At 41.1% G+C, this 144,179-nt stretch overlaps 1 protein-coding gene across 13 annotated transcripts; it reads left to right on the top strand.

Moving 5' to 3' along the window:
- The first annotated feature begins 55,936 nt into the window (after positions 1-55,936).
- Positions 55,937-136,379, top strand: IGF1 (insulin like growth factor 1). 13 transcript variants are annotated; one of them, XM_060411609.1, is made up of 5 exons: positions 55,937-56,125; positions 56,596-56,677; positions 61,149-61,305; positions 114,410-114,591; positions 129,912-136,379. In XM_060411609.1, exons 2-5 carry the CDS (start codon positions 56,615-56,617, stop codon positions 129,969-129,971), a joined length of 462 nt encoding a protein of 153 aa, XP_060267592.1. In that variant the 5' UTR covers positions 55,937-56,125; positions 56,596-56,614; the 3' UTR covers positions 129,972-136,379. The 13 variants fall into 13 exon arrangements, with proteins under 13 accessions (XP_060267592.1, XP_060267591.1, XP_042101157.1 ...); XM_060411608.1 differs by having other exon boundaries at positions 61,146-61,305; XM_042245223.1 differs by lacking the exon at positions 129,912-136,379 and adding an exon at positions 116,062-116,575.
- The last annotated feature ends 7,800 nt before the right edge of the window (positions 136,380-144,179 follow it).

Genomic DNA, 144,179 nt, shown 5'->3' with positions numbered 1-144,179 from the left:
TTAATAGGGTTTAATAAATAAGTGTGAACTAATCTACTCACTGAACTATACAGAGCTTATTCCATGGGATAAAAGAACCAGTGTTGTCCTTGTTCAATCCAGACTTATACCTCTCTGGTCCCATTATAGAGAGCTCTGTGTCCAGTAGGTTATATGAACCAATACTGTGATAATACTGCACGGTACCTGAGAGTGCTGGCTCTGGAGTCTGACTTCCTGAGCTTAGACCTCTAGCTCTTCCAATTACCTCTGTGTGAACTTGGACAAGTTACTTAATCTCTGTGGCTCAGCTTCCTTTGTGTCCAATGCAAATAAGAATACCTGCATCAAATGTCTCTTATATGTGGAATCTAAAATAAAGTGATAAAAATGAACTTAAACAGAAACAGACTCACAGACTTAGAGAAAAAACTTATGGTTACTAGCGGGAAAGTTGAGGGGGGAGAGGGATAGATTGGGAGTTGAGGATTGACATATACACACTGATATATTTAAAATAGATATCCAATAGAGATCTACCGTATATCACAGGGAACTCTGCTTGATGCTCTGTAGTAATCTAAATGGGAAAATAATTTGTAAAAGAATATCCTGGGTGTTCATTGGAAGGACTGATGTTGAAGCTGAAACTCCAATACTTTGGTCACCTGATGTGAAGAGCTGACTCATTTGAAAAGACCCTGATGCTGGGAAAGATTGAGGGCAGGAGGAGAAGGAGACGACAGAGGATAAGATGGTTGGATGGCATCACCGACTCAATGGACATGGGTTTGGGTGGACTCAGGGAGTTGGTGATGGACAGGGAGGCCTGGCGTGCTGCGGTTCATGGGATCGCAAAGAGTCGGACACGACTGAGCAACTGAACTGAACTGAACTGATATATATGTGTGTGTGTGTGTGTAACTGAATCACTTTGCTGTAAACCTGAAAATAACAATACTCCAATATATTAATAAAATACATCTGAAAGTTGCTTGTTGCATATGGCAAATGGGTTAATACATGTAAAACACTTAGAACAGAACTTGGCCCATAGCAAGCACTCATAATTGTTATAGAAGTTGAGTGTAAACTTCAGAGACAGACTATCTGGGATCAGACCCAGGCTCTGCTACTTACGAGCTATGTCACCTTGAGTAAGTCACAAGTTAACCTCTATGATTCAGTTTCATTATCTGTAAAGTAGGCGTAATCATAGTATTTCCTATCAAGAGTGCTGTGAGAATTAAATGTGTTGATATGTACAGAACTAAAAACGGCATCTGACCCATATATATAATTGCCATAAATCACGTGGATGGTTGCTGTCATCACCATCATATGTGCAGCCCAGATTCTGAGTTACAAAGAAGGAAGAGCAGACAAAAAGCACCTCCCATATAAAAGCACTTAAGGAACACCTGTCCCTTCCTGGGCCTGCCTACAGGTAGTTCTATGCTTTTCCCAGCAAATTTGTTCCTGGCACAAATCCAAAAGAAGAGGACAGAGGGAAGAATTTAGAGATAACTAATAATCTCTCTACCTCAGTGTTTTTCTCTGTAAAATGGGGTTGATAACCACACTGAGTCCATAAAGTCACTTTGAAGATTGAATGACAGGATGGGAAACATTTAGCCTGGAACCTGGTAGATAGACTGATCACCAGGAAGAGGACAAATAGGAGAATACCAGTGTGTTAGGGGCACTGAAGGGGCACAGAACACAAGTTCCACAGGGCTGAGGTGCATGCGTGTGTTGGGGCAGGGGGTGTGGTGGTGCTATAGTAAACTGTGTTACCTGCTTCTCCCTAAGGAGGATTATATCTTTTCCTGCTCCATGGAGGCAGTCTTGGCTATGTGACTCTTTTTGGCCAATAGCATGTAATACGTGGTAATACAAGTAATGTGGTACCTCTGGGCAGCAGCTTTAAAACTCTGGATTCATGGTTTGCTGGTCTCTCTTTCACTGTCTCAGCCACCATGAAGAATGTTTTGAGATGGAACCTTGATCTTTCTGGAGGGCTGAATCACTGATCAGAGTCTTTTTGCTGGCTTGCAACCAACACGTGACATGCATTAGAAATGAATTTTGCTTTAATCCACTAAAACATGGAATTATGAGTTGCATCAACCTGATAGAACCCTGGTGTCGCTGGGGTCCAAAATCAAGGAAGAGAATGTCAAGGGATGTGTCTGGTAGGTGGGAGTCAGGTCAGAGCCCTGGAGTACTCAGGTTCTGGAGCTCTGGACTGCAAATTGTTGGGAAGATGCCTCTGCCAATTCCTCTTGTGCTTAACGGGCCCAGAGTCCTGTGACATATTCTTTGTATGGAGCCTGATCAAGAGTCACATAACAATAACCAGCTCAAAAATCCTACGTGGCTCCATCTTTGCCAAAAGAAAGACTCACAGTCCTTCCATCTAGTATTTAAAAACCCATATACATGGCCCTGCTTTTCCCACTCCTTAGCAACATGAATCGCCCACTGTAACCACAACCATCTACTTAAATGTCTGCGGAACATGTTTTGGCAATCCTATATTTTAGCCTTTGTTACCATCTTTCTCGCCCACCTGGGTTGACCCTTTTCTCTTCCCAATGTATCAAAGTCCCAGTGGGAAGTTGCAGACCTTGGAGGGACTAGAGCTCTGGTCCTGGTTCGTTTCATGGCATGCTGCTACCAATTTGTAAAAAATTCTCCTCTAACAAAAAATTTAAAAAAAATGTCTCCCACAAAAAGAAATAAATAAAATGGTAATAGATAAAGCAAAAAAGTTTCTCTTAACCACTCTGGTCCTCATCAGTAGAATGAAGATTATTGGACCGGAGGCTGTCTCGAAGGTGCTGTTCATAATGCTTAGGATTTTACATCCCATTCAGCCAAAGTAACTCTTCCTGCCTTCAAACTCCTTTTCTCCTTATTTTGCACACATAAGGTGTTGTCTTATGTTATCTAGTATAAATGCCTTTCCCATCTCCACCCTCTTCCTGAACCTCTCCCCGCTGACCTGCAGAATTTGCAATCTAAAATGTATTTCTCTTTCCTGGATTCAGGAGAGCCTGTCTTCTCTCAGTCTCATATTTCTATGGAGAGGAGCTTCTTCAGTTAACATTCTTGGTCTCTCTGGGTGCCTCTGGTCATTTCTCCCCTGGGATAGACTACCAATCTGATTAGTGTTTGGAAGAAGGAACAGGATATCGGTGGCTCAGCCCCCTTGGAGTGTTCTCTTTTGGCATGTGTCTGCAGAGGATGCCTCTGTCCTTATCTCTAAGGGAGAGACCTGTCAGTTAAGTTCAAGTTTGGCTGAAAATGACAGAAAACCCCAAACGACTGCAGTTTAAGTTAACTAGAAGTTGATCCTTTATTTTAAGTCAATGAAATACAGAGGTAAACAGCTTAGGACTAGCATGGCACTCTTTACTGTCTTTGTCAGCTCAAGCTGTTTATAACAAAATATCATAGGCTGAGTGGTTTAAACAACAGAATTGCATTTCTCACAGTTTTGGAGGCTGGGAAGTTCAAGATCAAGATCCAGTTCAATTTCTGTGGAAGGCTCTCTTCCTGATTTACAGAGCTTGCCTTCCATCTATGTTCTCCCAGGTCAGAGAGAGAGCACCTCTCTCACGTCTCTTCTTATAAGGGCACTAATCTAATTCATGAGGGACTCCACCCTCATCATCTAATTACCTCCCCAAAACCCCATCTCCAAATACCATGGAGGTGGGAGATTAGGGCTTCAGCATGTGAATATGGAGAGGACTCAAACACTCAGTCCTCTGTCCCCTGAAATTCATGCCTTTCTCACATGCAAAATAAATTCATTCCATCCTTTAAGAACCTCCAAAGTCTTTACTTATTCCAGCATCAACTACAAAGTCTAATATCCAAAGCCTCAACTAAATATCACTCCTGTCAGACATGGACGAGACTTGGGGCACATTTCATCCTGAGGCAAAATTCCTCTCTAACTGTGAATGTGTGAAACCAAACAAATTATGTGCTTCCAAAATCCAGTGGTGGGACAGACATGAGATACACATTTCCATTCCAAGAGAAATGGGAAAGGAGGGAGGGATGATGGGTCTCAAGCAAGACCAAAGCTTAGGGCAAAATCCATGAGTTCTTATACGCTCAAGAATAATCACCTTCAGCTTGATGCTCTGCCTTACAGACCCACTGGGGCAGCAGTCTTGACTTCTAGATCATTCTCAGTATAAAAATCTGTTTTAGTTTGGGCTCTCCAGAGACAAAGAGCCATAGAAGGAAAGCGAGAAAGAGAGAACATTGGCTGAGAAGTTATCTGCAAGCTGGAGATATAGGGAAGCCAACGATGTAGTCCCAGATTGAGTTCCAAGGCCAGAAAACCAAGGAAACCAATGGTGTAAATCCCAGCTGGAGTCTGAAGACAGATGTTCCAGCCCTATCAATCAGGCAGGGATATCAAATTCTCCTTTATTCTGCCTTTTTGCTCTATTCAGGCCCTCAACAGATTCGATAATGCCCACCTATATTTGGGAGGGCAAGCTGCTTTACTAAGTCCATCAATTCAAGTGTTAATCTCATCTGGAAACACCCTCACAAACACATCCAGAAATAATGTTTGGCCAAATATGTGGGCACTTCATGGACTGGTAAAATTGACACATAAAACTAACAAGTAAAATAGCAGACTCTTTTTCTTGCTGTTTCATTGTTTTTCATTGTCAGCAGGTCTAACTACCTTCTAACTAACCTAAGGATGCAATATGGCTTTTTGAATTCCAGCCAACACCTCCACTTTTTAGTCATCAGGAAGAACAAAAGGATTAAAGAAAGACTTTCCTTTAAGGACACTTCCTAACACATATCACTTAAGGGTAAACACTGTTTAAATTGCATTGAACTACATTTAGTCATATGGCCATACTGAGCTGCAAAGGAGGCTGGGAAATATGGTTTTATTCCGGGTGACTATGTGCCCCACTAAAGTAAGGGTTTCCCTCATGGCTCAGTTGGTAGACTCATCACCTGCGATATAAGAGACTGCCTGAAACGCACGAGATGTGGGTTCAATCCCTGGGTCAGGAAGATTCCCTGGAGAAGGAAATGGCAACCCACTCCAGTATTCTTGCCTCAGAAATCCCATAGACAAAGGAGGCTGGCAGGCTAAGGTCCATGTGGTCCCAAAGAGTCAGACACGACTTAGTGACAAAACCACAGGGCTCCTAAGAGTACAAAAGTGGAAGAGTCCAAGCCTTCTGAATGTTAGTCTTAGAACAGTCACAGTATCATTTCTAAAGTATGGGGATTCTTTTACTAAAGAAAGATGAATTTATATTAGAGCACTAGCAGTCTTGGCTACCTCATTTATAAGAGAAATCGTGACAGACACTTGGCCATGGTTTAAAGCCATGTTCTTGGTTTATCAATCATGGAGGAAACATCTGGACCTTCTAGACCTGTCTCTTATGAGGTGCTCCCAGTTGCTTCAAAATTATATGTGGAAGAAGAGATTTATTTATTGAAACACAATACCTTCAACATACCTTAGCATATCAATAGAGATGGCAAACTAAGTATATATACCTCAATGTTGTTCCAGAAGCAGGGTACCAATACACCAAAGAAACACCTTCCATTCCCCCTCTCAATAAAAATATTAGAAAAATGACAGATAATATGAGTATTAAAATATAAACATTTTGCTGTATAACACAAGCAGCTATATATGAGACTGCTGCTGCTGCTGCTGCTGCTGCTGCTGCTGCTGCTAAGTTGCTTCAGTCATGTCCAACTCTGTGTGACCCCATAGATGGCAGCCCACCAGGCTCCCCCATCCCTCGGATTCTCCAGGCAAGAACACTGGACTAGCATATCACAATAATGAGAGGCTGCTTTAGAAGACAAGTGGAAAAATATGTTCTTCTTATTCCCATCCATCCAATTCTAAAGTCAAAGAAAGATGCTAACCACATATTCCTAAAGAGAAAGGGGCTGATCAATACATGCAAACTTACTTAAGGGTCTTGTAGCTTTTTTTTTTTTCATTATTAATGTGGTGCTAGAGCCAGCTTAATACTGAATTATCATGATATTTTTACAGAAAGAATTCTATTTTATATTAGATATGTTATTTTATATATATGACACATACTAGGTAAAGATGTATTAGATACATATTTTATGTTGGATACAGACAAATCCATTACTGCTGACAAAGCACATAAAATAAGTAAGATTGCTTCTCTTATTCACCATTCATTTCATGATTCACTTCATGTCACAAACACTTCATTTTTGACTCATAAAGTACGTCGCAACAGGGTTTGCAAGACTTATAATTATTGAGGCTATTTCTGTGCTGCTATTCACTGCCTTTTCCCAGCTTCTCTGCATTAATAGCCAGTTTTTTCCTCTTCATTATTCAGTATTCGACCAAAGAGAACTGGTGTCAGCCAATCAGCATGTTGGGTGATGACTCATTTGCATTCAAAAGCTTAAAAATATTGGGTCCTTATCAATAAAAACGAAGCCTGCTGTTACACACTAGGCTCTGAGCTAGGTCAGGGGATATGGCGGCAAATAAGACATGTTTCTGCCCCAGCAGCCTTTCACTGAAAACTGAAATGTTAGATTACCAGAGAGATTTGTGTGTTGATGCAAAATAATTACTGCTACTGACGTCACAGCTAACAAACTGCCTTATTTTGCACTGAGCTCATTTGAGCTGCAAGACAACCTCAAGAGAGAAATGTCTCTATGATTAACTTTATTTACAGACCAGGATACTGAGCCCATGGTGAAAAAAAAAAAAAACTAGTCCCCACATCAGAATTGTTTTTAGAAGTCCCACTCCGTATGTTCCTCAATTTTGCGAATTCTTTCAAAAAGTCTGAATAAAATAGCATGGAGCATTTTTCAAACTATGCCTGAATTTTCAACATCTGGATCATTTAGGGTGCTTGTCTCCAGGCAGGCTCCTGGGTCCCATCCCAGGCTGATTGAGTCAGAATCCCAGGAGGGAGCAGAGAAGTGGCAGCTTAACAAACACCTCCAGGTGATTCTCCAGCCCTCAGGAATTTGAGATCCACCAGCGAAGGCCCTTCACAGACAGAAAAGGGAAAGAAGAACATTCCAGGCAGGGAGAAGTGTGCAAGCCAAGGTGTGGGGTTATGGACGTTCATGGCTAACTCAGAACCCGCAACAGGCCAAAATTACCCATAAGTTTCCGGATGATATCATGCACTGACCACTGAGTTGAAAATCTTAAACAAGAGGCTGAAATAATTTCTCAGTCCTCGATACCCTGAGTTTCTGTGACATATCTAATTCCTTCAATCACACACAGGCTGAAGCAGCTGGAAGGTCAAAGTCTGTCTCTTTTGAAACCAGCAACATTTAATTTGATCTCAGACCCAATCTGCTGCTGGTTGCAAGGGTCTGCTTTCATCCTCTGGGAGACTTTTCTTACTGAGTTACATCCAGGTCTTAAACAAACTGCATATGAGAATAATCAGAGGACAGGACTAGAAACCGGAAGACTAAGGTTCAAATCCTGCCTCAGCCACTGTACTCATTCTGTCTCTTAGTTTGTAAGTCATTGAGCTAGTTTAAGTTAATAGGGGAATTTATCAGAGAGACACGGGTGTCTCATGGGTCCCAAAGACAGATTTGGGCCTCTGGAAAGACTATTCTTTCTCTATTTTTCTTCTCTACCTTGCTAGACACATCTATTTATCTTTCTTTGCTTTGCCAGAGTAGTTTTATCCGCTGCCCTGTTTAAGGGAGGGAACATAGCTGCCCCTCCCAGCAACAGCCAATAGTTGCTCCAGTATTCTTGCCTGGATAATCCCATGGACAGAGGAGCCTGGCAGGCTACAGTCCATGAGTCACAAAAGAGCTGGACATGATGGAATTGACTTAGCATGCATGCCCGCGTGTGCTATTCACTTACTTGGGTCAGACACTATTCTAAGCTCATTGTAAGTATTATTTTATTGAATCATTACCACCATACTTAATAGTAAGGAGAAGGCAATGGCAACCCACTCCAGTACTCTTGGCTGGAAAATCCCATGGATGGAGGAGCCTGGAGGACTGCAGTCCATGGGGTCACTAAGTTGGACATGACTGAGTGACTTCACTTTCACTTTTCGCTTTCGTGCATTGGAGAAGGAAATGGCAACCCACTCCAGTGTTCTTGCCTGGTTTATCCCGGGGACGGGGGAGCCTGGTGGGCTGCTGTCTATGGGGTCACACAGAGTCGGACACAACTGAAGTGACTTAGCAATAGCAATACTTTATAGTAAGAATGCCGTAACTTCTCCCTTTATACAGATGAAGAACTGAGACATAGAGAAGTCAAGTTAACTTTCTCCAGAACACATAGCTAGTTCTGTTATGGACTCCAGGCAGGTTGAACTCAGAGCTGATAGATTCAAGCCCTGCCTTGTATCCTTGCATTTCGCTTATCAAAGTTTAATGGCATCTGTCTATCTCATATTTTCAAGTAGAATCAGAGTGTCCCAGTATGGCAGTGGGTCCTGGTCTCACAGTACCATCATGAATGAGAGGGCTGTGCTCACAGAAGTGGAAGCCTAGGGAGTTCCCTGTGCACACATCCCACGTGCCTACTCATCCAGCCAAGAGATTTTCTACAAGTCTGTTCCCATCTTTGGGTTTTAAGCTCTTCTATCATAAAATGAAGGCACTGATTCTGGTCAGTGTTTTCTAGAACGTTTCATGAGGTACTATGCACATAAAAATCTCTGTGGTCCAGTGGAAAATGCTGTTTATTCTCCTCTTGGACACTCACAGTGAAAATGGCCCTGAAAAGTCCATTGGTGAAGATAATTGCCTGACCTTTAGACAACATTTACCCAATATAGTTAACTGCAGAAAATCTCCCCCATCCTTTGTACAGATCCCGAATTTCCTGCTTTACGATAACTATGTGGTATACAATGTGCTCAGTCACTGAGTTGTGTCCAACTCTTTGCAACGCCTTGGACCATAGCCCACCAAGCTCCTCTGTCCATGGGATTCTCCAGGCAAGAATACTAGAGTGGGTTGCCATTTCCTCCTCCAGGTGATCTTCCCAACCCAGGGACTGAACCCTTGTCTCTTGCATCTTGAGCACTGGCAGGCCTGGGAAGCCCTCACAGTAACTATAAAGGATTCAAACAGGAATGCTATCAACTTCCTGCCACAGCCCCTCAAGTCCACCTACACGCATGTCCCTCCTGCTCTTCTCTGGTTACAACAGCAGAGGGGCCCTCCTCCTTTCTGAGGCTCATGGGCCTGGCTTCCATGCCCTCCTGCTTCTTCAGGAACCTTACACTATCCATTTCTAATTTCTTTCTCTCTCTACCTCCATCTTCATCTCTCCTGTGTTTCTTAAACTCTGCTCCCTTCCCCCGTAAACCGTGTAAACACACCGAAGTGTCTCTCAATCCAAAGAACTCTCCTTGGTCCTCATTTCCCCCTTCAGTTATCTTTTCCTTCCTCCACAGCCAGATGTGTCCAGGAGGAACAACTCTGTACCATGTCTTCCCCATAAGCTCTCCAGGCCTTTCCAACCTGTCTTCTGACCCCAAAACAAAGCACTTCTAAAACGGTTCTTGCTAAGGTCACCAATGGCCTCCATATTACCAGATACAACAGACAATCTTTAGGTTCTCATCTTCCATCTTCTCCCAACAGCGTATATCACTGCTTATCCAGCCCTCAGCCCTCTCTCTCAAAAAGTCCTGCTGGGAGCTAAGGAACAGAGCCCTCTCTTGGAATCCTCCCGACCCTGACTCAAGGATCTCAATCCTACCAGTGAGTGTCAGAGTCCCTCAAGGTAAGCCTATCACACCCATGGCTCCAGTTATTATCTCCAACCCTGTCTTCTCCCCTAAGCACCATACTTGTACACTTGACATTTCAACTTGGATAACTGACATGGGCCTCAAACATATTGGAACCTGATCCTTCCTTTACAATCTGATACTTTTCCAATGCTCCCCAATTCCTGAGAGGTAATATCATACACTGAAGCAAGCAAATCAGAAACCTGAATCGGCCTGTATCTTCCTTTCCTCACCCCCATATCTACTCCAGCACTACATTCTATCTAGTTTAACACTTCAAGTAATGCTCACACACATCCATTTCTATCTGCTTCTACCTCTACCACCCCAGCTGAAACATCATACTTTATCACCTGCTTTACTGCAATAACTGGTGCCCATGTTTTTCCTCCTAGGCATCTCCTTTTGTTTTTGCAGATCACAGCTAAGATTAACCTCTACTTGATGATGGCGGAGCCTGGTGGGCTGCCGTCTATGGGGTCGCACAGAGTCAGACACGACTAAAGTGACTTAGCAGCAGCAGCAATGCCTTTTGGTAGCTTCCTGGCACTTTCAGGGTATAAGCTGAAATCCTTAATATGCCCTGAAAGATCCTGCCTCATCTAGTCCCTGACCTCCTCCCAGCCTCACCTCTATCCACTCTACCCCTTTTTCTTGGCACTGTGTGGATAGAGATGAGGAACGCTGAAAACATTCGACAGTGCACAAGATAGCTCCTGCAATGAAGAATTATCCTTAGATGTCAATAGAGCAGTGCTGAAAACCCTGCTCTAACTCATCATTTCATCCCCCTTCCTCATGATCGGTTTAAAATTCCTGCAGCACGCGACGTTCTCCTGGCCACTATGATAGGTTCATGTGTATCCTGAACTGGCTCAATCTGATTGCGCAGGTGGACTTTTCTTTCCATGGCTGGAGGGAAGTGTCTCTCTCTCCCACTTTTTTCCTTACTCCATCCCTCGCCATTGGCTGGAAACAAGAAAGCATGGTGCTCTACCTACCACTGACAACACCTTATGACCACATGAAGAAAGCAGTCCAAAAACACAGCTCACACAGCAATGGTGGCATGGCAGAGAGAGAGAGAATGAACCTGAACTATATGACTGAGCCACTGGATCAACCAAACCTGAAGCCCATCTTTACTGTTAACTTCTTAATTGTGTGTGTGCTCAGTCACGTCCAACTCTTCTTATTACGTGCGATAAATAAATGTCTTAGTCCTAGAAGTTCATTTGAAATGTGTTTTCTGTTGCTTGATGCTTGAGACTTTCAGTTCATCTGTATGGTCCCTTTCAGTCCTTAAGGATTCAATGACTTTATGATTCTAAAGTCATAAGACCTAAAGTAGCTAAGATCCTTCTAGCCCTGGACATAGTAAGAGGAAAGGTAAATAATTTTAAGGAGTGCTGGTAGAAGATGGCGGGGAAGAGTACCTTTTCATCACATTAAAGAATACTTCTTTTCTTGTTTACCAGTTGGGTCTCTCCACAATTTCTATTCCTGTCAGATTTATCTCAGATATATTCAGGGCATGGCAAAAAGCAGACAATTTATTTCACTAAGATGCTGACAGGTGTGTTTGTGATCCCATCAACCTTGCCTTCTGCTTGTTCTTACAGCTCCAGCTCCAAATAGCTGCTTCTTCCCCCACTTCTGATGTGCTAGACATTCAGAAAACATCTATCACCCATCACCACCACCACCACCACCACCACCATCATTATCATCACTGTCATCACCCATCACAGCCACAGCTGTCTTAGTCACTTGTCATGACCACTGGGTACTTTCTTTAGGACAAACTAACCCAGATTGCAGACAGAATTTGAACAATACTAATGATAGCCAAGATGACTGAGCGCTTGTGATACCCAGGGCTTAGCATTTTATACACCTTCTAGCAGTGAACTCTCACAGCCACTCTATGATGCAGACACTATTATTAAGCCTATTTTCCAGATAGGTAATGGACCACAGAAAGGCTGAATAAATTGCCTAAGTCTGCACATCTGACGTCCCCGGTGGCTCAGAAGGTAAAGAATCCACCTGCAATGCAGGAGACCTGAGTTCGATCCCTGGGTTGAGAAGATTCCCTGGAGAAGGGAATGGCAACCCACTCCAGTATTCTTGCCTGGAAAATTATTCCAGGGACAGAGGAGCCTGGAGAGCTACAGTCCATGTACTTGAACAGAGTCAGACACAACTAACACACACACACGTCTGGTAAACGAGGCCCTTTTTCCCTGGATCATAGTAAATAAAGGTAGGATAGACAAAGCCCCTATGGTTTAGTTTGTTTGGATTATTCTTTTCTAAAGACTTGGATTAATAAACAGTAGATACATAAGATAACCTAACCAGACAATGTGGAGAATGATAAAATGAAAGTCAGAAGTCTTTTCTCCCTCACTTGCTTGTCCCTTTCTAGACGTCCTGTCCAGCTCTGTAAGGTTAACAATTGCTAAAATTTTCTGGAAATTTTTTGCTTTAATTCCCTTTGCATATGAAAAAAAGGAGTTTTTCCCTTAAGTCATATTTTCCGACTCCTTCCTCGCTTTCAGGGCAACACTCTCTTGACACATACCATCCTTTGCCCCTCTCTGAGTCTCTCCCGCCTCCCCTCAACCCCCAGGCTTTTTTGCCCGTTCCTTGAAGGCAGTAAGTGCTTGTTGCCAGCTTCAATACAGTCAGGTCATCTCAAGCACAATCATGAATGAGAAGATGAGAGCTTGGAGACAAGCACCTTGTGATGAGAGAAAGAAAAAAAGAAAGATCAAAAAAGAAAACATCCTAAAAAGCAGAAATTTCCTGAAGAATCTCCCTGCAGCCCTATTGAGCAGTTTTCTCTTTCTCCTCTCTGAGTGGTCACCCAAAATCCATGGACTCGGCCTCATTGCTGAAATGTCAGAGTGAAACTTTAGCTGGACAGTTAAATAAACACGAGGTCGCTGGCAAAGAAAGACCCTGCCAAGGATCTAAGCTCTCCAAAAGATCCCTGGTGAACGCAGCCCCAGTTTGGGAGACTACCCATTCTGCTTTCACCCTGAGCTTGTTTATATTTTTGTTGCTATTGAAATTCAAGTGAAGCTATCCCAGAAAAACTTTAGGAAGTAACCTTTCTGACAGGGCCCTCCAAATACACTTGCTTCCAAATGCTTGCTCTGGCTAGAGATGGCACATAACCTCACCCACTGCTAATCTTAGCTCACTTTCCCTCTCTCTACAATCTTTTTCAATAGCATCAGTCTAAGTATTCATCCTTAGAAAGCCAAATGGAACTTGGGCGGTGGACAGTGGATCTCTCCAGAGCTCAATCAGTGATGCTCATGTTTGAGAAAAATGCACAGCAATAGCTCAGATAGGTGGAAGAAGACCTCTAAGCTCACACCTGGAACACTCCATGAATTTGTGTTGACTGGACAGTGACTTTGAGAGGTTTCTTTGGCTCACAAGTAAGAGACTCAATAAGCTGGTGCAAAACAAGTACAAATAAAGTGGCCTCATAATTATATACATTGCCTGAGCCCAGAGTTTGACATGAGTTTGAGCAAGCTCCAGGAGATGGTAAAGGACAGGGAAGCCTGGCGTGCTGCAGTCCATAGGGAAGCAAAGAGTCAGACAGAACTGAGCAACTTAACAACAAAAATGAACCCAGAAGCCACTCTTCGGTTTTGATTCAGGTAACTAAGGCATCTCCTTCCTTTATTCCATACGGTAGAAAATGTTAAAGTCCAATCTTGTTTTGGACACAGCAGCTCTTTGTCTCTTTCAGTGTCCATCACCTCCACTTTGGTGCCATCTACTTCCTTAGTCTGGAGAAGGCAATGGCACCCCACTCCAGTACTCTTGCCTGGAAAATCCCATGGATGGAGGAGCCTGGTGGGCTACAGTCCATGGGGTCGCTAAGAGTCAGACATGGCTGAGCGACTTCACTCATACTCAACCCCCCAACTGCCACCAGCATCACCAGACAAGGTACCTGGTCCTCTACATTTGTATCACACCTGGACTGACATCCCAAGTTCCATCTTGTGTTTTTCTAGTCTCCAGACACCCTTCATTGATTGATAGTGCCTGACTGGTAAGTCTTGTTCATATTCAAGAGAAAACACTGATGTTTCTGACATGGGTACATAACTGGGGAGTTGGGTTCTGTGTACTTGCAACCCTAGCAAATCTTTCTTCTCCTATCAAATTAATGTGATATTTAGCTCCTCTCAGGAACTGTATTAGGTTCATTTATTCATTCATTCACTCATTCCACACATATTTATTGAGCACATATTATGTGCTTGACACTATTGTTGGCTTTGAGATAATTTAGTGAGTGATACAAAGACCTTGGCCCTTACACAGCTGACATAATACTGGGCTAGAGCATGGGGAAGAGTGAAGATAGATACAGAGAGTAAACAATAAACATGAAAAATAAGCTAAATTATACAGTATGAGAAGTACTATGAAAAAATGAGAAAAGAATAGATCAGAATAAAAGAAATCAGAAGTGATGGAGGAGGAGTCAGATTGCTATCAAAATAAAGCGTCTAGGATAGGTCTCAGGGAGAGACCAAACAGGTGGCACAAGAGTCCTTAAGACAGTGACTCTTAAATGCTTCTGCAAGAGTGAGTACAGCTGAAGCCGAATGAAATGGAGGCCAGCAGTGGGAGATGAGGTAATGAGATGTGGGGAGGGCAGATGGTACAGGCTCTTGTACTCTAAGGACAACAAGGAGCCATTGGACAGAGATAACTGTTGCTTTGCTACCTGCCCAGCATATTTTCCATCTGTCATGACTCTTCAACTTTCCCACTTCTCCCCCACTCTCAGTCCACATGACTTAGGTGGTGCCGATCAAACCTCATGATCCAGGTTTAGACACTCATGTCTGGCAAATCACTATCCTGGTCACAGTGACTGGCTCAGAGGTGAGCACTGCATCCATGTTAAGCCTGAAACTCAATTCCAAGATTTCACTGAACTAAAGGAAAAGAGGTATGGTTTTTCTATCTGGGTTGCTAAGTTGATAGAGTAAATTCAGCGCTTTCAGCACCCATTGTAGCATCATGAAGCAGCAGCTTGCCTCAGAATGATGCCAGCACAGAGCCTAAGAACGGAGAAACACAGATTCCTGTTGACATCATATGAGCACCTGGATCCAAACCTGCCTGAATCTAGTCTTTCCAGCCTTTTTAGTTATTTTACCCTTTTCAGGGAAATTACTGAGCTAATTCAAGTTGGGTTTCTCCTACTTGAATGGAAAAAACACTGACCACAAACTAGTACTGATAGAAGCAAATTAAAATTGTCATTTTATAATGGCCTCAGTGTCTTGCCTCTTCAACCAAAGAAGTAATTAATGGTGGGCATGATGGCAAGGAATACATGTGAGTCATGGATAAAATTTAAGAGAACGTCAAACTATACTCCTGTCCTCTAACTTTCACAGCTGAGATCATTAAATCTCCACTTTATGCATGAAAACTTTTGGTGGCAAACATGGAAATATTGGAATCACGGGGTCAAATTAAAAATCAAATAACCCTAGAATCTGGATCCCTGTGACTTTTGTAGCCCAGCTCCCCAGATTTTTGACTTTGGCTCCTCCTCCCCTTATGTTTTGGAGAAGGAAATGGCACCACACTCCAGTATTCTTGCCTGGAGAATCCCATGGACGGAGGAGCTTGGTGGGCTACAGTCCACAGGTCGCAAAGAGTCGGACACAACTGAGCGACTTCACTTTCCCCTTATGTCTGAGTCCTTTCTGGGTTTGAAGGTGACAGGGGCTTCATCTCTTTCTTTTAAACCTCAGTTTCACTGTGCTTGTCTATAGTTAACAATTGTTCACCCCAATTCTTCACACTTCCTTCACTCACAACCTTGCCATGCTTTCTTCATGGGTGCGCTGTACTCCCCTACATTTTGACCTTGATTTTAGCTCTATGACTTGCTTTGCCAACAGCATGTAGGCAGAAATAACAGTGTGCTAGTTCCAAGCTGGGGCCTTAAGAGGACTCATGTTTCCATTCACTCTCTTATGGCTTTGTTATCATCAGAAGTTATCCTACTGGTCCCCTGAGATGGGTGAGACATTTGTGTCAGTCCCCTCTCCTGTACCTGCAATAGCCTGAGGCTGAGCTAACACAGTCTGACTACAGACCTTCAGTTAGAGATGGAGTTACTCACCCAAGTCCAGTCTAGGAGGATAAATCACAGCTAACCTGCAAAAGCATTAGCAATTATAAATGATTATTTTAAGCCATGTAATTCTGGAGTGACTTGTTATGCAGCAGTTGTTAACTGATAAACTGACTTCCTGACTTCTTTAAACTGGCTTCCAATATCACCCTCCCGGCCCATATTCTTGGATGTTCCTTGATTACCTGTACCTCCAAAACATCCTGGGCATCCTTGAATAAAATATTTAGATTCAGTATGTCTAAGAAGACCTCTCTTTTCTTCTCTGTAAAAGTATAGGATAAAATACAGGATGTCTAGTTTAATTTGCATTTCAAATTTAAAAAGAGAAAAACATTTAAGCATAAGCACATTCCAAGCAATAGTTGCAAACTTTTGTCTGAATTCAAATTTAATTGACATTGTGCCTTTTTATTTGCTTAATCTAACAATCCTACTCCTCTATTTACCCTGGTGGGCTTTGACAAAATAAAAAGATGAGCCCTCCACTCCCAAGCACACACACTGTATACACACACACTGAAGACTTAGGATCATTTATTCTATCATTTCATGAATGTTACCAGCAATGAAAGTTTAGAGCTAATTTTTTGGTAAGTCTGTTTGAACAGTTTGCCCTGTAAATATTCTCTCCAAATCCCAAGGTGCAGAGGTAAGGGAAGGCAAGAACTGTTTCCACCACATTCAGTTAACTGAATCAGTGGAAGATCTCCATTTGTTTCTGCATAACTCTCTCTAGTGAAAATCTCTCCATTCTCAACCCATCAGAGGTGAAACACAGAGTTAAATACCAGCAGCCACACAATGGGATCACAAATGCTGCTTATCATTCCTGGGTTCATAGAAGGACCCTATCTTTAATGTCAATTTGATTAAAGGCTTCAGCTTCAAAATAAAATTTGTGTCCAAGGGGCTTTCATTTTCCCTTTGATAAACGGGCAGAATTCACTTTTCTTTAATGTTATTCCAAAGAGCATTGTGTTACAATGGGGGTTTTGTGATGCCCCAAAAAACATTTTTGAAACTGTTCTTATCTTTCCAGGCTCTTGCTAACAGCCACCACAATACTGTCTTGGGTATCAGTGTCCCTACTCTAGTAGACAATCAGGAAACAAGTATCTAGCCTCTGGAAGTTGGATCTCCTGGGTGAGAGGGAGAAAAGTTTGTATATAAATTCTTTTCTGTAAAAGGCTTTTTCAAATGACTGAAACATGTAATACCAGGTAACTAGCTCCATATTCATTTTCCATCAGCATTTTGTGAGCACCAACTAGGTACCAGGTGGTTTATAGACCAGGGGTTCTTCACCTTGACTGCACATTAGAATCACCTAGGGAGCGTTTTTAAAAACACTGTTCCCTGGAGCCCACCCTTGAAGAGTCTACCTCAATTAGTTTGGGATGGAGGCTGAGCATTAGGATTTTTAAAAGCTCCCTAATGACTCTAAGGTGGAGGCAGCAGGAAGCAACACTGATATATCTAATTGTGCTTATTCTTCCTGGCAATCTGACCAGAGTGGCAGGAATATCATGCATAACACAAGAGGATCACTCACTAAAAAGCCATCTCCATCACCGCCTCCTCGAGCTTGGGTCTATTTCATGCTCAATTTCATACCACAACAGCTTAGGATAATGGGGTTTTTTTCTCTGTGTTCTTAAAATATGTATAATGCTCAGAACATCTCAGAAAATTAAACTCACCATTCTAAAACATGATAGATATATTTTAAACTTTGTATTAAATATCTAACATACAAAAAAAGGAAAAGAGCAGTATAATGAGCCCCCATTATCCATCACCCAACTTAACAATTACACATGTTTTCAGAGTCCTATTTCCTCTCTGTTTTCCAGGGTTTCTATTTATTTTGTTTTACTCAATTGTTTCAACGTATATCCCAATCATTATATTATTTATGTGTAACTACTCTAGCATTTATCTCTAACACCTGAGGACTTACTTTGTTCTGGTAAAATAAATATATCATAACATTTACTATTTTAACGATTTAAGTGTACAGTTTGGTGGCATTAAGTATATTCACTTTTTTATGCAACCATTACCACCATCCATCTCTAGAAATTTTTTCATCTTCTCCAGTTGAAACTCTGTACCACTTAAAGAACAACTCCTCAACCCCTCCTCTTCAAGTTTGTGGCAACCTCTATTCTACTTTTTGTCTCTGGGAATTTCACTACACTGGTGTTGCTGCTGCTGCTAAGTCGCTTCAGTCGTGTCTGACTCTGTGCGACCCTATAGATGGCAGCCCACCAGGCTCCCCCGTTCCTGGGATTCTCCGGGCAAGAACACTGGAGTGGGTTGCCATTTCCTTCTCCAGGCATGAAAGTGAAAAGTGAAAGTGAAGTCGCTCAGTCGTGTCCAACTCTCTGTGACCCCATGGACTGCAGCCTACCAGGCTCCTCAGTCCATGGGATTTTCCAGGCAAGAGTACTGGAGTGGACTACACTAGGTACCCAGAATAAGTGGACTCATACAACATTTGTCCTCTTGCATGCCTGGCTTCTTTCGCTTAGCAGAATGTCATCAAACTTCATCCATGTTGTAGCATAAAATGCCTGAGGACTTTTGCCTATAGCAAAACCCAATACTATTTTCACCCTTTACAAAATTAATATGACATTAACATGATAAGTTTCCCTTAAAAGAGCAGTGCCTTCTCACCCCAAACCTAGCACTTTTTTTGTGCCATTCGTTTGTTAAAGAAAGAAACCAGGTCATTTGTCCTATAGAATTGCCTGCATTTAATTTGTATGGCTGTATACTTGTTTCCTGGGGAGCACCAGGGCCTTCCTGGTGGCTCAGATGGTGAAGAATCTGCTTGTAATGTGGGAGACCTGGGTTCGATACTTGGATAGGGAAGATCCACTCTAGTATCATTGCTTGGAGAATTCTATGGACACAGGAGCCTGGAGGGTTACAGTCCATGGGGTCACAAAGAGTCAGACATGGCTGAGCAATTAACACCTTCACTTTCATACTTGTTCCCTGGGGAGCACTAAACATGTTCCTCCATCCCACTATTTCTGGAAAGCTGGTGGGTAGACGGAGATGCTTAACTAGACTAGTGTCCAGTTTGTTGGCAAGATGACTTCATGGGGAGTATAACACAGATCTTATTGTGCCCACTCAGGAGGCCAGCAATGTCTGTTCTACTCTTAGTAATGTTATGATTGCTCAGGTGATGTCACGCAATCTTTCTATCCAGGTTCTACGTGATAGGAATTCAACACTGAGTGAAGCCACTCTGAGTGTATGACCCCCTACCCAGGTTTTCTAATCTGTTCAAAGGGAGAAACAGGATCAAGGAAGTTTAATGATTTCTCCAACATCATCTGTTTGTCAACAAATATTCATCAAGCTCCCACTCCTGGAAGAACTCAAGTCTCTTTCCATGTAAAATTCCATCAGTCCTCCCCATGTTTCCACATGAATCAGTTCTCTAAGAACTTGGAAACTATGAAAGTTACCTAAGAGCAGACCACATGCCTCAGGAAGGTAGGTATCTTCTCTATTAATTCTCCACTGAACTCCCTGGATAGAGCATATCTCCTGGCACAGAACAGACAGCTGACAAAGATTTGTTTTATGAAAGGAAGAGGGAGTGAATGAAATGAATGTTTAATTAACCTCATCAAAAGATGCATGGATTTTGGGCACTTTTCCAAACATATGTTTCTCCATCTCCTTTACATATATACATCTTCATATAAGAGTGTCCAAATAGTTCTTATTTGATTCCGTCCATGATTCCATCCCAGTATGAATCCTAGATATTCATGAAGAGCAGTGTGATCTTTTGCCAAGTGCCTTTTCTGGGATATCTCACAAGCAGTTGAGGAATGGCTTTGATTTCCCCAAAAAGCTTTGAAGTCTCTTACCTGGATGCTCTGTTGCCCCTCTACAGTTTCCAGACAGCAGCCAGGCTTAAATTTGTCAAGTGAAATTCTGATCATGCCATTCTATCACAGAAAACTTTTTAAATGTCCTTCCATTGTTCTTAAAATACAGCCGAAACTCTGAACTGGGATCCTCAAGTTCCTGCCCATCCCACCTCATGGACATCTCTCCAGCCTCATCTCTTAGCCTCCCTCTTCCCTCAAAGGTCTCCTTTCATTCCCCTGACCCCAGAACCTGCAGCCCAGTCCCATCTGAGGCCCTTATACCTGCTACTTCCTCTGCCTGGCCTCCTCCTTCGCAGCTTTTCCTAAGGTTTGTGTATCTTCACCCTTCAACTTTCTGATCAACTGCTCTGGGACAATCTTGTTTAAAATGGCCCTGCCCTGGTTACACTCCGTTCCATCAACCTGGGTATTTGCTTTATAATACTGTCACCATCTGTCACCACTGCCCAGGGGTTAACTCCCAAGGCTGTGACTTATTATTGGACCTAAATATTCATATTATTTCTCAGGTCATACATGGACTCTGCTTTGTTCTCCCTGCTTCTCCATCTGCTTTATTCTTATCCACATTCCTCCCACCCCAGAAGTTAGAGTCCTGTGCCTTATCCCAGGCCCTGTTCTAGGACCATGCTGCTGCTGCAACCTGGTGAGCTTCTTCTGGATCTATCCCATGTCTCCCATCAAAGTCTTGCCCATCCGTCTCCCCAATCCTTTGTCCAAAGCGACCAATGCCTGGAAGACGGGTCACGTTAAAGGCTGTTACACCAAGAACAAGCAAATTTGTTCTGCTCCTCCTCCATGGAAACAGGGTAGGGTGTCCCCAAGACCTTAAAAAGGAAGAGGAAGTGGGTCTGTTGCTCACATAAACACTCCAAATGAAAAGAAATGTCAGCATTTTAGCTTTGAACTATTAAGTTAACCACATGAAACTGCTGGTTTGCTACCTACCAAAAATAGAAGATTTATGTCACTCAGCCCCACCTCTCTCGGCTCGCTTCTCCCACCCAGACATGGCACGCGAAACTATTGTCAGCTGTCCTGAACTAATTTGGAGTGAAGAAAATATGGACCATAATTAAAGGGTGAAGGCTGGGACAAAACTCGATGGAAGAGAAAGCCTTCCCAATCATTTTGCTATTGCTTAGGACACTTGAAACCAAGGATCAGAAGGAAATATTGGTCATTCATTCACTCCCTCAGCATAAATGCATTAAAGTCCTACTGTCCTATGTACAGTCCTACTGTGCATAACACAGTCCTACTGTGTTATGCTTTTAACCTCACATTCTCTTTACACTTTCTTTTAAATCTCAGTCTTAGTCTTCCTTTCAAGGAAGGCCTTTGTGTTATAAGAGGAATAGCACTTGTTTAGAGTTAAAAAAAAAAAAAAAAAAACCATGGCTCAGCTCCCAGGGGAGTTCTTAATTAGCTGGATGACTGTAGGAGAAGTTTCAGGCTTTCTCTGAGTTCTCCAGTCCCTCACTAATATGTGTTCTCAATCGCTCAGTCGTGTCTGACTCTTTGCGTCCCTAAGGATGGTAGCTCGCCAGGCTCCTCTGCCCATAGAATTTTCCAGGCAAGAAGACTGGAGTGGGGTGACACTTCCTACTCTGGGGGATCTTCCCAACCCAGGGATATAACCCGGGTCTTTTCCATCTCCTGCATTGACAGGCAGATTCTTTACCACTGCACCACCTGGGAAGCCCCTGCTCATTGATAGAATGATGTCTATTCCAACTTGAACAAACTGGTGGCTTTTAAATCAGAGGCCATAGCTGCTCTGAGGAGACTTGAAGATAAATAAAAGGTTTATGAGGAAAGGAGTGAGGGGAAGTTGTCCACAGTGAGTGTACTTGCCCTGTGGATCAACTTATTTCATCCTGAAAGTATGATGTGGGTATTTTTTTAGACCCATTTTGTCAATGAGGTCTAAAAAAAATTGATTAAATGGGTCTAAAAATATATCCACATCATACTTTCAGGATGAAATAAGTTGATCCACAGGGCAAGTACACTCACTATGGGCAAGTTCCCCTCACTCCTTTTCTCATAAACCGTTTATTTATTTTCAAGTTTCCTCAGAGCAGCTATGCCCTCTGGTTTAAAGGCCATCAGTTTGTTCAAGCTGCAACAGACATATTAAGTTGGATAAATGTCTGGGGTAAGGTTCATCGACTCCAGGTTAAGAGCTCCTGATGTATGTTTAGACGCTTCGATACTAGGTGGATGACTCTGACCCCAAATGATCAATGTCTCTGTTTGCTTTCTTGTTCTATTTTTGGATGTTGTATAAACACACCAATATCAAAGAGCAGTGTCAGAGTTGTGCTGTAACACTGGACTTTGCCACTGCCCAAAGCCCTTGGCTGGTGTTATCACTGATCATGACTAATTGTTGGCAAAGCTGCAAGGAAGAGTCCCTCTCATATCCAGCCTGAGGAAGTGTAACCTGAGAACACTTTTTGGAAGACAATTTAAAAGTCCCATTAAAAACTCAGAAATGTATATAACTTGTATATTAGAAATTCTCCATTAAGAATATCTGGTGAGATGGACTTAGAGAAGAAACTTATGGTTGCCAGGGAGGTGGAGAGGGGAAGGGATAGTTAGGGAGTCTGGGATCAATGTGTACTCACTGCTATGTTTAAAATGGATAGCCAACGAGGACCTGCTTTACAGCACAGGGAACTCTGCTCCATGTGATGCGGCAGCCTGGATGAGAGGGGAGTTTAGGGGAGAATCGATACATATGTTTGTCTGAGTCCATGTGCTGTCCACCTGAAACTATCACAGCATTGTTGGGCTTCATAAGCTATATTCCAATATAAAATTAAATGCTTACAAAAATGAATATCTGGTGAGAAAGTAATTTATTAGATGTTTGTTTATAAAAACTTGAGAAAGAAAGTGAAGTTGCTCAGTCATGTCCGACTCTTTGTGACCCCATGGACAGTAGCCTGCACCAGGCTCTTCTGTCCATGGGATTTTTGAGGCAAGAGTACTAGAGTGGGTTGCCATTTCCTTCTCCAGGGAATCTTCCAGACCCGGGGATTGAATCCAGGTCTCCCACATTGCAGACGGATGCTTTACCGTCTGAGCCACCAGGGAAGTAGGAACCCTCAATATCCAGTCAGAGGCTTAATTAAATCAGTGATTACCTATAAAAAGTAATACAATTGGGCCCTCAGAAATCTCACAATAAAATGAGAAAGTGCAATCCATTGCTAAGTGAAGAAAGCTGATTATAAAAAAGCACAGCACAGTGGGTTTTGTGTGTGTGTGTGTGTGTGTTTTTAAAATACCAAATACACCAAAAGTTTACCAGCCCTTATGTCCATGCTGCTGCTGCTGCTGCTAAGTCGCTTCAGTTGTATCCAACTCTGTGCGACCCTGTAGATGGCAGCCCACCAGGCTCCCCCATCCCTGGGATTCTCTGGGCAAGAACACTGGAGTAGGTTGCCATTTCCTTCTCCAATGCATGAAAGTGAAAAGTGAAAGTGAAGTCCCTCAGTCTTGTCTGACTCTTAGCGACCCCATGGACTACAGCCTACCAGGCTCCTCTGTCCATGGGATTTTCCAGGCAAGAGTACTGGAGTGGGCAATGGCCTTCTCCACCTTATGTCCCTAGGGGAGGATTATTGGTGATTTTTGTCATACTTTGTGCTTTTCTATATTTTCCAAATTTCTTGCAATCTATATAAAGTCCTTACAAAACTTTTGAAGTTAGAGGGTTGGGGGAGGGATGTATCTTTTTGTTTCTAAGTAGTTAATTCAAAAACAACTCTTTAAATAGCACTTTAGGGGGTCCACCAGCTTCCCTGGTGGCTCAAAGGGTAAAGCGTCTGCCTGCAATGCAGGAGACCCGGTTCAATCCCTGAGTCAGGAAAATCCCCTGCAGAAGGAAGTGACAACCCATTCTAGTATTCTTGCCTGGAAAATCCCATGGTCAGAGGAGCCTGTTAGGTTACAGTCCATGGAGTTGCAGAGTCGGACACGAATAAGCAACTTCACTTTAGGGGGTCCAGTGGTCCTGTAGTGGTACAGTTGTTAAGATTTCACCTTTCAATACAGGGCATGTAGGTTCTATCCCTGGTTAGGGAGCTAAGTTCCCACATGCCTCACAGCCATTAAAAAAGAAAAATAGCACTTTACCAAGGGGGAACAGGGCAGGGAGCAGGAACTTCTGAACTGATGGAGACAAAATGGCCACTGTTACATCATCGTTATGAAAGATTTAAGAAACAGCCTTGTTGGTATTTCCATGTTCTACATTAGTACAGGTTTAAAGGATGTTGTAGTGAGATTTCCAGGCTACATGTAAAAAAGGTCATGACCAGTTGCATTCAACTCAGTGAAGTGGCTCAGATGATTAGGAATCTGCCTGCAAAGTAGGAGACCTGGGTTTGAATCCTCAGTTGGGAAGATCCCCTGGAGAAGGAAATGGCAAACCCACTCTAATATTCTTACCTGGAGAATCCCACAGACAGAGGAGCCTGGTGGACTACCGTCAGACACAACAGAGTCAGACATAACTGAGCGACTAACACATACACACACACACATCACACACACACACACACCACACACCACACACACACACACACACACACACACACACACACACACACACACACACACAGTGAAGAGTACACTGCAATGTCAGGGCAGGAGGAATCTTAGAAATCAGTTTGTTTTACTTCATTTTCTAGGTGAGGCATCCAAGCTCAGAGGAGTCGAGTAACTTGTCTTAGGCTGAAGAGCTAGTCATGTTCTTATACATGGCACTATGTCCCAAGTACACTGGTGTTCATGTGATGAATGGGAAAAGATTATCACAAATTAGAAAGACCCTTCACAAATCTATCCATTTGGAATAAGGTGAAATATAAAAAAAGAGTAACAGGACAAGATGAAACTGTGTTCACAGCATTCCACTCACACAGTGTTTGTTTCAAGGAAAGTTATGAAAAGCTTACTTGGACTAGAAACTGAAGCCTTGGGGCCATGAAATGGTTGGTGCTAAGGCTTCAAGAAAGTGGGTGCAATTCTTCTCTGTGCAAAAAGAGAATTGTATTTGTTCTTTATAAAGGGAAGGATGGGGAAAGAGGAAATGGATGAGAAAAGTTGGTCACAAATGGTGAGTAGACAGCTTTCTGTGAAGTCCATGGAACAGCTGAGTTCTGTATCCAAGTTGGGGCCACCAGTAGGCTGACTTGTCCTAGTTCAACCTAGTTTGCTTGCGACTTTCCCATTCTCGGAAAGGATGGTCTCATGTCCCAGGAACCCCTCAGTCCTGAGCAAACCAAGGTAATTAATCACGTGAGGGCAACACATGCATTATGGGAGCTGGATACTTCATCTGACTTCAGGTTACAAAATACATTTTTAAAATCCAAGAGACTGTCGAATTTTGCAAAACATTGTTGAGTTTTGTAACAGAGTAAATGAGCAAAATGAGAAAAAAACACATTTATTCCCACATTTAAAGAATCTATAATTTCTCAAAAGCCACTTCCTAGGCTGTAACACAGCTTTATTATTTGTGAATGTGAAAACCTTCATTAGAAAGCTTTTCTCTTCCCCAAAGAACAAGGATTAAATCTCTGCCCTGCCAATTATGTAACTCACCAGACCTGTAATATATATGTGGAAATCATATCTCTTGTAAATAAAACTCAACTTCCATGTGTAAAAATGGAGATACGCTTGTTATACTATTTCAAAGTAAGAAGCTTAAATGAGCACTTCTTTCCCATTTTTAGATCCCCTGCAAATGTGCTAATATTAAAGTAGAAGAAAGATGCAGGTAAGAGCTCAACATCATAGTTTTTGGCTGGAAGCTGACCCTGGCTCCACGGAAGCTGCCAAGTTTTCCTCCCCCAAGTTTCCTCTTTACTTGAACAGACTAAGACAAGCTTTGTATTTTTAGCAGGCACTTGTGTTCTCAGCTACCCCCTCAGGTAATTCTGATGTATAGCCAGGGTCACGAACCTTCAGTTTAGGACATGTATGGTGCGATGAGTCACTGACTAGATGATTCTGATGCAAGGACGCAGTCTGCCCTCTGGGAAAGGTTGCTGTCATGGTTAACAAGTCTAAAGCCCAGAAGGCCTGGGTTGGAATTTCAGCTCTGCCACTATGTAATCAAACAAATTCCTTAACCTGAGTTCTCCCATTCCTTAGTCATAAATTGGGAATGAAAATCAACCCTTCCTGAGAGATGAGAGGAGAGAATGTTTGTAAAAATGCTTAGAAACACAGTGAATAGTAAAAAACGATCAAAACTCTACTTCTGATTAGTCACTTAACGCTGTCTGAGCTTCAGCATCCTCATCCATAGAATGGAATTCACTCAAGATCATCTCTAAAGTGCCTCTCAGTTCCAGCTCTCTATGATTGAGTAGGGTGGAAAGCAGATATTGGGAAACTTTTTTTTCTAAAAGAGCAAAGAGTGAATATTTTACTCTTTTCAGGCCATATGGTCTCTGCTGCATAAGACTCTGCCTTTATATCGAGAAAGCAGCCAGAGTTAACACCTAAACAGATGAGTGTGGCTGTGGTCCAGGAAAACTTAATCAATAAAAATAGGTTGGGGGGTGGCAGTGGTGGGGTGGCTAGATGGACGTTGGGCTGCAGTTTGCAGAATCCTGGTATAAATGATAAAAGGAGGAACTTAGCCGGTGGTCCAGTCATTAAGATGTTGCCTTCCCCCATGCAGGGGGTGCGGGTTCAATCTCTGGTCAGGGAGCTAAGATCCCACATGCCTCGGGGACAAAAAACCAAAATATAAAACAGGAGCAATATGCTAACAAATTCAATTAAGACTTTAAAAATGGTCCATATCCTAAAAGAAGAAAAAAAAAAAACTTTAAAAGAAAAAAGATAAGAGGAACAGGTAATTTCTTCTACTCTACGCTAGTCAGAATTCTAGTAATGTGTCTTCTCCCAGGTCCTAAACTTTAGAAAATACCAAGGCACAGAACAGTTATACAACATGCCTTAGTAGGTTATATTTTTCAAATTGGCCATAACAATATCTCTCATTATCCTCACTCTTCATACAATGCGACTTTGACACTCCTCTCTTCAAGAGGTGGGGCCCACACTTTCTAACTTCAGCTCTGGGTAAAATTATGATTATGGTACAGTGAGTGACATTAGATCCCCTGGAGAAGGAAATGGCAACTCGCTGCAGTATTCTTGCCTGGGAAATCCCATGCGCAGAGGAGCCTACAGTCCTTGGGATCACAAAGAGTCAGACACAGCTTAGTAACAGAGCACGCATGCAAAGTGACATTGGATGATTTTTGAGAAACAATAAACATAAAAAAAAATACAGCCTCCACCCGGTTCTCTTGGGATACTTGCCTTTGTAACCTAGACACTGTGCTCTAAGGAAGCCCAGGTCATCCTGCAGAGAGGCCCATATGGAGAGAAACTGGACTGCACCCAACTGCAAGTCATGTGAATAAGCCATCTTGGAAGTGGGTCATCCAAAACAGTTGAGCAACCCCAACCAGGAGGAGTAGAGATGAAATGGTCCTGCTGAGCACTGACCAGGTTGAAGATTCATGAATAAAATAAATAATTGTCTTTACTATAAGTCATAAGTTTGTGATGGTATGTTATGGAGCAATACATAAAGAAAGTTTGGTACTGAGAATGGAAAAAAAAATGTGTGTATACGTATGTGTGTATATATGGCATTGACTTTAGGATTGGACAGTAGGCAGCAACCTAAAGGGTTTAGTGAAAGCCTCAAGAGTCTCATCTGAGTTAATTCACCCATTCCAGTCCATTTTAGTTTAGAAATGGAGTAGCCATCATGGTCAACAAAAGAGTCTGAAATGCAGTACTTGGATGCAATCTCAAAAACGACAGAATGATCTCTATTCTTTTCCAAGGCAAACCATTCAATATCATGGTAATCCAACCCTATGCCCCAAAGAGTAACGCTGAGAAGCTGAAGTTGAATGGTTCTATGAAGGCCTACAAGATCTTTTAGAACTAACACCCAAAAAAGATGTCCTTTTCATTATAGGGGGCTGGAATGCAAAAGTAGGAAGTCAAAACACCTGGAGTAATAGGCAAATTTGGCCTTGGAGTATGGAATGAAGCAGGGCAAAGGCTAATAGAGTTTTGCCAAGAGAACACACTGGTCATAGCAAACACCCTCTTCCAACAACACAAGAGAAGACTCTACACATGGACATCACCAGATGGTCGGTACTGAAATCATATTGATTATATTCTTTGCAGCCAAAGATGGAGAGGCTCTATACAGTCAGCAAAAACAAGACTGGCAGCTGACTGTGCCTCAGATCATGAACTCCTTATTATCAAATTCAGACTGAAATTGAAGAAAGTAGGGAAAACAACTAGACCATTCAGGTATGACCTAAATCAAATCCCTTATGATTATACAGGGGAAGTGAGAAATAGATTTAGCGGACTAGATCTAATAGATAGAGTGCCTGATGAACTATGGACAGAGGTTTGTGACATTGTACAGGAGACAGGGATCAAGACCATCCCCAATAAAAAGAAATGCAAAAAAGCAAAATGGCTGTCTGAGAAGGCTTTATAAATAGCTGTGAAAAGAAGAGAAGTGAAAAGCAAAGGAGAAAAGGAAAGATATAAGCATCTGAATGCAGAATTCCAAAGAACAGCAAGGAGAGATAAGAAAGCCTTCCTCAGCAATCAATGCAAAGAAATAGAGGGGGAAAAACAGAATGGGAAAGACTTGAGATCTCTTCAAGAAAATTAGAGATACCAAGGGAACATTTCATGCAAAGATGGGCTTGATAAAGGACAGAAATGGGATGGATCTAACAGAAGCAGAAGATATTAAGAAGAGATGGCAAGAATACACAGAAGAAATGTACAAAAAAGATCTTCATGACCCAGATAATCACGATGGTGTGATCACTCACCTAGAGCCAGACATCCTGGAATGTGAAGTCAAGTGGGCCTTAGAAAGCATCACTATGAACAAAGCTAGTGGAGGTGATGGGATTCCAGTTGAGCTATTTCAAATATTGGAAGATGATGCTGTGAAAGTGCTGCACTCAACATAGCAAATTTGGAAAACTCAGCAGTGGCCACAGGACTGGAAAAGGTCAGTTTTCATTCCAATCCCAAAGAAAGGCAATGCCAAAGAATGCTCAAACTACTGCACAATTGTACTCATCTCACACACTAGTGAAGTAACACTCAAAATTCTCCAAACCATGCTTCAGCAATATGTGAACCATGAACTTCCTGATGTTCAAGCTGGTTTTAGAAAAGGCAGAGGAACCAGAGATCAAATTGCCAACATCTGCTGGATCATCAACAAAGCAAGAGAGTTCCAGAAAAACATCTCTTTCTGCTTTATTGACTATGCCAAAGCCTTTGACTGTGGGGATCACAATAAATTGTGGAAAATTCTGAAAGAGATGGAAATACAGAGCACCTGACCTGCCTCTTGAGAAACTTATATGCAGGTCAGGAAGCAGCAGTTAGAATTGGACATGGAAAAACAGACTGGTTCCAAATAGGAAAAGGAGTATGTCAAGGCTGTATATTGTCACCCTACTTATTTAACTTATATGCAGAGTACATCATAAGAAACACTGGGCTGGAGGAAGCACAAGCTGGAATCAAGATTGCTGGGAGAAATATCAATAACCTCAGATAGGCAGATGACACCACTCTTATGGCAGAAAGTGAAGAGGAACTAAAAAGCCTTTTGTTGAAAGAGAAACTGATGTTGAGGCTGAAACTCCAGTACTTTGGCCACCTCATGTGAAGAGCTGACTCATTGGAAAAGACTACACTACACTGCTGCTGCTAAATCGCTCAGTCGTGTCCAACTCTTTGCAACCCCATGAATTGCAGTACGCCACGCCTCCCTGTCCATCACTTCCAGAGTTCGGTGATGCCATCCAGCCATCTCATCCTCTGTCGACACCTTCTCCTCCTGGCCCCAATCTCTCCCAGCATCAGGGTCTTTTCCAATGAACGTCCAGGACTGATCTCCTTTAGGATGGACTGGTTGGATCTCCTTGCAATCCAAGGGACTCACAAGAGTCTTCTCCAGCACTACCGTTCAAAAGCATCAATTCTTCGGTGCTCAGCTTTCTTCACAGTCCAACTCTCACATCCATACATGACCACTGGAAAAAGCATAGCCTTGACTAGACAGACCTTTGTTGACAAAGTAATGTCTCTGCTTTTGAATATGCTATCTAGGTTGGTCATAACTTTCCTATCAAGGAGTAAGTATCTTTTAATTTCATGGCTGCAATCACCATCTGCAGTGATTTTGGAGCCCAAAAAAATAAAGTCTGTTTCCCTATCTATTTGCCATGAAGTGAAGGGACCAGATGTCATGATCTTAGTTTTCTGAATGTTAGAGGGAGCCAAAGATTGAGCACCTGTCTAAAATGGGTTTGTAGTGTAACTTTTGTCTAGTGGGTAAACATTAATGTGATTCATGGAAAATCCACAGTGTATTTATGATAAGTTTTCTGGTAGAAGCATTGCTAAAAAGGACAGTAACTATATAAAATTAAAAGACACATTTGGACTGGGATGTGGACTAAGAAAATGACTCAGTGATAAACATGGGCTACAGTTTATAGAAGATAAAGGGTAATTCAGAAGATGGAACCAAGAGTCAGAGGGTAGACCCAAGTGCTGTGGAAAATCACTCCAGGGAGAAGGATGAACCTTAATCAAGGATCTAAGAATATGACTCCAGAATTATTATGACCCCAAACAGTTATGTCTCTTATTTTTCTCTCTCTTTGAATGGAAATGTCTATGAGGTTGTTCAATGCCTTCCAAAATCATGTGTTCAATGCCTGTCCCAAATTATACTTGCTTTAGTCACAGGTCTTCAGAATGGTACTCAGATGGTTGTACCCAATGCCATAATGGGATAAGACTTGGATTCTGAGTAAGGGGTATAAGTATATTCTGCATAAAGGATGAATATGAATTGTTGTACCTAAAAGGAAGATTATGGAAGATTGTATGTTCCAAAAATAGCCCTAAGAATAGCTCCAATTTCACTTTTTCTTTTACAATGTAGCATTGCCACCCTCTATCAAAATGTGATAATCTGTGGCTTCTGAAGCTAAGTTATTAAAGCTGATAGATCTTCTGCTTAGTTATTTTGAAATACTCCTCCTGGGTATCCAAGCACCATTCTATAAGGAAGCCCACACCTCCCAGTGGAGAGTTCCATGCTGAAATTGTTAGCCATGAAAGTGAGCCATTTTGGAAATGGCACTTTCAACCTTAGATGGGTCACCCCAGCTAACACCAGGTACTGCAGAACCGAGCTGTCCCCACTGACAGCTACCAACCTGGCAGATATGCGCTATAAATAAATGATGGTTGCTTTTGAAGCCATTAAGTTTGGGAATAGTTTCAGGGAACTCAAAACTGGTTGCTCTGTGACAACCTAGGGAGGGGAATGGGTAGGGAGGTGGGAGGGAAGTTTAAGAGGGAGGGGACAATGTATATCTATGGCTGATTCATGTTTACGAAAGTAGAAACCATCACAATATAGTAAAGTAATTATCTTCCAATTAAAAATAAAATTAAAGAAAATTCAGAGGTGGTCTGTCATATAGCAACAGATCATTGGAACACTTAGCAAATGATGGAGCTCACATTTGAACCCAGGCTCAAATGGTAACAAATACATGAAAAGATGCTCAACATTACTCATTATTAGAGAAATACAAATCAAAACTACAATGAGATATTGCCTCACACCAGTCAGAATGGCCATCATCAAAAAATCTACAAACAATAAATGCTGGAGAGGGTGTGGAGAAAAGGGACCGCTCTTGCACTGTTGGTGGGAATGTAAATTGATACAGTTACACCCTGCCCAGATCACCTGACAGGACTGAAAGGTATATTGACTCCAATGCTGGGAGTGTTTCCCACCAACAGCTCTCAGCTCTTAGGCCTCTAAAGGAATTGTCTTTGGTTAGAAATAGTCACCTTCCCCAAGGTCATGACTCCCTCCATGGGCAGCCTGCATGCAACATCTGGCTTATGCAGGGATATATGGATGAAACTGGAGCCGATTATACAGAGTGAAGTAAGCCAGAAAGAAAAACACCAATACAGTATACTAACACATATATGTGGAATTTAGGAAGATGGCAATGACAACCCTGTATGCAAGACAGGAAAAAAGACACAGATATGTATAACGGACTTTTGGACTCAGAGGGAGAGGGAGAGGGTGGGATGATTTGGGAGAATGGCATTCTAACATGTATACTATCATGTGAATTGAATCGCCAGTCTATGTCTGACGCAGGATACAGCATGCTTGGGGCTGGTGCATGGGGATGACCCAGAGAGATGTTATGGGGAGGGGAGGTGGGAGGGGGGTTCATGTTTGGGAACGCATGTAAGAATTAAAGATTTTAAAATTTAAAAAATAAAAAAAATTTAAAAAAATTAAAAATAAAAAGAAGTTAAAAAACAAACAAACAAACAAACCTCAGCCTCCTTCCCCCAACTTGGGCCAACTCTAAAGGGCCACCCCAGTTTCAGGACTCCCTGTGGGGTCATCTAAGGCCCTGTTGCTGCTGCACCACAGTCCAAATTCTCTCTTTTCCCCTTCTGCTCCTTAACACTATTCTAAACAGTCATTAAAATAGTAAGAGTAGAATTCAACATCTACAGAGGGGGTAAGCTTGAAGTATTCAAGTAGAGGCTCTTGAAGAGAGTAAGACATAAGGCAGTTAGTCTATGTAAACAACTTTTATTGAATGACTACTGCATGGAAACATAAAGATAAGGGACTGTCTATATCTAGAAATGTTTTACCATGTAATGAAGGCTATAGATAAGGAAATATGAAATTACAACATCACATAATAAATACTATAATAGAGTAGGATCCTAACTGGGCTACGGGAACTCAAAGGGCTGGGAAAGGTGTCTCTGGGCTTGGAAATACAGGAGAACCAGAGCAGCATATAAAGATCCATAGGCACTGCTGGAAATACAAACAGGTGAGAAATGGTAGGTGATGTAGGTGTGAAAGTTGGCAGGGGCTGGACCATGAAAGACTGAGCATCCTGGGTAGTAGATGTGTTTTACTTTATAGGAGTCCTGAAAAGGCTTCAAGAAATGAAATGTGGGTTATCTCCACATTCTAAAAAGATCACTATGACCACAGATGATTTTAAAAGTAGCAAGACTGGAGACAGGGAGAGCATTTAGGATTTGTTGTTGCTATGATCTTGATGAGAAATTATGACCTTTTCTATTATTATTCAATGGCTCCAACTAAGAGAAACGGGAATTTTGTACCTCTTCCCCAACTCCCTGCCAAAGACTAAACCATTTCATCTGGGCAGTCTATTCTGAATGTGGCTGCCTGTCACTGATTAAATTGAGCAATTAGCTGATTAATCCTCTTCTCCACCAGAGGCTGAGAAAACAGAAGAAACATCAATGGTTCAGCAGTTTCATGGGGGCAAATTAGTTCCTCTATGCCACCCCACCCCAGTTCCTCTATCCCTCCAACACCCCACAGAAAAAGCACCAGTTCCTCAAAATGAAGACCTACGTTAATTAGACATTTCTGTGACATGGCACAGCCCAGCCAAATACTGAGACATTCTAGTGCCGCTAAGGACTGACTTCTCTGCCCAAGAGTGTCATGACCACTCAAAAGATTTTCCCAGAGATGATAACATTTCTGCTGGCAGTGTATTATCAAGAATATCTAGTCTGGTTTGTGCCAGAACTTATTTGTTGTTTGTGTTTGTCTTAAAAACATTCATCAACCACCATTTCTTTGGTTCCCAAGAATGGAGAGACCTGTGAAAAATGCAACAGAAAAATACCACCTGGTTAAGTCACTTTTATGACTGTCTTGAAATGGAATCATACCAGCATGAGGACATCTAAGAGCCCCAGGAAATTACTGGAATCCTTTGAGATTCAATTCCCTTGAGATTACAAGGTGGGAATGGAGGTAGGCAAAGAGGTTTCTATTTTATTAACTACTATCTACACATGCATGCAAACTACAAGTTGCTTGAAAATTTAATTTCTTAAAATATGTTCTAGATGAACATATTTAAAAATTAGACAGGGAGTGCATGGTACGTGCTAAGTTGCTTCAGTCATGTTCGACACTTTGCAACCCTATGGACTGTAGCCTGCCAGGCTCCTCTGTCCATGGGATTCTCCATGCAAGAATACTGGAGTGGATTACCATGCTCTCCTCCAAGGGATCTTCCCAACCTAAGGATCAAACCCGAGTCTCTTATGTCTCCTGCATTGACAGGTAGGTTCTTTACCACTAGTGCCACCTGGGAAGCCCAGACAATACAAAAGATTATATTAAAAAGAAAAAAAAAATATATATATATATACACATTTCCCTTTCACCTTGTCTGCCTTTTATTTCATCCCAAATTTCCATGCCAGAGGAATCACTGTTCCAATTTCTTCTTCACCGTCCCAATGGTACTTTCTGCACACGTAAGTATGTATATTTCTTAGACCCACATCTCAAATCACTTACCCTCAAATCTTTGTCTCAGGGTTGACTTCTGAGGTAACTCCCTTAAAAGGTACCCTCTTCAAAGGTTGTGATAGTTTTCACTTCCAACAATTTTGTTGCCCGTCCTCACCTCAATTCCACCCCCACTCCAGCTCAACACTAGTTTTGTTGTTTATTTAATCACCTGTTCATTTATTTAGTAGAAACTTGTTGAGCATTTTCTGTGCCCAGCCCACCCATGGATGCAATACAGAGCCCTGGAGATCAGACATATCATCTCCATCACCTGCACCCCTCCTCTTTTAAAGTGTCATCTAAACATCTTTTTTAAAAGGTAAGTCCAGTATTCTTCCACAACTGGAGCAAAAGCATTAAATATGCGTAATCTTGACTAAAGCATCACACAAAGTGAAGGCTTCCAACAATCTGTAAAGGGCAACAAGCAGAGTGATGATCACATCCTTTCCAGGTTTGCTAGGGGATGGAGTTGAAGAGAATAGGAGATGTCAGACCCTTGAATTAGGTCAAGGGGACCTAGGACAGAAGATATTTTTCAGAGATTTCACATGTTGATCTAGACAAGGGTCTGGTCCAGGACAAAAAGAAGCTGTGTACTGAGCAATTTTGTCATAAGGCTACAAATGTTCTGCCTTTGTGATTTATGGACATGTTTTTGTTTTTCAGACTGCCTGTTTTCATAGTAAAGAGCTTTATTCCCGGAGCACAAATTAATGGAGGTATTATTGTTTTTAAAAGAACAAGAAGGAAAGTCACCCCTATCCTGGATGAATGCCACAGTCTGCCTCGTCTGCTCCTAAGCCAGGGCTGCCAAGCTCTGCTGGGAAGTCCCTCTATTCTATAATCATGGACTCCAAAAACAGCTGGGCCCCTGATGCTCTGAATAAAACTCCTATTTGTCCACAGTCAACTTTTTCTCATTTTTCTCAACAGTTCTTTTAAATCTTCTCCTTCCTCTTTAAACCTCCCGTTCTACTTTCCTCCTTGCTCTAAGCACATTAACCTCTTTTCTATTTTAGAAGGAAAACGAGGCAATCCAAACGGGGATCCTACATCCACAAACCTCTCCACATCTGCTCCCATCCCCTTTCCTCAGTTACTAGCCTCTCCACCTGAGGACCCCAGCTGTTTCCTCTGTTACTGCTGCTACTGCTAAGTCACTTCAGTCGTGTCCGACTCTGTTCGACCCCATGGAGTGCAGCCTACCAGGCTCCTCCGCCCATGGGATTTTCGAGGCAAGAGTTCTGGAGTGGGGTGCCATTGCCTTTTCCGGCTCTTTCCTCTGATCCTCTCCAATTCATCATTCTAGGGTTCACTCCCTGTATCTTCAGCTTGTTGAGGCTTCATTACAACCCTTTGTCCTCAGCAAATAAACACGCCTAAATCTCTCCTGTCTAAATAAAGAGGCTTCCCCCGTCACTCTCTCTAGCTGTTCCCTTCTCTCATTGCTTTAATAATTTAATGCCTTGAAAAAAACCATCTACTTCACTGCCTCCACTCCTTGCAATCCTTTCTAATTCCCCGCACCTTCTAGTGCCTGCCACAACACAGACACAGACAGTTTTCTCCCTTCCCCTTATCAAATCTTGCCTTATTCAAAATCTCTATAGCAGTGTTATTCAAAGGTGGTCCCCAGACCAGCAAAAATAATTACCTGGGAACTTGTTAAAGACTTGAACTCTTGGGCCCCACACAGACTTTACCCCTGAATTAGAAACTCAGGGGTGGTGGTCTGCAATCTGTGCTTTAACAAGCCCCCTATGTGACTCTCGTGTATATGCTGAGTTTGAGCTCAATACTGCTAACCTCTTGTCTTCCTTAAAATTCTCTATTTGGTTTCTGTGAACTTAATACTGCTCTGACATTTCTTTTTAGCCTCCTTCTTCTGTTCATCCATAAATAAGGTGTTTTCAGCGCTCTGTTCTCACACTATCTATTCTGTCCATGTGATGTCATCTATTTACAACACTTCAGTTACAACCTGTATTCATCAGGACTCTTGGTTATAAGTGGCAGAAAATGCAATTCAACTTAAGCAAACCTGAACAAAATTAAACAAAAGACAGAATGTCTAGTCTCAGTGTAATGTGCTTGTCTTGACCCAGGATCTTAAGTAATGTCATCAGGATTTGGTCTCATTCATTTTGTCTCTTAGCACTGCTTCCTTCTGGGTTGACTTTGTAGTCCAGGTTCTTCCGTGAAGCCCCTTGAAGCTCCAAAAGCACATGCTTACAGTTCTGGGGCCATGGTGGTTTATGTGTCGATTCTAAACTAATCGTTGTCACCAAGTAGAATATGACAGTTTTTCTTAAGCTTTAGCTACATTACCACACTTGAAGGCAGAAGTCAGGTCAACCTTGACCAAATTGGCACTGATTTATTTAACATACATGAAGACCTACTACTTGCCAAATGCTGCTTGGTTCTGGGAATGCAACAGTGGACAACAAAGTCCATAGGCTCATGGAGTTTATATTCCATAAGAAGACATAAGCAATAAGCAAATAAAACAAACAAATAGAGATAAGCATGGGAAGATGAAAGACATGGAAAATGATGAGGCTCCTGGGGTGGGAAAGGGGTAACTTTTCAGAGAAAATCAGAATGCTCTTAACAGGTGGATTAATGAATCCTAGGTGGGCAAAAACAATAGATACAACACATAGGTCTACATCTTTAATTATTATATCCAGTTGCCTATTAACTCTGTCACTTAATAGGGAAATTGAAATGTTCCAAATTGGAAGTAGCATATTCTCTAACTTCCTACTTAGTTTTATTTGAATTGATTTTCTTTCTAAATAAATAGTTTTTTAACTAACAGAGGTTAATATCATCTCTCCACCCCTCACATTGAAGACAGTAAATAGTAAAGTGTAGTAGGATAAAAGTGAAAAAAATAGGAGTAGAGAGAAGTTACAAAGGCCTTTTTTGAGAAGTCTGAAGTAGGATGCTTATAGAATGATGGTTAGGGAAGAAAGAAGTGAATGGCCGTCCTAATAAGTTCCCTTCAGTCCCCCAGTGAAGCACTCTGAATAAAGTTCTTAAATTTAAAATGACTTCATTTGTGCATTGTTTCTAGTTTCTACCCAATGACTCATGATATGAACAAAGCTGATTACCTAACTGCCCAAGTTCAGTTTCACTCACCAAATCAGGCCAGTTCTACCTCCTAAATATTTCTGGAGAGTATGCTCTGACCTCCGTGCCTGTGACCACCTCCTTAGTCCACAGCCCATCATCTCTTCTGAATATCTCATCCAAATTCTACCCAGTTTTTTTGCATGTAGTCTTGTCCCTTCCCCCAATATTCTCCACATCATTTCTGGAAATGTCATGGTTTTCCAGGCAGTTCAGTTCTGAAGGTTGATTTGATGTTTGAGGTCAAAAACTCCAAGTGAGGCTATTCACCTGATTATGTGTTTTCTTTGGCCACGTTCAGCTGCCCAGGTGCAGGTATGGCGCAGCTGACAGAGATCTGGAGTTAGTATTTTGCCAGACAAGTACAATGGGAGGAGAGATGGACAAGGTATATGAACACAAGAGAATGGATTCAAGTGACATGTCGTGGAATTTAAGTTGCATAAAGAGGGAAGCAAAGGCATGAGGAGACAATAGACAGGAAAACATGGTAGAATGAAGGGACTAGAGATCCCAACGGGAGAAGTGATGGTGAGAGTAAGAGTACTGAAATAAGTGAGCTGGAAAGACAGAAGATGTCTTTCCATCTTCTGGAGTGAGGTACTTGGAATGAAGATTTTGGAGACAAATCTTTTTTCCTTCCCTGAGACCATGTTTATCTAGCGTATTCCAAAAACCAATGTAAAATTGAAGTGAACTTTGGTTTAAGGTAGAAGCGAGCACACTTCAGCATTGAGATTTTCATGAGACAATATTTGGTAACCTAAGGAAGGGGCAAAACCGCAACTGATTGCTAAACCAGGACTTGTGGACTGAGTTATCCAAGCTAGAAGAGATTCAGTTAACAATGGCTAAGGTATAAACCTGGAGAAGCAGATGATTGGATGCAAGGAAGTCAAGGACTTCAGAGGCCAAGTTGTCAGATAGTCTGTGCATATGAATACTGAATTCCTCAAGAATGGTGTCAGAACAGTGGTGGAAAGGAACTCAACAATATAGAGAATAAATCTTCAGCAAATGAAAGGGAATGATCAAGAAGTCAATGGATAATACCAACAAGGAGGGAGAGAAGGTGGCATATTCTGATAGACTGTGGTCCAGAAGAACTGGAAATGGAATAGCTTAGGGAACAGAGAGCAAAAATGAAGTAGCCATGTTGTGCTGTGCTAAGTCACTCCAGTCATGTCTCACTCTTTGAGATCCTATGGACTGTAGCCCTCCAGTGTCCTCGGTCCCTGGGATTCTCCAAGCAATAATACTGGAGTGGGTTGCCATGCCCTCCTCCAGGGGATCTTCCCAACCCTGGGATTGAACCTGAGTCTCATGTCTCCTGCATCGGCAGGCAGGTTCTTCACCACTAGTGCCACCTGGGAAGCCCAAGGGACACCCAATCCATCATGTCGTGTCCCTGTTGTTCATGAAATGCATGAAAAACAGAAAATGGTCCCAAGAGAAGGCTAGGGAAAAAAAAAAACACTGTCCTGGAGAGGCAGGTTGGAGTCTGTAGAACAAAAAGGGGAAGCAGAAGATGATGAAGAAATGGGGGATTTTACTGATGACATGTCATGAGTTCCAGAGGAAACAGCGGAAGAGGCTTAGAAGAGTAAGTCACATTAAGAGATGTATAGAGAAGTATAGAGACCCCCCACGGTGACGCGAGGCCTGGGATCAAAAGCATAGGGAAGTCAGTCCATGTGGTCTTTTAGAAGAAAGTAGCCTTCTTTCTGAAACTGGTCTCTGAAGCAGGCTTCAGTGATGACTTGGGAAGTGTTGAAAAGCAACAGTTGTTCTTGCCAAAAAGTATGAGGATCTCCATTAGCCTTATTTGGAACACCAAAGCAATTCCTATTAAGCTCTGGGTAAATGGTAATCTTTCCAGGGTTGTTTGTATTTTCAAGGGAAGTTGTTTTCCTCTAGCAGATGGGAAAAAGAGGTTTTGAGCCTCTGCACCTTGACTCCTCTGACCAACCTTTATGCATGCTCCCCACTTCACCTCAGTTAATCATCTAGAGAGGTAATATGGCAGAACAAAGATTATAACTGCAACTCTCCCATCATTAAATCACTAAAATCAGATAAATACTCATATTCGATGTCATGTTTCTCAAAATCACAGCTGGTAGATATGACAGAAAGATCAATGTAATTACTTGTAGTTTGAATGAACTTTCAGAATCAGAAATTCTTCTGGGTAGCTATTTAGGTTGAGTTTTTAGATTTGGTTTCCACTATGGCTTGATGAAAGAGGTGGTAAATTTCATAGTAGGTGACACTTCCTAAGAACTTTGCATTATTCATGTTAGCTGGATTATTCCTCAAGTCTTAAATAAATTTGGGACTACCCAAAGCAGTTTGAAACAGGTCACCTTGACCTTCAGCCAACTTTTCTTCCAAGGAGAGGTCATTAGACAAACTGTGTGCAGATAACACAAAATATTTTCCAAGTTGGACAATTTTACAAGCCAATTGTTAATACTAAATATATACAAACATCCTTGCACTGATAACATCTAGTCTATTGGCACTTTTTGTGTGCTCAATCTGGGAAGTAGGTATTCATATCCCAATTTTATAAGTAAGTAGTATGCCAGAAAATGAATAATTTGCCCAAGGTCACACACACAATCAGTGATGCTTCTAGGATTCGCATCCCAGCCTGTCTCATCCTGGGATTGTAGAAAAGGATGCTCAAGGAGAATGAATAACTTGCCAAGGACATAGAATTATTCAGTGATATTCCTATGATTTAAACCCGGGTCTTGTCTCAACTTTGATGACACTTACTTTGGGGGACGTTTATTTGCTCTTTCTCACATGATGCTGCTACTCCCCATCTAGACCATCTTTAAGCTTGGCCTATCCATCCAAAAATATGTTTCTAAACTTCCTTTCTTTTAGTGTTGCCTTTCTTTTCTGAGGCACACAAATCCAGAAGAAATGCTTTTTCCAGGCAGGTGCCCATTGATATGTCCAAGAAGCCTTTCTATTTACCCTTTGACTTTTCTACAAAGTGCCATGCTAGTGAACATGTTTGTTGTTCAGTCACTCGGTCATGTCTGACTCTGTGACCCCGTGGGCTGCAGCACGCCAGGCTTCCGTGAGCATCTCCAACCTCTGGAGCTGCTCAAACTCATGCCCATTGAGTTGGTGATGCCCTCCAACAACCCTGTCCTCTGTCATCCCCTTCTCCTCCTGCCTTCAATCTTTAGAAAAGACTGATGCCAGCACAAGGGTCTTTTCTAATGAGTCAGCTCTTCACATCAGGTGGCCAATGTATTGGAGCTTCAGCTTCAGCATCAGTTCTTCCAATGAATATTCAGGGTTGATCTCCTTTAGGGTGGACTAGTCTGATCTTGCAGTCCAGGGGATTCCCAACAGTCTTCTCCAACACCACAGCTCAAAAGCATCGATTCTTCAGCGGTCAGCCTTCTTCTTGAAAAACCTTCTACTGGTTTTCCAGTAGTCATGTATGGGTGTGAGAGTTGGACATACTAGTGAACATATGTAGCAAAAATACACATTTTTTCATTCTTGTGCTCTTGCTCAGTTGGGACCGCTCTACCTCATCATTCTGTACACTATCCCTCCTCAGATCTTCATTTCAATAAGATATTAAATGAATAAGCAGTTGGACCTGAGATGGTCTCTAAGGTCCCTCCCAATTCTAAAGTTCCATGAGTCTATCAATACTGTACTCCTGATTCCTGTCTTGAAACATGGAACATAAAGCTCTAATGTTCTTATTGCTCCTCTCCTATCCCTCCCAGCAAAAATATGCATAGTGATTATTTTAAATGTTGGATTTTCATTTCTGTGGTTTCTTCTGTTAGTCAAGTAACAAGGTTTGATCTTGAAGGGAGAAGATGGTCATGGTTTTCTGTCGCTGGCCCTTCAAAGTTCTAAGTACTCAGTAGTAAGATGAAAAGATGACATTGATTGCCTTTGTCTTGGAGGCTGCTGATAGATATATATTTATCAAATAGTGCATGTTCATTTAGAAGTTTACAGATCAACTGTTTTAAAAATCGTCTTGACAGTTTACCAGTTGACCTTTGTCTACTGCAGCCTCTGATTTTCCATGAGTTTTCTCAAATAGCTATCTACCTACATCTACCATAATTTTGGTTCAGTTCTACAGCATAAATTATTCCCTAAAAATAGACTAAAATTATTGTTATAAATCAGTTTCATAAGCACAATACCTAATTTACCAATAATTTGTGTTCTCAATGTTCATCCACTCCAAGAAATCTGAGCTGAATGAACAAAGTTAAGTTTGCTAATCTATTTGCTAGACTATTGGCTGTGATGTCTCATTGTGGTACACAAGTCATTGATTTTATCTCAATTTTCCTTTTACTGTACCTAATTTTAAGAGCTGTCTTCTTTTTCCCTAAATGTTTTATTTCTATCCAGTTGGAACCAGACCTTTAGGAATCCTGAGTGCTAATAAACTGTGATTTCCCCTGCTCTCCATGACAATAATTTTTAAAAATTGAGTGGGAAAAAGTTCAACAAAATAATGCTTGTGGTAAAAAGGAGAGAAATGAGGTGGCAACTAGATGGGGAAGTAGAATCAAGATGGGAGAAGGGCCAGAATATTTATGTGATGATGAGAAGGATGCAGGAGAGAGAGAGAAAGAGCAGAAATACAGGAGGGGGCAGGGATTTCTAGAGTGAGGTCTTTGCATAGGCAAGAGGGGATGCAAGCAGTGGTTGGCCTCAACTAAAAGCATGGAACTTTATGTCTACTAACAAGAAAGAAAAGAATATATGACCCAAAAAGGAATAGATATTACGGGATGAGCTTGCCAAAAGTCTCTTATAATTGCTCCTATGCCTTTGATGAAACATGAAGTAAGGTCTTCAACTAAGAGTGAGGAGGTTGTAGAGAATTAGGGTAAGGAAAGACGATCTGAAACAATTATCTACAAAAGGAGGTGAGTGAACAGACAAGAGAAATGGAGTAAGCTCACCAGGGAGTGTCAAGGGTCCATTTTCTGCTCTCTGCCCACCACAGTAATACACATGTAACAACAATCACGTAATTTAGAAATTGATCATATGTTTAACACTTCATGGCTTTATCATCTCTGATTTGTGTGTGTGTGTGTGTGTGCGTGTGTGTGTGTGCGTGTGTGTGTGTGTGTGTGTGTTTACTGTCTCTAAAGTAGATAGCAAGCTCCTCAAAGTCATTGACCATATCATGTATTTGTTCTTTATCATGACTCCCAGGGGAGCTGGCACATAGCAGAGGTTTCATGATTACTCACCACATTCAATTAGAACCACATCTGCTACCTATATAGGATCAGAAACTGACATGGTGTGGTAAAGCTTACAATCCTGATGCCAACACAGAAAGGGAATGTGTTTTAGGATGCTTGATTTTGAGCTCCTTGACCTTTATAACATAAGAGATTTTGACTTGAGGTGGTCATTAACTAGGAGGGCACCAACTGGGATACAAATATCCACACTGGAGAGTTGTCTGCTCCACGTGGACTCAAACCACAGAGGTCACTTTGGAAGACTTACTTGTGTTTATTATAATGTTGCCAGGCAAGCATGATGAAACCTTAACTGGTTCAAGGCAAATATAGTAAAATCTTTATCTGTAGCATTTAGATGAGTTAACTGAGGTTTATTCTTAATCCATTTGCTTGCTCATTTTTCAAGAACATTTGGATATTTGTTTCCTACCTCTGTGCTTTCAATTTATAGAAACTACAGTTTCAAATGAGGAGAACATTTGATTCAGCTTATAACACTAAGCTTATTCTGCCAGCTAAGAGATTTGAAGCAACTTGAGATGTTAGTTTTTATTATTGCTGCTTTAAACCATGATTGCTGTAACAGGTAATTTTTGCATGCTCATTTTTTTTGAAAAGAACAGCCTCTAGATTCTTATATTTCTAGTCTTATGTCAACATTAAATTAACTACCATCTCTCAAGTCACCCTGCATTAAAAAAATTATTTTGGGCTCATGTTATATAGTTAAAGCCCACAATTAGTGCCCACAATACACTCACTCTTTGTGCTTCTAAGAGGCCTTTTTTTTTTAAGTGGGTCAAGGTCACAATCAATTAATCCAGGTGCTGGGTAGAAGAATACATGTAGAAAAACATAGATTGTATTTCTGGTTCTTAGCCCGTTGTGTATTATGCTCAGTAACTATTTCATGAATGAAGGAGTAAATATATGAATAAAAATCTTCATATGACATAAGTGTATACAAGAGAAAAAAAGATATGGGACAAAAAGATATGGAGGTTGATAGGATGAATCATTACCTCTAGTTGGTGCAGGGGTGGAGGTGCAAAGAGATGGCAGAAAGATTGAGAAAGACGAATGCGCTGCAATTTTCAACTTAAAGAGCTGGCATTGAGGTGAGGGTGAAGATACTTCATCAGGAACTAAAGGGTCAAATGGGGCAAAGCCTGTGTAGTAAGTAGGTCCCAACTTGGCCAGAGAGGCAGACGAAGTTACGTGATGAGGTACATTTGTTCACAAAGATCAGTTCAAGCTGGATTGTAAAGGGCTTGGGAATTGTACTGACTCCATAATAACTTCAACCAGAAAGTTAGCATGATTCAATACACTGTCCTCCAGGATAAAGCACACTGTGAGACAGATAGCTCTGGTCTAAAAGTCTGAACACTTTTTAAGAGGACGCAGTAGAGATTGCTTAGAACTAATTCTTTCTGGAGGAGATTTTGACATGTAAGCAACGCAACAAATAAAAGCAGCTTTTTCGGACCATGCAGGACACTGAACGGTCTGATTCTACAAAGGTCAGTTACTCAGTGATCCATTCAAGCTGATCTCCATCTGCATTCACTTTCTGTACCCCTGGACCTTTCCAGCAAAGGCTGTTTGACAGTAGAAATGAGCATAGCCCTGTGAGGCTAAACGAGAAAAGACAGACCTCAGATGGAAAGGTCTTATAGAATTGCCTTGGCTTGCTATTTTTCTTTTTCTTTCTTCCCACTCTTTTTCACATGTTTGTTTTGTTCTGCACACATCCATCCACCCAACTGGAACTTGGGATTTAGCCTGATAATTCCAAATGTATCAGATTTCCAGTGTGTCTCTGTCTTAATTACTAAAATCAGACTTCCTGAGCAAGGAGAAAGCCTCTACTTTGCTCCTAGCGAATGATTAGGACAAAATGAACATCTGGAATGTATACTTGGCTTCTTTACATGATTACTGATAGACCCAATCCTGTCGCATTCTTCCAGGACTATAAAAACGTGTTAACACGGTTACATCACACACTTCAGCTGGTTTGTATAAGGCAAGATTTTGCCACATGATATGTATTTAAGAAAGTAAATAATAGACCCATTTAAGGTCATGCTTTAGCTCAGGGCACCCATGTTAGCCCAGCCCTGGCATTTCCTGCCCATTTTCTGGACTTAACCAAATTGCTTGACACTGAGTTGTGTAAACGTACTCCCCAGGCAACGATTTAGTAGTTCTAAGAGAATGATGTTTCCTCTAGTCGAGAGTGACCTCAGGTTTAGCATGGATAGTTGGACTGCCCCAACTCATGTATTGTATCTTTCAGTCATGTGTTTCAGAAATGGTTTCCCTTCACAAAGAAAATTCCCTCTTATGTAGGATCACACAGCTCTGGGTTTGGCCTGTTTGGGACATGGTTGCCACTGAAATTTTTCAAAGGACTCAGTGAAGATCCTGTGGAATTGTTATTTATAAAGCATAAAAACGCAGATTTATCAGCACTGGTGCTAACTGCTGATGATTGCTATTGTCTGGTTATTCTTGACTGCACTTAGTGTCTGCTCTTGGTTCTTCTCTCCCACTGAATGGATTCCTTTCATTCCACCAGGAGTTTGGGGGTTTATGTTTTGTCTGTTCTGTGTCTGGGGCTTGAGAATCACTTGGGTTTGGATCACAAGAGTCCCCTGCCCCAAAGAGGCTGTCCATAGGGGCAACACCTGGAAAATTGTCTGCAGTTTGAAAACCTTTGTTTTATCTGCAAAATACATAAAAGATAGTAGGTCAGAGAAGTCCAGATAGTGGAAGGCTTGACCTCTATAGCTCCTTGGGAACAACAGATATCCTCATGTATCCCAGTCTCTCTCCAAACTTGGCAGATGCTACAATTGCCTCTGGATTATCTCTTGCTCTCCAAAGCAGTGGAGTGAGTTTAACAAATTTGGCACCTTGCAGAGAAGCTGGACAGTCCAGAATGTGGGATTGCTACCTTGATGGGAACCCAAGCTGAAAAGGAGCCTGCCAGTTGAGTTGGCAGTGCTCTAGCCTCAGCAAGGTCCAAATCTGAAGTCACCATTTTCCTCGTGAAGAATCTTGGATGTAAAGCCAGAGAGCAGTTGATTAAAAGGAATTAGTTCAGCAAGCATCCAATAGCCGGGGAAAGAAGGGAGCAGTAAAACAAAACAAATGCACAGGATGACCAAGAGCAAAAGGCTAAAATACTAGTCAGTGAGAATATAATCTGGTCAAACCATCCTATCTTGAATTGGAGCAAAGTCAGTAAGACTTTAGGAACTGTCCCCAATCTATCATAGTTCCGTTTGGGAATTGCCAGACAGGCAAAGCAATAGCTTTTGAGAACCCCCAAGCTGTACCAGTTCTAAGGCACACTGAGAGTAGATTAGCTATGTCATTTCTTCCACAACAACCTGTAGAGTCTTCCCTAACCTAAGGAAGTATAGACACCAAAGACTGAGCTTGCCCTGGCCTCCAGGACTCTAAGAAGCAGAGCATAAATTGTCACAGAGTGGGAAAGGTCAAAGTGGTTATGTCTCATCAGAACAAAGTATATCTAAATCAGAGTGGGGTTCAGTTGATTGATGTTTGAAAAGTGTGAATTGATTTTATTGCCGTTGCCCACATCGCAAACTCTAGGAACACTACACCCCAGAAAATCTGTCCTTTGTTCTTACTGTGATTGAAGAGGATAAGTGGTTTTCAGCTTATGAAACAAGCTCTGCCTGCTTCTGGCTTAGACTCTTGTATATCTTCTTTCTGGAGAGTAATTGTCTCTTTCTGCAGCTTTGGTTGCTTACTTTGCTTTATTAAAAGCAGCAAGGTACAGAGAAAAATTTGCAAGGACTTGATTTCCTATGTATTCTGAGGCAGTAGTTAAGGCGAGAAACAGTAGGAATGAGGACCAGTAAGTATAGTCTCTCATTGATAGTTTCCCCTAAAATGTTCCTAACATAGCTGCAACCCTAAGATGCTCCAAACATAGCTGTAACCAGACTCCATCCTAAGTGCCCATCTCTGGAATTTTCAGGTTGCCTGTTTTGAAAGTGAACTTCACAGTTATTCTAAGCTCATGTTTAGAATTAATCATCCCCTTAGCGAATACCAGTGAAAGTCCAACATGGTACTGTGGGGAATGTTGGAGGGAGTACAACAAAATATTGAAGGAGATTACCCATCTACCATGCAGTGAAGTGTATTAGACCAAACTGAATTTGAATCCTGGCTCTGTAATTTACTAACCATCAGACATCAGGTAAATCATTTAACTTTTCCCAGCTCAATTTTCTGTTCACTCACCCAACAAATATTTTTGAGAATTTGACATGCTTTCAAAACAGCAGCAGGTGCTTTAAAACAAAAGTGGAAATTGAGGTATGTGAAAATTAAGTGAAATCATTAAATATAATAATGAATTGAATATTTTCTATTTTATAATATAAAATAAAGAATTGAATATAGTATAGACTCAATACTTTGTTGCTGTTGTTTAGTTTCTCAGAGGGGTCTGACTTTTGGGACCCCATAGACTACAGAACACCAGGTTCCCCTGTCCTTCACCATCTCTCAGAGTTTGTTCAAGCTCATGTCCATTGAATCTGTGATGTTACCCAACCATCTCATCCTCTGTTGCCTCCTTCTCTTCCCACCCTCAATCTTTGCCAGGATCAGGGTCTTTTCAAATGAGTTGGCTCTTCGCATCAGATAGCCAAAGTATTGGAGCTTCAACATCAGTCCTTCCAATGAATATTCAGGACTGATTTCCTTTAGGATTGATTAATTTGATCTTCTTGCTGTCCAAGGGACTCTCAAGTCTTCTCTAGGACCACAGTTCGAAAGCATCAGTACTTCAGCACTCAGCCTTCTTTATGGTCCAACTCTCACATCCATACATGACTACTGGAAAAATCATAGCTTTAGCTAGATAGATCTTTGTCAGCAAAGTGATGTCTTTTCTTTTTAATATGCTGTCTAGGTTTGTCATAGCTTTTCTTCCAAGTAGCGAGTGTCTTTTAATTTCATGGCTGCAGTCAATGTCTGCAGTAATTTTGGAGTCTGAGAAAATACAGTCTGTCACTGTTTCCATTTATCATTATTAATTGACAAATATTTAGTAAGAACCAGTTAAAGGCCAAACACTAGGCTGGGGCAAGGAATGAACAGGTGATCGATCACAACCCTGGGTATTAGCAAAAGAAGACTGCTGAGTAAGAATGGCTGAGTTTTGAATGGCAGGAAGGGACTTAGATGTGACCAAGGGACTCTTGGGAGGTGCAACATGAATGAGGTGTTTGAAGAAGATAATTCTAGCTAACTGAACTGGCTAGATTTCATCGGTGGCTCAGATGGTAAAGAATCTGCCTACAATGCAGGAGACCAGGGTTCAATTCCTGGGTTCGGAAGATCCCCTGGAGAAGGGAATGGCAACCCACTCCAGTATTCTTGTCTGGAGAATCCCACAGACAGAGGAGCCTGTCCGCGGGGTTGCAAAGAGTAGGACACGACTGAGCGACTATCACTTTCACTTTCTTTCTTTCAATGAGGGAAGGCTGGTTAGAAGCCCATGCAATAATCCAGGGATTCATCAATCCAATCTAGAAGAATGCTGGGCAAATTGAGATGAAGAGCTGAACTTCAAAGACAAAGATGACAAAGGAAGGTGGGGAAAATGAGGGTGAGTTTTGATGAGCAAGTGTGTGTGGATGCCACATAAACAAGCCAAGTCAGAGCCGTTAAGCATAGAGGTTTAAGCTTGGAAGAATAAAGAGGTAAACTAAGTCACTAAACATACATCCACATAAACATACATGTATAAGCTACATTTTCAGTTAATACTAAGGACAGATAGCGCTATTCAATGATGTTTTTAACAACTGTTGACTATAAAAGTAATACCTGTTAAATAGAAATAATAACTAGAAATGCAGAAAAATATGAAATAAAAAGTTAAAATCACTTGTCATCCTGCTACTCAAAGGATCATGGGACCCCCATTAGACGAGACATTGAGTGGGTCTCTCAGGACAAAAGCATGTGAGAAAGAAACCTCTCCTTTCATTTGCCAAAAAAGCAGGACATCACCCTACCTCAAACAGCACCTTATTCCTGAAACTTCTTTCTGTTGATCAAAACTGCAATTTTTCAAGTAAGGGAATGAACACACTTCTTATCTGGAGAAGTTAAGTGCAGAAGTTAAGTGTGACTGCATGCATGTGTTTGAGTGGCATGAGTGTGGATGTGCACGAGTATCACGTACACACTTGTCCCCTCAGCAGGAGGAAAAAATAAAACTTGTCACCAATGAACAGAATCCTCATAAAATATTAATGATATAGTCAAGGCAAGGTTGCTCTGACTTCTTTTTGGCAACCACCAAGGAACAGTAAGCTCAAGATCTGAAGTTTAATGTATGGGAGGAAAACAGGATTGGGAGATGAAATTGATTGAGTTTTCTTTTCTGCAACTATGCTTATTGCTCAGTTTTTGTGAGGGAGGACCAGTGAGTGTACATTTTGAGAACCACTTATGTGATGGCTAACTATATGGGTCTATTTGGCTAGGCCACAGTACCCAGATGTGTGATCAAACATTCTAGATGTTTCTGTGAAGGCGTTTTTAGATAAGATTAACATTTAAACCAGTAGACTTTGAGTAAAGCAAATTATCTTCCATAAAGAAGGTGGGCCTCATCTAGTCAGTCATTTTATTAATAGAAAAAGACCAATCACCCTGAAAGAAGAGGAAATCCTGCCAGCAGACCACCTTAGGACTCAAACTGGAATTCTTTCCTGAATCTCAAGTCTTCTGGCCTATCCTGAAGAGTTTGGACTTGCTAAACCTCCTCAATCACATGAGCTGATTCCTTAAAATACATTGATCAAGAGAAGGGTTAATAAATACACACTATTATACATAAAACAGATAATCAACAAGGATCTACTCTATAGCACAGGAAACCCTATTCAGTATTCCATAATAACCTAAATGGGAAAATAATCTGAAAAATAATGGATATATGTATAACTGAGTCACTTTGCTGTACACCTGGAACTAACACACCTTTGTAAATCAACTATGTGCTGTGCCATGCCAGGTTGCTTCAGTCGTGTCTCTTTGCAAACCTGTGGACTGTATCCTGTGCCAAGCTCCTTTTGTCCATGGGATTCTCCAGGTAAGAATACTGGAATGGGTTGCCATACCCTTCTCCAGGGGATCTTCCCAACCCAGGGATCAAACCTGCATCTCTTATGTCTCCTGCATGGGCAGGCGGGTTCTTTACCATTAGCATCAATAAAAATTAAATTTAAAAAAGAGAGAGGAGACAGATAGATAGATATGTAGATAGATCATATTTATTCTGTTACTCTGACTAATGTAACTGGGTTTAAAGATTTATTCTGAGCTCTGGAAGAAGCTGAGGGCTTTACCAAGGTGTTATAAAAAGGAGCAAAGTGTACGTTTCTATGGCACTGAACCCTCAAGGGTCTGTGTTGGGCAGAGGATAAGGTACAGTCTCCAAGGATATATGCTCCCCCAAATGGGTCATTTCCAAGGGTTCCCCTGGATTCTGTGTCTCCTCCTCAATTGATTACTCATACTTCTGTTTACTCAGGAACACTCACAGGAAGCAATCTGAAACATTTCTCAGCAGCCACCTTCAAGTAAAAAATCGAGGCTGGAGGCTGTGTGGCCTGCTCTCAAAGGGGATGATAAAACTGCCTTAATTGACCCAGAGAAAGAGTGAGATGCTCTAATGAACCAGCTTTTCCAAGAAGTTCAGGGTTCACCAGAAATAAGATCTTTTTGCCTCACCCTTTATTGTAGAGAATCTTTATCAAATGTAATCATTTCATTTTTTCCATTAAAATCTGCTTATCAAAGATAAACACTGAAGTTAAATCATTCAAAATGGAATCTCTGGCAAGACTATTGGGTGATCAATCTCCACCTTCGTTCCCCTTTACCCAGCACTACTCAGATTGATCTGGGTTATAATGTAACCCGGGTCTGCTGGTGCCTATTTACTTTGAGGCACTGTGCCATTCCCAGAATTAATCACAGATTCAGTTACATACAGATCTTTGTTTACAAGGGAATCATGAGGGAATTAGACTGTTTTCTATTCTTGTGGGTCTGTGAAGGCTACTGATGGGGAAAGGAGAGACCAAAAAGGCCTCCACAATGCAGGAGTCTGATAGCATGCAGACTTAGCTCCCACATCACAACACTAGGAGGGCTTCCCTCATGGTCTAGTGACTAAGATTTTGCATTCCCAATGCAGGGGACCCAGGTTCAATCCCTGGTCAGGGAGCTAGAGCCCATATACTGCAACTAAGAGTTCTCATGCTGCAACCGAGACCCGGTGCAGTCAAATAGATAAATAAATGTTTACAACAACACTGAGAATCTCATTTCCATAGGAAGTGTTTCCTTTGCCTGTAAGAGGCTTTACTGTTTTTATTACCTTGGGCGTAAATTCATACCTCAGGAAACATAATTAACACATTTATAGGATGGCATGTTTTATATACAGGGTCTTTGTTCCCTGCTTTTTTCACTGTGTCTATGTTGCTTTTTTTTTTCTTCCTAATACATAGCATGTTACACAACAATGATGCCCAAACATCGGAATTCAAACACCAAGTATACCATTTTTTGCTGTAATTGCCTGCCATTTGTAACATAATTTACTTACTTTAAAAATATGTTTTATTAACTTGATTTTTTAAGACTTAGAAACATAGATTTAAAAACTAAGCTTTAAAATACCTACTTCAAAACCAGCATCACCAGTCCTAAATAGAAAGCATTATTAAAAAGGAATAACATAAAACAAAACAGTAGTATCAAATTCTCGATAGAGCCACTGCATGCAAAGACTTGGGACGTAAGGTTCGTTTTTTCTGTTTTTGTTTTGTCTGTGTGTTGCTGTTTTGTCAAAAAAAAAAAAAAAGTGATTAGCAACTGTCAGGCACTGAAGACAGATATGTACAGACTTTTCCCTCAGCAAATTCAGGCTAGAAAGAGAACTAAAAATGGAACCACTTCCACTCTTATGTGATTCTTCAATGCCGTGTCTTTGACCATCCGTGTTAAACCCACATTTTGAACACTGCTGTGGAAGAAACAGAGGAGGACAGACTAAGGGGCTGGATTTGAGCTCAGCGTGCAATCTAAATTTGTTACATTACAAGTCACTTCTCTATTCATCACTCCCTCACCCCTCATTTTTCTTATTTATAAAAAGGAGAAATAGGTTATTTCGCTCTCAGAGAGTTTATTGCCTTTTTATGTGAAATAGTTTACCTTCATTATCATTATTTTCCAGACTTGGATTCAACCAACAATTCTTATTTGGAGCCCAAGAGTAAGCACTGAGTAGAGTCAAGGAGATGGCATCCGTTCTCTCATAAAGTTTATCATCTTTTCTTCTCCTCTTAGCACCCTTATCTTAAAAAAAAAAAACTAGAGTGAATTAAATACCTAGCTTATTTGTTTCAAAAGATTAGTGCAATTTAAAGTATATTTGAACCCAGAACTTTTCAAAACGCCCCATGCCTACCAAACTCCACGCATCAACGGTTAAAATTGCGGTGGCAGTTTCCCCACAGGCCACTAGAGGGCGCGCACATTTTTCGATTCCGAAAGAAAGCGCTCTTTGGGTACTTGCCCCAGAAATTTGGAACTGTTGTCTCCTTTCCTTACTTTCTTTTCAACTTGGGGCAGTTGTGGTGAGCCCTTGGTTCTCTCCCTCCACCACGCCATCCTCGCCCCATGCAGTGACTCCTCGTCTGCCATTACGGAGAATTCTTTTGCTCCCCAAACCACAGAAGTTTTGCTTCTGCCTGTTCTCAGCATTTGCCCTTTTGACATTTTAGAAGAAATAAGATCCAAGTTTGATGTTGAAAAGAAAGCATTGATTTCTCTAGTGGGAGGATTTCTTCTCCCTATTACTGTTTTCCCTAGCTGTGGGGAAAAAGCGCCTCTAAGGATTTAAAGCAGTTCCTTTGAGCTGAAGATTTTTCTGTGGGCTCACAGATCTGCTTCTGAGCAGTTCTGGTGCTGACATTAGTCCCCTGTTCAGCAGCATGTTGTATTTTTCAGGCCCAGCCCTTTCCTCGGAGTTTTACATTGTGAATTGACAAGATCTTGATCTCAGAAACTGGACCATACACTGCCAGACCAACCTGCCACACAAACCATGAGCCAAGAGATAGGCCCAGTAGTTGACCCCAAGTTCTCTGCCTGCTGGATGGCCCCAGAACCTTACACCTCACCCTTTATTTGGTTCCAAAGTCCTCTTACCTCCAGATACCCATCCTGAGCTTTTCTCAGGAGTCAGCACAGACATCCATGAAAAAAGCTGTAAGTCTTCCCCATCGCACGTGGATAGGAGATTACTTTTTGAATGGGGAGCTCTGCAGTTGACATGGGGAAGACTGGAAACGTGGCTCAAGCAAAAAGTGTGGAGGGTCCAGCACCTCCCATTTCTGTGAATCTCAGTCAGCTTTAAGGAGATGAACAACTTTTTTTTTTTTTTTAAAGAAAGGTGTCAGAAGTCTTCTGAGATTGCAGCTTTATGCAAATACACTACTCAAGAAGAAGGCTTTAGGGGAGAGTTATTTATATCCCACAGGCATTGCACATGCAAAAGGTGAAGCTGTGAATCTCCGCGTTTCCAGGAGTGGATGTTCTCATGATGTGAGCACATCCTTGCTATTTTGGTGGCACACCATTCCCGTATCTAACTGTCAGGTTGTTCCAGGCAGGAGACGACATAATCATTCAGTAATTTTAGAACAACCCTGTATGTTTCTCTCCAGTAGGGCCTCTTGACCTGAACTCTTCCTGAGGATTAGATTTACTACCACTTTGGACCCTCTGGTAATAGGTGCCTTCATCTCTTTTCACCCTAAACAGGTGCAGACTCGGTCGTTAAAGAGTCATCACATGGCACATTTATTGCCCTTTGGCTTTCAGGTTGACTCCTGGAATTAACCAAGAAAATGGTCATTTCCTTCGGAATGATTGCTCTGTTGCTGGCTCACCCTACCCAGAAATCTAGACCATTCTCCGCACTGAAGTGTACAATAATCACTTCAGGAAATTGCTTTCCCTATTGGAAACTGAGAGCTCACATCGGAATGTTTCCACAGTACAGCTGATGATAATTACGACTCACTGAAATTTCAGTTTTCTTTTGATTGTGACATAAAAACTAGGACATAAATTAAAACCCAATTATCCTTTAAGGGTAATTGGGGTTATAGAACCAAGAGACTGTGAGTCAGTGTGTTGGTAGCGCAGGAGACCTGTGTCAGATGGAACGGCGTGTGTTCTGTCTCCCGAAGCAGCCTTTCCCACAAAATGGTTGGGGATAAGGTGATCCGTGCACACGGCGTTCCAGGATAGCACATCAGACCAGCGGGAAGCCTTGGAGAGGGCAATGGGCTCCCAGGACACCTTGGAATGATTCAAACAAGTGAAAACTAAAATGGGAATGCCGTGGGCTTCTACCGGTGAAGATGCCCAGCGTTAGAGCGAGGCACTCATCACCAAGACCCGGCAGGCATGGAAATCGGAGATCTTTCAACCCATGAGACAATCTGTATCTTCAAAGTCCATTAGAGGAGGCTGGGCTTTTTTCACAAAAGGTGTGATGTGCTGAAGCTGAAGGAAATTTAAAAAAATAAATAAACCCAAACCCCAGATTTTTAGTGAACAATTCCTAAGTTAAATGCATGAAGCGGGGCTCATTAAAGGAGGTCTTGGATTCTTCTCAAAGTACAGGCCTTGCCCCCACACCTGAAGATACCCCCCCCACCCCGCCTACGTCTTGATGATGTGTATCTCTTCAGGTCAAAACACATCCCCTGAAACTTCCCAACTTTGCATTTCAAAGCTCCTCATGACACACCCCTCCTCCTCCATCCTGGATTCTCAGTAGTTTCACTTCCCTGTCTTTCCAGAGAAAGTGTGCACTTTTCATATTTTTAAAAGCGCATCCCACCACGTGACAGTGCTGTTTTCCTCTCTGCCTCTGCCACTTAGTTGAAAGGCCCTGTGGTGTGTGTAACTGAGCACACAGTAGGAGCGCACTCACTGAATGCTGAATATAGTGCACTGTTGGAATGGCATCACTCCTCGTGTCTAACTTGTCTTTCTCAAAGGCAAACACTGCCCCAAGTTTAATCACAGAGAAGGCTTGAGTGAACTCAACCCCCTTTCAAAACCAATCAGGTTTTCCTTTGAGGGCACCCACCTCTGCAACAGCTTCCTGGCCATGGCCATAAAGACCTAGACAAGAGTTTCAAGCAAACCTTTGTTTTTAGTCGAAGCATCAGGATCACTGTGTCCCCTGAGAATCAAGAGGGAGAAATACAAGGTCCAGGCTACTCCCACCATTCCAGAAAACCATGCCCCAATAGACCCCAGGGAAAGTGGGATGTCTAACCTGGGCTTTTGCAATCTTATTTCATAATCCACTTTCTTATCGCCTCCTTCACAAAACTGATGAGAAATTGGTACAAACTCTATCGACAAAAGATCACAACTTGATCCTCAATGGCAAAGGCAAGTATACATTATAAATAGCAAAACAGCTGGCTTGGACCATGTTGCTGGCCACTCATCCAGCTGAGAGATTTGAATGACATCATAACCCTTGAGAGGGTATTGCTAGCCAGCTGGTGTTATTTAGAATACACAAAAAGGGGGGAAAGAAAATGCACTCACATGCACACACACACAAATACACACACACACACACAGGTTCAAGTTATGCAGAAAAATATGAACAGTGGGAAAATCATTTGCCTCTCAGATGCCCTTCCCCTGGTGTGGGGTGGGGGTCGGGGTGGGGGCCAAGCAGCAGAATAGAGGAAGGAAGAAAGAGATTCGATTTTATTTTTTCAGTTGGCTTTACAGCTCAGCAAAATCTTTGCCCTGTCGTGGGCAAAAAGCATGAGACAGTGTCCTGAGGGGAGCCAATTACAAAGCTGCCTGCCCCTTTCCAGGTTCTAGGAAATGAGATCATTCCCCTCACTTGGCAACCAGGACGAGGGGTCATCCCAGCGCCGTCTTCCAGTCTAGTTTACCCCAGTCGTTTGAGGGTTAAAATCATAGAGTATGCTTGAGATGGTCTTTTTTTCATTTCTTGTTTTTTAAATTTTGTGTTGGCTCTGGAATATAAAATTGCTCGCCCATCCTCCACGAATATTCCTTTCATACGGGTAAGGTGTATTAGCAGATGTGTGTGTCTTCATGCCCGGTAGAAAGTTAATCAGAGGACAGCATCAGGATTTTAATGTCTGCTCCTCTTGTCACTAACACACATTCTTTTAAGGGAAAAAAATGCTTCTGTGCTCTAGTTTTAAAATGCAAAGGTATGATGTTATTTGTCACCATGCCCAAAAAAGTCCTTACTCGATAACTTTGCCAGAAGAGGGAGAGAGAGAGAAGGCAAGCGTTCCCCCAGCTGTTTCCTGTCTACAGTGTCTGTGTTTTGTAGATAAATGTGAGGATTTTCTCTAAATCCCTCTTCTGTTTGCTAAATCTCACTGTCACTGCTAAATTCAGAGCAGATAGAGCCTGCGCAATGGAATAAAGTCCTCAAAATTGAAATGTGACATTGCTCTCAACATCTCCCATCTCCCTGGATTTCTTTTTGCCTCATTATTCCTGCTAACCAATTCATTTCCAGACTTTGCACTTCAGAAGCAATGGGAAAAATCAGCAGTCTTCCAACCCAATTATTTAAGTGCTGCTTTTGTGATTTCTTGAAGGTAAATATTTCTTACTCTTTGAAGTCATTGGGGAATTTTCTTTAAATTGTGTACTGCTTGCTTCTGCTTAGAAATGTTCTTCACTTTAGAATTTTCATTGTTTCGGCACTGGGAGTTATTTATAAATTGCTGAATATGCAATTCTGTGGGATCTGAAAAAATAGCTCCGGGAGATAAATGCCTTTGCACAGATATCTGTATGAGTAAAAACTATTGCAAGGTACTTATGCTAAATCCTCCACTTCTTCAGGGCTTGAGTGGTGTCATTATAGAAGATTCCTTTAAATCCTGTCTATGGTTAAGGGCTATAGGGCATGGATATGAACTTTTGGATTTTTTTTGCAGGTGCAGATGTTTTATTTTTAAGACCATGTTCATGTGTATGTAGGGCTGTGTGGTGTGTGTGTGTGCGTGTGTGTAACTGGCCAGGACTTTTGATTACAAGGCATGCCACATACAAAGAGTTACGTTTTAAATGATATTAAAGCTTTTAAATATGATCTTTGGAGCTAAGGTCCCGGAACTCTCTGCACTTATGCCCAGAGAGTCAAAGTTAGAGTGAAGTTTCATTTGCTCTTCTGAAAAAGAACTCCTTAAGAACTCCTGCTGACCTTGCATATTCGGATAATTTAAACAAATGCACACTGTATATGGAAAGCGGAAACTTTCTAGCAACTGCTATTCCAAGTTTTTTCTTTTGAAGAGGACTCTCAGGGGCGAAGTTTGGACTTGGGGTCTTGTGTTGTAAAACACGGGTTTTGTATTTGGGATTGTAAAGTCTCTTTAGGTGAATTTGGCTAGCGCTGTCAATGCACTGACTTCGCCTTTCCAATAACTGGCCCTAGTTCAAGTTTCCATTCTCAGCAAAATTATATCTTTCAAGACTTGTATTTTTCCAATTTGCAAGCATTTTTAAGCTGCTGTCACTGGCTCCCCGATGCAATTGCCTGTGGGCTCAATTCATGATCCGTCCCTACCGCTTAGTCCAACACTTATTTGCCGCTTTCCAGCACTCCACCACTAGGACGTTTCTTAGTCAAGTCAGTGGCTTAGGAGTTAAGAATACATCCTTGTCGGGCACCTGATCCTGCCGCCCTTGAGAAGCCAAGATGCACACTGCCTACCTTGCTTTTAAAAGAAATGAAGTCAGTATACACATATGCTATGTGGTCTGACAGCTGGGGATTTTGTCTCCCTACTTAGAGGATCCTAAAAGGGGCTGTGTAATGTTATCTCTGCATTAATTACAAGTTTGGAAAACTCCAAATGAACTTTCCATGCTGTGTATGCTGAACTTTTCAGAAGTAGAGCTAGCTAGCCATAAGTTGTTGCTTTTTCCTGTACTTGAAGCAGGAAGTGGTTTCAGGGAGCTACGTGGTTCTTTCAAATGTAATTCAATGAGTAAAGGTGTCTGCCAGGCAGAGCTCACAAGCTGATTGTACTGTGAGTCTCAAGATATTTCCAAGTGTTTGAGTCAGAGGAAAGAGGGCACAGGGGAGGACTGGAGCTTCGGTCCCTGTCCAGGACGGCTACAATAGGCACACGATGGAAATCAGTGGCTTGATTGGGAGGAAAAGATTGACTCAGATCCCAGCCGTGCAATTTGTTTATTGTCTGAATGGACAAAAGGCAGTTTACCCAGGCTCGTAGCATACCTGCCTGGGTGTCCAAATGTAACTAGATGCTTTCACAAACCCCACCCACAAAGCAGCACATGTTTTTAAGTCCTCAGTTTTCTATTCACATCAGTCTCATAATACCCACCCTGACCTGCTGTAAAAGATCTGGAACAAACAAAAATGGTTACACCTACAGTGAGTATTTTCTTATGACTATTGCCCTCAAATTTTGCTGGGCATTTTTATTATAACCCAGACATCTGGAACCAATTGATATTCCATTTATTTAAGATAAAAAGAAAGGTTTTTAAAATTTTGGATTTGTGAATGATTTTTGAGAAAGAGTGCTCTGAAATTTTTTTTTCTCGTCTCTTTCTAGTTCTTCTTTCATTTCTTTCTTTCAGATATCTCCTTTCTCTCTCTTCATTTCTTTTGTGTTTGGAAAAATAAAAGACCAAGGAAATGATGAACATATGGGGCCACTCATTTCAAACTTTTAACTCCTAAGCAAGTTCTTCATTGTTTTCTTTTGGGGGAACATAATGTGATAAATTCTCTGGTTCTCTGTGGGTGTGATGAACTGTTTCCTGAACTAAAAGAAAATGCACTAGAGGTTCTATCTTGTCCTAGAACTATAAGTGCTGATATTTATCTGAGAACATAACTTAGCAAAAAGGGGAACAAAGGAAGAAAGATAGGGGGAAATCTGTAAAAAATAAATCTTAAATTCTTAAATGCTAGAGACTGATAGGTATTGCTGAGTTTAAATGTGTTATACAAAAGAAATAGCTATTAAAAGTATAATGTTGACATCTAACGAAGTTCTCAATTCCATAAGGCTTTAAGTTGAGTTCCTTTTTCCCTGGATTTCACAACAACTGAAGAACCTGGAGGCATCTGCAGTTGCAGGTGCTTTGCCTTAAGCTTCACCATTAACTCAACAAAGAAGGGAGCAATGGAGAAACAGGACTGGCAAAACAACATACGTTCTAGAACTGGCTGGTTACCAGAGTGTGGGGTATGTTCTGTAAGATCAATTATGAGTGTTCTCTTTTGAAAAGGGCAAGGAAGTCCAGTTGGCTTGGGCTTGTTGAGATTTCCACTGGAAATACTGAAAGGGAAAACTCCCACCAATTATTTTACAACTAAGAAAGATGAGGATTGGATGACAACTTGTTTCTAGCAGTCCCTGTGGCTTTGGCTATGTGGGGGTGGAGGGTTTCCATGAACAGGTCCTATGGAGAAAATGGAAGAAATTCTCCATCAAGCTTTCACCTCCTCTTCTATTTTATGTCTGTTATTTATGATGATTTGCAAATAGAGGACGCTTTTCATCTTCAACTGTTTCACAAGCATTAACTAAATATTTATGTTGTGTTAACAAGAATCAGGGGGTTAGGGTTTTTTTCCCCAATTGCTGAACTGAAAGTCTGGCCACAAAAATGGAAATCTTAATTACAGTGATGGAGCAAACTTTGCCACTGATGTAGAGAGCCATTAAGAGTCCAGGGAGGGCAAGGAAGGTGGTCGGAAAATAAATGACTGATCCTGTTTCTTTGAAAGTGATGGAGCTGAATGGACCTGCCACCACTGGGATGTTCAGAAAAGCCTCTTTTCATAATGATAGTTTCCAGTTTAACTCTATGACCTTTTGATAGGGTCCCTGGTTTAACATCCTGTCACTAACTCTGCTGATGCTGCTGAAAGTAAATGCATCTGAGAGGGATAAAGCTACTCACCTTGGGAGGTTTCCTAGAAGAAACCACATCTTTGTGCCACAAGTAGCAATGTGGAAAAACTTAATGATCACCTTTGCATTGTTTCACTGCTGAGAGCAAGGATGGAGACTTGAGCCACAGGAATCCTGCCTCTGGCAGGGCTGACAGTTGGCTGTCTGTCACTGGCTAAGTCAAGCCAACCAGGGGTCTCTGCTATAAAAAGGATACAGTGACACTCAAGTCCCTCCAACAGATGAAGTCAGAATTCCTGAGACTTAAAAAAAAAGGACTTTTGCAGGTTTTGAGCCCAGTTCCCTGTTCATGGAAGGCACTGTCTACACATGTGTTGATCTGACATTGAGCTTGACACAAGGGGCTTTAGAATGCAAAAGGAGTCGGGTTTACTTACCATAAACCAGTTTCATTCTGAAATTCTCAGATGTTTCCTGTTCCTGGTTTTTAACTTTTACTTGTAGTTGTTAACTGCTGATGTTCTGCAGGTAAGAAATCTCTCAGTCTCTCTTTCTCTCCCTCTGTTTCTCTCTGTCTCTGCCTCTCTGAAGTAGAAAAAAAAAGCTATAATGATATATAGTATTTTCACAAGTTCTTTTTCAGCTGCAATAAATTCTGTTTAATCAGTAGCAGGGGAATGACGTTCTGGTTAATTTAATATTCTGGTCAGTAATGAATGCACATGCCATCTGTGGATGGCCAATTTGAGAGAATTTAAATTAATAAAACATATCTGGTCCCAAGTCTGGACTGAGCACAAATTAACCTTTGATGATTCCAAAGGTTTACCAGGACCTCTGAGTGGTGTGCAATAAGAGCATCTTTCACCTTCACACATTAAATGTTTCAGGACATTTATCTCATTGAATTGTAATAGGAACCCATAAAGAAAGGGTTCAAGAAGGACTTCCCCAGGGTTTCACAGTAGCAAGAGGATTAAAGTCAGATAGCATGATGCCAAGACCTGCTCAGAGGTCACTCACACACCTTGTTGCACTCCTGAGGGGAGAGTTTTGATTAATAACAGGAATGCAGAGATGGGGTAAAGGCACCCTTGCCTTGCCCCCACTCCCCTGGCAAGGACCCAGGAGGAAGATGACCCTCCTTCTGCTCTTTCAGCAGGTGAAGATGCCAGTCACATCCTCCTCGCATCTCTTCTATCTGGCCCTGTGCTTGCTCGCCTTCAGCAGCTCTGCCACGGCGGGACCTGAGACCCTCTGCGGGGCTGAGTTGGTGGATGCTCTCCAGTTCGTGTGCGGAGACAGGGGCTTTTATTTCAGTAAGTAGCCTCCCTCTCGCTGCTCTGTGGATTTACAACTGCGGGGAGTGTGTGAAGAGCTGAATGACCGCCTGTGGCTGGCAGCCATCCTCAGCCTCCGAGATTCCTCACCCTAATGCGAGCCTAGTGTTTCAGCGGGGCCGTGGCACGTTTTGCAGATTTTGGATGGAGTTTTCCTCCTTAGCAGTTTGTCTTTTAGCTACTTCCCACTAGGCTTTCCCGCAACTGTTCTGCTCTGCCCTCACTATTCCATTTCTTCTGGGGAAAAGACAGGACAAAATGGCCCTGGGGGATTGGGGTTTTGGTTTTCCAGACCTGTGGGTCACGTGGCAACATATGTGAATGTGTAGGGATGTTTTACGTGCCAGGTCACTTGGAGGAAACTAGGAAGGTGGACTTGGCAAAGGGGCACATCCCAGATGTCTCCATGTGATATGAAATCACCCGAACAGACAGAAGGTGAGAGTCGCTGAAAGGCACATTTGCAAAGACACAGGCTCTCGCTCAATGCAAACTGAAATGCTGAGTTCATTTGCCCTCGGTTCACGCTGACCTTGAGTCTTTGTTGTTGCCTTCCTTTGATGTCGCCCTTCTCTGGGGCTCTCCAGTGATGTCTCCATCTGGAAAAGAGTTTCTGACAAGTGCAAGGTCACTTATCCCATAAGTAGGTCTCAGGTGATTAAAAAGTCAACAGTCAATAAAAAGTAGACAGCCAAGTCCATGCTTGCGGATAAATAATAAACACAAACGGGAGTCCCTGCTGCCTGAGGGAATGGATCACTTAGAGAACACACCTCAGAGGCATCTGGCTCATGTATGTTACAGGACACTGAGTGATGGAAAGCCAGATGCTCGTTCTGTTTAATTCTTTGCAAGTTTAGGGAGTTTCAGGAAACTGACATTCAGGTCTTCAGGACTGTGAATCATTCTTAGAGGTTCATGTGGCTTAAGTGTAGACAGCTTACCTCAGTTACCCACTAGGCTTTGAATAGCTCCTGTGATGACTCACACACTTCCAGTCTCTTCTTCCCAGGAAGGTGTGTGTGTGAGAGAGAGAGAGAGACTGGAAGGAGGGGTCTGTGAGTGTAGCAGTCTGGGATGGGAAGGGGGAAAGGGAAGGAAGAGGTTGATAGGCATGTTGATGGTCTGTACTCATCGTAGATTCAGTGACAAATAGCTTTTCAACAACTAGTGACAGAGAGTGAGAAGTGCTTTCTACTCTTTGAATGGGCAAATTCCCACTCTCTGTTTCCAGCCAACGCTTTGAGTGAGTTCATTTATTTTTCTGGCAATAAGGCAATTCTATCCCATTCTCTGTTTCTGTGCAGACGAATGAGCTCATTTGGTGAGTGCTTTTCGAATAGCAGACCCGTTTCACCTTCAGAGTATCTGGCAGAAGGCAAGTGTGTGACATCGACGTCACCCAGCGATGGCTTGTCACTACTCTTTACTTTGCTACTACTGATCCACATTTTAAAAAATGAATAAGTGGGTCTCAGTTATTATGCCCAAGAGGACCTTTTTTTCGCTTCGATAATCCATTTGTGCCATTTCCTTTTATCCAGTTCACTAGGTAATGGCCGAGCCCCCAAGTGTCTTGGGTTATGTGCCAGGTTGAATTGCCACATTTGATGTGACATGCTCCAGGATTTCCATGCACAGTGCATGGAAACTGGATCTTTCTATGACTGTGATGCTTACAATTAAATGACAAAAAATGAGAAAGAAAAAAAATAATCTGATCCCAAGTTACCCTTTGATACTTATATATGTTCACACAAAGAATTAAGGGTATTGGACAACTATGATGGAAACTGATTTCAACTCATTGGAAGGCATTCTATTACTCAAATGATCAGATTTTACAAATGTGTTTTAATTCTGTCTTAATAATTTGAATGGGGAAGTTTCTACATGGCAACTCTTAATGTATAGAATATAACTTTGGATAGAAAGTGATTTTATAAATTGTGTTTTATTATTGAGAGTCTAGATTTCAGAAGTTCTGGTTTGCAGCACTCTGTGACAATGTAAATTATTTGTCTGACCTAAACTTTCATGCACAAAACTATTCTTGTTAATTTTCTAGTCAACTGGACTAGCCTTTTTGCCCAAGAGAAGTTAACCCCTTTAAATTGTTTAATTCAGAACGTTGATGGAACCTCTGCCATGTGTTAGACACTGTACAGGCATAAGTGAGATACCTAGAAATGAATGAGAGATTAACTTTGCCTTCAAGGAACTCACAATCTAGTTAGGAGGTTAAAAAAAAATTATTATCAAGTATCATAGAGGAAAATAATCATGGAAGAAAAATGCAATCCTTTATGCTTTTCCTAAATACTTTTCCCATTTTTAAAATCAGCTGACCAAGATCTACCCTCTCAATGGGCTCCTTGATACCAAAGGCCAGATTGTTTACCACTGAATCCCAGTATCTAGCTCAATGCCTGGCTGAGATAGCTGGGGCTCAACCTTGACTGTTGAACTGGCAGGACTGAATTGAATTGAATCCCATTGAATGTGATGGCATGACTTGTTTGGGATCTTAGTCTTTAGAATCATCAAGAATTAGGTTTGTCAGGTACTTTGGACAATTCTTCCTGCCTCATATTTACCCAGCTTTTCGATAAAACTTTATCTCTTTTCAACTGAATACAATGTATGCCAACAATGACTTAGAGGCGGCATTTAGATCCTCCCTAAGCTACATTGATGGTCTGTTTCGTGTCTGAGCCAATTATTCTTAAAGGCATTAACTGTTGTCAACAAATTTTATTGAGTTTCCTTTTTGTCCTTTGAGATTTACTCAGTGTGAAGAAGTCAGCTCTAAGCATTTACAGCCTTTGAAATATTTTTTAGAGGAAAACAGTCTTCCCTACCTTTATCCCCTGTCAATTGACTCTTATTATTGTTTTTATCCCTTTCAAAGTTTTATTGTGGCTGTGTGCTTCATTTTAAGCTGCTTCAAATCCATTTTGAATGTATGGATTTTTTCTAACTGTGGAAGGGGGTTTCTGATCTTAGTTTGAAATGCAAACATCTAAAAACCTGTTACCTCCATAACTATCTTTTTTACTGGGCCAGAATATTTAACAAGGGGAATTTTTAATCCTATTAAGAGACAGAACTGTCCTGAATAACTTTGGGGGGGGGGGGGCGTAACCCTTATTTTGTATCGATCAACCCAGTGTTCTAAATGAGTTCCTATTTCTCTACAAGCCTAAGTTCCACTAGAGCACAGAGCCTGCCACCTTTCTTGATTATCTGTTTTGTAAACATCTTCCCAGCATGAGTGCAAAAGTTCCTCTATAATTAACACAGCTTCACCAGATATTACATGCAATGAAAGTTGCGAAGAAGAGCTAAGTTCTGATTCTTCCCTTTGTATCATAGTGAGAGAGCATGTCAGCCAGTCTTATACTTCCATAGTCTTGGGAGAAAAATGGTGGCCTAATGGAGTTGGCACATTGGGAAGAGCTAGCTATTATCTTTCCAGATTGATGGAGGAGGCTCATAGAGAGCAGTTTGTCACAACCTTGCTGTGCATGGAACAGAGCAAGAGGAAAAGAGCTTCAAGAAAAATAGGGGAAGTTCAGCTTGCCATAGATACTATTTTTGACAGTCATGGTGATTAACCATTTTAACATATGCTTTAGAGGCTTGTGGAATTTCTCTCCTTGGAGATACTTTAAAAATTGACAGACAACCAACCACCTTGAATGGTTTCAATTAAGAGCAACCAAAAGAAAGCGAGTTTCTGGGGTCCTTTTTAGTTTTAAGAGTCTATAAACAGTCCCTTAAATAAACTGTATATGCTTTATCTCCGCGGTCTGGGAAAAAGGAGAAGTAAATCAATTAGAAAGGAAAGTTGGATACCCTTTTGGTTAGTCCAGATTTATAGCTTTTGTAAAATATACTTCCAATGCATACTTATTAAGAACAGGTCTGAATAAATGAATGGCATTCCTCATGTGTTAAAACATACTGTTTTATAAAGAGTTTAAGTAAAACTTTGCAATGAATTTCATTGTTATTGATTGCAACAACCTTCCTAGATTGAGGTTATTATTATTAAGTCAAGCTTCTTTCATTTGAAATATAGTGCTCAGAAAACTGCTCCCAGACCTGTCATTCATTAGCTGTATGACTTTGGCAGGCATTTAAACTTCCTGGGCCAAAATGTCCTTGTCTATAAAACAAGGGGATTTTGTTCAAGTAAATGACCTCTTCTAACTTTTAACAGACTCATAGTCTAGGTTGTAATTAACAAGGATTTGGTACTATTCAAGAAAGGAGAATCTTGGATCTAAATAGTGACCAAAGAACATTTTAGACTCCTTTATCTTCTTCACATGGTTTCTGTTCATCTCCAGATAGGGGACCCCACCTACTTAAAGCAAGAGAAGCCAGTGCCTTTGTTTTATTTTGTTTTAAGCTGAGTTCCAACCCCTCAGGGATGGAATAGAAGCTCAGACATGACCAAATACATGCAAGTCATCTGGCCAAAGAGGCACACACCTCATGAAAACAGATTGCCATTTTTCTTTGCTAGGAAGGACTAACTGACTGTTCTCATCTTTACATTTTTTTCAGTCTCCTGAAAGTAAAGGACAGTTAAGTAGGTCAGTTTTTAACTGCTCTTTATAAATTAGAGGGGCAGATTGAATCTATAGTCTTCTAAACCTTGACTAAAAGCCTTTTCCCAGGCTTTTAAGACTGCCTATCCAATTAAAGAAGAGAGTACGGCGCTGGGAACACCCAAAGACACACTCAGCCACCACTAGCATTGCTTTGAGTGGGGCTGGATTTGAGCTACACCATTTGAATTCCTTGGCTTGGCACCCCTTAGGCCTCCAGCTATGCATTTGTGTGACAGCTGGTCAAAGTTAGAGGTACAGTCACTGGCTGTGACTTTCTCTTTGAAGCTAATTGGAACATGTGGGATTTGACCTTGGCCCTGGTCTCATTAGCACCACTAAGCTAACAGGCCACAAATATTCTTAAAGAGAAACAGTAAGTTTTCATATTGACCTTCACTAGTGGCTACTACTCCTTAAATATGCCCAAGAGGACTAGTCTGGGCAACCAAGGGGCTTCTAAGAAAGTGATGATTTCTGTGCAAGTTTAGAAAATATTGCAATATTGCAAATGCAATAATTTACATTTTTCTGATATGGTCAAGCATCTCAAGACCATCTTCTCCCTGATGAACAAGAAGCAAGAGAGGGAGGGAGTCAAGGCCAAGTGTGGTCTGTACTGCCAAGAATCCAGGATGTGAATTCTAGCTCTGTAACTTACTTGGTGGGTGGCATCGAGCAAGTCACTTAACCTCTTTGTTCTTCAATTTCCTCATCTCCAAAACAAGGACTACCTCACAGAACTGGTTAATCTATTTGAACATATTAAATTAGAATACTGCCTGGCACATGGTAAGCATCATAAACACATTAGCAATTATACTTATTTATTCTCTTCTGGGATCAGTCACAGAGTCTACTGCAAACGTCTGGGTAGCCCAATTCATTTACACACTCATTCCCCTTGATGTGTGCTAAGTTGCTTCAGTCATGTCCAATTCTGTGAAATCCTATAGACTGTAGCCTGCCAGACTCCTCTGTCCGTGGGATTCTCCAGACAAGAATACTGGGATGCATTGTCATTTCCTCCTCCAGGGGATCTTCCCAACCCCAGGGATCAAACCCAGGCCTCCTGCATTGCAGGCAGATTCTTTACCAACTGAGCCACCAGAGAAACCTATTTCTCTCTATAGGGGCAGCTGATAAAATCTGTTGCTAATAGTAACACTTGCAGTAGTATCAGTAGCACAAAGTATGTCTTATGCTTGACTAGCATTTTCATTTTTTCAAAATCCAATTGTAGAAGGTCTCTCACTATGTCTTTACCCCAGTCTTAGAAGGTAAAAATCATTGCTTCACTGGACAAGTGAGAAATGTGAGACACAGAGAGTTTGTGATTTATCTTACTGGATGGATCCAGAACCAAAGTCAAGGTCTCTTGTGTCTAAGAAGCATGTACCTCTGCCCATTCACATTGCTGAAAGGTCCAAAGTGTTGCAGTGTAGAGATGTGCGTCCAAAAAGCCTTGGCCTCTTCTGGGAGAGCAGGAACAAAAACCCCTGGGGGCACAGATGATTCTGAACTTCTTTGAAAGGAGACTCAAGGGAGACATCCATGGAATGACCCTTTAGTTTACCTTCTAGAAAAACTTAGGAAATACTTATAGAATTTCTTTAGGCTGCACAAGAAAAGCTTCTTTGATTAGAGGCTGCTGCCATTTGAGTCCCTTACCTTCACAGACCGGACTCCATTCAGATGGCACACTGCAGCTCCCTGCTGAGCACAGGGATATGCCTTATGATCTGGGGGACTCTTTCCTTCGGCCAACTTCAACTTTTCTTCTTTCTTGGCCACCAGACCTCCAGTGCTTCTTTCCTAGTGGCTATGAGTTCTGCTGTTTTTCCTCAGAGACCTACTGAAGAAGAACTGTTTGTTGGACCAGGCATCTCTCTCTCTCTGGGTTTTAGAAGAGAGGTGGTAAAGGAGAAGTGGTCATAAGGCAACCTAAGCCTGAGAGTAAGCCAGGCAGGAAGGGTCTTCCCCAACTTGGCATGGAAGGAGCTGCAGAAGCTTTGGCTGGGAGGCTCGCACCGGTGCAGGTGCCTCTCCGCCAGTTGCTTGAAGACCATCAGTATTGAAAGGTCTCAGATGTTCATGGCTGGTAGGCTCATAGCTCCATTTTGGATCCAGAAGAGTGTTGGTGTTTTCCAAACAGCTGGGTCTCTGTATACTTAGTCCAGACATCATGGACCATGCCAGTATTTCTCAAGGCCTCTGTAAAGAGCCAACTTCAAGCCTCTAGCTGACTTTCTTCTGATTTCAGAGCCTACACCGAAGAATCAGACACTCTGCAAACAGGCAGGAAATTTCTCCCAAGGAGATTGCTCATTGTTCTTCATAATGGGCTACGAAACCTTTGCCCTTTTATGCAGCCAGAGTCTTTGACAACCATGGTGGCAAAAAATGATTCCTGAACCGAGCTGCTGCCCTGGCAGAGCTCCATCCTACACCTCTCCGTGGAACATCAGCAAGCTCTTACATCACAAAGAATTACTTTTGGTTGCCTGGAAAGTTCAAGTCCCCAGGCCTTATTAGCTGTTAGACTAAGGAGATGACAACAGAACCTTTCACTTGTCTTTATCTATATGTGAGATCATGTTTAAAACATAGCAAAGAGCTGTTATTTGACGTGTGATTCTTTAAGTGCAGTAAGTTGTATGCTTATTTAATGCATTGTTTAGTCTCACGTTGGCTAAAGCCCCTTAAAGAAGCACTTGGCAAGCTCTGGCTTTTCATTCTTGGCATAGCTGCCCCTCTTACTTTTTCACTGAACCTTAAATACCACAAAAAACCCTTCACTTACTTTACATCTGGCATATTACTTTACGCAATTGGCCAGAACTTTTGCACATGGCCCTCTGCATTTGTCCGAAGGTAATTAATGGCTTTGCAATATTTGATCAGCAGCAGCATGGATACAAAGAGAAGTTGCGCAATCAGCAGAGACCACACAGTCTTTTAAATGAAAACCTTTTTTGCATTAAATGCTCAGGCGTTGTGCAGGGATAAGGGTTTCCATGCCAAAAAAAAAAAAAAGAGAGAGAGAGAGAATGGGCATGCTGAAGTCCCTGGGAAGATACCCAAGAACCTGATTCTTGATTAAGTATGTATCTCTGTAATAAAACTACCTAATTGTTCACAGAAAGTAAAATTGAAGACTGCTGTAAGCTTGGAAGGCCTTGAAAAATAATCTAGTCAAACATGAGAAGTTAAACTCAGAAAGAAGGGACATGTCCAAGGTCATGCCCCTGCTAATTAGTACAGAAGTAAGAATGAGGAGATACTCTTGGTTCTGTTTCCTGATTTCATGCTGTGTTCTACCTTTATCTGTGATGGACCACGCTTATGTCTAAGTTACCTGATGAATTTCAGTGACCAGGAGATGCCTTCAATCAGTCTCACCCAAATGAACATAGATCTTGGTGATGCTCTCATTCCAATAAATTTCCTGAGATTGAAGTTAGAGAGTTCAGAGAGTGAGAGACTGTTACTCCCTTGCTGTAGAAATTTGTACAAACCATAGGTATTCCCTGCCTTTTTCCTATACCATGACTTGGCCTTTCAATGTGCCTGGGGCATTCCAAATCCACTTCAGGTCATGCTTTAGAGTATTATTATATATTATATTATTCTGACTCTTTGGTCACTCTCTCCAATGTCAACTTGGGTAGGACTGCTTTGGAATGACTTAGCAAAGCTGTGCTCCTGGAAAATCTGAAACAGCCTGACGAGTCATTGGATCAGCTTCTTTTCTGGAGATTTCTCTGACAGCCCTAAGCCAAAAGAAATTTACACCTGATATTTTTTTGCACGTTTCCAAGCAAATACTCTGTGAATCTCTTCAGATTTTTCTTCTTTCACCTGTGATCTCTCTGAGGTACTAGAAAGGCTGTTGGAAGGGTTTTTTTAAGCTTTCAGAATGGGTTAGTCATAGAGTCAATTCTGTGAGTGTTTCTGAGAAGATGGTCCTACCTCTGTGCCATTTACCCTGATGAAATGGGTCTTTCATCAGAGGCAAGTGATGAAGAAAGTCTGTGCTGAGCCAACCTACATGCAACCAACTCCTGATAATCTGTGAAACTGGGGAAAGGAGCACGAAGGGTGGGAATCCTGGATTCAGCTGACTTGGGGACACTGTACACATTTTAGCCTCCTCATTCCTCCTTCCTTCCTGTCTCCAGCCCCAGCCCTTTTGTAAGACCAAGTGGCCTGTCTTAAAATTCGACTCTATTCTCCTGCTCCCTACTCACCTCCCGCAGCAGTGCCATGGGCAACAGGATTTCTCAACCTCAGCACTGTTGACATTTTAGGCCAGATAACTTTTTGCTGGTGGAGAGGGACTGTCCTGTGCATTGTAAAATGTTTAGTGCCATACTTGATTGACTTCTACCTTCTAGATGCCAGAAGTCCCATCCTCCGAGTTGTGACAATCAAAAATCCTTCTAGGTGTTGCCAAAATCCCCTGGGGAGGGGGATGGTGCAAAATTACACTTGTTGAGCACTATTGGACTAGAGCTGGCTCCAGAAGAAAAGCAACCAGAGAGACGGGAAAGCCATGAGTGCAAGAGACACACAAACTAATTATCAGGCACTGGCTAATGGGGTCTGCGGTTCATTACCCAGAGTAAAACAATGAGAAGAATTACTGGAGGTTTGAAAGCTTCTCTCTGAAAATAAAGCTCTCTTCCTATAGGCTACCAAAAAAAAAAAAAAGGTGTTTGCAAGCCCTCCTTTTTGTCTGATAGCTATGGAACTCATTTATTTTAGTAACAGAAATATGGGAAGGCAGAAATAAGCAACATTGTGTGCTTAGAAATTTGAGTATGACAACTTGGAATAAATGAAAAAAAAAAAGTGGTTTTGCTTTGACTTCAGTATTTGTGGCTATTCCCTTCTTGGTCATAGACTTTCAATTCAGAGTGAAAAAGCCTGGTTCCTTTTCCCTGCTTGTGTCTTTCCTATTTGAGTATCATTATAGTCATTTTATTATCTATAAACAGGCCGACCAGAAAGCAGAAAGAGATCAATAAAGTATTACTTTGGAAATCAGAAGTTCCACATTTGGGGCTCACCCAGCCCCTTTACTTAACAGCTGTATGCTCTTGAAGAAGCCATTTAATTTCCTTGGGTCTTATATTCCTCACTTTTAAAATAAGAATTAAAAATACGATACCACACAGTTCTTTGAAGGCTCAACTATAGAGAGGATTTGGAAACTGAAAGAGAATCCAGATATGTCACTATTAGTGGACTGAATTGAATAGTGGTTTGACTTTAGCCTTTAGTGACTTTGAACCATTAGTTCAATGGTTCTGCAATAATTACAGTGTAGAAAAGTTAATTTGGTGGTGTATCTTCTCAACCTAATTAATTAAAAATAAAAGCATGCTTGTATCTTCTGTTCATCTATCACTTTGAATTTAGACCACCCAAAAGTCTATTAATGGATCTTCAGAATGCTTACTCAGTATTACTGTTTATATCCTTATTGGAGAAAGTATTTTTAAAAAAAAAAAAAAACAAAAACAAAAACAAATGGGACCTATCACTTTACCACACTGAGCTTGCTCAAAGAGTTAGTTTCCAGATAGTGGTTAGGTAGTCACTGAGGTACCACACATAAGCAAAAAGATTTCCATTCTCCCAAGTCAGCTACTGTTGATTTTTGCTTACCCTCAAAGAAGCAATGCTCAGCAGAGGGAATATACTCAGTAATCAAAAAAGTATCTTTGTACTCGTAGTATCTTTGTCCACCTCAACTGCTTCCTTATCATAGTCTGACTTAGAAGATTTGAATTTTTTGTTTGAGCATGGCTTTGGTGAAATAAAAGTTCTGAGTCTGATCACCATATGGATATGTGAACATGTGGTTCTTCTAGCCCAGAGGCTTTACATACAGCTACTCCTGGAGACACAACATTTGATGTAGAAACCCACAGTCAAATACTGGTTACTGCCACCATGAATTATCCTTTGAGTTCTTAAAAAAAAAAAAAAAAAAACAGAGACTAAGTTTTGAAAGTTTTTTTCTGTCTTCTGCAGCATGCAGGGCACTTAATAACACTCCTTGACTTGATGTTTAAAAAGGCATTCCAAAAGCTATCTCCTTCTAACAGTCCCCAGGGAATACCCCATGACTTTGCATTTGATACTGCTGCCATTGTGGATCTGAGATTGAAGGTATAGAAGGAAAAAATCCCGAGGTGTCACCCCTTGGGACTCCTTAACTGTGGCCCCAGTGAAAACTTCTAGATCAGCAGTAAGCCAATTCTAGTCAATAGGGAATTTTTAAGAGCTATCATAGGATTCCGCACAAATAGATTTCACCTATGAGAATGGTTTTGAGAACAGAACCTCCATTCAATTCCTGTTTCTTACTTCAACTGAGGCAAGCATACTAAAAGGACAAGTGACAGGCGAGGGAAGATATGTAACAAGTGGTATATTCCTGGCAAATGAGTCCTAAGGTAGGTATAACAACAAGAGCACCAGCCTTTAGAGAACACAAGTGCTTTCTCCTTACCAAAGTATAACTGAAGAACTGGAGAGGTAGGAAGAACCATATAGAGCAATCTGGTTCAGTGTTCTCACTTCCCAGATGAGGGAAGCAAAAATCTAGAGAAAACATGATGTGCATGAGGTCACAAAGCATGCTGATGGGAAAGCCAGGATGGTAATTCAGTCACCTCACCCTTCTGTTTAGGGCTCTTTGCATAGCTGGATGTTTTACACTTAACCTTGATAAACCCATATGAAGGCAGCACTAGTAGCCACAGTTCATAAACTCAAAGTGAACAGCTATGTCAGATTCTTCTGGTGTCATGCATCGGAATAGTCTTTGAAAAGTTAAGCCCTTAACCACTCACAAGAACTTTTCCCCAATTTCTATCACCCATTTGGATAATATTATCAAGTCTTTTTATCCCAAATCTGATCAACCTGACTGTAGGACTATGGATCTTCACAGACTCTAGTAGTTTGATGGTTTGCAGGCTTAAAACAAACAAAAAGGGAAAGAATGAATTTCCGTTTTAGAGGCCATTTTCCGTTTAGAGGCCATGTGACTGGAAAATGGCCTCTAAAATGGAAAATCATTCTCTCCCTTTTAGCAAGTTGATTGGTTGATGCATTTTGTATTGCTTGTTAACTCAGAAGCGACCCAAAACAAAAGGTATTCCTGATGCATTATTTCTGTCTCTAAACATTCCTGATTTGCTAGTCTTCCATGAAGGCCTTCCATGAAGAAGCTTAAATTTTCCTACGTATTTTGAGTTTTATGTTTCTTTCCATTAAAGTTTCCAGCCGTTCATAGACATATTTAGTTTGGCAGAAGGTAGTGGTGACTCATGGAATGAAGAAATTTGAAAGCAAAGCTACTGAAATGGATCTAATTTCTTTTTTTGGGTAATTTGGGAGTGAGCAATTGATAATTTGTCTAATTTTTCCTGGTTTCATCAGCTGCCATACTGCCAAATATTTGTTCCATATGGATGCTTTGTTATTCCTGAAACATGTAATAAATTTCAGCTGCAACTATATCTAATATGGTCAAAGGGTAAGACTATTGTTGGCTCATTTTCTCATTGTTTTTGGCTGGACACCCTCAATCAATGGCTATTGAGTGAAAAAGCAGGATCATATTGAAACCATTTTCAGCATGTTCCTTCCTATGGATCCAACCATTTCACTCTGAGTTTGTCAAGCACAGCAAATGTTCTCTATTAAAGGGATGGTTATGTTTTAGGCATAGATGCCACTGCCAGCTAATTTCATTCACCTAATAATTCCACTCTCTCCATTTGGTATAGAGATGTTTTTGGCTCTCCAAAGTGTCCTACTCTGAGTCTTGCCTCTCACTATAGAACAGATATTTGGAGATAGATTTTGAGAAGATCAGTGACCTACTCCCACTGCAGGCATTATTTCAGGGTTACTTTAAGAAAGACATCCTGAGGGCCCTGAAACATATGAATCATAAGACTTGTAAAAGTATTAGTGCCACAAATCTGGCTGGCATTTCTGTAGGTTACCAGTACTTTGCATGCAATTATGGAGATCTCCCTTACCAGAGAGATCAGACAAGGATTCAGTAACATTGTTCTCAACCACCATCAAAGTAAGTCCTTCTGGCTTATTTCTGGCTGGTTCTGAAGTAGGCACTGATTACTTAGTGTCTTAAAGTCATTCCATGGGTAATTGGTTTCAGTCAATAAAAATGATTTCAATGCTGCCCTGCAAAAGTAGCTAAAATAACGAACAAAATAGTCTATTTCTTGGAAGAAGCCAGACTTCACTGAAGGCCTGGGAAAGCGTTTTGTGACAAGAAATAATCTCTTATTAATGATGGGAAAATTGGGTTTAATTAACAAATGTTACAGTGTCACATAGTAAAACTACAGGTTAGTGTAGATGGAGCTAGAGTCTTGCTACTCAAAGCCAACTGAGAGCTAGTTAGAAATTCAGAACCAGGGGCCCTACTCTCAACCAATTAAAAGAAAAGCTGCATTTTTGCAGATACCCAGGAGATTTTATGCACATGAGGGTTTGAGGAGCCCTGGTCTACCGAATCACAGGAAATAGCAAATACCTGCTGACTGATATCTCTCTCGTCTACGAGAGAGAACACAAAATATTCAGATCTAAACTTTCACTGAGGAGTTGAAAAATGGTGTTGGGGCCAAACTTGCTTGTGATGGTTAACAATGTATATGCTGATTCGACAGTATCAAGTCCTAATCCTCTGAAGTTGGTGGAGCCTTTCCTCAGAGGAAATATAGAACTGCTCCACGCATAACCCCATGGCCTGACCTTCTGTGAACTGGAAATTGGAACTCCTAATTGCTGTGGCTGCAGTTTCCAAACCCATCACTGGGGCCAGGAACTGAGATCCAGGCCTTAAGATCTTGCCAGTTTCTTTTTCAATAGTTACATTTTTAAGAACAGCCAAGCAAGAGTCCTTTAAAAAAATATTTCTAATTGCATTGAGGGGAGAAATGTGTGTTTTACTCATATCATATTGCTGCCTTTGTCATCCTCAGCCAGGTTCTAGTATTATTTCTTCTAGCTTCAAGTTGATTAGTTCCATTAGGATGCCCATTGGGATGTAAGAGAAATAGTTTTAAACTAAGAAAAAGTGGATTTCTGTCACCTACTGAGAGGTGAGGGATAAACTTTAAATCTGCTTTTCAAAGGGACAGCTGGTTCCCCAATTGATAGCCTTCACTAGACCCATTCTGGAGCTGGGCTGTTTCCCCAGGATGAGCCCCTTAGTGAAGGTCTGGTTATTTGAAAGACATGGCTTCCTCAGAAAGACATGATGCCTCAGCTGGGTAGGTAGAAGTGAGAGAAAGCCCATTTGTAACTTCTCTGCCTTGAATGACACTAAAAGAAAGGGAGGATTTGCACTGAGGAGTCAAGGAATCTTGGATTTACTCAGACCTCTTCCAGGAAATAGCTTGATAAATTTGGTGATTAGTCCCATGGGTCTTCAAACCTGTTTCCCCTGGAACAATGGTATTAGGATGAACCAAGACAGCCTGCTTCTGAAATGGGATTATTGGGATCTCTTTTCACAATTTTCCAGGGGTAAGGGAGGGGAATAAGCCATGGATAGAATGTTCATGTTTTTTCACAAACATTTTTCTTAAAATTTAAGTACCTGCCACATCTTCACTCTATTCAACTCTAGGATAAAGCGGTATTGGACTTAGCTCACACATATATATTGAATTTGTTTAGACTTAAACCCACAGCATTTTCACACAACAATATCGCTGACTCTGGCACTCTACCCATTGAAAGAATGTTGACAAGATAATTTCTAAGACCTTTCCAGAACTGACATTTATTGTAATTTTGTGGAAATCTGTAAAAATCTTTAAGGGATCTAACTGGATGTGGATCATGTATATTGCCTTATTAGCATTCTTCTTTCATTGCTGTTGTTCAGTACTTTAGTAAAATGTATGGATGTAAAATTATAGCACTAACTAATCAATTCCATTATAGCATCATTGGCTAGTCATGTGCTCTGTCCTAAGCAATACTCAGGGGAGTATATAGCCATGCCTTCAAAGAGGTTTCATAATAGCAAATAAGGACTCATTATATATCAAGTAAAAAATATGTACTAGCATCCATTTATAATCACATCCCTCAATGTGGTTCTGCAAAGACATGCACTATAATAGTTTTTCTATCATATTCATTGTGCTATCAAATTGGTATCCCAATGGATTCTTTCTGGACTTGGACCTTTATGCATTTTCTCATTCTAATCTCTCATTATTATGGCATCATAACTGGATCCCTTCAGAATTTCATTGAACTTATTAAGAGATACTTAATATCATGGCAACTCCAGATTAAATTGCACAGGAAATCAGCACTGTAAAAGGATCTTAAATAAAGTTGTAGTAAGCAATTTAAAAAATTATATCAATCAGACAACCCCAAGCTTGACTCAGACAGGAATAATTCTCCCCTATTTTATTCCAGTCCACTTGACTCATTGAGTGCCTTCTAGTTAGCAAAACATGAAATGATGAAAGGAATGCGTAAGCACTGCCCCTACCCTCATAGAGTTAATACTCTAGAACAGATGTCACCAAATGGTCCCAGACCCTACTCCCACCCCACCTGAACCTAGTCAACAAACACATTCTCTTTGATCTACTTGATAAGTTTTTCAAATTTTGAAATTTTAAAAATCAAGAGATTTTAAATAGAGACGAAGATTAACAGCTTCCCTTGAAAAACAGGGTGATCTAACTTTGCTGGCTGGTGTTCCTGCGTGGCAGCTATAGGCTAGAGCCTTCTAAGTGGCGTATGTGCCCCTCCAGCTGATCACAGTACCTTAGGGCAGGGATCCCCAACTTCTGGGATCTAATGCCTGATGATACAGGGTGGAGCCGATGTAATAATAATAGAAATAAAGTGCACAATAAAGGTGATACGCTTCTCGAAACCATCCCCACCCCCTGGTCCGTGGAAAAATGATCTTCCAGGAAACCAGTCCCTGGTGCCAAAAAGGTTGGGGACCACTGCCTTACAGGCTTGATTTATTCATCTATATACCCATATGGCCTCAGCATACATTGATCCCTGACACTCTTGTTCCAGATATGCAAGATTTCCTTGGATACCAATCGTCTATCCTTTTTATTCAATTCAACACTCAATTCTTGCTTGTGTACTGTCACCCAGGCACTAGGATAGCCACTGCCAATGCATATGAATAAGATACACGTCTTATTTTTAACACACTCTGCAGCTCTCCTCAAACATAGCAAGAGTACAGTTCAGGTAGCATTGAAAAGACAAGAAAATCCCCTTGGTAAAGATAAAAACTTAAATCTGAAAAACTAGACATTCAATAAGTTAGAGATCATCAAAGAGATATTTCTTCAAGAGCAAGTAGAGTTTTTGGTCAGTGACCTTGTAAAGCAGGAAAGGCCAGGTTCCCAGCCAGAGCGATGGACAAGTTGCACAATCACTCAGAGTGTTTAGGACAGTGGAGACCATCAAACCCAGCTCTTCAGACAAAGCGAGCTGTAGCATTGTAGTTTGTTTTGCACCAAGATCCAGAACAGCTGTTACCAATTCCCTGGGAGATTGCACATGTGTGCCTCCTTCCACTGCCATCACTGTTGAGGTCCCCCCTCATCACTCACTGAAACTATTGCAACAGCTTCCTCAGTGATGGCTCTGTGTCCAACAGTGCTTGACACCAGCCCTCCCACCCATGAGATTAATCTTCCTAAAGCACGGTCCTAATCACTTTATCCCTCTTCTAAACAATTTCCAGTGACCATTCATGGCTAAGTGAATTGAATCCAAACTCCCCAGCTTTATGGTAATGCATTTTATACAAGGCCTCTATCTAACTTCCCAAATGTATTTTTGTTTGTAATGTTTTGTTTCTAACGTCTAACTAGTGTTTCCCTACAGCAGTGTTCACAAACTGGCAGTCTGCAAGTGATATCTAGTCTTCAAAAGGATTTTGTTTGACAAATACAGTGTTTTCATGAAACTGAATTGTCTGTCAATATTTACTAGATGACTCTTTCCTCTAGATTGGCCCATATTTTCTGCTTTACCAAAATCCTCACCATTCTCTATTGCCTATTCTGGTCCACTTCACTCCTTTATGTGACTTGCATGGCTCTGATAGGCATCTGAATTTACACATGCCCCCTACATATTCCAACATCCGACCTAGAAGATTTACTACCGCACATTTTATTTTCCAGAGTTTCCCTTCTGTTCCTCCCTTAAATGTCACCTCACCTCCTCTGTAAAATTTTCTGCCAGATGTTAACTCCTTTTCCTCTGAATAACAATAATATTCCTCTAACAACACATAATCTATCCTATATTGTATGTGTGTGTGTGTGTGTGTTTATTGAGTATTCATGCGTGATGCCATCTAGTTCACTAAAAGCACCTCAAAGGTGAAGGCCATTGAGTCCCACCTACCCCCTTGTACACAGACGGCACAGGCTGTGTTTGCATGGAATTAATTAAGTTACCCATTTTCCTTTGGCCTGTCAAGCCTGTAGTAGTTGTGTATACCCACAAGAAGGCAGTAACTCAGTTGACAGGCAGACATGGCTGAGTTGGAAGACTCCTGGGGACTTCTAGGCATTTTCAAGTAGGGAATGAGAAAGGCTGTATCTAAACAGAACTACTGAGGGAATGTAGGTAAACAGAACATGATCCTTTTCGTTGGAAGCTGCTCTGATCGTCAGATAAAATCACTATCACATGTCTCACAAGGAACTTCAGCAAACCTTTTGTATGCTCATTTTGTGTCAGAATTACAGGAGTCCTTCCATTCCTGGGGGCCTGGCTGAAAGAGTGGATTGAGCCAGTGCCAGGTAGAGCACAAATGCCCCAGAAAAAAAAAAAAAAAAAACCACAACGAAATAGAAAGAGCTCTGCATACTACACAGCAAAATGTCCATTTCTAAAGTTACTGAATGCCTAAAACGGTGCTCTCAGTCCTTGCCTTGGCAGAAGGGCTGTCATCAAGTTACGAGATTATGAAGTCAAAATTCAGTAACTTCAGAAATGGATCCAACCATTTTGATCAAAATGATCAGTTGTAAACTGTGAACCAAAAAATAAGAAAGCCACTCTTCTTAAGTGTAATTTAATTCAGCAGTGTGTTATGGACAACTGTGTACCCAGGATAGGGCTAGAAATCAAGAAAACTGAAACAAGAAAGCCAGTAGAGACAACTAATATTAATGGGCACTTATTAAATTCTCAAAGTATGACATCAAACCAGCCTTCAGATTGTCTTAAACCTGCTCAAGGATGTAGCACTTACCCATGTGTAGGAGTCGTCATCAAGCTAATCTGACGGCAATAAAATAAACAATAAATACAAACATGGCATTTTTTTTTCCTATTCCTCTAGAACATGGCCGATTTCAAATCATGTCTACAAATGAAGACCAGGAATTTTAATTTTCCTCTCCCTATCTACCATCTTATGAGGTTTTCCACTGATATTTAAAAGTAAGGTGGAATTTTTCACTTTTATGTACCTTCTATCTGCCTGGGTTCTTGACTAGGTAGAGGTATGAATGAGTTATATTGCCAGAGAGAGGCCAGAAATAAGGGCAAACAAAGTGCTTTGACTTTGAGTTGATGGAAAGCTCATGAAAGAACCCTTCCTTTTGTGGAATTGCTGAACCAGTCTTTCCAACTGATGTCCAGTGACAACCCAAGGACAGCTCCATTACAAGTTCAATGCAAATTCTACCTGGAGTCATGAGTTTCCCCCTCCCACCTGATCCTCCGTATCCCCTAGTCCAGATAGGATCTGACCCAAAGAACATGGGCATCGCTGGTTCCTTTTCTTTCAGTGCAAGAACTCCTCAAAGCAGAGATTTTCTGAATTAAATAGAAATCCAACTATGACTGCCTGGGTATACTTGAATATTTCTTCTGCTACTAAAGAAATATTAGGTATTAGAAGAAGCTCTGAATTCGAGGTGAAGAGACCCTGAAGAGACTTGGCTTTGTTGATTATAACCTGGGTACCTTTGGGCAGCTCTCTTGCTTGTAAAATGGGTACAGTCAGCCCTTCCCTGCCTCCCAAAAGGGTTTTTGTGAGTATCAGTTTAGATAATACCCATGGAGTCATCACAAAATGCTCAGGGAATCAAGGCCAGCTATAAGCTTCCAGAGATACTTTGAAGGAAGTGTTGTTTGAATGGCTTTCCTGGTGGCCTGCAATATGGAAGACCTAGGTTCAATCCCTGGGTCAGGAAGATCCCCTGGAGAAGGAATGGCAATCCACTCCAGTATTCTTGTTTGGAAAATTCCATGGACAGAGAAGCCTGGCAGGCTACAATCCATAGGGTCACAAAAGCTGGACACAGCTGAGTGAAATACCTACCTGATCTAGACTGGAGTACATACTGAGGTTGCAAGTGGGTTAGCCAGGATGGCATTGAATTCCTGCATCCTCCTCGAGAGCTTCCTCTGCAGCCTTTCCTTTTTGGGGCATGTGTGCTTTCTATGGACTAGAACTACAAGGGCAGAAGCAGGAATAGCTGTATTATTGGTCAGTGCTTCTCATAATCCACCATCCCGTGAGTAAGGATAAGAGGTTAATTAAATATATCTCTCGGGCAACAGAAATGATCAAGGCTGTCCCTGGAACACAGTTGCTTCAGAAAGTAGGCTTTTGTTTCAGAGAAAATCTCCCACAGAGAAACATAGAACGCCAAAGAGAACTATAAATAGGACTATCATTTATGTCAATTATAAATAGATTTGCTCCCTTTTGATTAGAAGATTAATGCTAGCTGAAAGTCGGTAGTTGAACAGAAATGAGGGAAAAACTCCTGACAAAATATTATGACACGCTAAGAGTTAGATTTGATATCTTTTCCTCCCTGTGGTATTTTCTCTGATTTTCCCTAAATGAAGACTCTTCTCATTTGAGTTCAGAATTTAGTTGTTAGTCTTTGAAGTACATTTGTTCATACTTTATCAGCTCCTCAGGATCTCTCCTTACCATCCCGATTAGAACACACACACACACACATACCTTTTTCAAAAAATGGAAAAATTGACTATCGAAGTTAGGAATTCAAAAAGGACAAAACTCTTCCCTCAGACACCTCTCAAGAAGGTCACCAAGCTCTATTACCAAAGTTCTCCTTTTCACAAAGGAGACTCTTTCCTGAGTTACTGTGTACATGTGAATCCTCAGCTATTAACATATTAGCAGTGAGCATAATGACTAAAGGGATAAAGTAAAAAATCAGTCTATGAAGGGTCCCAAACCACAGGTTGCAGTTACTGAGCACATGGTCAGATATGCAGTGATTTTCTCTCCTTCTGGAGGGAAGAAGATGCAGAGGGATCCCAGCTCTGCAGGCCTACTTAGCCAGCTCCTTGTCCTCTACTTATGTCTATGACTCATCTCTTTCCAGGGCCAGGGAGAGAAATGGCAGCTTCCCATCCAAGCTGTCTGCCAGGTTCATCCTGGGACGAGGGTTTGTGGATGGAGCAGCAGGGTACCTCCGTGCTGTACCAGGCGCAATGGAATGCAATAGACTGCATGTCTCCCGCCTGCTAGGGTGAGGCAATGGAAAAAGTCTTACCTGAGTCCACCCACCTTGCCTCATGCAAGGTCTTGATGCCAGCTACTCCAGACTCAGCACTAAGAAAGAGGCTGTAGGGAACTCTACTCAATGCTGTGTGGTGACTTAAATGGGAAAGAAATCCAAGAAAGAGGGGATTTATGAGTAAGCCTGGCTGATTCACTTTGCTGTACAGTGAAAACTAGCACAAGATTGTAAAGCAGTTATACCTGATAAAAAGAAAGAAAGAGGCTATAGGTAGAGATAACTGGGAGGAAAGGGCAGATGTAATAAGCAGGGACCAGTCTGAGAGATTCCTCCTCTACTTCAAATGCCCAATTCTGGTTTCACTGTGGCATATTTTAAAGAGAACTTAGCTTGTCAACTGGAAATTCTTTGCCTGACCCAAGATTCAGGGGGAGATTTCTGGAAAAACACTAATCAGGGATTTTGAAAGCCTGGCTTCCAACACATAAAGACATCTATTGAATATTTTTAAAGATATAAAATTCTTAGAACCGTTGGACAGGTTTCTCTGTGTGACCACTCTCTTCCAAGTGGCATTGCTCAACAGCCCAGATCCCATCAGAAGGCTGACATCATGCAGTTGTGCAACTCGCAGGCATCACAATGTCACTTTGCTCACGGCACTTGCTGTGCGTTCACCACTCAGAAGCCAAGCGGCTTTAGGTTGTAAGTCAGAAGTTCTGAGTGGGATCATTCCTGTGAAACCTGAGTCCTCGGTTCTTCTAAAAAGTCAAAATACATTTGGATCTTGCAACTCAAGAGTGTCAGAGCCAATCATTTCTTCTTTCATCAAAACCCAGGAATCGCGCGGTGGGTGGCTGGGGCCATGTTCTCCCTTCCTCTAGTTCCCTTCCCCCACCCCTTCAGGCAGGATTCTCCAGGCTGGAGAGAAAGGAATAGAAAAGAAGCTCTCAGTCCTGAACCTCTCTGTTGAGCACTGCATTGTGCTGGACTCTCTGACACAGTGGGATGTGGAAACGTGAGACTGAACATCAATTTGTTCCCAGACTGCTAGGTAAACAGAAAATAGGAAAGGCTTCTTCCCACGTATCCTGGCATTCCCCATGAAATATTTGGGGTTCTGTCCAACAGCCCAACTCAATGGCTAATGTTGACCTCTGACTCGGTTGACCCCTTGATGGGAAATGTTTTAACCAGTTGGGTGATTTCTCAGCTTCAACTATGGAACAAATTTCAACCTTCTAAAATAGGCTGGCCTAGAATGTTCTCAGGAGCTTCATGAAGAGCTCTAAGTATTGGCTTATTTACAAAGGTGGCAGTGGGCTTCAGATTGGGTTAAGTGAAACACTGGGACACGCAGGTGGCCAGCTTTACCTTGCTCCTTCTGTGTGGCTGTCCCCTTTCAGGGAAATCTAGGACTAGCAGAAGAACAAACTGGCCCTTCCCCAGGTACATGCACTCCCCTCTAGGGAGACAGGAGGGAAAACCTTGACATTCCCCAGACCTCAGGAGTCACTCTAGAGGGTCAGTAATAGCCTTGGTTAATGGCAAGTTTCAGAAAGGGAGCTCCCAAAAATTACAGGCCACAGTGCCTGTAAAGTGTAATGAGTTTACTCCCTTTTGTCTGGAAGTCATATCTGGTATTTCACGTAGACCTTGAATAGATAGGGTTTTGACAGATGGGGAAACACTGGGTAGAGAAACAAAGTCAGTGGAAAAGCATATAAACAGAATGTAGAGGATTCTTGCAGGAGCAAACACTAGGGGACACATGTGCAGGGGTCACCTGCTAGGGGACAGTCGCTCAGGATAAGCCCCAAAAGATAGCTTAGAGCAACATTTGTATTAAAGAATAATAATGGCACTTTCTGAGCTCTTACTGTGTGCACCATCCTATTCTAAGCACTGATATGTATTAACTCTTTTCATCCTCACAGAAACCTGTGAAGTGAATTCTCTCATTCTCCTCACTTTACAAGTGAGGCCACTGAGGCACCCTGAAATATATAACGTATTTAAAGGCACATAGCTTTTTTTTAAAGACTTTTTTTTAATGTGGACCATTTTAACAGTCTTTACTGAATATGTTAAAATATTGCTTCTATTTTATTTTTTGTATTTTGGGGTTTGTTTTTTTGGCTGAAAGGTATGTGAGATCCTAATCCCTTACCAGGGATCAAACCCCCAGCCCCTGAATTAGAAGGTAAAGTCTTTTTTTTTTTTTTTTAAAGAAGGTGAAGTCTTAACCACTGAACCACCAGGGAAGTTCCCACATAGCTTTTGAGTAAGACAAAACTGAAGTGTTTTTTCAGGCAGCTAATTCCAGCACCCATGGTCCTTGGCTACCTTTTCAGCTGCCTGCCTCCAGCATGCCTTTATTCTTTGTTCCCCTCATTCCTTCTTCCCTAGCTGTGGAGACACTGGCTAACCTCTAAGGCCAAGTTCATATATTCCTCCTGAGTGAGACCTCTTCTAACTTTGTCAGCAAGAATTTATCTTTCCCTATTCCTGGCTTCTCTCTTTTACCTACAATTATTTTTTCCACTCTTTTCTACATTAGAATTCAAGATGTGCTCATTTATGAACTTCTTCAAGCCAGAGTTGACATCTTATTCCCCTTAGAATCCTCAGAACCTGAGACAGTGCTTTGCGTGTATCAAGTACTCAATTCATATTGCCTGAATTGAACTGAGTATCAGAGTCCACTGGCTGAGGACCCAAATGTCCCCTAATCCCACCACACCTCCTTAAGATCATCTTTCTAAATTCAAAACAATTTTTTAAAAAAAATCCTAAGAAATCTTACGCCTCACAGGGAACTCTCTCACTCCTGAAAACCTACAACTCATTAAAAAACCATTTGGAAAAGCACGATGTGGACTATCTCAGGCCACAGACCAAGAACACAATTCCAGGTTCAGTCCTGCTTGGCTGCAAAAGAAGGCTAATGGTAACAGAGCTTCCAAAGACAAAAATGCAGCCACCCATGGATGAAGTCTCTCACCAAGGGCTGTGGGGTTCCAAGGTTTCTGAGAAGGCTCCCTCTATCCTAATAAAGTTCTCAGCTTCTCAACCCCCCAATCCCAGCTCCCTACAGGAGACTCAAAAACATCCAATTTAATTAAAACCTCTTTTTTTTTCACATTGAGTCACAAGTTTTCACAGGGTGCAACGTGTTGCTAACCTAGCAATTTCCAGACTAGACTGTTCAGCAAGGCAGGTGCTGTTTTCTTTTTTAGGGCCCATGTCCTTAAATTGCTTTGCTACTTAGATATACCTGAGGGCCAAACTGCTCTGACAGATTCCAGCTTATGCTCTTCCTCCTTCACCCAACTCTTTTCTGGCCTGCAAGATGTTGTTCTCCCATAGCCATAGGAAAAGAAGGTCTTATCGTCTTTTAAAATTTTACTTTTATTGTGTGTCCTTAATTACCTTGAAACTCAGTCAATGACAACAGATACTGAAAGACAGGAAAGCCTGGCATGCTGCAGTCCATGGGATCACAAAGAGTCGGACACGACTGAGTGACTGAACAACAACAAGCCCAGCACTCTGCCTTCTGGAAGGATGTCAAACAAACAAGCACATAGAATGATCTCCAATTTTCTAATTGGCAAGAACAATATGCATATTGGACATTATATTTCTGCAGAGTTGAGTGCTAAAATAAAATGTGCTCAGTGCAGAGATATTTCCTGAGCAACTATTATACACCAGACTCTGTAGCAGGTTCTAGGAATATAGTGTTGAACCAGACTGACAGGGCTTCTTGCCTTAGGTGCTTAGAGTTTTGTCAAAAAGATACAGGATGCTAGTGCTAAGGGAGAATGAGGCTTGGTGAGATCCTTGTGCCCTGGATTTTTCTGGAGGAGACTCTACAGTACCAAGTTTTCTTTCCTTACCAACTATAAGACTGTCTTTCTACTCAAGCTCCCGTCTTCTTTCCCCCTTTTCTTCTTATTTTCTTCTTATTTCTCTCAACAGCATGCATTGCCACTGATATAGTTACTGGTTTTAAATTTCTTCTCTCAAGAAAGTCTCACTGTTAGGTTCAGTTTGAGCTCTTAATCTTTCCTCTTAACCCAGCCAGCCAAGAAAGGCAACTTGAATTGTGTGACATGTTGGTTTCCATCTGGAGTCAGATGCATTGGTCCTCTCTGTTTTCCTACATGTATTGAGAAATTCCAGGTACACTGCTGTCTCTTGTCCTGGGAAGGTATTAAGGAAAGGTCACCATAAAATCTCCATGGGACTATAACTTGGCATCTTGCTCTCAAATTTCTGGAAGCACTAACTTCCTAGAAATTTATTACCAACTCTACAAACAAACAAAATAGAAAATGGTTTTTTAAAAAAGGCAGTATTCCAGTTATTTGCTTGAGAAATACACAACTGATCATGTAGAAGAAAAAGCAATGGTCTCTCTGACCCCTGAAGCTCGAGTCTGTAAGGAGCTGTTTTTGATCAAACTTCTTTCATGAACCCAATCCCCTATCTAGGAGCCAACTGGTCTCCCTGAAACAGTTCTCAGAATATAGAAGCTAGACTATGTGTGGGGAACCACTGATCAAATTCCAGATATGAAACTGACTTGATATGGCATTAGGATGTATATTTTGACATTAACTTACTTTCTTGCCAGTAACATTTCTCATTTTCGAAAATCCTTTTCTTTGTTTTCCTCTAGCACTAGTAGACTAACTTTGTACAACCAGATGATAGGAAGCTTCTTTTAAGGCTAACCCTCAGCAATTTTGTATCCCTAGATCCCAAAGCTTGCAATAAATAGGAGATTAGGAGAAATGACCCAAGACCCTTCTTCTGAATATCTACCCAATTTGTTATTACAGCCTTACTCAAATTGGAAATAATGAATCAAAACTAGATCCACAGATAGAATAACATAATATTGACAAGCAGCATGTAGATACTGAGAAAATGAAATTTAAAATATCAATAGAATTTAAGGGCACCAAAATGAGTTTAAGAGAAAGAAAATGTGTCCTTTATCTGTATTTGCCAACATATGGTAATAATTATAGTCTCCAAATTAGACGGTACATTCCCTTGACCTTCAAATGAGGGGTGAAAATAGATTGAGGAGTCAAAAAAAAAAAAAAGACAGTATTTTATCAGATCTAATTTAGTCCTCAAGCTATCAGGAGTCCATTTGTCTCCAAGTGGAGCATTGCCTGGTGGCTGTGTTTCCGCTTATGGTGAAAAGCTGCTGGGGCCATCAGAGCAAGAGGGACTTCACAAAGAAAGCCAGAAAGCGGGGCCAAAAGGCAAATAAGGTTCCTGTCACAACCAAAATGTTTCACTTAGCTTTTTGTGCTACTCCTTTACTGTTTGTAATGGAGCAATTTCTATGAGAATTGTGTAAAAATAAGGAGATTTTTCAGCTTTGAGCAACAAATGAGTGAAATGGGCAAGAAAAGCATGAAATTTGGTGAGAGAAAGAAACAGTGATAGGAAAATAATGTAAAAGCCCTGGGAAAAAGTGCCTCCTCTTTAAAGAATCTACTGTGTAAAACTCACACACACCTGTAACACAGGTATAACATCCAGATATACTCTGGATGGATTTTCCTAGTTCTAAAGAATCCATCCCTTTACCAAAATGCTTAAGTCTTCATCTCACAACCCCTATTCAATGCTGTTGAACATTTTCCTCTGGGCACCTCTATCTATTCTACTGGAAGAGATGAAAAAGAGAATCCATGAGGTAGCATCTCTTGGAGGTCTCTGTACTACCCATGTTCATATTTTCCTTCTGCAAAATACATATAATATGACAAAACCTAGAAAATCTAGGTAGTCCAGATGCTAAGAGTTTCTGTTAAGAATGGAGATAGAAGAACCATGGAATTATAGGGTTGGAAAATACCTTTCTTAATCTCTCTTCTGAGAAAGCAGTCCCATCGTCAATGTCCTGACAGAAAGCCTCTGCTGAAATCCCACAATAGTGTAGACATCAGTGGTAGAACAACTCCACTGCCTCCTCTATTCTGCAAGCAGAAAACCACAGCAATGGAGTACTAAAGGAATCCATGAGATAGTCGTCTCTCTTGTGAGTGGAGATTCAGCAGTGTTTCTTCTCTGACCTTCATTGTATCTGTACCTGTTATGTCACTTATACTCATTCTGCTTTATATGATGGGCTATCTCATCCCGCTGCAGAATCAGAAACTCTGTGAAGGCCAGGGCTTTGCCTTACCCAGCCATTGTCACATACTCCACAACACTTAGTACGGTGCCTTACACATGGTAGGTTACTAACAGTTTTGTTTGCTTTTTAAAGTGATTTGTATTTAAACTGGATTTTAACTTTGCAGAAGACTATTTAGATTAGAAATTATTTTGTCACCATAGATTTGAATTTCCTTAATATTTTCTAATATTTAATCCATCAAAAGTATGCCTACCAAATAGTATTCAGTAAATACATTTGTTGCATGAATTTCTGAGCAAATACATCCATGAATAACTGCTTACAGAGGTTTCTCTCTTTTTTCCCTGTGAAACTGAGGCAGTGTTGGGAGAACGCTTTATTTGTATGACCATAACTCTCCTGTTTCAGTCTGCTGCTGCTGCTGCTGCTGCTAAGTTGCTTTAGTCGTGTCCGACTCTGTGCAACCCCATATACGGCAGCCCACCAGGCACCCCCATCCCTGGGATTCTCCAGGCAAGAACACTGGAGTGGGTTGCCATTTCCTTCTCCAATGCATGAAAGTGAAGTCGCTCAGTTGTGTCTGTCTCTTCACGACCCCATGGACTGCAGCCTACCAGGCTCCTCTGTCCGTGGGATTTTCCAGGCAAAAGTACTGGAGTGGGTTGCCATTGCCTTCTCCAAGAAGCCCAGTATAAGTATACCCTAATCCAAATGAACAAAGCTATAATAGGGACATTTGAGGCAGCAGGAGTCATTCGGTGACCAGCGAATTTTGTTCATTCAAGTAGTGGTTATCATTAAGATACTCTGCAAGTAACAGAGTTCTAGGATTATACTGGCTTAAACAACATGGAAGTTTATTTCTCTCTCATGCAGACATCCCAAGATACATAGATCAGGGCTGTTGAACACCAGCTCTGTTTCACAAAGTCCTAAGAGATCTAGGCTCCTTCTATTAATAGCTTGCTATGTCATCATCCTTACATTTTGGCCCCATCTTTATGGCCCACACTAGCTCCTGGAGCATCTAGGAACAGCATTCCAGTCAGCAAGATTTTCAAAAAGTAAAAAAAAAAAAATTGTTGTCTTTTAAGGGAGGATTCTAGAAGCTGTCACATAATACTTTCACTTATGTGCCATTGTCTAGAATGTCAGCAAATGGCCATACATAGCTGCAAGGGAGTCTGAGAAACACGGTTAACTGAAAATTCAGATTTCTGTTATTATGGAAAAAGGGAAAATGGGTATTGAGCAATGAGTAGGAATCCCTGCCAGAAGGACCACCCCAAAATACAAGTCATACCGCTAGGTGCTCACGTACGCACCACAGAATCAAAGGTTGATCTAGCATCAGCCAGGTCCAGATGCCATTCCTGACAGTGTTCCTTGATGAGCTCTGTGATCTCTGGACTATTTTCCATGCTATCAAGCACAGGTATAGGGACACTCTCTTTGTTCCTATAAGATGATACAAAGTGACCAGTGGTGCTCAGACTAGCACCTGGCACATAGTAGATGCTCAGCTAACATTTATTATTATTTTTATCATTCTGCTTGCATATGAAGCTGGCTTCGCTCCAGATTTTAAACTATTTGAACTTGGGTATAAAGCATCTGTCTACAATGTGGGAGACCTGGGTTCGATCCCTGGGTCGGGAAATTCCCTGGAGAAGGAAATGGCAACCCACTCCAGTACTCTTGCCTAGAAAATCCCATGGACGGAGGACACGACTGAGCGATTTCACTTTCACTTTTCACTTTCAAAGTTGGTTATAGAAAATATTAACAAAATTCCCAGTGGCCATGTTTCTTGAGCAATTTCATGCCCTATCTATTAATCAGTTGTATTAGAGCAAATGAATGGCTACCCAAGAGAATGACTTTATCCTCAGTTGTCCTTTCCTTTCTGCCTTTGTTAGATGGTGTTGAACAAGACAAAAGCAATTAACAAGCTTCTCAGCACCTTAAGAGATAACAATTAGGATCAGCAGAACTTAAAAAGGAGCCTAAAATGATGGAAGGAGGGAGTATATTTTCATAATGCAAAGATCATTTGTTTTCACATAATTTTATTAGGCCAAGCGAAATAATGTTAGAAGCCACTCTGGAAAAGGGTAAATAAAAATATATCTCTTTTGGTACTATCCATGCTGCTGTATCAAGTAAATGGATTAACAGGTATACTAGGCTTTATTTTCTAGTGTTTCATTCAGTGCCTCTTTGAGAATACTCTAAGATGCTCTAGGCAGGATTACTGTGGTAGAATGATTCAGTGCTTAGACAGACCTGAGTTTGAATTCTGGCTTGGCCACTTAGTAGGTAAATGGTCTTGAGATATCAATAAACTTTTATAATGCTCACTATTTTCACTGGTAAGATGGGAAGAATAGAATTATTACAGAATTATTATCCTATAGAATTGTTTCAAGAATTAAATGATAAACCAGACGTCCCCAAGTTTTCTAGTCTACTTGGGTTACTGTTTTATCTAATATCTATACAAAATGTCTTGTGACCTCCTTTCCACGTTCTGTGGGAAATCCATATACTGCCCAACCTCTGAGGATTTGTGGTGCCACGCTTCTCCCAAGTTAGTTCAAGCCATAGTCTGTTTTCCAACTATTTCCCTCTCCCAGTTATCGCTCTTGACTTCTGAAACTGCAATCCTCTGTCACCTGCCTCATTTGCTCTAGTTCAGCTGAAAGATAAACAAGGGCAGAAAAAAGCTGGAGACAGAACAGTCATGAGTGCCTGGAATTTTCCAGGAATAGTGGGAATGGGCAGAAATTGGGAAATCTGTCAGCTATGATAGAGGAAGACTTGATACAAAATGTTGCCTCTCTGGACAAAAGGAAAAAGGGTGAGAAAGTAGTCAAAGATAATTGTAGGATTTCAGGTCTGGATAAGCAAGAGGATGATGGTGCAGACATGGGCAAGTCCAGAGGAATATTTGACTTGGGTTGACTTTTGTTAATGGCAAGGACTTTCACTTTGGTTCTAGAGATACTGAATAATAATGGGGCATTCAGAAGATAATCCCCAGGCTCATGAGTGGTGGTGGTCTGAAGCTCAGAAAGGACAGTCCAGAGGAACAGGTTTGGAAATTTCTTTGCACAGGTGACAGCTGAAGCTTGACCATCCCCCACCCCAATGTAAAAATTTTAAGTTATTTTTTAAATAAAAAGAAAGAAAACTGCCATCTTGGAGTCTCGAATAAACTGAGCAGCTATCTGATTACATCACAAATAATCTTCCCCCCAAACTCATTCCTTCAGTCCAGCAACTGAGTTTCTATTCACTATTATTTGGTAACAAAAATTTAAAATCACAGAATCATAACATATTGCAGTGGAATAAGCCTTAAAATATTCCTGGTCCACTGACCTCACTAACCGGAGACGGTGACCTACTAGAGAGTAAGGGTGACCTGTATATACTCATTCCAGTTGAATGATATTCCCAGGTATCCATAACCTGCCAGAGGAGTTGCTGCTCTTCCTTTCCTATCTTTTCACCTACAGTTAAGCTACTGCAGATATGGTTTTAGACATTCTATCTGCATTTAAAATATTCCTTCCAACTAACATACAAACAATTAGAGAGGAGCCACTGCGGAATAAAGAAAAATAGGTGTATATTTTAGTCCCAAGCAGAGAGAACTGGCTGCATGACCTGAAGACAGTCATTGCAGCTTTCGAAGTCTCCTCACTTGTGCAGCAGGTGATTGGACTGGATTAGCTCTGAAATGTCTTGCAGCTCCGATGTTCCTTGATTCTTGGAGGTATCAACTGTCTCCAACTGGATGCACATCTTCCAGTCCCACACAAGATGGAGAGCAGACCCATCCCAGTATTTGGGGAGGCCCATCAGGACAAGAGCTGGCCTCTCTCTGTGGGGGCTGGAGAAGGGAAGCAGCTGAAGCAACACTATCAGTTTCCTTCCTATTCAGAAGAGAACAATTGAGCTCCTCCCGGGGGGAAGCCTTTCGGATTTTGACAGTGTGGGGTCTGTCTTATGACGGGAATGGAGGATTAGTGTAGAATGGGGTGCTTAGTGGCTGGGATTCTGAACACAGAATCAAAGATGGAAGGAAAGCCAAGAGGTCCTTAGGTCCAGTCCCCTGCTTCTATCTAAGCCTTCCAAGGCAGATGGTTGTCATCCTACATTTAAAGATCTCCAGGGCAGCTTCCCACAGCACACTGGGTCAGCATGTTTCCCCCTTACAATCAAGAAATTCTTCCTGATGCTAAAGTAGAAACACTTTCAAAGCAGCACAAGTCTGTTTACCCTTGTCTGGTCCTCAGTGGAGATGAGAAGGAATACTCCATGTAATAACCCTTATTATACCTAGTGGTGAAGATTAAGCCACCTCTTAGTCTTTCCTTTTTTGGGCTGAATTTTCATTCTATTTTCCAGCTAGTTAATCTTTTTTTTTACTCCTATCTGGATCCTTTCCAGATTCTCCAAATGAGTCTTAAAATAGGAGAATGAAATCTGAGTTCCCACTCTAATTAAAACCTCAGCAACGCCAAGTTTTGTGGAAAGATTAGTCTCCAGGCTTTCATTTCATAATTCTTGACATACGTCCGCGTTATATTACAGCTTTGTTGCTGAACTTTCTCACTCAGAGTCCACAGGTATCTTGCTGTAGTGCTTGTCTCTGCCAACTGGAGCCTGTTTTTGTTCACTTTAAACATCTTCCTGTTTTTAACGACCACCCCCTTCTAAACGATTAAAGGTCACTTTAAATTGTAATCCTGTCTCCTAATGCTTGAGAACCTTTCCCTGCCTTCGTACAATCTGAAAAACATTCTAAGTATATTATTTCCGTCACTGAGAAAGGAAAATTTATATCAATCCTATATGAATCTGATGGCGAAGGAAATGCCAAGCCCCTCCAGTACTGTTGCCTGGAAAATTCCATGGATGGAGGAGCCTGGTGGGCTACAGTCCATGGGGTCACGAAGAGTGGACGCGACTGAGCAACTTCACTCACATATGAATCTGAATATCATTCACTTCTCCCAATACCCACAAGCATGGTTTGAGCATGATAAGCAATACACACCACTTCTCTCCATCCATTTGACTCAATATCTTTTTGAGCCTTAATGAAAGGCACTGGGGATACAGCAGTGAACAAATCACAATTTCTCTGTTCATTCAGTAGCATGTCCATACAGTGTATACCACCAAAATGTATTCCTTAAGCTCGTACTGTTCGCAGGCCTGCAGTGGGTGTTGAGGCTATAGCAGTGAACAGAATCTTATGGATCTTGCATTCCAGTGGGGGTGGGGAGGAAGGAGATAAATACAAGTCAGGCAATAAATAAACAGAACCCAATCAAATCTTGATAAATGTTCTGAAAGAAACAGTGGAATGATAGATGTCCAGATGGTAGCTGTTTTCAATGTGGTAGATTCCCCAAGGAGAAAGCTTCCCAGGGGGTGGGGGTGGCTCTGAAGATCTTATAATGTAACAGAGGTCTGCTATTCTGAACCAATCCCCCTTAGCAAACCAACCCTCTTTATAGTCTATTCTCCTAGCCCTAGACTTCACTTTTGCTGGTATGTCAACGGCTGATAATGTTTTGAAGTGAAGTGAAAGTTGTTCAGTCATGTCCGACTCTTTGCGACCACATGGGTAAAATCCATGGAATTCTCTAAGCCAGAATACTGGAATGGATAGTCTTTCCCTTCTCCAGGGGATCTTCTCAACTCAGGGATCGAACCCAGGTCTCCCGTATTACAGGTGGATTCTTTACCAGCTGAGCCACAAAGGAAGCCTGATGATGCATTGCTGCTGCTGCTGCTAAGTCACTTCAGTCGTGTCCGACTCTGTGTGACCCCATAGATGGCAGCCCACCAGGCTCCCCTGTCCCTGGGATTCTCCAGGCCAGAGTACTGGAGTAGTGTGCCATTGCCTTCTCTGTGATAATGCATCATTCCTTAGTAAATTATTGACATTTCCAAAAGACTCTTTCATTTGCTTTAATCAAAAGCAGTGATAAATGGAAGGAATTTCAGGATACAGTTGCCTTAGTTCCGTAGGAATCTGATAGACATTTCTGGAAAATAGAAGTCCAATGGTCCATTAAATATAGAGAGAGTGGACTTCAGTACTATCAGATAGGTTTCTTCACTATCGAATCTCTCACAAGCTTGAACAGGCTGGTGAACTTTCAGACTCTCTAAAACGGGATAACACATATAGCTGTTTCCTAAGCTTTTTGCGTGGCTTTTTGGTGAACACTGGGCTGAAGGGGAGTCTTAGATCCTATGATGTCTTTTGACATTGACTGCAGCACTTGGTATATGCTGTGCAGGCCAGCTGGATGTTTGTGAAAAGCCAAATAGGAACACGACTGGCTTCTCTGCAAGCCTGGGCATGTATTTCCCTACTTTCCTCAGATCATGGGACCTTCTGAGTGTCTGAATTTCCACTTTCCAGGAAAATCCACAAACACACATAATTACACACCCTGTAGAGGATTCACAGGCCTCTTACCAGAACTCATCTCTGGACTAAAGGATTTCTAAGGACCTGTTTGGTGCTAAAGTTCTACTAAGTTTTTGCTCTCATGTTGACCTGTTGGTTCATGTTTCTTATTAACTTCTGAGTTTCTTGGGGCTAGACCAAGTGTTATACCTCTTCCCAAGCTCCTTCAGCCTTGATGGAATGCTCAATTCGCAAAGGATGCTGATAAGTAACAGCCAGGGAGGGTGGGGAGACCCCTCAACACAGAAGTACCAGCCAACCCTGGGGATACCCAATTGGCTTCCCAATTAGTGAATGAGGTCATTTTCCCTCTGATGTTTTCCAGAAATAGATCTGTGAAGAAGGCGTGCACTGAAATGACCTCGCAAGGCAACGGGAAGGAAGTGACTAGAAAGGGAATCATTAAAAACCCAACTTCTTCTTTAAAGGGAAATGGAAACAGGGACCTGGAGGAAGGTTATAATTGCCAAGCCAGCAGTGGCCCCTGCTTTCCTCCCCCTGCTCCCGATATGGATTTCCTGCCTGCGGGGCACCATTTGATTTAAAGCTATGGGAGCCTCACAGACGCTCTCATGAGAAGAGCTCAGCAAAGAAATAGAGCAGCGTTTGTCCTCTTCCTGCCACTTCTGCATGGAAGCAGTTGGATTAATTAACCCTGTTTCCTCAGCAGGGTTGATCCTGACACTTGCTCAAGAAATGCTGATGCGTATGTGTAGCCTAACTGACAAATAACAAATTATGATTTTTTTCCTTTTTTGCAAAATTGGATGCCCTCTGGTAGATATAACCACCTGGTTCTGTATTTCCCTTGCACACTCCTTTGCCATGAGTTTTGAATGACCCCTGAAAAGAGGTTTTGATGATGTGGTCCTGAGAGTGTGCCAAAAATCCGACCCTCTGTTCGGCTTCTCTACATTAGCCTGGGAGGTTAAAGGGTGAGGACATAGAAACGATAGATGTGGATCCTTGGGAAAGCTGTCATCTAGAAATAAGTTTTACAATTGAGCAGACTGGCTTGAATACCCACCTGACAATTTGGAAGTGTAAAAATAAATTGAACCTGGTCCTTGGAAAAGGCAGCTTTCCATATCAGAGGACGTTCCTGTGTTTCCAGCTTTCTGCATGGCCAGGGAATATGTTAGGGCTCTAATTTCCCTCCCTGCAACCTGGCTTGTTGTCTTTCAGGTGCTAGCTACAGTCAGAATGACACAGGCCATGCAAATAAAAAAGGCAGGGAAGGGAAAAAGGTCAACATGTGGTTTTTGTTTCAGTGTAGTTTCTTACTTTGGAGGGTTATGATTTTTTTTTCCTTCTTGCAGTAAAACTAGATCTGCTACCAGACTAACATATGGTTACCTTTATTGGCCAATTATCAAAAGAGGTAGGAAGTCTTTATGGAGTCCTGAAAGGGTAAGGGGTCCTTCTCTGGATGTCAGTCCTCATTGGCCCTTTCCTCCTAAGCAGCGCTCCGCCACTTAGTCATATATGACATCCTTATGTTAGATGCCTATATCCCACGGAGACCAGAAACACAAGGGCATCATCTGAAGACTTGGAAATACAGGTTTTCAGGCACCAGCTCACACTTCCTGATATACAAACTGAGGGTGGACCCCAACAGTGTTGTTTTAACCAGAATTCTGGATGATACTGATAGATGCACAACCTGAGACGCACTGATACATATCACTGTGTAACCACCCACCGCATGACATCTGAGTCACCTTGGGCCTTGGCGGCTTCAAGAGTCCCCACAGGCATATGAACCTGAAGCTGGTCTTTTCAGTGGGGTTTAGGAGGCAGTTATGTGGATGGAGAATGTTTACCATTTGAAATAAAACAGAAAATAAAGACGAATGTATAGAGTAAGTGCTAGTTTGTGATGCACAAAACAATCATTTTGCACTTTCAAAGAGGTTAGAGGGAATGAAACCCTCAGACAAGAGTTCTCTCAGGGGCTGGAAGGAAACTCCCTTGCCAGACTCAGACTCCAGCCACTCTGGGCAGTGATCTTTGAAGTGCTGAGGCCAGCATCTCTGCACCATAGCTTCCTTTCAGGTTGTCACAGGAACTAGGGTCATTGAGGGCATGGCCACCTGTGATCCCGTTTTCATCTGTTTTGTTCGTGTTTTATTCTCAGGACTGAGAGCAGTGTCTAGAATACAGTAGGTGTTCAATGAACATTTGTGATGGAATGATTATAAGGAAGAGAAGAATGGAAGAGAAGAATGTGAAAGGAGGACAGACGTGGTCAAATCTAGAATTAGACGGGCTGTCAGGTTGAGAGACTCCAGGCTGGGCAGGACAAGGTATTCCAGAGAGGACCTGCGTTCAGAAGGATCATGAGAGCAGAGCCTTCGCTATTCGAACCACAAACTCCTCCTCTCCCTATGGGGGTATGATGCTGTCAGCAGCTATGCTCCTGGGGATCCCCTCCCCCCACCCCAGAGAAGGAAACTCTTAGGCACTTGATGATTTTGAAAACTGAGAACCAAGGTCTCTTCTCATCAATTTCATTTTTCCTGGTATTTCTTCTACTTGGCAAACTTTTGGACGCACTAGAAACTGCAGTCCAATTACTGCACTAGTAATTGAAAACAGAAATTGGTTCTTTTATTCTAATTTATGGGATGCAGGTAAGATTCCTGTTTATGTTTCACCTTGATGGTCTTTTTTCTAATTCTGGGGGGAAATCTGGATATAATTCTCTGTTTTAGTCCTTATAAGAAACTGTGGGCTTTCATCAAATTAGGATTGTCTGATAATATTATTTGGGAATTTATTCTTACAAATAATCTAGAAGTAGAAAGTTATGTTCACAGAGACACTTATTGTGCATTAGTTAAAATAGTGATAAAGCTGGACATAGCCTAAATGTCTAGCAACAGGAAAATGGTTTAAAAATAAATGGTGGCAAATCTACTCAAGAAAATATTCTTTGGCTTTAAAATTATAATTATAAAGATTATATAACACTATGAAAAATGCCTATGATATAATGTTAAGTGAAAAAACACAAAAATACTACCTTGAATTTAGGCTGACTGTACCTGTGTCAAACTGCTGCGTGCATCTGGGTGAGAACTAAAAATAAAATTTTACTTATGATATTTGATTTGTTAGGATAGCAAGAGTCTGGTTAAGTTTTCTCTTTTCAATTTCTGCTAAAGTTGTTATGACTTTGTGCAATTCAAGGGGGTTGGAAATAAGATGGTCTGGCTGCATGACAGAGCTGACTGCCCCTTTTGAAAGTGGAAAGAATCGCAGTGTACTGGGTGAGATGTGAACGCCAAGCCATGCCTTAAACCGCAGGGCTGCCCAGACTTTTTTCTTGAGGGCAAAAGCCATGCATGACATTCCTTCTGGCACTCTCTGGAATACATAGGCTAAACCTCTGTCTGCCGCATGAGCTCTACCTAACCCTGGAGTTGGCGGGCTAATTTAGATACCCTTCCCCATATCCATCATGGATTTTAGCATGATGTGCCTTTGAGGATCCCAGTAATGGTATCAGCTTCAGGATTTTTCCTCATCTGAGAATTCTCCCACTTTCAAGGCATCCCCAGTTGAGGTGAACTGGCTTGGTAATCTCCTAGTTATATAATTTGGGTCAAGTTACTTATCCTTGCTAAATCTCAGTTTCCTCCTCTGTAAAATAGATATAGTACCAATGCCTACTTCATGCAGATGCTGTAAATGAAATAAGACAAGAAAAGTAATATTTACTACACAATTTTAATAGAAAGTATACAACAAAGGGAAACTGTTGGTAATATATTATTGCAAAGGCATCCATCTGTACATATACACAATGGAGTATTACTCAGCCATAAAAAAGAATTCATTTGAATCAGTTCTGATGAGATGGATGAAACTGGAGCCGATTATACAGAGTGAAGTAAGCCAGAAAGAAAAACACCAATACAGTATACTAACACATATATATGGAATTTAGGAAGATGGCAATGACGACCCTGTATGCAAGACAGGGAAAGAGACACAGATGTGTATAATGGACCTTTGGACTCAGAGGGAGAGGGAGAGGGTGGGATGATTTGGGAGAATGACATTCTAACATGTATACTATCATGTAGGAATTGAATCGCCAGTCTATGTCTGACGCAGGATGCAGCATGCTTGGGGCTGGTGCATGGGGATGACCCAGAGAGATGTTATGGGGAGGGAGGTGGGAGGGGGGTTCATGTTTGGGAACGCATGTAAGAATTAAAGATATTAAAATTTAAATAAATAAATAAATAAATAAATGTGAAAGAAATAGTTTTAAACGTAAAATGGACAGAAGAATGAAATGCCCCTTTCAATCTCCAGAGAAACTTGCATTTAATGGAAAAGGTTCAAACTTCATTTTATTATACCTTTAGGTCTTAATAGAGCTCCTACTTTCTCTCTAGCTAATAAATAGCCTCTGGGTTTTAGTGTTCCCAAGTATTCTTGACATGAAGATGTTATCTGTACCACTGTTTTTAAGTCAAGGAAAGGAAGCTTCAGTTCAGTTCAGTTGCTCAGTCGTATCCGACTCTTTGCGACCCCATGAATCGCAGCACGCCAGGCCTCCCGGTCCATCACCAACTCCCGGAGTTCACTCAAACTCATGTCCATCGAGTCGGTGATGCCATCCAGCCATCTCATCCTCTGTCTTCCCCTTCTCCTCCTGCGCCCAGTCCCTCCCAGCATCAGAGTCTTTTCCAATGAGTCAACTCTTCACATGAGGTGGCCAAAGTACTGGAGTTTCAGCTTTAGCATCATTCCTTCCAAAGAACACCCAGGGCTGATCTCCTTTAGAATGGACTAGTTGGATCTCCTTGCAGTCCAAGGGACTCCCAAGAGTCTTCTCCAACACCACAGTTCAAAAGCATAAATTCTTCGGTGCTCAGCTTTCTTCACAGTCCAATTCTCACATCCATACATGACCACTGGAAAACCATAGCCTTGACTAGACGGACCTTTGTCGGCAAAGTAATGTCTCTGCTTTTGAATATGCTATCTAGGTTGGTCATAACTTTCCTTCCAAGGAGTAAGCATCTTTTAATTTCATGGCTGCAATCACCATCTGCAGGGATTTTGGAGCCCCCAAAAATAAAGTCTGACACTGTGTCCATTCTTTCCCCATCTATTTCCCATGAAGTGATGGGACCGGATTCCATGATCTTCGTTTTCTGAATGTTGAACTTTAAACCAACTTTTTCACTCTCCACTTTCACTTTCATCAAGAGGCTTTTTAGTTCCTCTTCACTTTCTGCCATAAGGGTGATGTCATCTGCCTATCTGAGGTTACTGATATTTCTCCTGGCAATCTTGATTCCAGCTTTTGTTTCTTCCACTCCAGCGTTTCTCATGATGTACTCTGCATATAAGTTAAAGAAGCAGGGTGACAATATACAGCCTTGACGTACTCCTTTTCCTATTTGGAACCAGTCTGTTGTTCCATGTTCAGTTCTAACTGTTGCTTCCTGATCTGCATATAGGTTTCTCAAGAGGGAGGTCAGGTGCTCTGGTGTTCCCATCTCTTTCAGAATTTCCCACAGTTTATTGTGATCCACACAGTCAAAGGCTTTAGCATAGTCAATAAAGCAGAAATAGATGTTTTTCTGGAACTCTCTTGCTTTTTCCATGATCCAGCAGATGTTGGCAATTTGATCTCTGGTTCCTCTGCCTCTTCTAAACCCAGCTTGAACATCTGGAAGTTCACGGTTCACATATTGCTGAAGCATGGCTTGGAGAATTTTGAGCATTACTTTAGTAGTGTGTGAGATGAGTGCAATTGTGCAGTAGTTTGAGCATTCTTTGGCATTGCCTTTCTTTGGGATTGGGATGAAAACTGACCTTTTCCAGTCCTGTGGCCACTGCTGAGTTTTCTGAATTTCCTGGCATATTGAGTGCAGCACTTTCACAGTATCATCTTTCAGGATTTGAAATAGCTCAGCTGGAATGCCATCACCTCCACTAGCTTTGTTCATACTGATGCTTTCTAAGGCCCACTTGACTTCACAGTCCAGGATGTCTGGCTCTAGGTGAGTGATCACACCATCGTGATTATCTTGGTTGTGAAGTTTTTTTTTTTTTCCTGTGTATTCTTGCCACCTCTTCTTAATATCTCCTGCTTCTGTTAGGTCCAAACCATTTCTGCCATTTATCAAGCATATCTTTGCATGAAATGTTCCCTTGGTATCTCTAATTTTCTTGAAGAGATCTCTAGTCTTTCCCATTCTGTTCTTTTCCTCTATTTCTTTGCATTGATCTCTGAGGAAGGCTTTCTTATCTCTCCTTGCTATTCTTTGAAACTCTGCATTCAGATGCTAATATCTTTCCTTTTCTCCTTTGCTTTTTGCCTCTCTTCTTTTCACAGCTACTTGTAAGGCTTCCTCAGACAGCCATTTTGCTTTTTTGCATTTTTTTTTCCATGGGGATGGTCTTGATCCCTGTCTTCTGTACAATGTCACAAACCTCTGTCCATAGTTCATCAGGCACTCTATCTATCAGATCTAGTCCCTTAAATCTATTTCTCACTTCCACTGTATAATCATAAGGGATTTGATTTAGGTCATACCTGAATGGTCTAGTGGTTTTCTCCACTTTCTTCAATTTCAGTCTGAATTTAGCAATAAGGAAGCTTAACTAAGCATCAAACCAGGTAGTATGGTCTGCCTAGTAACTTTGACACTTGAAGAAATGCATCATTTCAGGCCAGATAGAAGGCAAGGAGAAAGAACCACAGGTGGTGATGCCACAGATGACTAACCCAGATGGGGGAGATGAGAAGGCTGGAAAGCCAAGAGCCACAGCCAAGGACAAGAGAGGAATTTGGTTTGAAAGGAGAGTGTTAAGACATCAACAGCCTGGAAGAAGAAGTCCAGCGTGATTTGTGGCCTGTTGAGTACCAGGAAAAAAGATGTGGCAAAAGAAGGCACAGATGTTCTGAAGAATGCAAGGAATTTATGATGGTTCGTAGTCTGACCGCGGGAAATGCCTGTAGAGGGCAGATCTCAGTGGGCCGCGGGAGCACTGGTTCATTGAGAAGATACAGGAAGACTAGGAACACCTTTCTCAGAGTATCATCCTGAACCAAGAGCAAAGGAGGATGAAGAGGAAGGCAAGAACTTACTTGAGAAGAAAAATTAATAAATTCAGCAAGTCTTTAGAAGTAGATGAAAATATTTCTAAAGCAACAGCCCTCTTTTTCCTGTCACTCTTTCTTGTGAAAATCATTATCAAAGACTTGAACTGATATCTCAACAATGAGAATGTTTGTAACTCTGTCTACATTTTCTTATCAGAATTCCTGCTACTCAGAGTCAAAACGCTTCACTTCTCCTCCCATCCCTATTACACAGAAGGTGCTGCAAGACCTTGACAATCATTTCTTCTCATCGTCGTAAAGGTTTATACATGCAGTTATACAAATATTATAGAAATAATGTTATACAAATAGGTAGTTAACTGACATTGTGGTGATTATGGAGACCATACCCATGAAGAGGTCACTGGATTTTATGTTTTCCTTTCTCAGACATGTAAGAGGCTAGTTATAGGATTATAAGGAAACAGGTACTTGCTTGAAGTCTGGAAAGAGAGAATAGAGGCTGCTCTGTTTGACAGATATGCAGTCTGCTCCTGAACTTGAGCCCTGACTTTCCAGTAGAGTTAGGTCAGAGCTAATCATGGTGATTCAGTGGTAAAGAATCTGCCCGCCAATGCAGGAGACACAGGTTCAATCCTTGGGTTGAGAAGATCGCCTGGAGAAGGAAATGGCACCCCCACTCTAGTATTCTTTCCTGGGAGATCCCATGGCCAGAGGAGCCTGGCAGACTACAGTCCATGGGGTTCCAAAAAAGTCGGATATGGCTTAGCAACTAAACAACAACAATCATGCCAAATATTAGCATCAGCAGTGCCTTCATGCAGGCTTCCCAAATCCAGACCTGAGCCAAAGCGAGCAGACAGAAGGCAAGTGTTGAGGGAAATAAAATATCCCACAAGCAGTTACCCTGGCCCAGTGTCCCTGCACAAAGGAGCCTCTGCAGCTGTAGGACACATCAGGCCTCACGTTGCTTGCTTCTAGTGAGGCCAACTAATTCTGCAGCCATGGACAGGTTTTGTGATAAATTGGGAAATGACTTCTGGGGCAATTGTCTCCAGTTCTCAGAAAGAAAATTCACAGAAGTGAGTGACTGGCTCAAAGGCCAAGAGGCCATTGCCTCTGAGCGGGGTCCCAAAGTAGAGTAATGTGGTCATTCACAAGTGTGTTTGAGTATGTGAGAAAAAATAAAAATGAAAATGTTTGGTTTCTCCAGCCAAAATTACAAGCTGAAAATGTTTTCCGTTAGTAAAATAAATAAGAGAAGCAGAGATTTTTCTTGATTGATAATAATATTTGCTAAAAGCATTGAATGAGGTTTGGAGATAACAGACATGATGTTGATCCCAGAAGAAGAAAAGAGGAAAACAGGCTTTAGCTTGGAGATGAGCCGCAACCTAGCCACATCTCTCTCTTTATTCATATTTCACTTGTTTAATTCAGAAAAATAATATTTGGGGGTAGGGAAGGAGGTTTGGAGGAGTGGGGTGGCTAAAATGAGTTCTTTGATTGTCAGATGACTAAGATACTTCTTAGTTGACCTTGAAGTCAATGTCAAGGACAGCTATCATATCCAAAGATACAAGAACTTCTAAAATACAATAATTTAACGAAAACTGTTGAAGTCTTAGTCATGTTTAAGCAAGTAAACATTAAGGAGGAGGGAAGAAAATTATAATGGCAAAATTCTATAGAAAAAAAAGAAAAACAGAATGATGGGTTGAGTCCAGATTTTAGCTGAAAGTTTCTGAGATAATATAGAAAGAAAGAAAGTAGAAGTGAAAATCACTCAGTCATGTCCAACTCTTTGTGAACCCATGGACTGTACGGGACAGAGTTCTCCGGGACAGAATACTGGAGTGGGTAGCCTTTCCCTTCTCCAGGGGATCTTCCCAACTGAGGGATCTAACCCAGATCTCCTGTGCTGCACATGAGTTCATTATCAACTGAGTCATCAAGGAAGCCCAAGAATACTGGAGTGGGTAGTCCATCCCTTCTCTAGCGGATCTTCCTGACCCAGGAATCAAACCCAAGTCTCCTGCATTGCAGGCAGATTCTTTACCAGCTGAGCTACTAGGGAAGCCCCTAGTTAATATAATCACTCTCCAAAGGAAACATTCAGCCTCAGTCTGCATACTTGCTTGATATTCTGATGAATCGTATTAATATTATCACTTGCTTGAGAACTCCCTGTACAGGTTTCAAAATTTTAACAAGCTCAGCATTAGTTTATTTTATCAAAAAAAAGTGCAACTTTTGTAAAACCATGTTTATAATGGTCCTCTTTTTATTTTGTCCTCTGGACAGATGTTGGATACGAATGACAGAGATGATGACCTATCTGGATGCCCATTCATGTTATCAGATAAAATAACATGCAATTGTAGACGGAATTTTCTGGGGATTCTGCACCTGTCCCCCCAGGAAGGAATTGAATATCACACAGAGGATTCATATACCATAGACAGACACTCAGGAAGCCAGTGAAATAAAGTGTTACCCATACTGAATACTAGGAAGTTCAGTGCTCTGGTCAACAATATTAACAACCCTTCTAGGACTTATCACTTACCTTTAGAAGATACAGCTTTGTGAAATGTTAAAAGACCATGTCCAGTGATTTCTAGAAAGACTTTTCTCATACTCATTCTGATTTCCAAGTGCCCACACAAGCGAGGCCACTTCCTCATGCCTTAAAACCTTTAGGATCTCAGTTTTTGAGATGGAAATTGTTTCTGTTTCAACAGCTCCAGCAGATGACTCTGTTAACTTTCTTAGCCTCCTAACTCACACCTGTATCGTGCCTTTGATCTGGCTTCTGCAGTCCCCCTACATGGTCTTGTCCCCTTTCCTTACTCAAACCCACCTCTATATTGAACATTTCCTCTGTTTTCCTCCATCATACTCAATGCTGATCCCTACTTTTCTTAAGTTATTCTGAAATATCAATCTTGTTTTTGTCTAAAATTAAACCTGACAAAGAGGAAAGTCCTAGTTCTTTCATCAGACTTTTCTTCAGTAGATTCTTCTCTATCATTAAGGAAAAGCAGACTTCCCTCATAGCTCAGTTGGTAAAGAATCTGCCTGCAATACAGGTGACCCTGGTTCAATTCCCTGGGTTGGGAAGATCTGCTGGAAAAGGGATGGGATACCCACTCCAGTCTTCTTGGGCTTCCCTTGTGGCTCAACTGGTAAAGAATCCTCCTGCAATGTGGGAGACCTGGGTTTGATCCCTGGGTTGGGAAGATCCCCTGGAGAAGGGAAAGGCTACCCACTCCAGTATTCTGGCCTGGAGAATTCCACGGACTGTATAGTCCATGGGGTCGTAAAGAGTTGGACATGACTGAGCGACTTTCACTTTCAAGGAAAAGCACTTATGTGCCATATATGCATTGTTGATTAAAAAGTGGGCCCCAGGGCCATCTAGATAATCCTTAGAGTCACGTTGTTAGGAGGAGTGCTTGATGTTACCCAGTACTTTGTCTGCATGAGAAAACTGAATCTCAGAGAATCTGTGAGACTTGTGAGTTTGCACAAAAAGTCTGCGGCTGGAAGCCAATGTTGTTTTCAGTATACCATATTGCCTGCTTTCTTATTTCCTCTCTGCATATGGCACAGTGCTAGGTGCTATAGAAACACTCCCCAGGACTTTTCAATTCAGGAACGACGCTGTTGACACAGCAGCATGAAAGGGACATCACATACAACCCAACTGGCACTGAAGTGTACACACTGCAGTTATTTATATCCCGTAATGCTCTAACCACCTCTCCCTCCCCCTCTCCCTCCCTGCTTCTCTCCTGTGTTCAACCTGTCGCTGACTCTGGCTGTTGCTTCTCTGCAGTGATGCCAAGGGCTGTCTCTGCTGCCATGGAGGCTGTTTTCCAACAGCTCACTCCCTGATGCAGGCCCGGATGCCTCTCCCTACAGGGCCTCCACCTCCCAACACTCTCCCTCAGACCCGCCAGACTGCCCTGGCAGCCGCCACCCCTTCACCTGCCATGCTGACCGTGTCACACCCACCCCTGGGAAAATCTCCAGATGTACCCTGCGCAAAACACAGAGGCCTGAGCGAGGAGACGGATAGGGAGTAGGGCCCCTGAGAACACAGGGCAGGTGCCAAATTGAAAAGAAAAGAGAGATGATAGACTTTAGAGTGAAACTGAAAATAAAGAGAATGTGTTTTAATACCCCTTTGGCTGATTCATCTTCCTGTGGCACCAGAAAGAGGGGCATTGCCCTCTATTCATGAATGCCTTATGTTTTGCCTACGAGGCCTCTCTTCCCACACCTGAAAGGGTAAACTGACAATAACAGTGTAAGTATCGGAGATAATGCTGGTGGTGGCATGGCTACAATCTCTACGTTGGAGCCAGATTCATCTTACAATTTCCGTCACAGTCTTTCTCAAAAAAGTGAGATAACTCAGGTCCATACATGTGATTCCTCAACATCCCTTCTTATCCTTTCTCTTGTTTTGTCTGTTTTCATCTCATTCAGGCATGGGTCCAAGGTGGAGTAGTGATTAAGTGGGACTGGTGACATTGTATACTTGGTGGCTGCTTATTTCCAAAGCATGGTTGGCAGGAAAGGGAGCCTTAGATTTCAGTCATTTCAGAAAGGGAACTAAACTCTAATTCTTACCCTACTATGAACTCTGCATAATATGAGCTTTGGCCCTAAAGTGCACCAGTGAGAAAAAGAATGTCAGTGATTGTCGACAGCAGAAGAGGAATAGATATAGAGGAAGAAGAGAAAGAAAGAAGGGAGGAGTACATACACTGGTGTACAGTGATTGGGGGTACTTTCCTGGTGGTCCAGTAGCTAAGACTCCCCAGTGCAGGGAGGCCTGGATTCAATCTCTGGTCAGGGAATTAGATCCCACATGCCACAACTAAGACCCAGCCCAGCCAAATAAGTAAATTTGTAAAGGTAAAAAAAAAAAAAAAAAGAAAGAAAGTGATTGGGGAACTACTTCTGACCATGTATTTTGTCTACACTTATCCCATGCCTTGCAGCATTGTTTTGAAATAAGTAAATAGTTACTAATGCTGAAAAACCAATTATTTTAGTGAGTGGATTATTCAGGAGACATCAAAGGTGACAAGAGTTCAAGATAAGCCCACATAACTTGTTTGACTCAGTTGGAGGATTTGTTCTTGTAAAGTGCCTATTCCAGGTTAAAACTATTCACTTTAATAGAGACTAGTCCTGTTTTATCTAGAAAAGCCATCTCTTAACAAAGCTTTGGAAAGACACATTTTTAAAAGGAAGAAAGGAGGAGCATTCCTTCCCAGCTAGCCCTGTTGACCAACTCAACTCCATAACAATAGTAATTATAACAGCTAACATTTATGAGAATTCCCTGGTGGTCCAGTGGGTAAGATTCTGCACTTCCAGTGCAAGGCATGCAAGTTCAATCCCTGATTTCACATGCTGTGTCATGTGGCCTTAAATAAATAAACCCCAATTAAAAAAACAATTGCTCTGGCTCAGTTCCTCATTGAAAAAAAAAAAAGGAACTAATGGAGTTTATTGCATATCAGACATTGTACAAAACATTTTACATACATTCTCATCTAGCCTTCACAACAGTCTTTTTTACATAAAAGGATCTAAGTCTTAGAAGATTTGGTGCCTTGCCCAAGGTGAATGATGAATAAGTGGCAGATTCCAGATTTGTCTGACTCCAAAACCTGTGCTTTTAGCCACATGTTGCCTCCTTCGTTGGTATGACAGATGTCACGGGCAGATCATACTCAAATCCTGCAGTATGTCCTAAATAATGAAAACTATGTAGCTGGAAAATGGTAGCTAATTTATATAGCAGGCCCAACTGAAATAATTCAGACATAAAAAATGACCTCCTGGCATTTGATTATCTTCTACCTTAGACATTGATAAACCAAACCATTCCCTTAGGACAACATTTCTGTCCAGCAAAGCATTTCTCTTGCCAAAGTATAATTTTGCTGGCTACATCTGTCTCCTCCAAGCCCTGGAATCAAACCTAAACTAGTAAATTCTGCTGACCTGGCAAGACGCTCGCCCTCCAGGGCATTGTCTCAGGCTAAAGTAATACATCACGTTGCTTCCCACTCTGTCGGCCCATTTCTCCAAAGAGCCCTAAAACAGTAATGTTTCTTCTTTGAATCTCTAGTTTTCTTGCCTGTAGGCCTTACGCTTTAGTTCCCTGGCCTTTGGGACACAGGCAGACTGAACAGCACTAGTTTCACACCTGCCCTTGAGTTGGGGCTTCCAAAAGAAAAGCAGATTTGGAGAAAGGAGCAGCCTCACCAAGCTCTGCTTCATTCCTTTCCTGCCCAGAGATACACAAACATTGACTTGATTGGGTAATGGGAAGACTTTGGTCTTTGGGGTTATGGGGATTTAGTAGCTGGGAATGAGTTGCTGAGTTGTGGGGGTGGTGGCAGGTCGAATAGGGCCACAGTTCCTAGAAAAGATGACCTCGTCCAATTGAGAAGTAGTGGGACCAGCAAACTGGCAATTAAAAATTAACACAGGCCAAAGTGAAATCAATGATGAAATTTGATAGGCTTTCAAGAAAAGTTTATGACATGCTGTTCATAGAAAAGAGGACATTTTCTCAGTGTTCACTTTTATAAATGCCAAAGGCCAGACCTACTTGGAAAGACCTACAGAAAAGGCAGAAATGTGCAGAGTCCACAAGCAACATATGAGGCAGGCAATAGGTATATATTTTGAAAATTTTCTTCAAAAACAATCCTAATTTTAAAATATTTTCACAATAGTCTTGATAGTGACAGGTGCTTACTTCCCCAATATGTGTTTGAGTATGTGTGTGTATAGACTCTTGCTATTCTAAATGCGTTATGATGTGTATAATCTTAACAGCAGTGAAGGCATCTTTCCATACCTTTACTAAGTACATGACCACATATATCTCAATATTTGTTTCAACTCAAGTGTAATTTCTGTGGAATTTTTAAAGGCAAATATTGACTCATCAAAAGGCTTTAATAAATGCAAATCCTATGAACTCAGGAAATACTGACCATTCAATGTATTTCAGTTGGGATCTAGGTAATGGCCCTATCACAATTTTCCTTATGTTAGGAATTCATGAAAGGAGTTGCTTTCCCACATAAAGCCATAAAACAGGAAAGACTGAGAAGTGAATCTCACGTTTCCACACAGGCAAATAGCAGTTAAAATGCTAACTTGGAGATAAATTTAAGATTACTCACATTTTACCAAACTTTCCTACTAGCACCCCACACAGAATTATGTCAACTGGATGAATTTTTATTAGATAAGGTGGTTCCATGGAGCATTGTTGCCTAAGAAACTAATCATTCTGTATTATCCTAAATTGTGTAAATTTAGAATTTTCTAAGTTTTAAAAACATCTAGAGGTTTTGGATAGATAGTTGGTGTAGGAAACCTAACTGTCTGACTTCTACACGTATTAATTGTAGTGTTTGATTGTGTGATCAAAGTTAAATGCCAATTTGTTTTGTATTAGTTAATAATCCATGTGTGTTTTCCACCAGACACATAAAGGTGAATTTTCTAGAAATAGCTCTGAAAATACAACTTGAACCATCTTACTTCTTTCTTTAAAAAAATTTTTGGAGTATAGTTACTATACAATGTTGTGTTAGTTTCTGCTGTATAGCAAAGTGAATCAGCTATATCTTGTACATAAATCCACTCTTTTTTGGATTTTCTTCCCATTTAGGTCATCACAGAGCACTGAGTAGAGTTCTCTGTGCTACATAGTAGGTTCTCATTAGTTATCTGTTTTATGCATAGTATCACTCATGTATATATCTTAATTCCAATTTCCTAATTCATCCCACCCCCGCTTTCTCCCTTGGTATACATAGGTTTGTCCTCTATGTCTGTGTCTCTATTTCTGCCTTGTAACTAAGATCATCTATGTCAATTTTTTTCAGATTCTACATATACGCATTAATATACAATATTTGATTTTCTGATTTGCTTCACTCTGTATGTGAACTGTCTTACTTTTTCCTATTTTCAAAATACAATCAACTTTTCAGCTTTCTTCTTTTAGCAGTTTCTAGAGAACAGTTTTAGTCCTTGGAACTCAAAGAGTAACAAGTGTATGTCTTCAGAATTGAATATTTCCCTATTTGAAAAATGTTTGCTTTTTTCATTATTTAAATACTGATTTTTCAAATCAATGTCTCTTCTTTCTAATGATATAGTTAAAATAATTAAAGGAAAGCTTTCTCAATAACCAAGAGGGAAAGTTTTAAAGGAAATTAAAGTTGAGTATGATGTCCCAACTACATTCTCAGAAAGCTATAAGAAACACCAGTTTATGTAGCATCAATAAAAGCTTGTTTTGTTTTGTTTTTACCCAATGATGAATGACCAGAGTTCTTTGTTCTAGAAGTGATGACCCCAGTTTAATCTCAGTATTAGCCCTTCTCCTTCAGAGATGGAAGGAAGCATCTTGCATCCATGACAAAATGTGACACTCAGCTAATTGGGATGGTTTTGATGATGCCGCAATTCTGCCCCAAACCCTTATAACTAGCAAGTTTGCCCTGAAGATTATTGAATTACTCCACTGACCATGCATTATTTAAAAGGAAGTGCTATAATTATAGGAGCCAGCTGTTTAATCATTGGAATTCTGTCTGTTGGCCAACTTTCAAGATAGAGTAGAATGCTTTGATGGTACTTTGTGTCAGCTAATGGAGGATTCAGGCCTAGTTAGGTGGTAGCCAACTTGTCTGCTAAGCAGGCTTTGGTCTGTGTGCTCTGAAGCAAATCTACTGAAAAATAAATACATAAATATATAGATTTCCAAAGTCAATACTTCATCATCAAGGAAAATTCTGTGAAATTCTATACATGCTTGTTCACTCTAACAGTTAAGGAAGTATATGGACCTTTCAAAATGTTGGCATAACAGAACTCTGGGAGTATACTTAGTTGTAGAAAATATTTATTATCCCAGTCACCTGTTTTTTGTTATAGTATTGAGTACAGAAAAATAGTTTGAGCATCTTCAGGAACTCAAGTGACAAATAGAAAACAAATTTTAACCTTCTAACTTAGAAAATATTTGGACCTTTTTCTTGAAGACAATGTAAGTGGCTTCCAATCATACTGAACATTTAGTTGGCCTTGATGAGTTTTCTCCATTTCTTTACATATTGCCGAATGTTTGGAATAGAAAGGACCATAGCAGTCAGGCGCTGTTCAATACAGGAATATGCTCCTAGGATCTCTACCAGGTGTTCATACAGCCTTTACATAATGGGACATTCATTACCTTTTAAAGAAGTCAGTACCATTTTTTAACACTTTTGAGTTCAAATTGTTAAACATTTTTTCCTTATATCAATTCAACATTTGTTTCCTGTTCACCTAACAATTCTGCCCTGCTGCTGCTGCTGCTAAGTCACTTCAGTTGTGTCCAACTCTGTGCGACTCGGGAGATGGCAGCCCACCAGGCTCCCCTGTCCCTGGGATTCTCCAGGCAAGAACACTGGAGTGGGTTGCCATTTCCTTCTCCAATGCATGAAAGTGAAAAGTGAAAGTGAAGTCACTGAGTTGTGTCCAACTCTCAGCGACCCCATGGACTGCAGACTACCAGGCTCCTCTGTCCATGGGAGTTTCCAGGCAAGAGTACTGGAGTGGGGTGCCATTGCCTTCTCCACAGTTCTGCCCACTGGAGCACAATTATTGATAACAAGTGCTTAATGAAGAGTTTTTAAATGTAAGGATCCCTTTAAAACTGTTCATTCCATCTCATTTAAAAATTGCCCATAATGACAATAGGTGCAATTTTGAGATCATTAGAAATCTCTATTTTTCTCAAAATTGATACTGTTGCAAATTATTTTACTGCTTTCCTGGTAAACCACATTGCATCAGGCTCCCAGTTCTAGCCCATAGCAACAAATATCTTTATTTTGGTTCTGGAAAAATAAGAAATATGAGGCATTTGAAGATAAAGAGAAAAACTTTGACCCTCTAACACTAGCCTCTCAATTGGTGAGAAATTTTTCTGTTGTTATTAAATATCTTGATGTAAACCAGAAATCAAGTCTATAAGATACTTCAAAGGATCAATTAAACTTTAAAAGGCAAGGTAAACACTTGTTATATTCATATATTTTCAATGAAGTACAATTAGTCCACGGTAGACATTATGAGTAGACAAAGCATCTTTCTAGGATTGCGGTGGCTAGAGATAACTGGTAGTTACATTTACGTCAAAATCCAAGTCTATAATATTTCAACAATATTAAAAAACAGATATAGACATAATGTAAGCTTTCTTTTTAGAGCATTACAGAAGAGTCCTACATTTCTCTGTTCCTAAATTCACTGATCTATGGACTGAAAAGCACAGCTATTTCATAGACTGAGCCATGTCGAACTCTGAGCTCATCTAAGAGGTGACAAACCAGATGCCTGGTGTGTGCTATTATTTTTTGCTGTGCTGATGATTACCTTCTGTCTCACAAAAGGAAATAGACCTGTGGTGAGTTTCATGCCTGTCAACAGTCACAAAAAGGGAATATGCAATATACACAACATTTAATGTTATTCTCAGATGAAGGTTAGTGTCTTCCTCCAGCGGCTCGCAAGGAGTTCCAGAACCTATGGAGTGTCAGGAGGAAAGCAGAAGGGATGCTTAAAACAGAGGTGCTAAGTAGGTCCTCGGATCACAGAGGTTATCCTTCCCCATCTTCAATCCATAAGGATGAATTTTGAAATTAGTCATTTCTAAGTTAGCCAAGTTTGAAGGTTTCTGAAACCACTCCTGCCACTTTACCTCTAAACCTCAAATTACCATTCCAAAGTCAACAAGTGAATCTCAGTTATATCCCATTAAGAAATGTATTGTTTCAGCAAAAAGCAATTGTTACCTGTGGTGGATGATGAGGACAGTTACCTCAAAGTAGGCTGAGTCACCTTGCCCTCTCTCCCACCCCAAGAGAAAACCAAAGTGTATCAGCTACTCTCCACTGGCTGACCCCTTCAGCCTCTTGAAATGGCCACTGAGCTAAAAGTATGTCGAAGTCCTTTGTGGGTCACAAAGAACCATGTAAGCCCATTTGTGTCTTTAATTTATAGTTCCAGGAAAATATTATATAAACAAACAAACAAAAAACAACAACAGCAAAAAAGCATTGTTTACATTGCTCAAGGGACCATATGAGCCCTGGTTTGCCCCGGCTGGCAAGCAGAGGCAGAGAGTCTTCTGCACTGGGCAGTCCTCCAATGGCAAGTGAAAGCACCATTGAGGTTCCAACTGGGCACAGCTGCCCCATTGCTTCCAAATCCCTCAACCATGAGGAGCCCACAGGGTTTGCCCTGAGCAAAAGCAGCACACCCCACCCAGAGAGACCATAATTGAGCCCTCGCTGAGTTCTATCCCCAGCTGCCCTAAGAATGACAATAAACCTGCCTTAAAGGGAGGAGGCATCCTCATGTTCCAGTGCCAAGCATCAGGAACACATTTGGATTCTCAGAAGATTCAATGAATGGCTGGCCCCTTGGGCTGCAAGGCGGCCAAACTAGTTTGGTAGCAGGCCATGACCACGGGTCTGATCTCCTTCCACCAGGGAGTTCAAAATATATATAGGGATTTTGACTCTCAAAACTCCATCCTGAAGTACAGCATCATTATTACATGAATGTAAGAATTTCTGTTTAAAATATAATGCTGTCTTCTGTGTCAGAAATTGAGATTGAACATACATCACATTGACTAATTGGATCCTTCTGGGTCAATGGTTCACAAATTTTTTTCCATGAAGCCTGGACATCAGTGAAGAAGACTGAGGCCCTCCACCTCCCAAGGGAGGAACAGGAGGCAGAGAAAGCCAAGCTCCATGTCTTTCTTGCATAAGCCATGGCAGTTTCACTTTTGTCTATTTTGCATACTGATGTATAAGATTTGGTGTAACAAAAGTCCTACTATGACAAAAAGTTTACAAAGAATTCAAGTACCTTTTTAATTTAGTTTCGTATAACTTGTTTTGCCCTCTTTTTAATTCTAGAGCCAGGAAAAGTGTGTCCAAGTCAAAACAAAACAAAACAGAATCAAACTAAAACCTACTTGCCAAATAAAGAGGCCTAATTGATTTGCAAATATCAAAAGAAATTTGATTCATGGTGTTCCCTCTGGGCAATCAGAATCAAATGAAAGGTAGACATTTAGTTCATTCTTAGTCTAGTGATTATTCTATAAGAAAACAGAGCTAATGGTTCTGATCCCTCTAAGGTGATAGAAGAAGTCCTATAACACTGGTATTGTTATCAGTTCAAGTTCCAAAGCTTCTAGATGTGGTCAGTAGCAATGCTGTCTCTTCATAGACCCTATATGATCCTAGAAAGTGATGTTCAAAGCAAACTAACGTATATTTAGGATCCAGTAGATGTCAAGTGATGCACTTAGTACTTTTAATACAGTATGCCATGTAATCCTTAAGCGATCATTAGAAAGAACATATTAACTCTCCTTTACAAATGGGTAAACTGAGGCCCAGGAAACTTAAATGACTTGTCATTTGTTTATGTCATTCCCATCTCTGAGTCTAGGTTTCCACATCAGTTAAGTGATGAGACCTTCCCAGATTTAAAACCTCTTTGATTTTCAGTCTGATGTTATAATGGAAGCAGATAAGACAAAGAACAAACACTCGAGCCATCCTATGCACAAAAACCATGCAGATTTGCTAAAAAGATTAAGAAAATGGAAAACATGATCTTTTAATTAATTTTCCTAGCAGTCTCTCAATTAAGCCAATATATAAGGAGAGGTGAGGATTGGGCATAGACAAGACCCTCGACTACAGGTGGCTAAGAATTTGAGGACAATTAATACAAATAAATGAATGATGAATGAGCTATTGCCAATGAGAGTGGCACTGACTGCTGGAGATATACTGGAATCTGGGAAAATCTGGGAGGGTCAAGAGTTGTCGGAGGAGCTTCAAAAGAAGACTAACTTATGAAGGTGTGGGTTGACATGGTGTGGGGAGAGGAGTTTTCAGGGGCTGGGTGTAGCAGTGAACACCGCCTATTATCCCACTCTAAAACTAGGCCTCTCTCTGATCTGCACAGACAAGCCCACGGGGTACGGCTCGAGCAGTCGGAGGGCGCCCCAGACAGGAATCGTGGATGAGTGCTGCTTCCGGAGCTGTGATCTGAGGAGGCTGGAGATGTACTGTGCGCCTCTCAAGGCCGCCAAGTCGGCCCGCTCAGTCCGTGCCCAGCGCCACACCGACATGCCCAAGGCTCAGAAGGTAAGCCCACCAGGGGCGGCGGTGAGGGTCGGCCATCTTCGCGAGATCTGAGTTATGTGGTTGTAGCAACTTAGCAGCAGCAGCATCTGAATAGTAATTCATACCCTAATAGACTTCTGGCTCATAGGGTCAAAAGAGCTCCATTCTCCCCTGAGAGGTTCATCTTTTCTGTCACTCCACATTATAAATTCTCCCTTCCACCGCTGTGGCCCATCTGATCACCAGAAGATGGTGGAGAAGAGTGACTAAACCTGGGCTTTGGCATCAGACAAAACTGGGATCCTAGCTTTTCCAATCACCAGCTGAGAGCCCTTGGCCAAATAATGCAGCCTCCCAAGGCTTTGCTGATGAAACTCTCAGTAAAGATGGGATAGCAGTACCATTTACCTCATCAGGTCATTAATGTGCCTGCAATGCTTTCCACACTGGACAAAATAACTGTCAGACAAGTGTTAAGCTCTGTCATAACTGTATGAACAAAGCATGTGACCTTTCAAGTCCTGATATTCTGTAAACATGCAAAGAAAAATAACACTCTAAAATTGGAACTAATAGAAATTCACATTTAGTGGCAAACACAAAGAATAAAATAGAAATTTCAGTTTGGCTCTAAGAACAGCAAGAAAATTCTAACGATCAAAATCTGCAGGTGTCAGTACTAAGAGCGAGACTTTAAACAAGCCTTAGAGGTACTGTCTATGCCATCAAAAATATGTAAATCATCTGACCTGATGCACATTGATCACTTGATAAACCTTTGTTGAGTGAGTGAATACATGGGTGAACAATTGTATGTAAGTGATTACATTTTCGTCACTAAGTAGAAAGAATGAGAACTAAAGAGAAGGTGAAGAAAATGAGGAAGAATGAATAAGGAAAGTTAAATGCTCTCAGATTTCCCTGTGGACTCTCTTGAAAAACAACCAACTAGTGGTTTTAATCTTTGGAGTTAAAACTAGCATCGTGCAGAGGGCACATGATAAGAGATCAAGAAGCTCCTAATGACACCTTGGCTGCTTTCTGGTCCTCATTTGCAGCTGAGGCTGGAACAGGGGCCTTAGCAGAGATGTGACCCCAGGGAGCCACCCTGAGTGATGGAAAGGGACTGGGCACAATATGATTCAGAGAGAACACAGGAGCCAGTCGATGTGTCAGGGAGCAAGCCCCACATACCTTTTAGGGGAATGTGACTGGGAAGTGTGCTCAAGGTAAGCAGAGGCAGGTTAAATCTTTCTCTTTCCAGGTGACCCAATGCCTTTCAGTTTCTACTTTGGGAGGGGGTGGGTTGTGTCAGAGATGAGTCCATAAGTTCTGGAATGGCAGGTTTGATAGTGACTGAGGTCCAGACACCTCTCCAGCACCAGTGCTGTCTTCTGCATCTATGGAGCCAAGGCATGCAAAGGCTCTGGTCTTCCGGGACACCAAGGGGACCACCTGTTCTCAATGCAATTATTTTTGTGATGTTTACAGTATCAGCTCCCATCTACCAACAAGAAAATGAAGTCTCAGAGGAGAAGGAAAGGTGGGCCAAAGAAACATCCAGGAGGGGAACAGAAGGAGGGGACGGAAGCAAGTCAGCAGATGAAAGGGAAGATGAAAGAGCAGAGGAGAGAGACTGGAGCTAGAAACTGAACACAGGCAAGAAAGGAACACGGAGGAAAGAAAGACTAAGACAGAGGTGAGGAGGATGAGAGAGTAGCAGACAGCAAGAGAGAAAAGTGGGAGATGCTATAAAGGAAATGAAGAAAAGCAGGCCAGCTGGAGCTAGAGAACACATGAGACAGAAGGAGGAGAAGAAACCTGTTGTAGGAAGTGGCTGATAAACATGGAGAAATGGAAAAGTAACATATAATGCCTGAGAAAATCCAAAGACAGTGGCAAGAATGAAAACCTGAGCAAAAATCACAAAAGGGGGAAATAAAGCAATATTCCCTTCCCCATGGAAAAATAAGAATCAAAATAAAAATCAAGGTTTTTATATGCATTTTAATTTTTTGTGTGAATTTTACAAGAATTTCCATGTCAACAAATGTCCAGAGTTAAATATTAGCCCCAAATTTTCAGCAAGACTGAATTGTGTCATAAACATTCCCAGATTTCCTTCCCTACAGGGTGACTGGAGGCTGCATTTCTTAGTCAAGCTCAGGCCAAAGGGCACCCAGTATTTGCTTAAAGGCCCGTGAGGCCTGAGAGCTTACCTATGAAAGGAGGTCACTGAACTTTTTGTGTGTGCACTTTGGAATCAGATATAAAAGATGTATTAATGTGCTAGGGCTGCCTGAATAAAGTACCACACCACAGACTAGGTGGCTTACACAACAGAAATTCGTTTTCACACATTCCCGGAGGCGGGAAGTCCAAAGTCGGAGTATTGGCAGGATCAGTTCCTTCTGGGAGCTGTGAGCAAAGGATCTGTTTCAGGTCTCTTTCCTCCACTTGGAATTGGCCTTCTTTTCCCTGTGTTTTCACATCATCTTCCCTCTGTACAAATCTCTGTGCCCAGATTTCCTCTTCTTATAAGGACACTAGTTATACTGGATTAAAATATGATCATCATGATCTTATTTTCACTTAAGTTATCTGTGTAAAGACCCCGTCTCCAAATACAGTAACATTCTGAGGTACTAGGGGTTAGGGCTTCAACTTGTGGATTTGGGGTGGGGTGGGGGACACAAGTCAGCCCCAAACCAAAGACTCCTGATGTCTGACTACTGCCCTATGATTCCATCACCTATAAACTTCTCTCTCTCACACATGCCGACCCCCTCCCCCCTCCCCCTAGATATTTAGACCTGAAATCCTATGAGTTTATGTTCCATGAAATACCAAGGCCATGTTATGTTAGGGCTGCAAAAGGACTCAAATCATTTGCTTCAGTCCCTTCATTTTAAAGATAAGGATACTGAGATCTAGAAATGGCTGAAGGATGGCTGAAAATGGCTTGGTTTTTAAGCCACACCCTCTTTCTGGCCAGCAGAGAACAGCACAAAATCAACATGGACTAAGAAAGAATTCCAAAAGGAAAAGATGGGAGTGAATGAGAACAAAAGCACTCAATTTTCTTGAGGGTAAAGAAACACCAGGTAGAATCACAGAATATGAGTCTTAAAGATTTTCTTCCTTCAGTTTCCTTGATTTAAGTAGTAGGATTAGTATCTTCATAGATAATAAAGCAAAAAGTCTCAAGATCATTCAAATTGTGAATTATAAGAGCTAAGGGAGGATGCAAGAGAGAAGTGCTCAGCTAAGCAAATGACGGCACAGGGTAAGAAGATGATAAGCCAAACAGTGAAGCATTTCATCCAAATAGCCCACTTTGAAGATGTCAAGGTATAAAGGAACATCCTTTCTACTTGTCCTTCATGCCCCAGCCATGCTTTCTACTTCAGGGTTATCCTTTGTCTATGGTTCACTGAAAACCCAGGATATATGATATATAGATATGCCCAAGTCTCAAGCCAGGAGGAAAAATTATGATCACGAGCTTGTCACAGTATCGTATGGGAGCCAAAACATTGCTGTTGTGGTTGCAAAGTGGGTCCTGGCTTATCAGAAAAGATAAAAGCCAGGCTGGAGCCTGAGCCCATCTGGCCAGCCACCTTCTTCAGGAGACTGCCAGTTCTCCTGTTAATACATCTATGGTTTGGAACCAGGCTCAGGCATAAGCCTCAAGCATAAGCCAACACCTACTGTTTCTACCACCTGAGAGTAACCTACAAACTGAGATGGCTTTTCAAGGGACCACAGTTTGGCAGAAAAGTCAGTGTCCTGTGGGATTTCTTAGAGGATTATCCTTTCCCTTTTTCATTGATGATTGGATCAATGCCATTATAACACAGGGATAAATGACAATTATACCCAATAATGAACTTCATTCAAGAAAAAAGGCAAAGACCTTAAAAGGAAAAGAAAGCAATAAAACTTTCCAGTTAAAGAATGCTTCACCATCAAACTATTAGTTAAAACCCTGCTTCCCTGGTGGCTCAGACAGTAAAACATCTGCCTGCATTGCGGGAGACTGGGTTCGATCCCTGGGTCAGGAAGATCCCCTGGACAAGGAAATGGCAACCCACTCCAGTACTCTTGCCTGGAAAATTCCATGGATGGAGGAGTCTGGTGGACTACAGTCCATGGGGCTGCAAAGAGTTGGACAAAACTGAGCGACTTCACTTTCTTTCTTTCTTTTTGTAATGGGTTATATTAACTCTAAAGCAGTCATCTTGAATGCCTACATGTGATTTCTAAATAACATAAATTAAGTGAACAGAAAGAATCTATTGATGTCTTTCATCCCTTTTACTATTAGAAGAAGCACTAGTGATACATGGCATATAATGATGAATGAAAGGATGGATGGTCAAATGAGTGAGACGGGGAGGGGAAGCGTGGTAGGGAAATAGACCATAAAAGCTAAGTAGCACTGTGTATGTGTCAGACGATCAGTCACGTCTGACTCTTAGCAAACCCGTGGACTGTCGCCCACCAGGCTCCTCTGTCCGTGGAATTCTCCAGGCAAGAATACTGAAGTCGTTGGCCATTCCTTTCTCCAAGGGATCTTCCCAACCCAGGGAAGAAACCTAGGGTTCTTGCATTGCAGGTGGATTCTTTACTGTCTGAGCCACCAGGGAAGCACTGCTGAGATGAAATAATTCCTCTTGTCCTTGCCTAAGACGGTGATGCAAGTGCAGAGTAAACGAGGGAAGGCAGAGGAGCTGTGCTTGCACAAATTTTGCATGTTTGGAATTTCCTATACTCAAGCCAAGATTGAATTCATTCAAGGACTTATTGCTAAAGGTGGAAACCACCTGAGTGAGTACTGTATAGTGAACGTTACGTTCCCTATTTATCCCCTCAATGCTTTCTTGAAGTAGGCAGAGTATTCATTATAATTTAAAAGCCCTCTGTTTCAACTCTTTCTTTTAGGGCAAATTGATGATTGTGTGTAAAACTAACAGGAATATGTAAGGATTCATGATCCTTAAATTGTTGAAAAATATTTTTACTGAGTACCCACGATATGTAAACCTCTGTACAAGGCATGAAGGAGAATGATAAAGATAAGAGAGGCAATAAAACATAGTGGTTAAGAGTACAGAATCTAGACTCAGACTGCCTGGTTTCAGACCCTGGCTATCTCACTTAATAGCTGTATGTACTTGGGAAAATAATGTAATTTACCTGTACTTCAGATTCCTCATCTGCCAAATGGGAGTAATAATTGAATCTACCTCATAAGAGTTGTGAGGATTTATTGAGATTGTGTGTGTATGTACAAATATAAATTATAGTGTTTAAAATGGTACCTGGCACATAGTAAGCACTATTAAGGTTTTAGTTGATATTATTTTTCTTAGTTTTTAAAATTAGAGCCATCTGAAAAAGAAACAGGTCTCATCAAGTGGAAGTGAGTCCCCTGTCACCAAAAACTTCAAGCTTAAGCTTACCAACACTTTCCAGTGATGTGGTAGTGTCTTTCAAGCACATGATAAGAGAAAGAGAATTCAGTGACCTAAGACCCCTTCCAACCCAGAGAACCCCAGTTCTATGAATTATTCCAACTTCAGTGGAAGCTCGACTGTCCTGTATGAGGAACTGCTAACTTTTATTTTGAGGTTGTAGAAAAGAACTTTCAGAAAACCACCATTTTTCTCAACCAGTTAAAATCAAATGTAATATGTGTTTTCATTTCACAGTGCCTGAGGAAAATTTAATTGTAGCATGAACTCCAGCCCTTACTAGTTTAAAGTAAAATTGCCAAAATAAATAAAAATGTGGGATATTTCCGGGCTCACACAGCTTCCGGGACATTTCGGTTTCTAGGGCTGCCGATTCAGTGCCTCTCACAAGCATTTGATCTTCTTTCAAACATCTCTTGAAAACAAACAAAACCTCATACAGCTTCTCATGTGCGTGCTGTTAGGATGTAAGGGTGGAAAAGGAGGCAGAGAAAGCAGCTCCGGGAGAGCCCCTCCTCCCTCTCCCCTCCAACTCCTGACCCTCTCCCTCCCACCACTCACGGACAGGAAACAATGTTTTCCTAACTAACAAGGCTTGCCATTTCTCAAGTCCAGTTACACACCATGGAGGAAGATGAAGTCTGTTCTCTTTGCTTGCCTGTATGAAGGGAATAGGGCTTTGAGCAACGTTTATTAGACAACAGAGAGCTGACTTTCAATCCAGGACAAAACTGATAGTCTAGAGGTAAAGTGGAAGCCTTTGCTGACAATGAAAAGATAAATCATTTACAGTGATCTGTGGTGACCTAAATGGGACGGAAATCTAAAAGAGAGGGGATATGTGCATACATATAGCTGATTCACTTGGCTGTACAGTAAAAACTAACACAACATTATAAAGCAACTATACTCCAATAGAAAATAATTATAAAAAATGAAAATAAATTGTTTTAAAAGAAGCAGAGTGCCTTTACGAGTTTTTAAATATCTACTATAGAATTCTCCAGTGATTAAAAGCCCAGCTCCTGAATCCTTTGAAAATCAGTGACAATATGTATTGGCCTAGGCAAGATAAGTCCATTTTTAAAGAAGGACCAGGCAAGGTTAGGAAAAGTTTTTCAGTGGCCATTAAATTTCCAGATCTGCAAGGTGAAAATCAGTTTTTTCATCCTCAGAGCTCTAACTGAAATCTGAGTACCACTCCCTGATACTCATCTATTTAGGACTCCTTCTTTAATGGGACTGCTTTAACCCCCTTAAGGGGGGCTTCCCTGGTGGCTCAGATGGTAAAGAATCTGCCTGCAATACGGAAGACCTGGGTTCGATATCTGGGTCAGGAAGATCCCCTGGAGGAGGGCACGACAACCCACTCCAGTATTCTTGCCTGGAGAATTCCATGGACAGAGGAGCTAGTGGGCTATAGTCCATGAGGTCACAAAGAGTCAGACACAACTGAGCGACTAACACTTTAATACCCTTAGGGCTACCTTGTTTTTATCCTGCAACCAAAAGAGATGGTTTAGAAATATAGACTTACATTTAAACTCAAGTAGAGAGAAATGGAAATTGAGAACAGCAAGGAAGTTATGAGAGATGTGGGACAATGGGCATATGAGCTCATGTCTGGTACTAATAGAGAGCAGCAAAGAAACTTCTCACCACACTAGGAACTCAATCATAGCTCAGTGGGCTACTGCTCCATCAGTAATAAGAGCTAGAAAACATTTCCAAACATTCCCATCTATTTTATTCACTGATGAGATTATAGTTTTAAGATCCATTTGGTCAGAAAACTAAGTCTTGAAAAAGTGGAGGTTTGATAGAAATAAGAATGCTAAAGGTCCATCCAACTTTAATTCCAAATATCCTTGGTGGTAACTTACAATCTGTAGTTAACTACAGCAAATAGTTTTGGGAGAAAGAAGATTATTTTCTCTTTACTTGTGTGTGTGTGTGTGTGTGTGTGTGTGTGTGCGTGCACGTACACAGTGGGATTCACATGCCAGAATTTCTTACAAAATACTCTGTAAAATATATAAACATTCACATGGAGCTTTCTGTCTGGCCAGCTCCAAGAGGTCATGTAATCAAAGACCAGCCAGCTCTGCCATCCATGAAAATATGATGTGGTATTTTCACAGCTGTAGATGACAATTATGGCAAGACAAAAATTCTAAATGATTAGGAGTAAGACCATGGCAGGTTGAGGGTTAGATAAGGAATCCTACTGTAGACTTGAGAATATGTAATATTTATGTCACAGTCTGAGTGTGGCAAACTTGAATCATTCATAAGGCATTGGAGGACTAGAGAAAAATGAAAAATATAAAAGGGATCAATAAATACATAGGATTATTTTGTCAGTATTGATGGACCAAGGCCACTGTTGGGTGCTCTGGTTTGTCTCTGTCAATAATGATACTTGTTTCCTTCTTCCAAGAACACTAGGATGGAAGTAAAACTACTTTGGGCACAATTCTGATTTTTTTTAAACTGTATAAACACGTGAATTGTTCTTGCACCATTTTCTGTCTTGGAAAAGCACTGGCTGGCACCATACATGTTTACTTTTATATGCTGAAGACTCACGTCAACCTCCAACAGATGCAAATCGCTTTAACTCGTCGTAGTGTTATTTTGTTCATCCTAAAAGTTCAGAAAAGCCTTCCAAACTTGCAAAATTTCTCTCAATTCAGAGGAGGAAAATTCAGAACACAGTATTTGAATGTTCTGCCCAGATTTGTCACACACACAAAGCATGAGTGAAAGAGGGTAACACCCTTTCCGACTAATCTCTGAACTCATCACTATTGCATTGAAATGATACCAAAAGGTAACAACCTTGAGCCTCACATCTCTCCAGAATATTAGAATATAAATTACTGCATACATGAGTTTAAGGACTCCAACATATGTTTTATGTCAGATGAAACAATGCTATTTTGGAGGCTAAAGAGAAAAAAAATAATCAAATCCAGTTTTTAGGTAAAAATATGCTGAATCTTTAGCACATATCAGTGAAATTGCTAGAATCTGGTGTTTCACTTTTTTAAATACCACAACAGTTGAACCTTTCAGCAATTCCAAAATCAACTCCCTCTGGGAAAGATAGTGTGCTTAAAGTGTAGTTTTTTTGTTTTTTGGTTTTTTTTTAATTTAAAAATGTAACACAAACAGCTAACAAAACAGGCTGCCCATAAAATCAACAGCCTAAGCAGCCCTGGAGTATTTTACAATATCCTTCAAGACTATTAAAGGCAACATAAATAACTCTTGCCAGCAAGGGCAAATACCCTTCAGCTCTTTTTTCCCTTTCCTTTTTCTTTTTTCAGGCTTTTAAACCATTTTGGTAGTGATTTGTTACATCACAGACAAAAATACTTCAAACAGAGTCAGGTGGTATCCTTTGAAAAGTAAGGAATTGCCAAGACAGGATAATCTGTGAATAGTTACAGGATAAACACATTCCCTAAACTGGGGGGTTCCTAGGGATGGACCTGTCACTAGAAACAAGAGGTACGCGTCTGCTAGTGCATCAGTCAAGGGCACCCTGGGCACCCGGTAGGTAACTATTACCCCCCAATCAGAGAAAGGGCAGTACTCAAGCATGGGGTGTGCTCTCCCAACAGGAACTATTTCTAAAAAGGCAATAATAACAGCTGTTATTTATTAGGCACATGCCCTGAAGTAAAGGCTGTCACAAATCACCTCCTTAATCTTCACCATTAGCCTGAAGGGTAAATGTTATAATTATGCCCCCTCCCCCACTGTACGATTGGAAAACCTGGACTAAGGGGGCTAAATGTCTTGCCAAGGTCTTGCCCCAACAAGTGGTCAGACCAGAATCCAAACTCAAGATGGACTCCAGCATGTGAACTTCCCTGGTGGCTCAGACGGTAAAGCGTCTGTCTACAATGCTGGAGACCGGGGTTCGACTCCTGGGTCGAGAAGATCCCCTGGAGAAGGAAATGGCAATCCACTCCAGTACTACTGCCTGGAAAGCCCCATGGAGGGAGGAGCGTGGCAGGCTACAGTCCATGGGGTCGCGAAGAGTCAGACACGACTGAGCGACTTCACTCACTCACTCGCTTGCATGTGAACTATGCACTGCGCTCTCTCGTCTCCATCTCTTCACTGATACTGACTGTACTGCAATCTGCCAGCTGTAAGTTCCAAGACAGGACAGGGGCTCTGTGCTCAGCAAGAAGTAGGAAGCCATGTAAGGCTTGCTGTTAACCTGAACTCTATTCCACCACTCCTGCAGGAAATGCAAATCAATTTGACAAGCATTTCCTGGTTCACCACTTTGCTCACACATCCAAGGAGGACATAGAGGTGAAGAGGCCATGCTACCTGCCCTCAAGGAGTTTACTTTTTAGTGGGAAAGCAAACACTTAGCTAATTTATTCCACAACACATCAGTGCTCTAACAAAGGCAGACCCAGAGTGGATTCTGACAGCACAGAAGCCAGAACAGACAGCTGTTGCCATCAAATTCACAAACGAGAGCTAAACCAAGGGCCCTTGAAACAGCTGGCTCTCTTGCACACAACTACGGTAGGCAGATGTGTAAGAGTGATCACATGTAATCATAACAACATTATGAGGTGGGTTCTCTTACTCCCCCCCTTCATTTTACAGAACAGGAGACTGAGAAGGAGAGGACAACGTAACAATTGTCAAAGGTCACACAATTCTGTGTTGGAAGCTGGGATCCAAGCTAGGTATATAAATCCAGGTTCTCTGAGAAATATATATGATCCTGGGTTAAAGGAGCAAGGGTTTGATGAGGGGAAATACCCATGTGAAAAACAATAGGAGAGGGTCAGGGAAGCCTGAGCAAGCCAGCAGAAAGCAAGTGCAAGTCTGACCTCAGTGCAAGCGAGGAGGAGAGATGACTGGGGAGAAGCATCCTAGATGGCTGTACCGTCTAAAGAAAAATCAGCAAAGCCGCTGAGGAGTCCTTGAGCCAAAGATGGCCAATAAAGAAATCTTGGGTTTCCCCGAAATTAGGTCTGCCCTGATGTCCCCACTACACTCTTGAGCTATGGGAGGGGGCTGTGGAGCCCATCTACCATGCATGGTCAGAGGAGATGATCATGTTGGAAAAAATGTCTTTTCCCACCCTAACCACATAAAAGATAGAGTGAGGTCATTTCCAGAAAAACATAAATAGAAAGGGGGTTGGGCAGACCAACACTGTGCCCAGACTGTTACACCTATCTCCTTGCTGAAGAGGCAGTTACTCTACCAGGAGCATACATCTCTTGTCCTTTGGTTTTAAAAGTCACATCGCAGAGCACTGAGTTGACCCCATGACACTCACTCTACTTGGCTCCCAGAGATGAAAGACTGACCTCACTCTCCTGGAATTTGGACTTGTAATCCCCCAAAATAATGTGATATCAAAGTTGATAGTGAGACATTTAAATCATCATCCAATATTTCACATTTCTCCAGGCTAAGCCAGCAAAATAGCCAGGGCACATCCCTTTCAACAAGTTGACATCTGGGCCATCTCTTCAATCATCCATTGCCTTTTTTTTCTTTTTTTTTTTCCTATTTTGCCCTTTTTAGGAGAAAGTCAATGCTGAGTTAGAACTTTAGGCTGTACAATAGGCTATTAACATTCCATGATGGGCAGTATTTTCCCAGCATTTTTTATAGGGTTCCAGGCTTTTCTTAGAGTTTATGTCATACAATACTTAACTTGTTTGTAGTGGGTGGAGATGGAAACATAGTCTATTGAAAACATCACTGCTTCCTCTCTAAAATTTAAAGGGGCTATTATCATCCTTTTAGATTCTGCCTCTCAGGCAATGTCTCACAAAGATAGGCGGGGAGAAAATAAGGGCTTATCATATTCACAGGGTTAGCTTTTGCTAAATGAATATTGTGCTATTAGACCTCCATTAATAGCATACAAATGGAACTCAGCTCATACTGGGATAAGGGAGGGTACCCACTTCCCTAGTTTAGAGTCTTGCCTTACCCTCTAAACCAGCATCTGCCACCACCTGGGATCATGGGTACCTCATGACATTATCAGTTACTGTTACTGGAAAGAGACTTGGGTTTTGCAACACCAGATACTGGTCTACCTCTTTGGGAGGCACCGTGGTCGAGTATCTATCTGGTGAGCTCCAGGATCAGAAGCGACTGATACAAATCCCAAACATGGTTACATCTTCACTGTAAGAAATCAGGCATGTTGTTTTTTATTCATATTTCATGAAGGTAAAATGGGTAAGACACTAGTACCCATCTCTGAGAGAACTGTGAGAATCAAATAGGAAAATGTCTACAATTAGCACTTATAAGACAGTGACCAGCACATACACATGTTCAACTGGTAGAATTGTTATTCTTTTATGAAAATAATAGGTGGTTTTAGTTCTAGGTCTATCAGTTTGTTCCTATGTGACCTCAAGCAAGTCACTAAGTCTTCAGGAGCTTTAGATTGTGAATGATATCAATGCAAACAACGTCATCTCCTGAGGTTGTTGGGAGGATTCACGGAGATTACTGTATAAACTGTAAAATGTGTGCAAATTTTAATCAAGATAACTATTATTGCCATTGTTGTTAGCTCTCAGGGAACTTAAAAAGTTTGTGGACAGTTTTCCATTGGAAAACTAAGAGCTAGGATTGCCAAGAGAAAATGGGGGAATGTGAATGATCCCTTCATGGCATTTTCTAGCTTCCTATATATCTGTGTATGGCATACACTGTATTACTGTATAATAATGTATATCACAAATGAACCCCTATCAAACCTATTCCCTCATGAGTCAGTTAACCCTTCCTTCAGAGGGTATGTTTCCTCAGCCAACCCCAGTGAGCTTGAGGACCAACTTTTTTTTTTGGTAAATAATCTTACCTTCTCTGGTGTCAATAGGAAACAGTATTTACTCACTACTGTTTTTCTTTCAAAAATCTGTCTAGTTGCATACTAGACACAGTTTTAGCTGGTTTGTTTGTCTTGGACAGGCTGTTGAAGTGAAAAGTTTTTGCTTGGCTGAATGTGGGACAGTTTCATAACCCCTTCAAGAAGTGCACTGAAGGAGGGTGCCAGCTCCGACGGCTGCTTCTAGCATGCCTCCACTTGCCACCCATTGTCAAGTGTGGCCCGCGTCATTAAATTAAAACAATGAGCAAAGCAACAGATGCAACTGAGACTAAATCCCTGAGTGCTTTTGTTTTGTCACTGTCATTGTCTGCAACAAAGAAGTCACATGTGAGAGCCTGGGAAGAGAGCCAAATGCAAACCAGACGACATCCCAGCTGGTTCTGAATGGCCTCCATCATACGCCTGTGTGCATGGGAACCATGCTACTTGGAGCGGTGTCAGCTTTATCAAGTGAGCTTCTGCCCAGGACTTTGCTGTGATGCCGAGACAGACCCCGAAGAAACAGTCCAGAAGATCCCTCCACTCGGACTTCACACCTTCCACTTCTGCTTTGAGAGAAAAGAAAGAATCTCTGAATTGGGGAAAGGGATAAGATCTATATGGTTGGCCAAACTAACCTCAATCCTTTTTGCTACAGCAATCATGAATGTGAAGAGAGAGGTATAGAAGATACCTGAACTTTTTCATCTGGAAACCTGTGATTAATTTGGCTTGAGAAGAAGACTGGAGATTAAATACCTCATGTGCTTTCTTTTTACTTGTGACTGTTTCATTCTGGAGTATTTCCTTAGAATGGTCTTTATTCAGATTCTTTAAAATCCTTTTTCTAAGCTGTCATACCTTGTAAACAAAAAAGAGGTTAAAACCCAAATTAGGGTATTTTTAGTCCTGTTAATTAATTCGGTTATTAGTTTGATAGAGCAATAGTGTTCTTAATAATAGTGATCATGGGGGTTTGATGATCCATATACCATCAGCAGGGTCTATTGAGAACTGAACAGAAATATTTCAAGAAGTTTGGGACAATAGTATGTCTACTCTGTAGCTGCATATGTCTTTCTTCCATTTTCCAGAGAACTCCTTTAAGGAAGCAGAATAAGATGTAAGGTTAGAAATAAAAACTTTACCGGGAGCTTAACAGCAGAGGCTTTGTAGAGCAACAAGTGCATGTGAGGTGACCCTGGTAAAAGCTATATGATATTAGAGGGGAAAGTGCCAGGATTGTAAACAGAGCGCATCTCAAGCTCTCCTACATGAATGCCCGTTTTCTTCCCACAAAGGTTTTTTTTCAGTAGCCACTGAGCTAGATATTTTAATAAACATTTTTACACAATGATGTCATCCTCCTTCTATTCAGGAGCTATAAGACATTTTCACCATCAACGTACAAAGTACTAATTTGCTTTTATAAAGGGCTTGTTGATCACTCTGATGTTCCAGGTAGAGCTGAAAACACGTGTAAGAAAAATGATCAAATCCCAATGGGTCTGAGTCAATAGGTATCATTTCCAGTGATTAGTAGTTGACTCTGCCCCAGTTTCTCACCCTCTCCAGTTCTCAGGTCTGAGTGATCTCCAAAGTCCCTCACAATGATCTTGAAATGTCTTAACGATGATTGGGAGAGTGATCATTTCCTTAGCCAGAAGGAAGGATTTGGAGATTCCAGTGCTCCTGATGAGAACCCTTGGTTTTGGTCTGGATGGAAAATGTTCCTGGGAAAAAGGAATCCTTAAACCTCATTCTGCACCAATAATTATCCATTACATCCTTCTCTAAGGGCCTCCTGACTAGAAGGAAAATCAAGAGAAGCAGCACCTGATGTTTATGCATGTAAATGTCATTTCCTTCTGGATTTTATTTTATAGCTTATTTGTCTAAATAAATGTTGCTATTTAAGTATGTTCAAGGATAAATTAATAATTACGGAAGAAGTATAATGACTTGATCCTGCACATTATCAGAGGGTTCATTATATTCATTCAACAGGTACTTATTGAGCACCTGAAATGTTTTGGGCACTGCTGTAGACATGGAGCTGTAACAGTGAGCAGAGACATGTCCCTATTATCATAGGGTTTCTATTCTAAGCAAAACTCAGTATTCCTTGGATAACAGAATTGGTTGTTGACAGGTGAATGGTAGCACCAAAACAAGGAACCCAGAATGTTTAATCCAAGAATAGTTCCTTTCCAATAAAGATTGAATAATAATAATAATAGCAAATAACGGTAATACTTATGTAGTGTTCATGGTGTTCCAGGCCTGTTATAAGTGATTTTATGTTCTAATTTTTTAATCCTTAGTCCTAAAAGGTAGAAGCCATTATTATCCCAGTTTATGGATGAAACTGAGACACAGGAGATTGTCACTTACACAAGTTCACATAGCTAGAAAATAGAAGAACCAGGATTTGAGCACAGACATTTTGTAGATTCCAAATCAGCTACAAAGCTTCCCAATCTTCTACTTCAAAACCTCTGCCTCTCTCCAGAGGAGAAAAAGAAAAAAATGAAAAGTTAATCTCCTTTTTACAGAAACTAAAACAGAACCAAAAGCAATAAAACAATGGAGGATGATCCCAGGATGTGATTGTTTTTCTCACTAGAAAAAGATGTTCCAAGCCAGAAGACTGGATTTTAAAGGATTCCCTTCCTATCAAGGAACCTGTGATAGTGGCAGATGAATAAACACATATTTTTATATGATTACAAAGCAATTTGTGGTCCCCATGCCATCAAGGGTAAATATAAGTAGCTTTAGTGAGGTCTGTCTAAATTAAAAACCCAAGGCCATCCACTTGGTTATGTCTTTCTCAAAAAACCCTGGCCCAAGTTGTCTATTAAACTGACTGGTGAGACATAAGGTATGACGGTTGAGATCCAGTGTTAGAAATAGATAGGTTGGATACATAAACATTCATCAAATTAATGTCACTTTTTCTCCCTTATTTTTAGGAAGTACATTTGAAGAACACAAGCAGAGGGAGTGCAGGAAACAAGAACTACAGAATGTAGGAAGCCCTTCCTAAAGAGCGAAGAATGACATGCCACCGGCAGGATCCTTCGCTCTGCACGAGTTACCTGTTCAACACCAGAAGACCTACCAAAAATAAGTTTGATAACATTTCAAAAGATGGGCATTTCCCCCAATGAAATAAGTAAACATTCCAACATTGTCTTTAGGAGTGATTGTTCAAAGCTTTGCACCTTGCAAAAATGACCCTGGAGTTGGTAGATTGCTGTTGATCCTTTATCAATAATGTTCTATAGAGAAAATATATATATAGATCTTAGTCCCTGCCTCTCAAGAGCCACAAATGCATGGGTGTTGTATAGATCCAGTTGCACTAAATTTATCTCTGAATCTTGGCTGCTAGTGACATTCATTCAGCAGGCTTGTCTAAGTGGTTTATTAATTTTTTATTTGCACTTCTTTCTACGCAACACAGGCTGTTTGTTTTACAGTGTCTGATAATCTTGTTCCTCTATCCCGCTCCCTTCTCCATCCCCTTTATATTTGCTGAATTTGGCCTCCTAAACAGCAGCAGCAAGCAGTTAAGTAGCATACAAGTTTTTAACCCACAAGATTCCATCTGTGGCATGTGTACCAAATATAAGTTGGATGCATTTATTTTAGACACAAAGCTTTATTTCTTCCACATCTTGCTAAAAGATGCATGTAGTTACAACTTTGAGGCCAATCATTTTAGGTGTATGTTTTAAGCATAGAAAGTCTCAAACTCTGAATGGTTCCTTCAAGAGATGAGTTAGTGTGTGACCTGATCAGTACTTCTCTCTTTTTATTTCTTCCATATAGAGCACTATGTAAATTTAGCATATCAATAATACAGGATATATCAAACAGTATGTAAAACTCTGTTTTTTAGTACAATGGTGCTATTTTGTAGTTTGTTATATGAAAGAGTCTGGCCAAAACGGTAAAAGGTGAAAGCAAAACTAAAGAGGAAGCCTGGAGCCAAAGGTGACACAGAGGGGAAGGGTACTCAAAACTCAAACATTTGGGAAAGAAAAGCTCCCCAATTATGCCTTCCAAGAAAAATAAGACACAAAGTCCACTGATAACAAATTTGATTGGCGAGTCCAGAGAGGAGTAGAAAAAGCAGAAGGCTAGGAATTTAATAATCCTGGTTTCTTATTCTCGCTGAAGAAACAAACATCTGACGACTCTGCCACGGACTCACCACTGTGTGACCTTGGGCAAGTCACTTCACCTCTCTGTGCCTCAGTTTCCTCATCTGCAAAATGGGGGCAATATGTAATCTACCTACCTCACAGGGGTGGTATGAGGATTAAAAAGATAAAGCTCCAGATTTTTATCCTGAGTTGTTATGAGGGCATCAAGATCAGAGCCCTTGAGTTGCTAGGATGCAAAGAATTCTATAAACAACCCATTCACAGTATAGCTACAAAATTGATAAGCTGAATGCTCTCGACATGCCAGTTCTTGTCAGTGAGGCCATCCAACTAACTATCTGTTAAAAGCTAACAGTTCAATCTCTTTTAAAACACTATTCAAAATAACTTAGAAACATTTGAATCTACAATTTGATTTTGAATTCTGCATTTGGATTTATAAATATAAAGTGAAAACGGAGAAAGGAAAGAAGGAGAAAAAAAGGTTTCTACAAGTGAAAGGATGGTTACTCCTTTTGTTAGCACATACTGACTCTTCCAGGCATTTACTAATAATCGAATAATTTGTTGTTGTTTAGTCACTCAATCAGTCCTACACTTTTGCGACCCCATGGACCATAGTCCACCAAGCTTCTCTGTCCATGGGATTTCCCAGGCAAGAATACTGGAGTGGGTTGCCACTACCTCCTCCAAGGGATCTTCCCAACCCAGGGATCGAACCCACATCTTCTGCTTGGCAGGCAGATTCTTTACCACAGAGCCACCTGGGAAACCCAATCTAATAATACTTATTTTAATATCATAAATGAGAATATTCATTTTGAAAGCCACAGTTATTTCCTCTCTTTAACACCAAGATTTCAAATGCTGAAATAATAACTAATAAAAAGTCACAAATTTACCTTCCTGAATGTATTTTGTTCTTATCCTTGGAAGTAAATCCATAAACATATATTTTTAAATTTTTTGACAAAAATATGCTTAACTAGAGTTGCAAATTGAGAGACAAAAGTTTCTTTCACAGATAGAAATTTTCTAGCTCATAACTCATGTCTGCTTAGAAGAGTGGCTTTTAGTCCTCTGTGGATGTATCTTATCCATTCAAAAAATTGGTATCAAGAAAACCCAATGATAAGAACGAGTCCATGCTGACCTAGAAAAATATTTCCTGTCTATATATCAAGGTTTTCTTATCAAAACAACAAATCATTCATCATTCATATCTTTTTATCTGCCTTAGAATTTTTTGGTAAAAAGCAACCAGACTTGATTATTTCATGTAAATTATATCCTTTTATTCTTGGAGAGTGTACATGCAAAACAAAAATAGCCCTCCTTAGTTTCCATCCCACTGGCTCACCTCAAGGTTCAGAGGCCAGAGAACAACAGATTTCTTATATCTCCAAACTTATGCAAAAAGAGGCCTCTTTAATGGATGTCCCTTTCAGCCAACTGGTATTTTAACCTCAGTCCACAGTGTTATTTGAATTCAGCACCTCCATCATGCTGAGCTATGTTCTGATCACTGTGGACAATGTAAAAGAAACCATAGGTGGTTTTGCTCTTCATCTGTTTTCTAGACATATGGGTTCTGTGGATTGAGATAATGGATCCATTTTCCCAAAATGGCACTTCTGATTTTTATTTCTTATTCCTAGTGTATACCTTTTAAAATTACTGACTACCAATAACATGTTATATGAAACCTTCTACAGACTTAATGTTTCCAGACATAGGTGAATATATTGATTCTTAAGAGTGTCTATGACTTGTTTGATTCACTAATAATTCTATTCATAAACAAAAATATCCCAGTGAGGAAAGCTTAAATATGGAAAGCCATATTACTTTTCTTATTTTTTTCTAACACATAGTCCTATTCAACTGTATCGTAAATCAGCTAATTAAAAATTAGTTAATTATGCTAACCCGCTATCTTATTTTCAAATTGTTTAAAACTAGAAGTCAAATTGCTGTCAACTCCAAAAGCCAGCTGATCACTGTATAGTACAGCAGAATGACCCAGTATTGACAGAAGGAAGCACATAATATCTTACAACTCAATTCATAAGCTTTACCTTAGAATTTTAAGATGAGGCAATATCAAGATATTTACAAAAGAACTATAAATACGTGTACAAGTGAGCTTTCAATTTATGGATTGATTTCCAGTTTAATTGACAACACTGAATACTTAGGTCAAATGTCCATTCCCAGTTCCTCAAATAATATAATTGTATTATTAGAACATTTTAAAATGAGGAAGACCCACTAGAAAAGTGAAAGCATCTTTCCATCAGAATCCACTCTTCTAGAGATAAGGAAAAACTCTCCCAATACTCACCCTACACACACACACACACACACACACACACACACACACATCCTAAGAGTCCAGTGGAATATTGAGAAGAAATCACTTCCTTGAAAAATCTTTGAGAGGAGAAAAAAAAAAAAAAAAGCCTGGTATCCCTTGAGAATCCTTCCCCTCCTTGGAATGTCAATGTTTGTGTAGATGAAACCATCTCATGCACTGTGGCTTCAGGGTTTTTGTTACTAGTTTATGCACTTGGGAGAATGCTTTAAAATGGAAGATGTAGCACATTTTGCTTTCCCATTTATTGTTTGGCCGGCTATGCCAATGTGGTGCTAATGTTTCTTTAAGAAAGTACTTGACTAAAAAAAAAGAAAAAAAGAAAAAAAAGAAAGCATAGACATATTTTTTTAAAGTATGAAAACAACAATTCTCTAGCTAGATGGCATAAGAAAATAGCATTAGGTCTAGTCACCACCACCTTTCAACTTTTTATCACTTGCAAGCAGTGTACTGTTCACCAAATTGTGAGTTTGGGGGTGCAAAGGCAGAAGATGGAAATTGTTTTAGGTTAGAAGGCTCCATTGTTTTGTTGGCTCTCAAACTCAACAAAATTAGCAATACATTCTCCAATCTGAACACTTTAATTCAGGAGCATGGAGTATAAAAGGGAAAGAAAAAAGAAAAAAAAAAAAAGACCTTATAGGCAAATGGCAGTATTGAAAAGATGATTGAGTTACTCATTGCTTTGTGTGTGTGTGTGTGTGTGTGTGTGTGTGTGTGTGTGTATGTGCTTTGCTCTAAAACATACTCAGCAAGTGGAGAAAATAAAAACAAAGAGAAAAAGACATAGATTCACCTGCTAAAAATAGCTTCTGCCACATCCCCCTTGAGTAGTTCTTTGGCGTCGACTGGTTTAATAGAAGATATTCTCCCTTCACCTAAACATCTCAAAGAGCAGTAGCTCTCATAAAAGCAATCACTGATCTCATTGGGAAGTGTTGGAAAGTATTTCCTTCTGAGATGGGGGTTATCTACTGATAAGAACAGAGAAAAATTTATGAGAAATCGTTGAAAGAGATGGCTAACAATCTGTGAAGATTTTTTTGTTTTTGTTTTTTACTTTATACAGTCTTTATGAATATCTTAATGTTCAAATATGACTTGTTTTTTTCTTCTTTTTTTATATTGGAATAAGGGATGATAAGTTAAACCCACATAGACTGACTCTTTAAAGCTATAGGCTAGATAGAAATGTATGTTTGACTTGTTGAAGCTATAATCAGACTATTTAAAAATGTGTTTGCTATTTTTAATCTTAAAAGATTGTACTAATTTATTAGAGACAGATCTTATTTGGCTCTCTTCGTTAGCAAGAGCATTTCCCTTCAAATCACCTGGGCTTTCCCATTGATGTTTTCAAAAGAATCATCTGATTTATGCATCATTATGGCATCATTTATTTTAAAATTTTAAAATAAAATAAGTGTGATTCTTCATGCCCCTCTCCTGCAATGCTCATAAAGTCCAAAATCTGAAAGGGGCAAAAAACAAGAGAAAATTTTGTTGGTTTGTTTGGGTTTGTTTGTTTTTGATGCTAGTGTTTAATCCTATAGTACATATTTGCTTATTGCTATGTTAATATTTTAAAAGACTTTTCTGTTAGGTATTAGAAATTGATACATAGATATCTTTTTTGTGTGATTTCTATTTAAAAAAAGGAGATGAGATGACTGTCTGAGCTTTAAGTGCGTGTGGTACAGGATAAAGATACAAATTTAAACAATCAAATCCTATCTGGAGCAATACTTTTTGTAGAGAACCTCTCATAGATGAGACAGAGGCCCAGGGAAGTTTTGAAACTCTTTTTTTCCTTTTAGTCCTTATTCACTTAGTATCTGGCTCAAAATTTTGTAGAGGGCTGACCAAACTGAAACCCTGAAATGAAAGGGACCTCTTTTAAAACATACATTTCACCTGTTTTCTTAATTTATGAAGCCACATTGATCTTAAACATGGTCCCGCTTCTCCCCATTCTTCAACTGTCATTGATAAGGTCTTTCAAGAAAAAACCACTTAAAAAGAGAACACAAAAGTTTGAATGTCACTGCCCAATTGAAATGTAAATTAAGATATAGTTCTTCCTATTTAACCCCTGCTAAATCTCACCTGTCACCTTCAAATGGCCTTCACTCTCCTTAGGATATGCTTTTTTTTTTTAATTGCCCAAGCCAAAATGCACTGATGTAAAAGTAGGAAAAATGAAAGAAGAACTCAAAAATCCCTTCCAAACCACCCACTGGCCCCACTCACTTACCCATAGCAAAATCACTACTGTTAATCCCTTAATCTGATTTTTTTGGATATTTATCTTGTACCTGCTGCTAAACACACTGCAGGAGGGACTCTGAAACCTCAAGCCACCTACTCACATCTCTTATCTGTGTCTGTGTATTATTAAAATGTCTATTCAAATATCAAAAACTTTCAAACATCATGCAGCTTGTATTCAGTTTATACAAAGGCCCCAAGTACTATGTCAGACCTCTTTTTGCTGAAAGCGCTAATGAAGTTGAAACCTGGATTACTTCATGTGTTTTGCTTCATTTGTTTTTATCACATTTATAGGCCAAGTGTGATAAGTAAACTTAGAGACACTGAATTAATCTTCCCTGCTACTCTGAAACCAGAAAATAATGACTGGTCATTCATTATATCTGTCTTAATTCAAAACATATTTTTTATTAAAATAACTCTGTATTTGAAATTATTATTCAATTCATTTATGGCAGAGGAATATCGATCCTAATGACTTCTAAAAATGTAACTAACTGAATCATTATCTGACATTTACTGTTTAATAAGCATATTTTGAAAATGTATGGCTAGAGCGTCATAATAAAATGATATATCTTTCTTTAGTAATTACATTAAAATTAATCATGTTTGATTAACTAGTTCTTTTGGACAATGTTGGTGTAATGTGTCATTCCTTAATAATTATATTGTAATGTAGCATTTTTATTAAGATCATTGCAGCAAATAAAACATGAAAACTTACCAAGAAAATAAAACTAATCATACACCAGAATGGAGAGATCTTACAAAATTTACAGGTTATTTTTAAAAATAAATATTTCAAAGAACTTGTACAAACTATGTAAGAGATGTATAAATTGTACGATAGATGCATTAACAATAAAGCAGTTTTAAGTAAGCCATCCCACTCACTGTAATCCAACAGTGAGTTATAACTCATGACACAAAGCATTTAGGAAAAACTTTTCTATCACGCAGGGCACATAATATACAAGCAGCACTTAATACACTCCCATATGGAGAGATGTTATAAGAATGTGATCTCTCAACACTGAATTTTTGTTTCAATAAATCTCATTCTTTACTGAATAGACACTGTGAATATCAAACTCACAGTAGCATTTGTGGAAGCACCAGGTGGAAATTAGTATTGATAATTTTCCTCTTGTTGTTTGAAAGCATCTCATTCTGTTTCCCTTTACTTAAACCCTCTGTGAATTACTGGGAAATTTACCTAAATGTAAAAAAGGCTCACAAGTTTTACACTTGATTTTAAGGAACTAATAATATTACTAAAGGCTCCTGTATCATTTTCCCACCTGGGGCTCACCATTACACTCAATTTCACTCACTCAGAGTCTCCATGGTTCTTCCTAGGACCAACGTGAGGGCTAAACTTGCTCATTCTGCTTGTGCTCAGCACCATGCCTCCTGTGACCATAAGCTTCTAAGTGCATTGTGTACAGCATGTGACATGCGTGTAGCTAATATGGGTACAGCCGTTTCATTAGAAGTTTTGTGGATGGTGAAGTAAGAGGACAGAAAGATGTCAAACATAACTGTCATCTTAGTAAGTTCCCTTCCTCTCTTCTGCAAACTCTCCCAGAAATTACTTCCTATCCAACCCTTCATCTTCTCCCCTTGAAAGAATTTGCAAGAAAATTCTGCTACAGTTCTCCACCACAGCTTTGCCCATGGTGGGAACTGGGGCAGGCCAGCTCACCTTTTATCGTTGCATATGCCCAAAAGTTGTTTCTTTCCTAAACAAAAGAGCAATTCTGTCCCCAAAGAATTGTCTTCTTTCAAGATCATCAAGGTCAAATTATAGTCTCTTTTTAAAAATTATATTTTCCTTCCTATAAGATCTGTGTGAGTGATAAATTATCACCACCCCAACAATTGTTAATATTTGCTGAGCACTAACTATGGATCAGTCACTACACTGAGTGGTTCACCTATATTTTATCATTAGTCTTTATAAAAACCCTATGAGTTTGGCACTATTATGAGCCCTATTATACACATGAGGAAATGGAGGTTCAAAGACATTATTTAACTTGCTGAAGGTCAGAGACAGGCAGAGCAGCCTGAAAGCTGGGTTTGAAGACATCAAAACATGTGCTTTCACTACTTCATTATTCATGCCCCAATCCAGATGCAAAGACAGTTCTATACACTGATACATTCTTGTTCATATTTGGCTGTACAAGGCAGAAATAGAGCTAATTGGACGTCTGAGGGGTAAATTATTTTTGAATATGAACTTAAGATAAATCAGCATTTCTGCTCAATAATCAATATATCTAACTGGGCCTTTAACCTTACCTACGGCCATCCCTTTACAGTCCACATCCCAGTGTCGTTTTGTGATAGCCCTTCCCATCATGCATGTAATCCCCAAGGGAATATCAGTCTCAGCCAGGAAAGGTATGTCTTGAGTCCTTACATAGTTCAGAAATAAACTGTTTCTGAAAAAGTAAAACTAGAAACTGATCACAAAGAATCTTGCCAAGAGCTCTGGCAACAATACACCTATTGTTCTCGTGACATTTTGTCAGTGAGGTCTCAAGAAACAGGGTTGAAGCAAGGCTTCCACAGACAAAAATATGGGCTCCCGGAGTTCATGTTCCTAGTTTCTATATCCCTGTCCTTCTAAAAGGCCTTAGTTATCCCACTCTAGGGATTCCCAGTGGGTATAGTTCTTGCCCTAATGGCATTTGGGAAATGTGCAGGGACATTTGGAGTTGTCAATCAAAATGATTAAGGGGTATTATGGATATTTCTTGGGCAGAAGTTAGAGCTCCAGACACTTCAGGCAGATGATAAACCTATTTATAATTACCTAAGCATGATTTTAACATAAATTGAATTTTCCAGGAATGCTACCATTGTAAACTAAGTGGAAGGTGGTAACTTATTTCATTTGGAACTTTATCAAGCATTGTCCACTGTTGCAGAAAAAGCATCATTGATGGCAATGCTAACTGTGCTATTTGAATCTCTTCATTCTCTCCCTGTATCAGTCCTCGTACAGCTGTCATGTTCATAATTTTCCACATGGGGTGAATATCTGACTAGTTCACTATGTTTTCTAATAGAGTTGAGCTTTAGCATTTCTATTCTGCAATGCAAGTTATTTTGCTACAAACTGTTTTCATTCTACTTTATATTACAGTTCAGGCTTCACTTTTATTTTTGTTGAACTTGTGTATGTATTATCTGTGAATTTCACTTTGGGATATTAAAGAGTATATCATAAAATGTTTGCTATAAAAAGGGGAGCTTTGGGTATGATAGGGCTGAATACAACAATTATGATCCTACCTGAGTCATGATGACAGATGGATGGCAGAGCCTTTGCCCTCTTCCCAGTGAGGCATTTAAAGTGTAGAGCTGAGCTGAAAGCTTGTATCTCCCTCACCTGTTTATGGATAGAGATAAACCTCTTTGGGATCCAATAAAGGATAATGGTTATGGTTAATACAACATCTGTTTTCTAAATGTTCTTTCCTTCACCCTGTGATGGGATGAGATGATTTGGAAAAGAATAAAGCAATCAGTGAAAACAGAAACATATGTAAATTGGATTTGAGACAATAGCAGCAATACATCAGAAGTAAAATTTGACCTTGGATTTCAAGCAAGGTCGGAAATGTGGCCTAGAAGGGAGGTTTCTCTTTATAATGGTTACTACCAGGCAAGTTAAGAGCGAGTAACTGTCCTATGACTTTCTAACCCTACTGCATTTATTGAAGTCAGTGGCTCCCACTAGTCCTCAAACTCCTCCACTTGAGGGAACACTGGGGAGAGGCTCTCCAAATGGAAATTTGGGGGATTCATAGTCTGTATCACAGCAACTTCTCTACATAAGTGCTGTGGCTGAATCCTCCATTCCACCCTACAAACAGAACTCAAGTGTAAGTGTCTAAAGGATGTGAGAGACAAACAGATGGAGAAAGTGCCCCCCTAGAGTGGGAAGGAGACAGCAGTAAGAGAGGCAGAAAGCATACTCAGGATTGTACTCTCACACCTTATTTGGCCCAGATCTTCTAATTCAGCCATTCTTCTAGAATCTAAAATATTCAGAAAAGGTTACTCCAGGACCAATATTCTCTCCCTATTTTTTTTCTTTTTTCTGTCTCTCTCTCCTTTAAAGATCTTTTGGAAATGGAAACATCTCCATTCCTTTCCTGAAGTGAAAGTGAAAGTGCTAGTTGCTGAGTCAGGTCTGTCTGACTCTTTGCGACCCCTTGGACGGTAGCCCGCCAGGCTCCTCTGTCCGTGGAATTCTCCAGGCAAGAATACTGAAGTGAGTAACCATTTCCTTCTCCAGAGAATCTTCCCGACCCAGAGACTGAACTTGGGTCTCTTGCAGGCAGATTCTTTACCATCTGAGCCATTCTCTTAGTTAATATGGAAAACGCTCTTCTGGTGTCTCTAGTCTTCACTGCAGTAGTAAGAGATACAGTGAAATAATTTACTATATATTTATGCTAGAATGTACTGGATGTTCATCTATTTACTCTCATATCTATTTCCCAACGTTCTGTTTATCTGCTCTGTTTCATAAGGAGCTTTATTTTCTAGCTCCTGTTTCTCTGATTTCCAGGTAGGTTTGGCTGACAAGGAGGCACTAACAGCAATAGAGATCAGGAAGAAGGAATAAGCCAGGGTGTTTCCTCCTTTTTTTCTCTGCTTCAAATAGCATCTTCAGCAGTAATTGCAGGCTCTGCCTCCCACTTAGAACAGCACACTGTCCCCCAGCTGGACCTAGATCCATCCACATGGCTTTTCTCAGATGGGATCATGACTTCCTCTCTGTGTCTCCCCAGTTCCAGAGATGGTAGTGACTTCCTGATGTTGCTGATCTCTGGATTGACTCCCATCTCTTATTTGACTACTTATTTCTCCCATCACCTGTATTAAATATCCTCTGCTTAAAATACTTAGAACCATTTCTGCTCCCCTCTCTGGACCTTAACTAATCAGTTCAGTTCAGTTCAGTTCATTCACTCAGTCATGTCTGACTCTTTGCAACCCCATGAACCATAGCATGCCAGGCCTTCCTGTCCATCACCAACTCCCAGAATTCACCCAAACCCATGTTCATTGAGCTGGTGATGCCATCTAGCCATCTCATCCTCTGTCGTCCACTTCTCCTCCTGCCCTCAATCTTTCCGAGCATCAGGATCTTTTCCAATGAGTCACCTCTTCGCATCAGGTGGCCAAAGTATTGGAGTTTCAGCTTCAAAATCAGTCCTACCAATGAATACCCAGGACTGATCTCCTTTAGGATGGACTGGCTGGATCTCCTTGCAGTCCAAGGGACTCTCAAGAGTCTTCTCCAACACCACAGTTCAAAAGCATCAATTCTTTGGCCCTCAGCTTTCTTTATAGTCCAACTATCACATCCATACAAGACCACTGGAAAAACCATATCCTTGACTAGATGGACCTTCGTAAACACAGTAATGTCTATGCTTTTTAATATGCTGTCTAGGTTGATCATAACTTTCCTTATAAGAAGTAAGCGTCTTTTAATTTCATGGCTGCAATCACCATCTGCAGTGATTTTGGAACCAAGAAAAATAAAGTCTCTCACTGTTTCCACTGTCTCCCCATCTATCTGCCACGAAGTGATGGGACGGTATGCTATGATCTTCGTTTTCTGAATGTTGAGCTTTAAGCCAACTTTTTCACTCTCCTCTTTCACTTTCATCAAGAGTTTCTTTAGTTCTTCTTCACTTTCTGCCATAAAGGTGGTGCCATCTGCATATATGAGGTTATTGATATTTCTCCTGGCAATCTTGATTCCAGCTTGTGTTTCCTCCAGCCCAGCATTTCTCATGATGTACTCTGCATAGAAGTTAAATAAGCAGGGTGACAATATACAGCCTTGACATACTCCCTTTCCTATTTGGAACCAGTCTATTGTTCCATGTCCATTTTTAACTGTTGCTTCCTGATCTGCATACAGGTTTCTCAAGAGGCAGGTCAAGTGGTCTGGTATTCCCATCTCTTTCAGAATTTTCCACAGTTGATTGTGATCCACACAGTCAAAGGCTTTGTCATAGTCAATAAAGCAGAAAGAGATGTTTTCTTGGAACACTCTTGCTTGTTTGATGATCCAGTGGATGCTGGCAATTTGATCTCTGGTTCCTCTGCCTTTTCTAAAACCAGCTTGAACATCTGGAAGTTCATGGTTCAATACTATTGAAGCCTGGCTTGGAGAATTTTGAGCATTACTTTACTAGCATGTGAGGTGAGTGCAACTGTGCAGTAGTTTGAGCATTCTTTGGGATTGCCTTTCTTTGGGATTGGAATGAAAACTGACCTTTTCCAGTCCTGTGGCCACTGCTGAGTTTTCCAAATATGCTGGCATATTGAGTGCAGCACTTTCACAGCATCATCTTTCAGGATTCGAAACAGCTCAACTGGAATTCCATCACCTCCACTAGCTTTGTTCATAGTGATGCTTTCTAAGGCCCACTTGACTTCACATTCCAGGATGTCTGGCTCTAGATGAGTGATCACACCATCATGATTATCCAGGTTGTGAAGATCTTTTTTGTACAGTTCTTCTGTGTATTCTTGCCACCTCTTCTTAATATCTTCTGCTTCTGTTAGGTCCATACCATTTCTGTCCTTTATTGAGCCCATGTTTGCATGAAATATTCCCTTGGTATCTGTAATTTTCTTGAAGAGATCTCAAGTCTTTCCCATTCTGTTTTTTTCCTCTATTTCTTTGCATTGATCACTGAGGAAGGCTTTCTTATCTCTTCTTGCTATTCTTTGGAATTGTGCATTCAGATGCTTATATCTTTCCTTTTCTCCTTTGCTTTTCACTTCTCTTCCTTTCACAGCTATTTGTAAAGCCTCCCCAGACAGCCATTTTGCTTTTTTGCATTTCTTTTTATTGGGGATGGTCTTGATCCCTGTCTCCTGTACAATGTTATGAACCTCATTCCATAGTTCATCAGGCACTCTATCAGATCTAGTCCCTTAAATCTATTTCTCACTTCCCCTGTATAATCATAAGGGATTTGATTTAGGTCATACCTGAATGGTCTAGTGGTTTTCCCTACTTTCTTCAATTTGAGTCTGAATTTAGTAATAAGGAGTTCATGATCTGAGCCACAGTCAGCTCCTGGTCTTGTTTTTGTTGACTGTATAGAGCTTCTCCATCTTCAGCTGCAAAGAATATAATCAATCTGATTTCGGTGTTGACCATCTGGTGATGTCCATTGTAGAGTCTTCTCTTGTGTTGTTGGAAGGGGGTGTTTGCTATGACCAGTGCATTCTCTTGGCAAAACTATATTAGTCTTTGCCCTGCTTCATTCCGCATTCCAAGGCCAAATTTGCCTGTTACTCCAGGTGTTTCCTGACTTCCTACTTTTGCATTCCAGTCCCCTATAATGAAAAGGACATCTTTTTTGGGTGTTAGTTCTAAAAGGTCTTGTAGGTCTTCATAGAACCGTTCAACTTCAGCTTCTTCAGCGTTACTGGTTGGGGCATAGACTTGGATTACTGTGATATTGAATGGTTTGCCTTGGAGACGAACAGAGATCATTCTGTCATTTTTGAGATTGCATCCAAGTACTGCATTTCGGACTCTTTTGTTGACCACGATGGCTACTCCATTTCTTCTGAGGGATTCCTGCCCACAGTAGTAGATATAATGGTCATCTGAGTTAAATTCACCCATTCCAGTCCATTTTAGTTTGCTGATTCCTAGAATGTCGACGTTCACTCTTGCCATCTCTTCTTTGACCACTTCCAATTTGCCTTGATTCATGGACCTGACATTCCAGGTTCCTATGCAATATTGCTGTTTACAGCATCAGACCTTGCTTCTACCACCAGTCACATCCACAGCTGGGTATTGTTTTTGCTTTGGCTCCATCCCTTCATTCTTTCTAGAGTTATTTCTCCACTGATCTCCAGTAGCATATTGGGCACCTAGGGCTTCCCTGGTGGCTCAGAGGTTAAAGCATCTGCCTCCAATGCAGGAGACCGGGTTCGATCCCTGGGTCAGGAAGATCCCCTGGAGAAGGAAATGGCAACCCACTCCAGTATTCTTGCTTGGAGAATCTCATGGACGGAGGAGCCTGGTAGGCTACAGTCCACGGGGTTGCAAAGAGTCGGACAGGACTGAGTGACTTCACTTTCACTTTCACTGACCTGGGGAGTTTCTCTCTCAGTATCCTATCATTTTGCCTTTTCATACTGTTCATGGGGCTCTCAAGGCAAGAATACTGAAGTAGTTTGCCATTCCCTTCTCCAGTGGACCACATTCTGCCAGACCTCTCCACCATGACCCACCCAGCTTGGGTTGCCCCGCTGGCATGGCTTGGTTTCATTGAGTTAGACAAGGCTGTGGTCCTAGTGTGATTAGATTGACTAGAGTTCTGTGAGTATGGTTTCAGTGTGTCCAT

The sequence above is a fragment of the Ovis aries genome, chromosome 3 (genome assembly GCF_016772045.2).
Source record: "Ovis aries strain OAR_USU_Benz2616 breed Rambouillet chromosome 3, ARS-UI_Ramb_v3.0, whole genome shotgun sequence".
Classification (NCBI taxonomy): Eukaryota; Metazoa; Chordata; class Mammalia; order Artiodactyla; family Bovidae; genus Ovis; species Ovis aries.
This window is presented reverse-complemented; position numbering and strand designations above follow the sequence as displayed.

Excerpts from the sequence above, each read along its gene's own strand:
- IGF1 (XM_042245222.1), top strand. The coding sequence starts at position 56,615 with ATGGGAAAAATCAGCAGTCTTCCAACCCAATTATTTAAGTGCTGCTTT. Across the intron at positions 56,678-61,145 it reads GCTTTTGTGATTTCTTGAAG|CAGGTGAAGATGCCAGTCAC; the intron begins GTAAATATTTCT and ends CTGCTCTTTCAG. Across the intron at positions 61,306-114,409 it reads AGACAGGGGCTTTTATTTCA|ACAAGCCCACGGGGTACGGC; the intron begins GTAAGTAGCCTC and ends TGATCTGCACAG.